Below are 144,179 nucleotides of genomic sequence, written 5' to 3'. Positions count from 1 at the left end.
CGACACCATCAACTAGAATGGCAAAACATGATGGCTTGCATGTTGTATACTAGCGACTAAACAAATCAATCTACATAATTGCGCTGGACAATAAGAAAAACAATAATGAGATGAGCAGTAATCTTAAATATTTTCTAATGCATTCCATAATCCCACTACCTCCATAGACTTTACTACAGTGAAACCCCACTATTGCGACCATTGGCGGGACATATTAAAATTGGTCTTAATAGTGGGGTGGTCCTAATACCAAATTACCAACATTCAAAATGATTGTTTGGTAAATATTGATTGTGAAATGATTGCAGCTAATTGTTGCATTTGTTGTCAGTTTCGGTGAAAAATAAAGAACTTGGACGGTAGTAGTTTGGCATTTGCTTTCATCAAAAACATGTTACTCTGTGCAACTGTTACTTTTCAACATTGTTGTGTGCAAGTTATACAATAAAATGACTGTGCACTGTACCTTCCAGAAATTAACTGACTTCCTAGTCTTGTAACCAAAAGGGAATCATTAAGGACTGGTGCCAATAAAAAAAATTAATTCAAAGACTAAAGAAATAAACTTTGTTTTTGTTTAACGACACAACCAGAGAACATTGATTTATTAATCATCGGCTATGGGATGTTAAACATATGGTCATTTTGACAGTCATAGAGAGGAAACCCACTACATTTTTCCATTAACAGCAAGTGCGAGTGCGAATAATTTTTACGTGCTCATATACCACTAGGCTTTCGAGCATGTCCGTCCCGGGGCCTGTCTCTGGATAGCCAGTGACTTGCTCCAGGACAGAAAAAATTAAGGGGACAATTTTGAAATTTACATCAAAAAATTAAATAGTGGGCCTTTAAAATTTTGATGCGCATTTCTTATTAATATAATTAATTTAAAAAAATCTACTCAATAAATTTCATTAGATCGGGCGGTCAAAAAGAAATTAGATAGATAGATAACTAGCTTAACGTGTTCATATACCACTAGGGTTTCAAACACGCCCATCTTGAGTCCGACCTCCGATAAGATCAGTGGCCCGATTTGGGATGGTGTGTGTGTGTGTGTGTGTGTGTGTGTATGTGTGTGTGTTGAAAATGGACAGAATTTTGAAAATAGCAATTAGTAAAAGAAATTAGTAAGATTGAAAACAAAACAAAAAAACAACAATTACAAGCCAAAAATAAAATGAATTGACTGCTCAGCCGAATATTTATATAATTTGGAGCATTTTAGAAGGACTTAACAGCAAGGGATCTGTTATATGTATGATCTCACAGCAAGGGATCTTTTATATGCACGATCTCACAGCAAGGGATCTTTTATATGCACATACCACGAATGTGGATATACCAGTCGTGGTGCACTGGCTGTGACGAGAAATAGCCCAATGAGCCCACTGACGGGGGAATAAAGAAAAGGAATATTCTGAAAGACTGTTCAGGGATCAACTATATGGTACTTATTCACTTAATCCAGGGTGGACCCAAATAATTAGCAATTTGGTCCTAATATCATTAGCCAGATTCAAGTTTAATTTAGCAAACATTCGTGGGTATAAATTCTTTTATTGGTATGTGTTTATTCATTCATTTCAACTTATTTCATTGAGTTATTAAACCTGCTCTGGGTGGGAGCCGGTACTGGGCTGCGAACCCTGTATCTGCCAGCCTAATGTCGGATGGCCTAACCATGACGCGACTGAGACTGGTATATGTTCAATGTTATAAGTGTGAATCTGCACTTAAGGGCCAACTTTCTTGGCACTAGTATAAAGGAAAAACAAAAATAAATTGGTCAATTCTACAACAAAATATCTTTAAAAATACATTAAATAATGTAAATAATATACAGCATATGCATCATATTAGCAGTATTTTTTTAAAAAGTGATTCATGAAAAACTCAACTCATTGGGGTTGTGAATGGCAAAATGACTAGAAGCATGATTCAAAATGCCTCATACCATACATATCAACAGATTCTAAAAACAAGAAATATCACCAAAAGAGAATGACATGTTTTTTAAATGAAAACTTAAAACTTTGCGAGGGTGTGTTCATTAATCCAATGTGGATACTTCAAAGCACATGGATAACTAGAACAAGGTCCAAAGAACAAAAATAATGGGTAGTTGTGATAATTTTCAGGATGAAACAAAAACACAAGAAATGAAAATCCACCAAATTCATATTTTGGTCAAGCGTGGGGGAATCACTTAAAACTGTTACTATTCAATATCAAAATAGAGTAACATTTCAATATTTAATGATGAGATTCCAGTTAATGCCATTGGTTAAGTTAAAAAGAAAATCAATTTGCATACACATCATATTTAATTTACATCTTTTTATAAAGACAACACAAAACAGAGGAGGAAAAAGTTAAATTTATGTAATGGACACAGGCATAAACATATATAAATGTGTAAATAATTTTATAATTTTAAAATATGATATAAAGAACAAAACTTACAAGAAAATCTTCTTTTTTTTACAATGTACACCGTTTAATGAAATAACATGCTTAATATCAGCATAGATTTTAATTTGAAGCTAAGGCCCCTTTTAAATAAATGCCTACAAAATTTGCTTTCATATTTATTGTCATTTACCTGTACACATCAAGCAGCGATTTTTTATTTAAATATCAGTGACTACTTAATGTTTCCAGACAAAAGAAGTAAATCAAGGACCACAATTCTAAACAGTCCCTCCGAGTATATAGAGCATTATCTCCATACTGGTTTTAGATGCATATAAAAACTAAAATAACGCACCACACCACCATTTTGTTTCAAGAATTATGTGCTTGGTCCCAGCATAACAAAAAATATGCAACAATAATAACAATAATACAACAAAAGAGAATTATACAATAATGTTTTTAACATCACAGTGAAACTGCATCGATCTCTAGGAAATGGAGAATACTATATGAGTGGTTTAAAAACACGTATATCATGAGCAACACAGGTAAAGAAACCTGTAGAAAAGCCTTATTATTTATAACCATTTTTTAATACCCAGTTATAAACAAAAGTCAAAGAAATGTTCAGGGTATAGGAATGTTTGTTTAACAACACACATGAAAATACTCTTTAATCAGGTGTCAGTGTATGGAATTAAAAATGTTAATGAAGTTTAAAGATACTGTCCCAAATTTGCTTTCATTGTTAAAAGTTTGCCAACCAACAGATTTTTGTTTCAGGGAATAAAATTACACATTAAATGTACATTCCTTGTGCTTATATATACTCTTTAATCAGGTGTCAGTGTATAAAAGTAATTTTTTTTTAATGAAGTTTAAAGATAGTGCCCCAAATCTGCTTCCATTGTTAAACTTTGCCAACCAACAGATTGTTTTAGGAAATAAAATTAATGTGTAAATATACATTCCTAGTGCATATATATATATTTTTTTTCATATGTATAGGATTATTGGGAGACAAGATCAGTGTTTTCGCTGCTCCATTTAAGCGGGGCGGCCCGTCCCGCTATTGCATTTTGCCGCCCTCCTTTCACGTTCTCCGCCCCTCTTTATTTTCCAGCAACCGTCTCCGCTATTTCAAAAGGTACACTTTTTTCCACACATAAAAAACCCCACAATGATCAGTCTGCACACTGGACATCAAAGGAAACAAGCCGTGTTGTGTAAAAAACAAACAATTGACGAAACATTAAATTTTACGACAGTTACCGTAACATAATTTAACAGTATTTTTAACAGCCTCTATTTTGTCCCATACCTGTATCCATTTGTATGTTTAATACACACAATAAAAGTTATATTTTATTTGAACAATGAAGATCTAATTTGGATTACTACAAATATTGGACGACAATAAACACATTGAATATACAGACATTGATATCTTACACAAGAAAATACATTTAATATGTAATTTTGGCTCTGCTAGTCAGAAACATGTTACAATGACAACAAACACAGAACAGTCTCTTTAAGTTATAGTAATTAGTGTATGAACTCAAAGACAATTTATGGACAGAACAAAGGTATACTTGTGGGACCAAAATTAATATTTTAATTTGATTATTTTTCTTAGTTGACAAGTCCCAAGATAACCAATGAGATCCAGGGAAAATGGAATCGCTTCAAAGTTATCTAATAAGTAGTTACGAAATAATCTCCTTATAAAAAAACTAGGAAACATATGTACCCAAAGTCCTACTCAAAATTATACCCACAATGTTTTTGTTTATTGCATATGATTCATGAAAATCCCTAAAACGGAAACTTAAAAGCTGTGTCGGCATTATGATGACCTGTTACTATATACTAAAGCAATGCATTTTTCCTACTGGGCCCCAACAAACTTTCATATTTCCTAAGTTCAAGGGTTATAACTCATAGAAAAAAAATGGGAACGTCAAACTTGATCTGTCACAGTACATGATAAAGCTAAACACAAACATTTCAGCTCAATATCTTGAGGCACTGTGAAAAAGTCCAAAAAACAAATGTTCTTATCTCCACAGTTCAAAGGTCATAACTCTGTCCAAATGGGTAAATCCCCATAAAAGTTCAATCTGATCGGTAACAGTACATGATAAAGCTATATAAAAATTTTTTTAGCTCAATATCTTGAGGCATTGCGGAAATGTGGAAAACTATATGTGGTACAGATGGACAGACAGGATAGAGATGAAATCTATAGTCATTAAAACATTGCCTTTTATAATCGACGGCTACTGACGGGAAGTTATGATCACATCTGTCGGGTGCAAAAACGCATATGTATATTAATTGCGTATGGACATTACATTTTCAATACGATAATTTTCAGTTTTTCATTCCCACAGATTTTTATATATCACATGTAATAAGCTAAAACAAGGTGGGGTATAATTCTGATTAGTTCTGCAATTCATCTATATAAACATTAAATGACATAACTCAGGGTTAGCTCTACATAACAGTGTGCAGACAGTTTATCAAAATTATTTATTAATCTTATAAAATTGCACAAACCCACCATTACTTTGCAACAAAATTTTAATCATTACATGAAATTATTTTGCCAAATTAAAATGAAATTCCTCAGTTGTGTTTAAAATTCGCAACTGGTGAATTTGACGAATGGCAGAGCTAGCTAGTTAACTGCAGTATTTGTATAAAAGTAGAAACATGCCAAGTATATACTACATTATATATTATGTAATATATTATATATTATATGCTGTCAAGAGTTAAAGGGACTCCCTCGAGTTTGCAACCATTTAACATTTCCAAATAATTAATCCTTTTAACAATTAATCAGACATCTTGAATACAGTTAGTAGTTCATAATATACGTTTTTGTATATCAAATTCATTTTTGGTCATCCCAATGCTTATAAAGTAGGTCAAATTTTATTTTACTTCTTAAAATAATGTTTGTCGTACATTTAGAACAAGCATTAGAACACGAAAAAGGTATTTATATATACAGATACTGACATCTTATATAAGGAAATGTATTTAATATGTAATTTTAGTTTTTAAAAATTCTATGGTTAGTTGAAAATATTTTACAATGGCAGCAAACTCAGGATAGTCTCTTTAACTAACACGAACGTTTCTGGTATACTAACATTCAGTTGGTGATACAAAATAAGAAATGGAAGAAAACGGTCAGTGGTAAACATTGGAGAATCAATAAATAATATCACACCACTATGTTCCATATAAATAGCAGACTGAGTAGTATGAATTACACAGTTTGTTTACTACATTATGCTGGTGCTTCAATTGCTCTTCAACTTAGGGTAGAATCTTTCAACTAAAGCTCCCAGAATATTGCCTGGAATTTGCTGGTGACATTCAATTAATGATTCCACAGACTTTTTCACCTGCAAAACACCATTATCGTATTAAAAAACACAGCTAAACCATCCCAAATGATTAATAATTTAAATATAAAACAAACTTTAGTTTAAGTTACAATCTCATCTCACCATTATGTTACAACATTTATTGATACAAAATTTTCTCTTGAAATAATTTTGTACAGACGAATTTCTTTTTTTTATAGGAAATAAAATGTAATTTAACCTAGTACAAATATTAGAACGATCAGAAACACGTTTAATATACAGCCACTAATATTTTATGCAGAAAAATATATTTGATATGTAATAACAATTGTTAGTTAATAACATCTTAAAAATTGCAGCAAACTCAGGAATATACTTTTAAATAGATTTTATATGTGATGTAGAAATCAGACATGTATATGACAGTGGATCTTGGGTACATAATACATTTTTTATATGATGTAGATCAGTGACTATGGCCATTAAATATTTAAGAATGATAATCTATTCTAAAGTAAAAAAAAAAAAAAAAAAAATATACTGAACATTGCATCTTTATCATGAATGTAATGCTACATTTTATCACAAGATGAAACATTTAGGCCAATTTATTTTAGTGATAATTCCATTAAGATGTCAGATCGATTGAAAGCGAACAAGTTCGTTAGCTATATGGAAACAATTTCAGATCTCACTATGTCACAGTGGGTTACTTGTTAGTGGTTAGTGAGAGAGAAGAGGGTGTGGTGGTGGCCTTACACCTACCCACTGAGCCCTTAAGAACTCGCTCTGGGTTGGAGCGGTACCGGGCTGCGAACCCTGTACCTACCAGCCTGTAGTCCAATGGCTTAACCACTGTGCCACCAAGGCCGGTCTTGCTCCTGACTGCTCCCCTTAGACAAGTTCAAGCATAGTAATTTTTAGCTCCCTTTAGCATATGAATTTATATAGTATCAATATGGTGATATCTTACATAGATCCCCATAAACTGTTTGTGTAGCAATTAATCAATCCTCTCAATGTTTTTCATGCTAAGGTCTGCAACACTGGTTTACACTCGGCTTACCTTTATTGAAAATTGTTCTGCAGTCATACCAGATTCAGGATATATTGGTTCACCCAAGAAACTCCTGAATTAGATTTAAAAAAAAAAATAAAAAAAAAAAATATATATATATATTTATTTATATATATGATGGTGATTAATATTAAATACAATCATTCTCATTTTCACTTATGCTTTAGTGTGAGACACAATACCTTTCGCTATCTATAGATGTATACTTTCTAAGAAACAGCATCACATGTCCAATGGCAAATATGAACTTGGTAGGAAGAGGTGTGTGTGTGTTTGTGTGAGGATCTCGCAGTACATATTAAGTGGAAATGAAGGGCATACTTGTTAACATACATTTTAAAATACATTACTTCTACCAAAAAGCATACACTTTACAATAGACAGAACCACATACATATATCATGGCCCTTAATGTACTAGTCATGAGCCAGTGGGGGACGATGACAGTCCATTTGAGAGTGATTGATCCTAGCAGCAATGCTCTTCAGGTGAGTGCTCTAACCATGAGCTACATTCACCCCTATATTTACACATGATCTAAGAATAAGCCTAATACAGTTATTATAAAGACACCAATGAGACACTACTCTTGAGGAAAACTATTTAAAAATCTGTCCACTTGTAATTAAGAAAAGTAGACACTGCTAAGAAACTGCCTAGTAAGTAGTTTAATTACTACATTTATAAGAGAGTACCTGAGTTTCACTGGAAAAAATCCATATATGGGAACTATAGGCAACCGTGTCTTTTCATAGAATTTCCTCAATAATGCTGAAAAAACAGTTGAGTTTATTAGTGGCATAATAACTGTTCTTGTATTGTGATCTTGTGGCCCAATAACTCTGACTTCAACATCCAAGGTTTCTGTTAGAGTTACCTCACCCTATGTTCTTCATTTCAACTTATTTTCGTGCTTATATCCAATTAAGATTCAAGCATGCTGTCCTGGGCACACACCTCAGCTATCTGAGCTGTCTACCAGGACAGTGGGTCAGTTGTTAGTGGTTTGTGAAAGAGTAGAGGGTGTAGTGGTCTTACACCTACCCACTGAGCCCTCTGGGTTGGAGCCGGTACAGGGCTACAAACCCTGTACCTACCAGCCTGTAGTCCAATGGCGTAACCACTGCGCCACCGAGGCCAGGTACCCTATGTCCATATCAGTCCAGACTCTACACATCAACCAATCCAGTTTGAGTGTCCTAACTGAAGTCAAAGCTACTATTAGCAATTAGCAATTATGCTAAAGTTTAGATATTTATATATTACATGAATTAAAACTAGCACAGAAAAAAAGAGAGAGAGCCAAACAAGCACTCCATATATATATTTTTTAATATAAATTTATATGCATTTTCTTTACAGAACAGACTTGCAGACTAATATTTATTATGGCAACATATATTATAATATTTCTAGTCTGGCTCTTTCAGAAATAAGTGCCGCTCGATTGTTTTCATGTTAATATCAAACGGTAATTCCAATTTTCATCATAAAGAAACCAAGTTTTAAAACAGGCACTACAAATATACCATCCATTCTCAGATTCAAAGTATTTCTGAGTTGCTGATTTTGTCATACAAGGATCCATTTGCACCCCCCCCCCCCCCACCCTGAAGTTAAACTTTTTAAAAAACCAAACTGAACACATCACGACCATGGGCATGTTCAAGCATGTTGTCCTGGGCACCCCCCCCCCAAGCTATCTGGGTTGCATGTTCTGAACAAAAGTGAAAGTTGTTTTGTTTAACGAAAAACCACTAGAGCACATTGATTTATTAATCATTTGATAATTCTGACATAGTCTTAGAGAAGAAATCCAAAAACAATTTCCATTAGTAGCAAGGGATCTTTTGTATGCATCATCCCACAGACAGGATAGCACATACCACAGCCTTTGGTACATGAGTCATGATGCTCTGGCTGGAATCGATCCCAGACCAACTGTGCATAAAGGTTTTGTTTTGTTTTGGGGTTTTTAACGATACCACTACAGCATATTGATTTATTAATCTTCAGCTATTTTGAAACAGTTATAGAGAGAAAACCCGCAACATTTTTTTCATTAGTAGCAACGGATCTTTTATATGCACCATCCCACAGACAGGATAGCATATACCACGGCCTTTGATATACCAGTCGTGATGCACTGGCTTGAACGGCAAATAGCCAAATGGGCCCACAGATGGGGATCAATCCTAAACTGACTGCGCATCGAGCGAGTGCTTTACCACTGGACAACATCTCTTCCCCCGCCCAACCCCTGTTTTAAACAAAGATTAATGATTAATTGAGAGAGAGAAATTGGTGTCATGGTTTTACCCCTCCACTGTGAGCTGTTAAAACTCACTCAGGATGGAAGCCAGACAGGTTGTGACCAAATACCAGTAGATGATATTACATGTTTTCATTTCCAATAAAGGCCATTTTAATTTTAATATAGAAACTTATTAAAAATTCTGCATTAAAATTGCTTTTTAGCTAAAAGGAAAAAACCCAACCATGAATTAACTTCCTTGTATAGAGATGCAATTTTGTGTGGTTTTCACCATCTGTACATTCTATGAACATCCAAAGCATCTGACAAAAAAATACTGAAGCACCTAATGGTGCAATATAGCCAATAGGTATTAATCAGAGTTTGACGCTGAACAAATATAAAAAGAACTCACATCTACCCCATCCTGGAGTTCGGAAGACTTCTCTACAATTCTGAGTAAACATTGGAATTACTGGCTGAAAGACAAATATAAAAAAAAGTTTTGGTAATATAATTTTTTGAAAAGGAAAGTTACATTATAAAAAAAAGAAGGAAAATACAATGACATGAATATGCTTGCTACATTATTTAACAAGTAATTACTGATTATGATGTGAAAAGAGTATCTTTTTAATGTACCATTAAAGCTTACCACATTGGCTTGCAATGCCACCTTAGCAAAACCGGTTCTCTTTCCCCACATCAGTTTGTAACTTTCATCACTAAACAGGGCTTCACGAACTCCACCTGAAATCAATCAGTATTAGGTTGAGAAAAAAAGCAATATCAATCATGGAGGAAAAAAATGTGAGTTGAGGGAATTTAGACGAATTGTTCAAGTTACAGGAATGTATAATAATTAAAGGCATTTTCTTAAGTATAAATGGTCATATGACTTTTTGTGGGCATCTTTTTTCCCCAATTAGATTCAATCAAATTTCAAATGAAAGAAGGTAGGAAATATTTTATTTAACGACACACTCAACACATTTATTTACGGTTATACGGTGTTGGACATATATTGAGAGAGGATACCCGCTGTCGCCATTTCATGGGCCACTCTTTTCTATCAGCAGCAAGAGATCTTTTATTACATCCCACAGACAGGATAGAACATATCACGGCCTTTGTTAAATCAGTTGTGGAGCACTGGTTGGAACGAGAAATAGCCCAATGGAATCGACCCTAGATCAATTGCGCATCAGACGAGTGCTGTTCAATTTCTGTCCCAGGTCAGGTCACTGGCCCTGCGAGATATCAGATCTGGGAGAGACGTACCTGAAACCTCTGTGGTACGGGGACACGAAAATAGAGTTCTTTGTCTGTGTCCGTAAAATGGACATTATCTAGTGACATCACTTCCTTGGTTTTGGAAAGAGATGCTCTCATCAGATAACATATTACTTTTATTTATTTAGGCTGATTATATATATACAACTGAACAGTATAGAATACTGTGTATAACATATAAATATTTATAAAATCACAAACCAGGTGAAATGCACAAAATATTGCCCTCATTAAGCACATCAATGCAGCTTTGAACTGTTCCTGGTGTCACTTGGAAAACTTCCATTAGCAAACGCCAACCTGCAAACAAAAATTTGTCATTTCATTTTGCCTATATACATGTACATAAAAATATAATGGATTTAACAAATCATGAACTAAGTGTGTAAGTGGCACATACTACTGACAGAGAATTAGTTCTCATTTCGGGCCATTCCACGACAAGTGAGGTGTTACTCAGACAGACAAAAAGAAAGTGGGTAGTGTTGTTCATCATTTTGCTGATACATGTTGTTATGATGCTTTTTTTCAATGTGCGGAGCTATTGTCCTTATTTGAAATTTCTCACCTGCAATTATCATCATGAGAGCAATGGCTTGTTCTCCTGTTATTTCTAATATCTTTCTGCCTGATTTATTCTTTGATGCATTTTTGTCTCTCACCATTTCTTAACTTCACAACTTCCATATCTCTGTCTGTCTGTCTCTCAAACAGACAGACAGTCCCTCTCTCTCTCTCTCTGTCTCTCACTCACTCACTCTCTCTGTCTCACTCACTCACTCACTCTCTGTCTCTCTCTCTCTCTCTCTCACACACACTCTCTCTCTCACACACACACACTCTCTCACACACACACACCCCCACACCCACACACCCTCACCCTCACACACATGAAAACACTCTCCATTTAGGATGCTAGAACTAGATACCTACCTGGTATGTTAAACAAGAACCTATCACCAACACATTTTATGTGACGTCCACGTTCAACAAGAGTTCTTGCCACTATATAATAAACATCAATTGGGATTACTGCATGATAGTATATTATCATTGCTGGTCCAACCATAGGCAACCGTTCCATGTGCACAACTTCATATCCTGAAAATACACAACCAGTAAGTGTAGGTGGATATATTATACATGTATAAAGAGCCAGCTAAACAGATGTATGTGAGCTTTAGCATTGATGATATTATTGATATCTGACATGAAAAGGCAATTCAAGCTTCACTTTTATTACAACCCCTGCAATTAAGAAAATGTCTACGGCAAATTATTCCACGGCAAATTTTTTTGAAATTCTGGATTGTAAGTAAATTTTAATGATTAGTTTGTTGTTTGTGTTGTTTGCCAATATGCTGTAAGATTTATTCATATCAGTGGCAGTATTCGTTGATTAAAACAGACATAACAGTTAATGCGCAAATGTCACGTGTACGTTCAAGAACAATGGGTTGCAAGGGGATGACAATTTATCATATACCGTGTAGTCTGTCCGCAATGACGTGCCAGTTCAATATTTATCTTTTAATTGTATTACATCAAAGTGTCAAGACTATATTTAATGCGATATAAAATTAAACTAATTTTCTTTAGTAACAGCATAATTTCTGTTAGCAAATCTGTCACGAAGACTAAATGCCCCCATTTCAAGGCCAAGTAAATTGGTAAAGTTTGCCCAATAACCAAGATTCAGATACTTAGTAATAACGGTGCAGTTACTGTTTTAATATATTTATTTTTAATCTGTTTTCAGTTCACAAAGTATATTTTATTTTTAACAATAAGGAAAAAAAAACATCTTGAAAAAAAAATCCAAGACAGTCCACGGCAAAAGAAATGCCGCAGAGAACAAAAAACTTGGTGGCAATCTCCATGGCTTTGCCAATTACCGCAAGCAATTGCAGGGGCTGTTATTAATTATTAAAAAGTTATATTTTTAATGAGAGTATGGTAATATAACTTAATTTCTTATTTCAAATGACAAATTTTAATTTAATCTGGTAAAATAATTTCATGAAAATTTATTGTGGGTTTCTGCAATTTTGAAGTTTAATAACACAATTTAGTAAAATTTTGTACTTATCCAGAGCTAGTTTTGAACTTACATGTTGTGCATGAGAAAAAATGTATTTTGAGCTGGATAACAACGAACCACACTTTACAAATATCAATTCTGTAAAATAGCTTTGTTTCAATGACATTTATGATTTACAAAAGTCAAACATTACTAGGCATTGTAAGGTATAATTTATAAAGTATCATAAAACGAAATCAAAGGGTGTGAAATTTAAAAAAAGAAAAAAGAAAATCGAATATTAATAAAATACAAACCATGCCAAATTCTTCCTTGACAATCCCAAAACACGGAAATCGTCTTACGGGCTCCGTCCCAGAAATCTCGGGCATATGCATCTCTGAGTCGGTGTCGTTGCCGATAAACAAACAAGAACAAGGTGGACGCATACACAAATATGATTATGATGAATGGAAGGAGGAATGAAATAATAACTGGGTACACCACCCAGAGAACCCACTTCCAGTAGGAAATGTCAAACTGTTCTATCTGCGTCCACAGACAGTCAATATACATGCTGGTATTGCTCAGCATATGCCACCGATCCAAGCTGAGGTGGTTAGAAGACACATAAGTTGGCCTTTTCCATATTCTTAATGCAGTTATTTCATTGAAAACAAGTTTCACAACAAATAACAGTATGCTGAGTGCAGATTGTTGCAATAACCTGGACAAAAAAAAAGAAGAGAAAACTTTTAGTCTTTGTATGTGACATAATCTGACAATGTCATATAAAATGATATATACATCAGGCCCTAATCTTGCCGGCAAAATGAGCATTTTTTTTCACCGAAAGTAGGCTCAAGTCGCAGAGTTATTAGCACTTAAGTGAGAAGTCAAAGTCGCCGTACTATTCTTACTATTCTAGACCTAATCCTATTTCAAAAACGAAAGCACACAACAGACTTCAAAACCCAGACTTCTTTATTGTCATAGCTCACTTGGCACCTCGTCGCTGTATGTCGGACAGTGTTTTTATTTTGGTGCCAGACTGCGCATGTGCACTGCGATGTAAGGTTGATTTGATGAAATAATGTTATCTTGTTAAATTTATTGTCAAAATCAATCAACAAATGTTAATACTCATCCCAGTTTCTGCTGTGAAGAGATTAAATACATGCTGTAGTCTAATGCTGATATTCTACAGATAAAAAGTCTGTAAACCAAGCTATTGTTTTTCAAAGTGATGCGTGTCGGACCGTGTGCTATAACCAGTCAAGCATTGTTTATCCTCAGCCACATTCATTTCAGTAATGCCAGAAAATAATAATTAATACTTTAATTTTAAAGTAACGTCCCATAAACAACTACTTAATAATATCACGGTTTTAATTAAAAAAATATTATAGTTTTTAAATTTTATTACTGGAAGTAGTATTTTATATCGAAATATTATGATTAGAACCGAGTTTAAAATTCAGAATTTTTCCGATTGAATGCGGAAACTGATGAAACGTTCCGAAATGTACCAATAAATGTTAGTTTTGCCCATTTTTATTAAACTTAATTCTTCCCTTTCTCCTGGGAAGGGAGAAGTCACTTCTCCTACTTTTTTGTTTCTAGATTAGAGCCTGATACATACATGTGCTATACATTACATCAGTGTTATATATGTAAACATTAATTTCTACATCCATCCAGCCTTTCTGAAGGAAAAAAAAAGGCAGATGACAAAAGGTTGCATGCTTTTTATCCTAGGGATCTCGGTGAAGTCGATATTGGTGACATGGTTACAATCTAATATGTGGAATCTGTGTCACTGTAATGTTTTTATTTTTTATTTGTATCTGGACGAAATCTGTAATTAAACACAGGCAAATAAGTTAATTGGTTCAGATTTAAGTTTGAACCACGTTGTTATTATGTTAACAACTACAATAAATTACTTTAATTACCTTTAGATTTCTTGAACATATTGTCCAGACAGAAATCGTGAAAAAACAGATTTCACATATAGTCCGTGGGCTGAAGGGGCCCACCTTGCACCACCCCCCCCCCCCCCCCCCCCCCCAACAAAATGACTAAACTATGTTTTTCTAACAGTTTCCGACCTATATTTTAGGATTATGAATGTTAACATTGGATAAACAGGGACAAACTATGGTTTTGGAGGGGTTAAAGTGAACCATGACGCAAGATTTTTAGAATTAGAATTATGTGGTAGGGATAACAAAATGGACATAACAAGTTTAAATTAGCAGAGAATACTCTGTGACCACTCAAAATATTGGTATTGGTGGCCTCTGTTCATTGGTGTGTATATTATAATTATTGTGTCATTATGTAAGTCACCAAAGGTCAAAAGGTCACAGATTTCAGGCAATGCTTAAAATATGACATATAAGCATTTATTTGATTAGTACTCTTTTTTGGTGAATATGACATGAAAATTGTTCTATGGATGACATTAAATTGTATACAGTGTTCTCGCTGGGTGAAAATTAAAGGAGGGTGGTCGCGTGGCCCTCCACCCCACCAGTTATAAAAAAAGAGAAAAAAAACCCCAACAAACACAACCACTGAAACATTACCGTATATCGCTAAACCGATCGAAGTTTTAATACTATTACCGGTATTTTATAAAAGATTTTAAGATATCTGAAAAAATATTAATTAAATTTTTTCAACCGATCCCCTACTGTGGGATAACATTTTTCTGTTCTTTTTATTTCCATCTTCATCGAGGGAATCGATCGCATTGATATTGCCAGTTGATAAAAAGTAGTTTCGTTTTCGTAAAGGCGGTGTATATATTATTTGGCACCCAAGATAAATGGTTTTAATAATAAACACTACCACTTCCGTTGTTTTTATAAGCGGTGATATCAAACAAAAAGTTTTTGTTAAATTAAACGTTTCTAATATTTTATAAAGAATTGCCGAATAAACAAATGACACTAAGTAAAAATTATAAGTTACGACCAATTAAATCTGCAATTGAGGATAAAATATTGGACACAAGTTAGTGGACACAAAAGACAGAATGACTGTTCTGATCACGTGACAAATTTGGTGCCAAATAAGTGGGTTTTTTTTTTTCAGTCGGAGATTGCCAAAATGATAAAAATAAAATCTTTTCATTTCTAAAATAAAATATAACTTTTATTGTGTGTATCAAACATACAAATGGATACTGGTATGGGACAGAAGCTTTCAAAAAATAGTGTAAATTATGTTATGGTCGTTAATTGTGCTTGCGTGCACAATGCAGCTTGTTGCCTTTGATCTCCACTAATCAATGTTTTTAGTGTGGAAAAAAGTGTGCATTTTGAAATAGCGGAGCTGGTTGCTGTAAATTATAACAAGATGCCGAAAACTAAAGGGGGGCCCAGCTGCAGAAAAGCAAATGGGGCTGCCAAACATAAAAAGGGGCGGCATAACACGAAAGCATGCAAGGAGGCAAAATGCAGTGAGCATGTATATTATACAACACAGGGTAAGTGCATGACTAGTTCCATCGAGTGGTACACCCATTAACTCCAACCAGGACCCAAATACTGGCAGATAATGTTCATACACGTTTATACATTTTGCCATCGGTGAGGAGCCAGATAAAAATTACTTCCATCGGTACAAAAGTGCCATCAGTGACGCCCTCAACCGACAGCAGTTTATATGTCACCAACGGCAATTGCCGTCGTTGCCACTGTTAAGTTCGAGCCCTGAATTTACATGGTTTTTAAATGTCATAGGAAATCTCAGCAAAATTGAAATAGGTGACATGGTTACATTTTAGTATGTGTAATCTATGACAATGTTGTTTGGTTTTTTTCACAAGTTTTGTCTGGACAAAATGTGGGACAAATCAAACTTTAGGTAATTAAAGGGAGGAGAGTAATTTATTGTAGTTGTTAACAATGTGGTTCTAACTTTAGGTAGCTTTAGGCCAAACAAAAAAATAGGTATGTTTCCGATTGCATCCCCCCAAAAATTAGAGTAGGTAGGTAGGTAGGTTATTATTATTATTATTATTTTTTTTTTTTTTAAATTGAATACTATCATAATAATAATAATAATTATTATTATTTATCATCATTATCGTTGTAGTAGTAGTAGTAGTAGTAGTAGTAGTAGTAGTAGTAGTAGTAGTAGTAGTAGTAGTATTGGTATGAACTGTTTGTGTATTTCCTTAAATTAATGGGACATTTGTATTAATTTCGTTGTTCTTAATTTAAATACTTTATGCAAACATTTGAGATGCATTAATAATAAGACCTGTTGATTTAAGTGAAGATGAGAATTAAGCTGAATTGATACGATTATATTTAATCGAAATAACCTGTACCAAGGCTATGTTCGTACATTCAGTTACTTCCATGACCGACCAAGCTGTTCGGTGGTAGCTAATCAGGGGAAGGAACTCTATTACAAAAGCTTTTCCATAATTTCTCGATGTTTTTCGGAAGGGAATTACATGTGCAAAATGTATCGTATAATAGTACGTAAACAATGTGCAAGGAAGGAAATACTCTTGTTTGGTGATGTTGTCCTCTTATTTTTACTTCTTTTTTTTATTTCTTTTTTTTTTCAGTTCAAGAGAAAAAAAAATTAGGGTCGGGGGGGGGGGGGGGAGGGTAAAACTAGGGACGGTCGGTTGACCGGAAACACACCTATTTTTTTGTTTGGCCTTAGCAACAAATACACATTTGAAAAAAAAAAGATCCTTTCAGCCTACTGGACAGCAATAATTTTTACCTAGTAGCAAAAAATTGCCATCGGTGCCATTGGCAAGTTCAAGATTAGTAGCAAAAAATTGCCACCGGTGCCATTAGCAAGTTCGAGATTAGTAGCAAAAAATTACCATCGGTGCCATTGGCAAGGTCGAGATTAGTAGCAAAAAATTGCGATCAGTGCCATTGGCAAGTTTGAGATTAGTAGCAAAAAATTGTCATTGGTGCCATTGGCAAGTTGGAGATCTGCCTTGCTTTTTTTTAATTTACAATTACCAGGCTGCATATTTATCACAATTCTGTAAACTGCTTCCGCGAATCATAGATTTTGAGTTGATGAAATACCAAAATATCTATATTACATCATTTCACATTTCCTGCAGAATCTTAAACAAAAAATAATAAGTATTTTTTTAAATCACCAAATTCAATGCCTGGTTACACTATTTATAAATAATGATGGTTCTTGTCTGGGCAATGGAGGAATTAAAAATAAAGAAAATTACCTACACTCAACTAGCTAAAGAACTATATTAGCTATGTTACCTGATCTGAGCATCATGCCATGGTCTTTAAATGTGAGGTATTTGTTAATTATCTAAGATCTGATATCACAAGACGTCTCATCGCTATGACCCTACTAACAACGGCGTTGTCAACGCACGTAAAGCACGCACTACGACCAAGCAAAATGTTGACCAAAATGCATTCTCTTGTTACGCCACGTAATGCGAATAGTAATCACCAGTCTATATGTCAATTTAGTGCGATACATTCTGCTGTCAAAGTCCGACGGTAAATGTATCAAATTCATTTCAGTAGTGTTTGTTAAATGTGGAATTACAGGGGCGTAGCGTGTTCTGGACCTGGGATTTAGGGGTGGGTCGAATGTGAACCTAGTGAACCCTTTTGTCTACATTTTCCCCGGGAAAGTTGGCCAATATTGTACTAAAACTGTTTTAGCCTTGGGGTGGGTGGATGGGTGGGTGGATGGGGTGAGTAGAATAGTATCATGTACGTTGGTATTAGGTAGTACAAAGGAAGGATTGTTTTATTCAACAAAGCACTCAAGATTTTAATTTTGGTAATATATGGTTAAAGTCTTTTTTTTTTAACGACACCACTCGAGTATATTAATGTATTAAATTCTTTTTTAGTCTTAAGAGAGGAAACTTGCTACATTTTTTTTTATTAGTAGCAAGGGATCTTTAAATGCATCATCCCACAGACAGGATAGCACACACCACAGTCTTTGATATATCAGTTGTGATGCACTGGCTGGAACCAGAGATAGCCCAATGGGTCCACAGATGGGGATTGATCCCAGACCGACTGCACATCAAGAAAGCAGTTTTTTTCTATTTATGGTGTCTGACACAAAATGAATGAGGCTACCCTGCGATTAGCAGTAAGGAATATTTTATATGCAGCATTCCACAGATACATACCATGGCCTTTGTTACGATAGTTGTGGAACACTGGCTGGAATGAGAAATGGCCGAATGACTGACTGCATATCTAGTGAGTGCTTTACCACTGGGCTACATCCTGCTTATTTAAGGAAGGAAAAAATCTTTTATTTAATGACTCACTCAACAAATGATTATAGGCAATGAAAATAATGGTAACTGGTCAAAACCCTTCCATGTGAGAATTACGCATTAACCATAGTTTGACACCCAATAGCAGATGTATTTTTCATGCTGGGGTGTCCTTAAACATTCATTCATTCAACACATTTTAAATTATTGTATATGTCAAAATTACAAAATGTTTGACATCAGTTGTAAAAAAAGGTGATGTTAGATTGGAGAAATAACTGACAAAATAAAAGCAAGTACCATTTTTTACATTTTGTATATGCAGGGATGTGAGAGCTATGCAGAAATGTACTTTTTCATTTCATCTAAAAAAAAAAAAAACCCACGATGTTAAATACTGTTGACCACACAAGGTTACTTTGCATGTTTTCACGGTTTCAACTTCTTGATGTGTGCCTTATTTTATAAGTTATAACTAGTTTAGATTTGTTAGCACTGAATGCAATTTTTGGCAGTTCCAGGGGTTGCAAACAACAATTTTCCTTCAGGTGCCCTTGAGTCGCCCCTGTTCCCTTGCTGCAGTAAGCTTTTTTTGTTCCAGCCCCTCACACATCCCTGTATATGGGTTCAGTACATATCAAAGATAATTTACTGGCAAGTGTTTTTTGCCCAGTTTTCTAGACTGGTAAAGCGCTCACTTGTATGGTTGGTCTAAGATCGAACCCCATCAGTGGGCCCTTTGGGCTATTTCTCATTCCAGTCAGTGCACCACGACTAAAGTAGTGTTAGAAATTGAATAAAACTGATTTTCGTCGATTATTTCTTTCATACTAAACTGACAAGTAAATATTTAGTAAATACCTATTTAATGATATTTTACCTAATTTAGCATTCACTTGTTTGGGCTCTCATTGATGTACAAGGTGGTGTTTACTTTATTGGAACAGACTATAACACATTTTGATTCGTGTCAATTTCATTTACCCTTAAACAAAGTTTTAATTTAAAACTGCAAGTTAACCGAGTATTTTGAATTTATTAATTATTATCAGCATATTTAGTGAATATAACTTCAATATAAGTACATTAGAAATTTACACAATCTTGCAACCACATAAAGGTGCTATAGCATCTGTTTGTGATAAAGATTTTCCAATAAAAATGTATTGTCTACTAGTAGATAAAATTATTTTGTTAGAATCATTTATGGGCATATAGTTGAAGGTGTTATCTTTAAATTTTAAAGCAAAATTTAATTTAAAATAATTATTTGCAATAGCTGTCATTATGCAACTTGGAGATAACTCCTTTAATACATAGCACCTTTAATACCGGTATAATAGAGCACACACTCTAATGGTTCTTGACAGTTTTGCTCAAAAAGTTACTTAGAAATGTCTAGAAATATTTTGTTTTAGAAAGGGATATGGGTAAACTGTCATCAGAGATGGTCCCTCACATATTGCAACAGCAATGAAATTGACACGTCGATCAAAATTTGTTATAGTCTGTTGCAATAAAGTGCACAAATTACTGGTTTACTGACATCTTTCTTTTAATTTCTAGAGTAAACACCACCTTGTATATCAATCAGAGCCGAAACAAGTACATGCTAAATTAGGTAGAGTATCATAAAATAGATATTTACAAAATATTTACCTGTTAGTTTAATATGAGACATAATCGACGAAAATCAGTTTTTTCTATATCCGACACTACTATAGTATATCAAAGGCCGTGGTATGTGCTATCCTGTCTGGGATGGTGCATATAAAAGATCCCTCGCTACTAATGGAAAAATGTAGCAGGTTTCCTTTCTAAAGACTATGTCAAAATTACCAAATATTTGACATCCAATAGCCGATGATTAATAAATCAATGTGCTCTAGTGGTGTTGTTAAACAAAACAAACTTTAAGTTCTCTAGACCAACATTCATTTTACAATTATGGTATGTTATTTCCATTCAACACTTAATAACATGGCTGTAAATTAAAGTACTGTAGGAAATAGAATAAAAATTATTTTGGTCGATTATGTCTTTCATATTAAACTGACAAGTAAATATCTATTTAATGATACTCTAACTAATTTATCATTTACTTGTTTGGGCTCTCATCTATGTACAAGGTGGTGTTTACTCTTGAAATTAAAAGAAGGATGTCCGTAAACAGGTGATTTGTGCACTTTATTGGAACAGACTGTAACAAATTATGATGACATGTGTCAATTTCATTGCTGTTGCAATATGTGAGGGCACTGAGGGACCATCTCTCATGACAGTTTACCCCTATCCCTCTCCAAAACAAAATATTTGTAGACATTTGTAAGTACCCGTAACTTTTGAGCAAAACTGGCAAAAACCATTCTGAGTGTGTGATCTATTATACTGATATTAAAGGTGCTATGTATTAAAGGTGCTATCTCCAAGTTGCATGACACCTATTGCAAATATATATATTTTTAAATTACATTTTGCTTTAAAATTTAAGTACTACACCTTCAACTATATGCCCATAAATGATTCTAACAAAATAATTTTATCTACTAGCAGAAAATACATTTTTAATAGAGAATCTTTATCACAAACAGATGCTCACATATAACTATGATATAGCACCTTTAATTGGTTGCAAGATTGTGTAAATTTCTAATGTACTTATATTGAATTTATATTCACTAAATATGATGATCATAATTAATAATTTATGCTGCAATTCAAAATACTAAGTTAACTTGCAGTTTTAAATTAATAGTTTGTTTAAGGGTAAATGAAATTGACACATGTCGATCAAAATGTATTATAGTCTGTTTCAGTAAAGTATACAATTCACCTGTTTACCGACATCTTTCTTGTAATGTCAAGAGTAAACACCACCTTGTACATCAATGAGAGCCCAAACAAGTAAATGCTAAATTAGGTAGAACATCATTAAATATTTACAAAATATTTACTTGTCAGTTTAATATGAAAGAAATAATCGATGAAAATTTCCGACACTACTTTAGTAATATTACTAATAAATAACTGACAAAATAAAAGGAAGCAATATTTTTTGTGTAAGCCCTACTAGAGAAGACCTTTCAACTGATGTACCTTAACCCCCCCCCCCCCACACACACACACACTTAGACCTCTAGTTATTATAGATTAGGTTATTTAAAAAAACAAAATAAAAACCCAAAAAAAACCCCAAGAAAAACACACTCCCAATAACATCAACAAATAACTAGACCAAAAGATATTTGGTCTTATTCAATTTAACATATAAAAAACAACAGACTCTGACATGATACCTACAAATTTATCTGTATTTCTGAAGAATTTTACTATAGTATGTGACTGACAAACAATATTATATACCGTAATGAAACAACAAACGGAGATCATGCATACATTTATTTTTTTTGGCACAGAAGCATTATGTAAGTAGTTATATTTGCCTTACTGGACCACACAAATCTCCTCAGTTTCAGGGCCTCATTTCACAAAGCGATCTTAAGAGTTAAGATCACCTTATGTGTATAGGGTAGTTATGCACTTAAGGTCATCTTAGTGCTAACGTAGGTTCATGGCCATAATTCTGTCAAATATAGATAAATGGTTGGACTGGTAAATGATTAATAACAACAAACTTGGGCCCTTTTTTCGGCTGTAATTGTTTTTAGTGCAAAATTTATACCTAAATGGCCTTTCTAATAACACATAATCTACTTATTTGCAAATGGAATACTGTGCATATCACAAAAAACAACATCATACTAGTAATTACTGGAGATATGGTCAACATTTTCATACACTCGTAAAACTCTGAAAAATGCACCTGGTTATGGGTATAAAATAAAAAAAGTGAAGACAGGTTATTACACATACATACAACTAGACCGGTATATATGGAACAATACAAAATGATAATAAATCATTAAGAAAAGAAATTGAGATGTATAATATTACATTATAGTAAAATATGATCTTGCAATTAGACCTCTGTAATAAATATGAATATCTGTTTAAAAATTGCCGAACACAATACAAATCACAACCTATTACATGACATGTTTTCTTTAAAAAACCCAATATAACTTCAAAAATAATATTAAACAAAAATAATGCCACATGTGATACTTGGGTCGTGCAAAAAAGATGTATCTACCAGAATGAATGACTGAATGAATGAATATTGTTTAACAACATCCCCAGCACAAAGAACACAGATGCTATTGGGTGTCGAACAAAAGTAAACTGTACTACCAGTTTGGTTTACTCAGTTCAGTTTCTATAGTTACCAGATGGTCATTATTTAAGAGTGGACTTAGATAATCGATTAGGCAAGTTAAGCATTTGGACATAACGCTGGTAGGTGCTGGATTTTGCAGCCCAGTACCGGCTCCCACCCAGAGCAAGTTTTAATAACTCAATAAGTAAGACGACTATACAGACTTCTCTCAAACTAATTAATCCACTGTCCTGGACAGACAGCCCAGATAGCTGAGGTGTGCCCAGGACAGGATGCTTGAACCTCAATTGGATACAAGCATGGAAAATAAGTGAAAATGAATGAACCAGTGTAAACCCCACAAATATAAGTGTCGTATATAGTAAAGTTAACCCTGTTTGAGATAAGTCGCACAATGTCAGATTGTTAAAGTTTAATGTTTGGTTTAACGACACCACTAGAGCACATTGATTTATTAATCATTGGCTATTGGATGTCAAACATTTGGTCATTTTTCACCAGTAGCTACAAATCTTTTATATGCACCATCCCAAAGACATATCACGGTCTTTGATATATAATAAGTTGTGGTGCACTGGCTGGAATAAGAAATAGCTCCATGCAGGGGACAATATTTCTAAATCTTAGGTAACCGGAAGTCCGTTCATGTGAGTTTTACTTAGGTAACCTATTTGTTTGTTACGTGAATATACATGTAGTTCTTGTTACTGATGAGTTAGGCCTACCTAATCCTAAAACATTTGAGCTATGATTCTATGCTACATTTTTTGGGTACAAATATATTTAAAAACAAACTGATTTTCAAGTTCATTACTGATGTACATGGTACTTTTAATGTTAGAATGTAAATGTTCACCACGTAACCGATTGGCGGTTCTCGTAATTTTAAAGTTGCGTAACCGACACACGAACAGAACAGCAGTTCTCATGAAATATTGTGCCCTGTCAATGGGCCTACCGATGGGAATCGATACTAGGCCGAATAAGTATCAAGTGAATGTTTACAACTAGGCTACATCCCCCTCCCATCTCCCCTGTCAGATTCTAATGACAGTGTTAAAACAATGAGTGAAGGAGAGTATGAGGCAACAGTATATTTACTACCAATACAAGAGCAAGACAAAGAGGAGTTAAAAAAAGACAGGACATGTTCTTCCAGTTCTGATGAGGAAGTACTCTTCTGGGGTCAGAATGTAATCTAAGAAGTAAAAGCAAGGTTCATGTGAAACTGCTTCAAGCTTAAATCTGTATATAGAGGAAGAAGCTAAGTTAAAGTTTGTTTTGTTTAACAACACCACTAGAGCACATTCATTTATTAATCGTCGGCTATTGGATGTCAAACATTTGGTAATTCTGACATATAGTCTTAGAGAGGAAACCTGCTACATTTTTTCATTAGTAGCACAGGATATTATATATGCATCATCCCAGACAGGATAGCACATACTACGGCCTTTGAATTACTGGCTGAATTGAGAAATTGACCAATGAGCCCATTGAAGGGGACTGATCCTAAACCAACTGAATCAGGTGAACGATTTAAGACTATGCTACATGTATGTCCCACCCCCCAGGAAGAAGTACTACCAGGATGAAAAGATATAAAATTATTTTTTAGATAACAGTGTGGGGTCAACACATCCTGGAAGATTGTGCAAGTCTGTGCTACAAAGTTGTACAGATTTGGTTGTTTCTACAGGCATGTGTAATAATAATATATTTAGGAAAGTGGCATACAGCAAATATGATTATATATATATATATATATATATTATATATATATATTTTATATATATATATATATATATATATATATATATAAATATATATAAAACACCTAAAGGCTATCAAGTTCATACATAGGGACAAAACTACATATCTTTTCAATTAGGGTGTTGTAATTGTCGAAACTTTTCTTTTGCTTCTACAAAACTTGAAACAAAAATCAGTTGTATGTAAATCTTTTTGAACTGAAGTGTAATAAAATCTAAATATAAAATATAATGTTTTATTATACTTTTAATTTTTCTAATAATAATAGGCCCTACAACAGATTATTAAATGATATGACAACACTTAATTTTTATGTAAAATTAATGTAAATATTATAGCACGATGAACTTGATACAAACAATATGAATAAAAAAAACACTAACGGAAGTTTAATCAAAATGCTTCCCAACAATATTTGAGCTACAACAATACATCAATAGACATGTCATAATACTACTAATAAAAACTAACAAAGTACAACAGTGGAAATACAAATAACAATGAATATAAATGTAAAATGGGAACAAATGCTTGAAAAGAAACAAGATCCTATGTTACATATTAGTGGATCAATGTTAAAAACATGACCTAAAACATTTAACAGTGAAACCACTCTAAACAGACTCCCTCAAAACTGGATGTTTTTCACAGTCCCTTTTTAAATATCGGTACAGAACAAAACCGCTCTAAACGGGATATCCTTTAAAACCAGCCATTTTACTTGGTTCCATGGGTGTCCGGTTTAGTGTGTGTGTGTGTGTGTGTGTGTGTGTGTGTTTGTTGTAAAACATGAAATTTGTGTAAGTATAAAAGAATGTGGGAGCAGAACCCAAATCCAATTGGATACCTGTGTATTAATGCTAGGCCTGTTAACCAACATACCATTTTAAGGTAGTTTAACACGTACAATGTAGTTACCAGTGCTATTATAACAACAGTTAAACACTGGACATTTTATCAATAAGAACACAATGAAAAAAGAAAGTTAATATCCATCTTTAAGGTGTATATAGCTTATAGGTGGCAACATCTACACAACTATTTCACTTGTAAGCTTGGTTTGAACTGGGTACATAGGACTAGGAGAGCTTCAACAAATGAATCAGCCAGTGATGGTGTTATCAAAAACAAAAGGTGAAACAATAATAGTTACGTCAACAGACTTAAAGCTGGTAGGTACTGGGTTCACATCCAGGGAACCGGCTCCCACCCATGAGTTTAATGACTCATTGGGTAGGTGTAAAGCCACTACACTGACTTCTCTTTCACTAACCCACTGTTCTGGGCAGACAGCCAAGATAGCTGAGGTGTGTGCCCAGGACAGCATGCTTGACCATTAATAGGATATATGCACAAAAAATAAGTTTCCTAAAATCTGTTCATGCATAATCAGTGATAGAAATAAGCAAAACATTTTACTAGTCCACTGGAAAAATAGATCTAGAAATCTATTTGTCTGCCAATATTTTCATTTGTCCAAATAAATTGTGTTTTATTCATGTACCACGATGTTGTTGTGATTGCACAAAATGAAATTGCACTGAAATATTTTACTTGTCCACTTGACAACCACCGAGGCACAGTTTGCTTGTCCGAATAGATTTTCACTTGTCGGGACAACAGACAAGTGCTCATTTCAAACACTGATAATAGTGGATAGTCTTTTGAAGAAACAGTAAAACTCATTCTTTGCAAAGCTAACCTTAAAATATTGATATGATTGTTAACCAACTGGCTGTTAAGTGAATTAATGAGTAACAATTTTTGCATAATTTCTCTTGCACATTACATTTCATGTTTTACAGTATGTAATAGATTCACTGGTAAATACTGGTAATAATAGTAAACACAGTAACAAAATAAAATCATTAAAAAGTTTATATTATGCTGTGAACATTATTTGTCACTGGGTTGATACTCATATTTTTTTTTACAAAACACATGCAGAAGCGGATTTCTGGGGGGGGGGGGGGGGGGCGCGTCATCCCCCCCCCCCAATTTTGCCACAGTAATTATTTTATTATATAAATTTTTTCTTTTTTTAAAGATCCCCTCCAAACCTCCCCCAAAGTTCCATTGGCATTGCCCCCCTCCCCCCCAATGGATTTTCTGGATCCACCACTGACATGTAAACATATACACAGAAAGAAAACATTCAGTTATATATTCTGCTGAATGTATGTTTGTAAACAATGTTTAAATTTTTTTAAATGACTATATAATATTTCTGTAAATCTTGTATACTATTAATGCTATAACAATTTCACATGCATCACTGTAACATCAAAACTCTTTAGGACCTTTTTTGGTCTACGGCCATACCATGCTGAATGCACCGGTTCTTATCCAATCACCGAAGTTAAGCTATAGGAACTATGATATTGGGAAAATGACAATCGTAGTGTATGAAAATTGTTTGGAGGTCTTCATAGTAATGGATAACATTTTACTGAGACAATAATAGGTTTTACCATGAATACTTGGGAAAACCAATATTTATACCCAGTGGCAAACTATTATAAATGGAAATTTTAGGGTCAACTATTTGTGGAATTCATCAATTTAAAGTTATTTATGATATCATAAACTCACAAATATAGACATGTCAAAATATGGCATACCAGTATAGTTATGATAATGGACCTTTAATGATCTAACAGTACAAACTATGGCTGCAGGATAATTGTTTTTATGCAGCTGCATTCTGATAAAATATACAGTATAATACACTAATATGTATAATGACTGAAACAGTTTATACATTTTAAGCGTCAGCACTTTATTTCTATTTCATCATGTAAGATCATTTCAAAGTACACAGAGATGATGTTATGAAAAAAGAAAAAGGAAAGAAAAAACCCTGATGAAAAGAAAACAAGATAAAATAATGAAAAATTATCTCAGCATATTACAAACCCAACTCAAACTACTGCTAATTATTATGCTGTTTTATAAACAATATTTTAAAACAGAACTAACTGGACACATGCAAGCAGGCATACACACATAGCAAATATTGGGAATTAAATAAAGACATTGGGAAAATCTACAGGGTCATGAAAAGTAAAGGATTACCATGAACAAAGTTAAAATTTGTTTTGTTTAATGACACCACTAGAGCAAATTGATTTATTAATCAGCTATTGGAGGTAAAATTTTTGGTTATTCTGATATATACTGTCTTAGAGAGGAAACACGCTACTTTTTCCCAATAGACTGGATAACACATACCAAGGCCTTTGATATACGAGTCGTGGTGCACTGGCTGGAATGAGAAATAGCCCTTAATTAACCACTCATCAGGCGAGTGCTTAATCATTGGACTATGTCCCGCCCCTACCACGAACAATAACAAAAACCCCACTAAAATCTGCACAATTGTTTTTATCTGTGATATATATACCCCCTGCGCGTGCTGTAACCTCACCGTGGTGCAGGGGTGTAACATTCTCTTTGAGAATGGTCAATACAGCACAAACTGAAGTTTAGAGTAAAAGTCAGTATCTATCTGTGATATTTGTATTTGTATTTTTGCACAGTTCTTTACACTGTTTTTATTTATATCTTGAATTTTTCTGTTGATGTTGATCATCACCTTATTTGTTTCCATTACTATAGTTTGACACCCAATAGCCGATGTATTTTTCGTGCTGGGGTGTCGTTAAACATTCATTCATTCAGTGATATATATATATTAGATTACCCTTACTTGACTCCTAGCTCTTACTGGAGAGAGAATGTGGAATGAAAATAATTAAAGGTATTTAATGACACACTCAACACATTTCTATTTATGGTTATATGGTGTCAGACCTAATTATGGTTAATGACCACATAGATAACGAGATAGGTAACCTGCTGCCGTCAAACCATGGGCTACTATTTTTTATTAGCAGCAAGGGGTCTTTTGTATGCACCATGCCAGTTGTGGAGCACTGGAGTGAACTAACTGATATAGAGTGGCACTAGCCAGTATCAGTGAGGAATGACTGTGCATCACAATAATGATAATGTGTCTTTTGTCAGCCAAGTGTCAAACAAACAGTGCTACACATGGTGGACAAACAGAATACTAATACTGAACGATATTGATTCAAATTTTCTATTTGAAACCAGCAAAACATGTCCCACAAATCTTCTAAGTTCAAGGGCCATAAATGTCAAACATGAATAAATTTAATTTTTGTCAGAGTTATGGCCCTTGAATAAATCCTTAAGACCAGCCTCGGTGGTGCAGTGGTTAAGCCACCCGACTACAGGCTGGTAGGTACAGGTTACGTAGCTAGGTACCGGCTCCAATCCAGAGCAACTTTTTACGGGCTCAGTGGATAGAATGTAAGGCCACTACACCCTCTTCTCTCTCACTAACCACTAACCAACTATCAAGTAACGCACTGACCTGGACAGACAACCCAAGAACAGCGTGTTTGAACCTTAATTGGATATAAGCATGAAAATAAGTTGAAATGAAATGAAATGATCATTAATGATATAACTTTCACAAAATGTCCGCTCAATATCTTGAATGGTTCCTAAGTGATCAGATTTTGTTCCGAAGAGTCGGCAGGGTCGAGCATTTCACTACTCGGGCAACTGGATACTGTCTGTATCTTCAACTCTGAAAGAAAATTCATTAGTGTTGCTTTCACATAATGGTCATATTAAAGAACTTTAGAGAAATTTTACCATAAATGCCATTCATTACACTAATCAACATAAGTCATTTCATTTGACCTGGCAGTGGCAAGAGAAGATGTAATTATACACTTTAAACACAATGAGAAATAAACAGCGTAATTAAAAATAAATGGACTACATTGCAATAATAACACAGCTTGCAATTGCACAAAAGGTGAATGTTTTACAAATTGCACTGTATGGAATTATAACACACAAAATATTAAAGTTCTCATAAAAATTTAATTTAGGGAATGTATTGCTTAAGACATCTAGTAGACAGCCATTTAACAAGCTTTAATTTTGTGTTATTTGTTGCTAAAACAAATGTCTTCACACTTGAAAATAACAGCTGACCAACTGCAAATATATTTTATATTTAGCTTAAAACCTGCGATGCTATCACAAACTGAAGAATAACCAAGTTCAAAAGACATAAATATATATTTACATTAAAAAATATCAACAACTTATTTCTCAGCTAAGAGTAGAAGAAATCAAATTTTAAGAACCGAATTCATAAAACCTGTTTTTGTCTTACTGTACATACATAAACAACTGTTTAAGAAAAACAGGCATTGTAATTCCAGCCTTAAATGTTCAAAGATTAACAGTAAAGTAAAGCAAACATAACACTTTATATCCGTCCACACCCTATCCATCCTTCCAAAAGCACTGTAAGGATGGTTATAACAAACCAATAAAGTAAATTTAACAAATAACAAAATATAATCACAGGTATTTGTAATAATAACAACAACATATTGAACAGTATACAAAATTAAAACATAATTAAACAAAGAAATACAGGGCCAAATTTACGATGCCTGTTTTTCTTAAATGCAGGTATTTAAGCATTGCAAATGTGTGTAGTTATATGTGTGTAACACATAAACAGGCTTCGTAAATTCGGCCCATAATGTACTCTAGCTAAATGAGAAAAATCAAAAACACATTCAACCAGCTCTTGTTACCAAAAAGCCAAAATTAAAGGTTACATCTACTTGCAAAAACAGGAAACAAACTATAGTCTTAAAGGTACACGACATACTATGTGCAAAGATTACACTGATGTCTTGCCTACTTTGAATTGACACCCTAGGTCACTGCTATGGAGCTCTGTAAACTGATGGCAAGTGTGTTCTGTACTGTGATTGGTTAATTACATTCTTTTTCTGGGATCAAATGAAAATAACACCCGGAAAGCAAATGACGTCATTAGAAAGTGACGTCATTAGCAATTGGAACAGGCGAAGTTGATGATTCAAGGGTCTACATTTAGATTGTAGCCAGGTATTTTTTTCCACAAAATACCAAATATACAGTTAGTTCTGTAGAAAAATTATTCAGTTTACAATAGATATAACCATATTGAGTTTTTAGATTTGCAGGTGTTATTGTTTATTTGATGCTCGCAAATGTTTCATTTTTAACCTCAGGCTAATGCTTTCAGTCAAAAATGACATTTGCGGGATCAAATAGACAAGAACACCTGCAAATCTAAAACCTCCATATGGTTATCTCCTAAGTCTGTAAATCAATTTCTGATATAAATGAGCAAAATACCAATCTTGCAGTGTTTAGTTCAACAGGTGTGTAAGGAATACAAATCACTTAGAGTAATAATGATGTCATGGATTAGTTGTTTAGTAGTTACATGCAAATCTTTATTTACTATTAAAAACAACAAAAATACAATAACTACATAAAATGCAAGCCAGGCATACTTATTGTAGCTTTCTTGAATCACTAAAGAAATGAAATGGGAACACATGCAGTTTATTTAATGATAATAACACTATATAATACTAATCTTTATGGGACATAACAAAAATAAAAGACCTTAAAATAAAATTATTTTGTGAAGATATCAAACATGAAACAATTCCTCAAAGGATTAAATGGAACACTATTTTTTTTATTGAGGCCCCAAGTTTAAACTGCAATCATGATTTGGGAAGGAAAGGAAAGGAAAGTTTTATTTAACGACACACTCAACATATTTTAATTATGGTTATAATTATGGCATCAGATATATGGTTAAGGACCACACAGTTAATGAGAAGAAACCCACTTTCACCATGTCATAAAAAGTAAAGTAAAGTTTGTTTTATTTAACGACGCCACTAGAGCACATTGATTTTTTAACGTATCATCGGCTATTGGACGTCAAACATATGGTCATTCTGACACTGTTTTTAGAGGAAACCCGCAGTCGCCACATAGGCTACTCTTTTACGACAGGCAGCAAGGGATCTTTTATTTGCGCTTCCCACAGGCAGGATAGCACAAACCATGGCCTTTGTTGAACCAGTTATAGATCACTGGTCGGTGCAAGTGGCTTACACCTACCCATTGAGCCTTGTGGAGCACTCAGGGTTTGGAGTCGGTATCTGGATTAAAATCCCATGCCTCGACTGGGATCCGAACCCAGTACCTACCAGACTGTAGACCGATGGCCTAACCACGACACCACCGAGGCCGGTTTCACCATGTCATGGGCTACTCTTTTCAATTAGCAGCAAGGGATCTTATATATACAAAATCCCACACAGGATAGTACCTGGCAGGGATATTTCCTAGACTGACCAAGCAACAGGTGCATGCTTTTACTACTGACTTAAAAAGTTTGTTTTTCAAAATCGACCAATAATAATAATCTGGGGATATTTTGTACTTCTGTATAATGCATAATGTCGAATATTAATCTAATGTTTTTTCCAATGTACCTACCCTTAATAAAACCGGTCTGGTCTTTATGTATTATTTTTTCAAGAACCTGCTTTATTCTGTTATCTATACAACCAGAGGCCAATTTGCCAACGCAGTTTAATAAAGTCAATGGTCTCCAGTTTTTAAGATATTGTTTTGGTTTATTTGGTTTTTGAGATGCATGTTATTACCCCTAATTTCTGTGCATTGGACATCTCTTTAATAAAGTAACTGTTTACTGAATGAACTATGAAATGCCCTATGTCAATCCAGAATAAAAAAATTTAATTCTGCAGAGAACCTATCTTATTACTAGTATATGTCTGCTGAAGAGCCTCGAAACTATTTTGACAAGGAAGTTTGATTTTTACACTCTACAAAGAATACCAAAGTCTGTGTAATGTTTTAAAAACATAATCTTACATAATCCCTTGTAAAATGAACTTTCTTGTGGCGCCTCTTCGATACCAGTATGTCCCTTACCATGTGACTGTGACCTTTATGAGAAAAAAAAGGAAAAAAAAAAAAAGGAAAAAAAAGAAAAGAGTATTCCATAAAAAAGCAAAATGGCATACGACAAAAACAGCATGCTTTTTGTCCTAGAAGATCTGAGCAAAGTCAATATAGGTGATATGGTTACAATATACAGGGGTGGTAATTGGTGAACTGTAAAAAAAGAGGAAATCTAGAGGGTTCCTGGAAATACTTGAAATCCTAGGTTGAAATCTGTGCCATCGGACACATTTTGGAGGAAAGGACAATTAAAATGCGATGAAACGCAATGTTCCATTAGAGGAAATTAAATTTATGAGTCTTGAATTTGTGTTTGGACACCAAGGAAATCCGGTATTAAAGGTAGGAGTTTCTATACTTGCATATCATCTTTTTCTAGAACCTACATCAGCATACATATTGAATAGTAACAATAAATTAATACACAACCCATATTTCTAAGCACTGCCTACATCACTACATGCATAGTAACAATAAATTAATACACAGCACACACACACAAAATTTCCAATGATAGCAATATCAAAGTGAAGGCAACTAAGAAGATAAATGTTAAATAGAAAATGAGTGTGGTGGTTAAATCTGAAACCCGTGCACAATAATAAATGTTAATACAAATAATAAGATGCATATGCACATGAAATAACATGCATATAAAGCCATACTAATGTCAATCTAATTAAAATTAGCTCCACTATTACATGTGGATCTAACAGCAGCCCTTTGGATCTCATGTCCAGTTGACCTTTCATTCGACCAATCAAAACCTTACTTACAAAATCATGCCAGTTATTTGAAAAGAATTTGATAACATTCAGGATTATGCCAAGGGTATACGAAATGATTTTATATAAAATTAGTTTCAAGACGAAACAAAAAACTGTAATAGTATAACCATAAAATCCAGAGTTTATTACTGCACTTCTCCCCCTGTTTTTTCAATGTTGAAACAGACCAACAAGTTCGCCTTTTGTATAAATATTGTTAGAATTCGTATGCTCCCAAATAATGCGATAAAAGGCGAAGTGTAATTGGTCGATTATTATTTATAGATGAAATGTCACCTGGACATGGGAGTCCACGCAATGCTGTTAGATCCACTGGTAAACCCAGTAGAGCTATTTTAATCAGATTGTACTAATGTGTACATTATCAAACTCCACATGGAGGAAACTAACAGGTTAAATAAAGCCATACTAAAGTGTACATCATGTAAAAACTTAATATGGAGTAAACTGACTGGTTAAAGCAGGGAACATTTTGTTCAGTATCGCATTGCAATTCGCTACACAAATTTAAGAGGTTGCTACACAACAGACTTCTGTCACATTCCACTGCGCATGTGCAAGTTGTGGGGTAAATCGAGGACCCTAACCGTGAACTCACGCGAGATCTCGCCAAAATAGCCTCACTTACAAATTGGGGAGCATGAACAATAGGAATGTGAATTAGCATTATTATTAATTATTCTCTCAGTAGGAACCCGAACATTCTGTCAACATCCAAGAAATACTTATTGTTTATCAAGAAATAAAAATATTTTGTTGTTAACGCCCGAGAAACCATCGGATTGGATTCATACACAGTAAATATCGGATATGGGCTGAAATAATATTAATATGTGCGTGTATGCACATGTATGTATGTATACAGATATTTATCGTATTTAACATGATTTAAATATTTATAAAGCATTATACGGATAAATACATTCTGGATTTTTGTCACAAGTCATATTTTAAATCGGATTTATATAGAGTACCGTAGTTAAAACTGGAGGTACAGTCTCCCGGTCCGGCCTCTTGGTTGCTATCGACCAGAGAATGGCCAGAAATGTAATTGTATTGCATATACAGATATTTATATTCGAAGCAAGAGTATGTAGCCTCAGAAACATGTAAATTTTATCGCTAATCAACATTTTAAAAACAAAATGTTCCCTGTAAAGCCATACTATGTGCACATCTCCACATGGAGAAAACCAAGAGGTTAACACTGAAAGCTGAAATATTAGTTTAAGATATCCACTGTAAACTGTTCAAATGCAGAGCTACTAGGCGGAGAGTCCTCTATACCTTTCGTTTGTGACTTTCTTGGTGGCAGCAGAAAAACAATCGACAGTGTTATCGTCATGTGCCAAAAGCTGTGAGTGTACATATAGTTCTCTTCAGTTTCGACCGCTGAGAAAACAACCACCCCTGTTATGGACAAGAGGAATCCTGGGAGCAAAAATTTTAGCCATCGCTTTTTTGATGGAAACAATGTCCGAAACCTGATGATCCGGAAAATCTGAAACAGAAACGCTCAATGAAGCATAATTTATTTATTTATATATTTTTTTCCTTTAGCATTTTCTATATTATGAATATCAAGTGTAGTGTAGAAAATACTCAGGATGAATAAATTTTTTGATGTAAATGTTACCTTTCTTTAACCATGCAAGCTGCTGAAAATGTTGTCTGTACAGTACTTGATCAAGTCATCATTTTTTGTATGAGCAGTAAATTTAGGACATTATACATGGATGTAATGGGCTTATCAAATGGGTTATTTGTCGGGGTGGTTTTTTTTATCACCCATAGACAGATTCCAAAAACTTTCAATTCTCAAAAGTCTTTTTTTTCTTCTTTTTTTATCAAGCAGGGCAGATACAGGGCACAATCGAACTGTTGTTCTCTTCATGTCAGTTACACAAATTTAATTTTACACAAACAGTCAACTGATTACAGAAGTTTAAATTATCATGTGAACACCCTGATACTACTATTGCTATCTGGGGTAATAAATATTTACCAAAAAAATAAAAAAATAAAAAACCCAAATCACATGGTGAGACAATATATTATAAAATTAACAACTGCAAACTAAATGTATTTAAAAAATGTTTCTAGACTGATTTTTTACATCTAAAAAGGGTAACAATCATGTGCACCAATATCCGGTTAGCAAAAATTTTAAATATTGTCCCTTGCAGGGCTTGAATTTGTGTCCCACGGCAATTTTTAAAAGAATTGTCATGGGTGAAACGTCCTACCGACGGCTATTGTGAATCTGCCTATGGCAATTTTTTAATAAGTGACAAATAAATATGAGTGAAAGGCTATTTTGCTCTATGTAGACACATTTCAAATGTGTAAATGTTAAATATTGGCAGACAATGCACACTAGGTATATATATTTTGCCATTGTTGAGCAGCTTTACCGATGGTAGAAAAGTGCCATCGGTGATGCTCTCTACCTACGGCAATTTATATCTCAATGATGGCAATTGCTGTCGGTGCCGTCGTTAAGTTCGAGCCCTGCCTTGGAGACGTGTGTTTGTGTCTGAGTGAGTTAGTGTGTGTGTTTGTGTGTGTTTATATGTTAGTGTCAGTGTCTATGTGTGTGTGTGCGTGTGCATGAATTTGAGTGAGAAAGTGTGTGCATGTGCATCCATGCACGATTGTGTGTGTAGATGTTTTTTTCCAACTCCTGCATCTGAATGCCAACCCCCAAAAAATCATTTCGTTCACATGTCACTTAAAAACCAGTCTAGTTTTGTGTTACCCATTGTTCGTTTGTGCATTAAATTTAAGACATTATTTACATGGTCATGACAGTTTATGCATGTGGGTAGGTGTTTTTGCTAATCTTGCTTCTGAATGTCACAGAAATAATTTTCTCTCATCCGCAGGTATATAGCATAGAAAGAAAGAAAGCTATGTGAGAAATTTCTATCCTACATGGGATATCATGCACATGCGTTTAACATGATGTCGTTGGTAATATATGACATCATATTAATGTAAGATGGTAATGTGAGGTCATTAGACACAGTTTTAAATTAATATTTTGTCATTAAAACCTTCATTATAAAAACAACAACCTCAGTGTTTCCCTAGGGCCATCCTGACCCTGCACCAACCCGTTACTTTTTTAACCTGGACCGTAAAAATTGTAACCATTGTGATCAATTCACTGACAGAATTTTTTTAAATGCATAAATTACTTGTCTTCAATATAGTTACCAAATAAGTACATTGTTGGAGCCCGATGGCCAGTTGGGGAAAACAAAATTTCAACCACCATGATGATGATCGTATGAAAAAAACCCCAGCGAACCACCACAATCATATGAATAAAGATCTACAAGTCAATTATTTTGATTTCCTTTCACATGTAACCAGAACTTGTCTTTTAAGGTGTGTGAGTGCCATCGTGCTCATACAGCGCACGTAATTTCAATCTGGCGAGAGTGAAAAATAACGCAGATTACACTTAACAGCCAGCGCATGTAAAATAACTTTGTATATTGATTGCCACTATTTACCTTATGTAGCGGATAGAAAAACCTGTTTAATAATACCAGAAAAATTATAAATGTGACGAGAATGGTAGCGTCCCTGCAAGATTTTAATATATGACTGGTACTTATCTTTGCTATATACACTTATTTAATAGACATCTTCTAAGACGTACCAATCCAATCAAAACTTAAATAATGGCTTCTTTAACCTACACAAACAAACTCATTATGGAAATCGACGAAGTTAGTAACATTGTCTCAATTAGTTCATAAAGTTCCGTTAGCCTACAAAGCTTACGTGAAGTCTCAAAAAGCGTTTAACTTTCTACTTTCTTTAAACAAGAAATGAAATTTAGACAAAAGACAATTCAAAAGTAGACGGAAAAGAAATGATAATAGGTATGTAGGAATAGGCCTAGATCTCATTTACCAAAAAAAAAGGAGTCTTTTTTACGTCTATTATGTTTCTTTTTTCATCTTTAAAAAATAATTAAATAACACTGCATTTAAATATTTGTATTTCAGTCAGAGGTTAATGAATGTACATATGTTATTTATATATGTATATATTCACACAATATAGTAACATCCCCCTCCAAAAATGTTTTTTGTAAATAATTTTAGTTTGGTTTGACTTAAGAAAAAAAGTAAAAGTGTTTTGAAAATAGCAAAAAACAACAACTATTTTTGTTTTTGCAATTTAGAAAATAATTGGCTCAGAAATAAATAAACACGTTCACTGTGGGACAGACTATAACTGGAACATCAACCAAATACAATCTGTCCTATAAATTAAAATCGATCATGGGTAATAAATAGAATATTACACTTAAACTTAAGCTCATGACAAATGAAAATTATTTCACTTTGAACACAAAATGGAAGATCATTTAATATCCTAAAAATAATTGCTACATACCCAAGAACCAGCTGTAATGATACCACCTACACAGAGAGGCACTATCGTTTCCCAGGAACCATGACGATCGTAATTCATGAAAACTGCTATCATAAGGACTCCAAACATGTGCAAACCCTGCCGGACTTTGTGAGGTATTTTAGCCATGGCAAGAAGAACCATCCAGAAAGACAGGAAAGATCCAAGGAAGTCTGAGAAACCAAGCGTGTCGTACTTCATTATGCAGAACTGGTATATTTCACTGCTGTCACAGGCATGATAAAACTGAAACAAAAAGAGAGTAACAAATAAATAAAATAAAAGAGAAAATATTCAATTATTCTAAGTGTTTATCAAAGACCATCTTATCCGTATCGCTGGTATAAACACAACTGGCGTGTTTTGTGTATAAAATTGTTTATCTCAACAAAAAACAACAAAGGCTGAAATCAAACAGAAAGTTGAAAAATCACATCCCAGTATAAAAAGTTGTGTTTAGTAACATGAGTCATGCTACTGTTTGCTGACTATGCAGTCCCTAGTTTTAACATGAAGCATTAGGGCAGTTTGTAAAAAGCTAGTGGAATATTATTATATACTAATTAGTTTGCTCATTCTGTGGGATGACCAACATCAGAATAAAATTTATCAAACAAATTTCAGTAGATGAAACAAAAATTACTTTGAGCAAGTGGAGATTTTTTTTTTTTTTTTTTTTTTTTTTTTAATATATATTTTTTATTTCAATTTTTTTAAAAAGCAACTAGCCCACGAGACTATTGGATTTGCATTTGTCACTAGCCCGATGTTAACAAGCACAGTCCTTGGGTGTCGGGCTAATAAAACTGTCAAACTCTGTGTATTAGCAACAATTGTGACATAGGTTGTCTTTAGCTAGCTGATTAATTGTGTTAAGCTATGATTCCATTAATGCGTTTGCAATATGTGTTGGCATTTGTGTTAAAATTAGAACAGGTTGAAATATGTATGATTGTTTCCATTAATGTGTTTGCGGTAGCATTGCGTTTGCATTATGTGATTGCGTTACTTTTCAATTGGTCCATGTAGCGATTGAGAACGCAAACGCATTTTAATGGACGGAAGAAGTGACGTCAGGAAGAGGGTATTTCTTGGGTATTCCCTTGTTTCCTACATGTGTTTTGGTTTTAGCAAAATGCCCCGAGGAACAAAACAAAATTTCTGTCACCGAAACAGAAAAACTAATTGAACTTGTGAGGCAACATGACTATCTTTATGATGCTACATTGTCCTCATACAGGGATGCAAATAATCCTGTTCATGTAATATCTTTTTATCTTTGATGCACTGTGGGCCATATTTCCTGTCCTATTCCAGCGGCGGTAAAGACAGAATACCCTACTGCCATTGGATATTATTGAAACAGGATTATCAGGGTTTTTGTATCTCAAACACATACTGCAAACGCAAGGCAAACACATTAATGGAATCGTAGTTTGAAAAAAACGCAATGCAAACGCTTTAATGGAATCCAAGCTTTATACACATATTGCTGTCAACCAATGTTCTACCATGAAATACTTACTGTAGAGAAGAACATATTGAATAGGAAGGCCACCGCCTCCACATAAAAGTGCCGCCGAACAGCCAGATAAATTCCTGGGATGAAAAACAGATTACTGAACGTCAGCAACAGAGTAGACAGCAATTCGATTGTCAATGAATTGGCTTGTGAACCATCTGTGCAGCCATAACCTCGCCAACCTGTCAGAAAAAAACAACAGTCACATTGGTTATTAATCACTGGGATAACCCTCTAAAATATTTGTTCTACTGCATCCATTCATCACATTAAAATGTTGTTTAAAGATATATTTTACATTTTTTTCTGCATTAAAAAAAGGAAGATAAAAAAAGCATGACAGGAATAATTGTTACCAGAACTGAATTTTTAAAAAATTTGTTAAGCTAAATCAAACTTTCTTTTCAAGAAATGTTTTTAATATTAAATATTCTAGCATATATTTTTATATAATACATAGCAAATATGATGATTATATATGTGATAATGCACCTTTATAGGAAAATAAAAATCAGTAGTGCTGGGGGGGGGGGGGGGGGGGGGGGGGGGGGGGGGGGGGGGCTGTATTCCTCACTTGAGGACCAAAACATTTATTTATTTATGTTTTATTAAAAAACAAATGCCTCCCTCTCCCCATCTCACATAATGTTCTTACTGACCTGCTGTAAAATGATAGTAATAAAAGTAATAAATCTCACCAGCATAACATTCACAGGTGGTAAATACGTAAATACCACTGATGAACTGGGAACACTTTCCATACGATCCACATTTACGGAAACATGGAGCCAACGTCACAGAAAAACGTACAGCAGGGGTCTTGTTACAGTTTTCAACATTCCTAAATTTAAAAAAATTATGATTACTAACTTTTCTTAATAGTTAATAACATATTTAATAGTGATTCTAAATACATGTCATAAAAACTAAAATTTAAAAAATCTTATTAGGTTAAATATATTTTAAGAAGTATTATATGGATATGGTTCTTTGCAGTGAATGGCCATGTTTTGTGTAAACAGTGCGACTAACTCCCAACTCTGATCTGAAGACTAAAATATTAAAATATGCAATCTATATATCATCTGGCTATTAGGCCAAATAAAATAAATCTTTGGTCTCTAATCAGCACGCACGTCGATTTTGACCCTTACGCGTCAACATTAAAAAAAATTAATTCCCATGATATGACGTCAATTTTTGCCGGACATTTCTTGCTGTGACGTAAAACCGCATTTTAAGTCAAAATGCCATCACGCATGAACTAGGGTGTGCATTCTGAATTCAATTTAAATATGCGCCTTATTCTGGTATCAAATATATCCACCTTTTTTGGGCAAACCATGCTTTAAAAAAAGAAAGAAAAAACCCCCACATCACTGCATCAATTCTGGAACTTACCCGGTAGGTCTTACCAGAAACCAACAATTTTTTTTGGGCCTTACTTACAGTAGTCAAAATTGCACATGGTATGGAAAAAGGAAGGGACATGGTAATGAGTCTCCCCCCACCACACCAAAAAAAAAACCCTAAACAAAAAAATATGTCCTTGTAGTTAACTATGATCAATTCTTTAAGAATTATAATAAATCACAAATATTTTACTTCAACTCTCTAAAAATGCACAAAAACTTTATAAATCTGAAAGTTTCCGAGTTTCACATGATGTTTATGGAAAGATCATTTCCAAACACCCCCCCCCCCCCCCAAAAAAACCCAAAATCATTTCTGAACAGATGTTTATTTTGAGACGTGTGTACTTACTCAATGTGTTTAGGATTGAAGCACACACTCTTGAACGCTATGTACCACACTCCAGCCTCGGGATACGGGATGTAGGCAACATCGGTCTGATTGTCGCTACTGTTAACTTTTAGCAGGACGCCATTAGTGCAGGTCTTAAGAAACGCTTTGTAGGGAATACGATCCTTCATCAGACACATCCAAACAGCTGTTCCCTGAAACTATAAACAAGGGCTCCGTTTTACAAAGTGATCTTAGCGCTACGATCACCTTAAGTGCACAGCGATATCATGCATTTTAGGTGATCTTAGTGCTAAGATCGCTTCGTAAAACAGGGCCCTGGTTTCAAATAAACGACCACCAAACTTCAGCAGAAAGAATCTACAGTTGTTCTGTTAGACTAGGTAACTGTTGTATTTAACAGGCTAAGTTCCTCAATTTTAAAGTTTGTTTTGTTTAACAACACCACTAGAGCACATTGATTTATTAATAATCTGCTATTGGATTTCAAACATTCTTAGAGAGGAAAACCTGCCATATTTTTTCCATATGTAGCAAGGAATCTTTTATATACACCATCCCACAGACAGGATAGGACATACCATAGCCTTTAATATACCAGCTATGGTGTACTGGCCGAGAAATATTCCAAAGTGCCACTGATGGGGATTGATCCTACACTGATTGCACATCAGATGAGCACTTTACCACTGGGAGACATCCCACCTTTCCTGTAACTGATGTGTTTAGGCTAACTTCTTCAATACTGACCATAACTTTTTAAATGAGTAAAGTGCTGAGGTATCATTGAACACTATTTACTTTTTCTTTTGAAATGCACTGATATTTAGTGACATCCATAGATGCTTATCTTGATACATGTTAAAACAAAGAAGAAAAGAGTTACCATGCCAACATCAAGAAATGTCAGACCAAGCTCTAAAGTTCCGCCAGTATCTTCCGCATTCATGATTCTGAAGCTGGTCGTCATGGTGAATTCATCCGGCACAAACAGCTCGTTCTCCGGGCTCGGACGAAGGTCAAAGTTGTGAAAGAGGAATGCAGATGTGAACAAGATGCTTTCAAAGGTGAACTTGCCAAGAGCAGAAGCAATGATACACGCTGCCGTGTTGTGCGTATTTGAAGTGTACGCCGTCAAGTTCAGATGTGTCGAGTTGTTGAACTCAATGTGTGTCAGTAGTTCAGGCTTATCACATTCTGCAAGAGGAGGTACTTATTATTACTTAGGGTGAGCATGCTTTTTTTTTAAAGCAATTGAAAAAGGTGCAATTATCCAATTCCAAAGAATATTACTAGGGTAATATTCAATATATATCAGGGGTGGGGGAAAATAAAATTGTCAATCGGTCCCATGTGACGTCATCACTAAGGGGGGAGAAAAGAAAGAAAGAAAAAAAGGAATAAAATTTACAAAAATAAATAATATACATGTATGCATAAACTAACATTTAAAAGTTGATATTTGCCAAAGAATGTAAAACAAATGATTGTCATGGTGGCGTTTCGCCATTTGTATGTTTTTATCTTGAAACATAAATGAAAAAATAAACATCAAAGCATGAAGAAAAGAAAAAACATTTGATCACATCGGCAAAAAGAAAGAAAGAAGTGTTTTATTTAACGACGCACTAAACACATTTTATTTACGGTTATATGGCGTCAGACATATGGTTAAGGACCACAGATTTTGAGAGGAAACCCGCTGTCGCCATTACATGGGCTACTCTTCCGATTAGCAGCAAGGGATCTTTTATTTGCGCTTCCCACAGGCAGGATAGCACAAACCATGGCCTTTGTTGAACCAGTTATGGATCACTGGTCGGTGCAAGTGGTTTACACCTACCCATTGAGCCTTGCGGAGCACTCACTCAGGGTTTGGAGTCGGTATCTGGATTAAAAAACCCATGCCTCGACTGGGATCCGAACCCAGTACCTACCAGCCTGTAGACCGATGGCCTGCCACGACGCCACCAAGGCCGGTCGGGCAAAAAGAAAATCCAATTGTGTACATTTAGCCTAATGGAATGATAAAAAAAACCGAACATACGTTATACCTTTTAACTCCTATATGTATCAGGGGTGAGGAAAAATTAAATTGTCAATCGGTCCCATGTTATGTCATCACAAGGTTACCGGGGGGTGGGGGGGTGGGGGTGGTGTCAGAAGAAAAGGAAAAAAAAGAAAGAACAATAATTATAAAATTTTACAAAATGAATAATGTACACATATACAAAAAGTGTAACATTTAAAAGGTGATATTTGTCAAAGAGTGTAAACAAATGATCATATCATGGTAGCGTTTCATGGTTTATTACTGTAAATAGTTCTGTAAAACTATTGATTAAGTAGACTTTCTCATCTAAAATCACAGAAATGACCAATTACGTAGTCCTAAAGAAAAGAAAATTATCACTCCAACGTAATGTAGCATGCCAATAGGCCTAATAGTGTACATTTGGATTATTTAACAGAGAAAAATACTATAACCCCATTTAGTTCCATTAATGCAACTTGAAATATATTTAGGTAAATAGTTTATTATATTATCACGTCATTTATGTTGTTTTACAAGTCTGGTTGATCAAAGAGAAGCGCCTTTTCGCAAATTACTGCTTTTGTTTACACTGTGCATACAGGAGTTGGTTGGAGCCGACGTCACTTTGCCCCAAGTTATAGAGTACTGGACACCTCAAAAAGTAAAGAAAATGGCTGCCCCCATTTAGCAGGAATAATCATGGTTTTTTATTAACTCTAAAATTATGCATTTTTCATTTGTTAAAGTGTCAGTATGTGTTGGTGGTCCGGGTATGCAGCTTTCCAACACCATAAGGCTCATGTTAGAGTTTACTCTCCCTTTAAGAGGATTTATTCACACAGGATTATGTTGTTCTCAATATCCTATATATATTGTATATTGAGTATATGTGGTTTGTATACCGTATTACACATGTATGTATCTAAAGTATATGTTTGTGTTTTTGTGGGGTCTGTTTTATGTATATTAGTATCTATTTTGTTTCCATAGCTAGAAAATATTTTACTCTACAGGTTTAGCAACAATCATCATTTCATTTCTCACACAAACTAGCAGTACAGAATTTAAATTTATCCAGTATGTAATATCATCTTATGGTGAGGCATTTATATACATTTACCAATGTTTGCCAATCCACTTCATTTATATGAATAAATATTGTTTACAAAAAGTACAGAATAAGAACACTTTAATTCAAACAACATAAATCATACTCTACCGTAAGAAGTAAACTTGATTCTGAAAGAAAATTCCTGCAGATTTTCAACGTGCAGATCTCTGACAAGTTTGAGAAAGGACCACTTTCCAATCGGCGGAGACCCGACCTCGAGATGACAGGTTGTAATATTGTGTTCCGAGCAGTTGAGATGGTACGAGCCCTCAGACTGCAGAGATCCCTCGGACAGTGTCAGGTACAGAGGACACGGGGAGAGAACCGTCGTCTTGTTTACAGTGTGTACCACACACTTGTCCACAGTGAAGTCATAGGTAACAACATCGTCTGGCACTTGAAATCTGTTGGGAGAACAATGATTGTCAAGCATCTGAAAATTGCGAGGTAATTGGTTTTATTACACATCAGTGCAAGATATTGCTCATGTCATAACAATCACTCAATATCTAACTAGTGTAATATTGGCGGCTGACCCAATTAGTAGAACAATAATATGTGGTAGGTCTCGACATCTGTTTACTTTTGTGTTGCGGCTTGTTTGCAGTTGGTTTGTAATAAATAAAATACTAAACGAGCTTGCCTGTCATACCATTTTTATGAAACTCATAAAAACTGTTCACTCATGTCAAATTTTAACACATGTTCTCTGCTATGCACCAACTCAACATTAATTGTACGGAAAGGTACCTAAACAGACGTTCAGTGTTAGTCCCGAGATAGACGGTCTGGCTGTCCTCAATGGCGAGATCCCACACTTCATCCACCACCTGGTTCACCGCCACCACAGTCAGAGCGTATGCACACTGCTTGGAAAAACCCTGTAGTAAATAACACAGAAAAAAAGGGTATTATATAGAGATTATTATACGAGCTTGTGTCGTACTGATGTTATGAAACGATTGTTAGGATTATTGTATCACTTCACAAAATTATGTCATTCATTGTGCAAGTGAAATCATTATGACACACTTGGGTCAACCAACACACAACAATATGGTAACCAAGCTACTTCCCCTTTTTTTTGGCTTTTCCGTTTTTTTTTTTTTTTAAGGGAGTGGTGCCGCGTGGCCACCCTCCTTTAATTTTCACCCAGCGAGAACACTGATCTGTGTTGTATAATTTACCTTTTGTGATAGGTGTGTATTCCCAAATTTGCGCATGAACCCTGCAGCATACCACGTCCCTGGCTGTGGACCGGCAATCACCCCTCGTATTGTGACATTATCTGACGGGACATCAAACTGTTTAAGAGATGATCTTTTGAGGTGGAAGTCATCTGGAAAGCTTTCATTGTATGGGTTTATAACAGGAAAACCGCCATGTTGAACATAACTGCATAATAATAATAGATAGAAACAAAAAATTAATTTAGCAAAGTGACTGAGCACAATTATCAACACTGTCACAAGTATACAAATTGTACATTGGGGGAGGGGGGATTAAATGTTTCACCTACCATAAACTATTCAGTGTAGTCGACAGTTGCATCCACACATATTCATCTAAATTGATATAAAAACACCATACAATAAACTTAAAAAGACAAATTAATAAAGTTTTAATCTAATAAGTAAAACAAAAAATTAAATGTGCATTTACATGTAGATGAACATTCATAGATGTAACTATAAACAGTTTCATTGATGTAGGACGTACATGAATAGTTTGTGAGAAATGGCAGGTGCGGATCCAGGATTTTAAAATAGAGGGGACCCAAAACCTGTTGTTCTTTTTGAAAATAGAATTTGTTGGGGTTTTTTAAAATAGAATTTAAAGGTCCTTGACAGGTAGACGGGATAAGTTTGAATTTGTTTTGTGTATTCTGTAATATAGTTTTACCAAAAATAGGGAGGCACGGATCCCTTGGGCCCCTGCCTGAATTGGAATGAGAAACTTTAATGGTGAGCTAAATGCCAAATTTAACACGATGGAAAAGAAGTGTATATATTGCCCCTTTTCACTCTGTAAAGACCAGACAAAACTATCAATAAATATTTCCCATACAAAAACACATTTTTAATTGACACTTTTAGTAGAGGAAAATAGCAAAAATTAGTAATCTTCATGTACACTAGGTCTTGTATATAACCGTAAATAAAATGTGTTGAGTGCATCGTTAAATAAAACATTCCTTCCTTATTAATAATTTCTGACAAGCAGTCTGTGAGGAAACTCACTACATTTTTCCATCAGAAGCAAGTGATTTTTATATGCACTTTCCCACAGACAGGACAGCACATATGACAGCCTTTGATGAATCAGTGAACAAGTCCAGTGGTTTGACTCTGGAGGGACATTCCCGAAACCATAGGGGTATAGGGGAACGTAAAAAGAATAAAAGAAAGAAAGAAAGAACAAGTTTATGGAGGGGACTTATTTCTACGACCGTAGCACCTCAAACAAGCATTCAACTGACTGAGCAAGATCCTGTCGCAAATGTACATAATTACATATAAATGTTTACACTATAACTAATACATTTGCTGATACACAGATAAATACTGTTAAGAAATGACGAGGGGAAGACACCTTAATTATGTTATGCCTTATCTGTGTTAAGTGCATACCAGTAACTTACACTGTAATATTCTTCAGCCCACAGCTTGTTGGGTCTGAGGCCCCTCGGAACAGCAGCAGAAGCCGCTCAGTATTGGGTGGAACGTACACGGACAACAAGGAAACATCTTTGTATTCACTGTATGGATGGACATTTTCTGCCACGGACCACTGAACTTCTCCTGTGTATAAAGTGTCTGCATCTAAAAACATAATGAGTCAAACATGAAACAATCGAGTAAAACAACTGAAAATTGTTTTAACAAACAAAATTGCGAGGAATCGTTAAAGAAGAGTGCAGAGCTTTAGATATCACTAATTCAGCCACAGTGAAGATGTTTGTCTTTTCTGAGTGCAGGAAGGGTATTTTTAGGTCAATACTGTCACTAACAGCTGCTGTAGGTAGTACTAAACCAAATAACAAAGTTCGAGATGCACCCAACTTTTGATAGAGAAGTCAACACCACAAGTCCTGTGATTGATGATAAATGTGAGTGTGTTGGTTGTAAAAAAAAATATATTCAATTTTATTTCATCTAGTACCACTGTGTCAAGTAGCCTTATGCTTGAAACATGTATGGGGTAACTAAAAAAAAAGTACTCGAATTTTGTGTGGAACTAGGGTAGTCATAGACGCTACCCGTTCTCAAAAATGAGCAGTTTGACCCCTAAATTTAAAGTTGAGGGGTGGTAGTTTTTAAATCTGTGGCGTTAAATGTCGATTGATATGCTGCAGGTAGGAGTTTTAGCCACATACGTTACTATTGTCGTCTATGGGAATTTATTTGGTTATATACACCCTGTAGAGAGGTCAATATTCAGCAATGTATTTCAAGTTCTTTTAATGTAATTAAACTTAACATTTCAGTGGTTTTGAGTTAAAACATTTTCAGATCAGCATGTTTGTACTTCATTTGGGCGTGATTATTTTGAACATATGTATTTTGGACACAACGTTTATCGCCTTGACTTTAATACAATCTAAAACCCTGAGAGTGTGGAATGCACATATTTTTTCTCTCTCCATAGCATTAGCATTCATCATTGGTTGGAATTTCATCATTCATCATTGGTTACAATCGGTTTTTACCCACCGGTCAACTTTCAATTACACGATTGGTTAGAATTATACAAACCGAAGAAAGATTTTAAATTATTAGGACCATGCACCAAGGAACTACCGTGGAGTTTTTAATTATTAGGACCATGCACCAAGGAACTACCGTGGAGTTTTTAATTATTAGGACCATGCACCAAGGAACTACCGTGGAGTTTTTAATTATTAGGACCATGCACCAAGGAACTACCGTGGAGTTTTTAATTATTAGGACCATGCACCAAGGAACTACCGTGGAGTTTTTAATTATTAGGACCATGCACCAAGGAACTACCGTGGAGTTTTTAATTATTAGGACCATGCACCAAGGAACTACCGTGGAGTTTTAAATTATTAGGACCATGCACCAAGGAACTACCGTGGAGTTTTTAATTCTCCATGGCACGTTTTTGCCTTGGACTATATTCATATTTTTTTTTAATGACATGTTTGTTTTGCCGTGGACATTTTCTTAATTGCATGGGTTGACATTAGGCCTACGTCATAGAAAATTACATATTTAAACATGTATTACTATGGGCCATATGGCTTGGGAATTTTAACATGGATTGACATGCACATGGATTTCCCTCCATTGTGGTTAAATTAAATAATTTTGGGGTATACAATATTGTGGTTTGGTTTTCAGACCTCTCAAGTCTCACGGTTTTCCACAAAATCTCACGGTCTCACGGTAAGCAGCGAAAATCTCACGGGTTTTTTTCTCTTGCGATAAAGATCCATTGTAGTTAAAACAATTTCTGTTCTTGCTCAACCGAGTTCTCAGCCAATCCGGCCAGAAATAACAAACAAAGTGAGAGTACTGGACACAACAATTCATATTTAGAAGATCAATGCCAAATAAGGTTATCGCTACCAGTCTCTTGCATTCTCGTTGAGAGTTTACATGCATGACGTAGAAGTGAAAATTCCCTGACGCCACCTGTCAAATACTAGAAATAGTACAAATATTGTTTTCTACACAACAGAACAACCACTTTATTTTGCTTAGCACTTGATTATGTATGAATAGGTAAATTTCCAGGTTTTTACTGAAATCTCCAGGTTTTCAGGCCTCATTGTCCAGGTTTCCAGTGCCTCAAGCCAAGGTTGTGAGGTCTGGGTTTTCCAAATGAATGTAATTGTCATTTATAATAATTTTTAGGGAAATAAAATCCGTGACAATGTGCTTCATGTACATGTAGGCCTATCTGGTTGATATGTTTTTGCTCTCTATTTTGGTTGTGTAGAAAAATTAATTTTGAACATGGCATGTATTATTATTATTTTTTTTTTTTAAAGAGGGAAGGGTGGGGATCCCAAATGGCGCGAAAAAAAAGATACCGCGATTCAACAGATTACAGGGTGCGAATAACGTAGCCTATAGTATATACTCTAATTATACTGGACATCTGGTTACATACATTATACATATACTTACGAACAGTGTTTCTGATTATGTTCTGCAACAAGACGCACAGAATAGTAATACTAATTAAGAAAGTCATGCCGGAGAAAGCAGACACATTCTTGTTAAATCAAAACAAATCGGAAAGTTGGTTTTTCCACCCATGAATAATGACCTTAATTTTAGACCTACCCCATACAAGGTTCTATTAAGGGCAGATAACTCGAAACAAGAGTTACACTACACCATTAAATTATCTGCTCGTATTATATCTGTACCGGCCATCAGACTAGTCTGGTAGGGACAGGGTTCGCAGCCCGGTACCGGCTCCAACCCAGAGCTAGTTCTTAAGGGCTCTTACTCTTCTCTCTCACTAACCAACTAAGAACTAACCCACTGTCCTCAGATTTCTGAGGTGTGTGCCCAAGAGAGCGTGCTTGAATCTTTAACTGGATATAAGCACGAAAATAAGTTGAAATGAAATGAAATAACATCTGTGCTTTTCGAATATATATAGCAAAATAACATGTCAGTCCTGTTGATTTGCTGCAAATGAGTGAACAAAAACCCCCAAAACAAACAGTATGCATGCCATAAGCAGGCTCAAAATTGCCGTTGGTAGCCCAAATTCTTAAGTCCGAGTCCAGAATTTCATTAATCATCTGCCTGAGACTGTCTCCTTGTGATCGTTTTTATTGTTAAAATGTTTAAAATTGTTTTCAGCCCCCCCCCCCCCCCTACCACCATTTCATGCAAATTATATTTTAAAAAAAAAGTTTGTTTTATTTAACGACACCACTAGAGCACATTGATTTTTTATCTTATCATCGGCTATTGGACGTCAAACATATGGTCATTATGACTGTTTTTTAGAGGAAACCTGCTGTCGCCATACAGGCTACTCTTTTATGACAGGCAGCAAGGGATCTTTTATTTGCTCTTCCCACAGGCAGGATAGCACAAACCATGGCTTTTGTTGAACCAGTTATGGATCACTGGTCGGTGCAAGTGGTTTACACCTACCAATTGAGCCCTGCAGAGCACTCACTCAGGGTTTAGAGTTGGTATCTGGATTAAAAATCCCATGTCACGACTGGGATCCGAACCCAGTACCTACCAGCCTGTAGACCGATGGCCTAACCACGACGGCAAATTATAAAGTATGTCTGAAAGAATTGTGAAATAAGTAATCTTTAGTTTGAGCATCCTGTCCTCTCTGTGTTAAAGTGCATATAAAAGATCCATTGCTGCTAGTGGAAAAATCCTGTCCTGGACGAACGAGCCGGCATGGGCTGACATACGTACACCCATGACAGGCGTGCACTACAACAGCTTGTTCTGAATGACCTATGACCTGACCTTAATGGAAAAATGTAGTGAGTTTCATCAAGACACAATAACTAAATGTTTGACATCCAGTAGCCGATGATTAATGAACGAGTGTGCTCTAGTGGTTTCATTAAACAAAACTAACTTAACCATTATGGTGTGCTCGGTTTCTGTCGGAGAGGTTTAATCTGGAACTCCCCAAATTCGTTATCAGCAGTGTAGCCCAGTGGTAGTGTAACAAGTTGCAGTACCAATTGCCCTTTTATGGATTCCGGATTTTATTGTCCCAACTAGTGCCCCATGACTGGTATATCTAAGGTCTTAGCATATGCTGTCCTGCCTATAGGATACACATATAAAAGATATCGGACCGGTACCTTGCTGCTTTATCAAAATACTGGAATGCCTTTACAAATCTTTGATGATTACAAGCAAGTAGACTATAGTATTTGAAGTGATTTGTAATGTTTAGAATGGTACTAAATGATAATTGTTTAAGTGGAAAAGTTAAAGTTGGTTTTGTTTAACAACATCACTAGAGCACATTGATTTATTTATGACATCGGCTATTGGATGTCAAACATTTCGTAATTTGGACCTATAGTCTTAGAGAAAACCCACTACATTTTCCCATTAGTAGAAAGTGATCTTTTATATGCACCATCCCAGACAGAATAGCATATACCATGGTCTTTGATATACCAGTTGTGGTGCACTGGCTGGATTAACAAAATAGCCCAATGGGCCCACCGACGGGGATCGATCTTAAACCGACTGTGCATCAAGAGAGCGATCCGTTAATGTGGAATGCAGCCAATTAAATACCAGAAAAATAAGGCTGTGCTCTGACAAAGGTGAATAACTCAAGATTTCTGTGGTTAGGCTGTGTTAATTTGTTTTCATTGAAGTTACAAAGTCACTTTCCAAAAATAGCAGCCCTTTCGACATTATTCATTTTTTTTATAGAATATATTCTGACAGACATTGTGTCAAAATGCAAGCTAAAGTGAATGGTGGTGTGCAAAGTTAACATAAGACATAAATCATTGACATCAACCATCAAGTTTTTATTATATTTATAATATTATTTACACGAATATTTATTTCCATACAATTATTATATGCAACCTAACATGGTGTACATATCATATCACACACATTTGTAATTTACGATGAAACATAATGGCGCACATGTACATGCAAGTAACCATGATGAAATGCAATTTTAAAAAGACAAAATACACTGAAGACAATGTTTTAAAACACTATGGTTTCCAGTGTTGTAGCAGTGTATGTATAATCAACATATGATTTTTATTACATGTATTTTATTACATGCATTTAAAACACATGTAGTCAGTGATAGAAATAGAAATCAGTGATAGAAATAGAAATCAACTAGTCTGACAATATTTTCACTTGTCCAAATAGTTTGTTTTATTAAAGTACAAGGACAATGTTTTTCATTGCTTAAAATGAAACTGCACTGAACATTTTCACTTGTCCACAGGACAACCACCAATATACATTTTTTTGTCCGAACAGATTTTAACTTGTCAGGACAAACAGACATGTGTTTATTTTGAACACTGATAGTTTAAACAAACACAAAACCCCCACCAAAAATAACATTATCCAGAGATGAATTTAAATTTAAATCTGTTTTTCCCTGTACCTATGAGATTTTAGAATTTGATGTGCTTTTAACATGAATACATTTTATTAATATTATTTACACAGTGCAAATCTTCATTATTGTAATACAACTGAAAAATGTCATTACACTCTTCTGATAATGCTACATGTATGACAACATGTGTACTGCAAATCACGATTATACAGATCTACATAATTATACATCAATACTGTATAAAAAATGCTTTAAATTCTAGCATAAATGTCAAGTTTAGCAATCGAATACAAATACAGGGGTTGAATTTTAACTTTATGTGAGCATGGCAAGTGTTGCTTTTGGTTTAATAACAGATATTTGGTCACCAAGGCAAAAGTTTCCTTCAAAAGAGAGGCACGAAAGCAACTTACTTTTTATTAAAAATGATTTTTAACCAGGTGCCTTGGGCTCTAGCCTATGCAATTTGTTGGAAACCGATGCCTTGTATCATATTACCAATGATAATTTTACTATTTTACAAATACAACATGGAATGTATGGGAAGAGCATGATGGAAAACCAGGAAGGGCACCAATGCATTTTTCTTGCAGTTGACATCTTACTGTTTTCAGGGCACAACCACAGCATTTTTAGCCATTGCCATAGTAAAATTTGAAACCCTGAGAAGTCCTAATTAAAATGTTTTTATTTATTATACACAATTTAAGAAACTTGTCACAATTTAAACCTGAAAACTGTATTAGCATCATGATGACACATTACTGTGCATAAACAACAGGCATAATAAACATAACAAAGTTGCATTTTAAAACTTTTATAAAGTTAACATTTTATTTATTTTTTATTTTCTTAATAAAACTACCATTTTATTTATTTTTTATTTTCGTAATAAAACTACCATAAAACTACTTTAAAAAAACTGTAAACAGACTATATGGCCCGATTGTATCATTACACCTGGTTTTTGTAATCACACCTGTCTGTCAGGTGTAATGATGTCATACAGGAGCATACTCATATTTTAATGGTTCTACGTTTGTATGGCATAATTTTGTTTTGAAAATTAAAAACAATTTCTCTATAAAAGGCAACTTTTTGATGTCTTATTTCCAGGGATTTTCATCAATTGTGTGTACAGTGCAAAACATGATTCTAAGTATAATTTTGATTAGGACTGTAGTATGTAGAATATGGTTGTGTAAAAAATGTATTTGGACTTTACTATGCTAGTCTGTGATCCGTGTTACCAGTGTTTCTGCTAGAGAGAAATCTTTGGGTATGGCGCTATGAAATTGAATATTTACAATGTGTATGCTGAATGCAACCGCAGTCAATAGGGTGTGTGGGGGGCATCCCCCATAAAGAAAATGGGTTAGGTTTTGGGTTCGGGTTAAGAAAATCATAGTTATGATAAAGTGTCATTAATTTTGTCAAAAGGTCGACTTAAAAAACATTAAAATCTGCAAAATATTTTGGGTATGGCGCCATATCAATTTTACCTTCTGGCAGAAACCCTGGTTACTATATATATATATATGTACTGGTGAAAACAAATAAGGGAACACATAACTAGTCATGGCAAATATTGACTAACTAAAACACTGGTGAAAACTTGGAGTGTTTTCTCTTTTATAGATACATTACCTGTCCTCAAGGATTTGCACTTGCCGAGGACAGGTAATGTTGAAAAGAAATTGAGAAAACTTGGAGTGTTTTCTCTTTTATAGATACATTACCTGTCCTCAACAAGTGCAAATCCTTGAGGACAGGTAATGTTGAAAAGAAATTAGCAATAGTATCTAGAAGCTAACCATAACTGTGCTATTGACAGCCAATCCCACATTACTAACATTCAAACCCACAATACATCTCTGTATTTTACACAGACAATAACTACGATAGTAGTGAAGTAAATTTGGTCTAAATACCACGTGTTTCCTTATTTCTTTTAATCAGTATTAGAAGTAGCAGGGTTCACACATAAGAGATTTTCATCCACACAGGACAGTACATGTTGCAGCCTTTGACACAACAATCAAATGTCACTGGTTGGGTCTAGAAATCATAGATCACCCACTGCATCTCAGATGAGTTGAGAATAAGTGTTTATTTTGTTGCCTGTTTGTTGAAATTAGCCACTCACACCCACACAAAACATTTGTCCAGCTTGAACGTGATAAGGGCAATTCTTGAAGTAATACAATGTCGGATATCCTAGCAAACAACATCCATTTCATCAGGAAAAATCTCATCCTCCGATCCTAGATCACCACCATGTTCATCCATCATTGAAGTCAACTCAAATTCTTTATCGTCTGAATTCATCATGTCATCTTCGTCGTCTGAATTCAATGCTGCATCTCTATCATCTTTGGCCACTTTCGTCGTAGCTTTGTCATCAGATGCAAATCTAGAATGTCGATCCACTGATTCTGAAAGCGTGCTACTTACTGAACCAGACGCTGTGGCGTCGTCAGCAACCAACAACTGTCTGGCTTTTCTGTACTGGGGTGCAAAACGTGCCACAAAGCATCCTGGATCAATGTACTTGTTATTTCTTACATGTTTCTTTTTAAACTGATACCTGCTGAGCATACTCTGTATTTTGTGTTCAGTATAAGCATGTCGAAGCTTTAAATGCTCTTTCAAACTCCAGAGGTTTGGATGGAAGTCGTCACAATTTGGACAGATCCAAAGTGCTTTCAGTTTCTCATGATACTTTAACCAGTGAATACGGTAATTTCTGAAAAAGGCTCTTTGACATCCATCAATAGGACACACAGTTCCTGTTTTGTCAAACCAAATGATTCTGTTTTCTCTGGAAGAACTGGTACCATCTGAAAAAACAACAACAGATAAATAAAACTGACAGAAATGTGTAAAAGCTCTAAGATTTACAAAGATCATGCTGTTCAATTTTGTGTTATAGTAATTCATAAACTTATATGTATTTAGTCCAAAAAATTTCTGTGAGATCACCCTGTGACTGCCAATTGATAATCCTGTGACTGCCAATTGCCAAATTCACCCATTGTTAATTTTTATACTAAGTGAATACATCATTTAGCATATAGCTAATAAAATGTTGTTTAAACTAGCCAATTTTAGCTAAAACTAAATTCTTTCCTACGTGTCCCCTGTGTCTACATGCATATTACATGTATTTTCAATTAGTGGCACAACGCCATTTTAAAACAAGAATTTTGTGTAATTAAATATCTCACCTATCATAAAAAAAATAGCTTGCTGCTTATGATGTTACATTCATGAATAATTTAATTTCCATTACATTCATTACAATTTAACAATCCCACTGGTTCAGCTGTACCAACACAAGTTATGGAACATCATATATGATCACGCCATTTTATATTCATTTGGTACTTTTGTCTCATTATGAGCAAAAAAAAAAAAAAAAAAATATTAATTTTAGTGTTATTTAGTAACTATGTTTCAAATTTAATTATAAGGATGTCTGTTATTAATAATAATAATAAAAAAAAATCATCTGCAAACTTGTGTGTGAACAGTTTCGCTGATTCACACAATTTGTGGATGATTTGTTTTGTTCATACCGTGATGAATATAAAAGACTTAACAGAAAATCCTTAATTAATCTGGAGAAAACCCCCCAAAGAATTAACATAATTAAATGTTTCGCCTACCATAAACTGCCGCTGTTAAAAAAAAAAAAAATGGATTGCAATGACCATTCACAGGTGTACATGTACCTGTAAATGATTGGCCTAGGACTTATAGTTTGTAAGAAATGGGTTTTTTTTGTATTTCACACTAAATCACTTAAATAGTTAATAAAAGTTGGCTTGCCACATGATGGGCCTATCTACTGACACGAATCAATTTTATGACATATCAGATAACACACGAGTGCTCTACCACCAAACCAAGCAAGTTTCCACCACAATCTAAAAGAATAAAAACCTTTAAAATTGTTTATACCTGTCCTATGAGAACCGTGTGTGGATCTTGCTGATGATGCACGTAATCCTTCCCTGTTATGAGATGGTGAGGAGTCCGAGATCACGTTGTGTGGTTGTATGGCACCACAGAGACATTCGATCCGGCACAGACGATAGTGAGGCCCTGGGTGAATGAAATCTGGATTCTGCGTGTACTCGGTGGTGTACAAGACTTCGGTTTTGTTGACAACATCATGCTCCATCCTCCAGTGGTCATGTAGTGACTGCATGTTTCGGCCCTCAAAGGAACAGATGCCACAGAAGAAGTTCTTGAGTGTTTCCACGTGCACATCGCACCAATGTCCAAACATTGTGCATTCTGTCAGAAACTGTTTAGAACAGCCGACTGCTGGACATCTTTGACCGTTGCCGCTCCACGCGCTCAACACGTGCTTGCGTGCCATCACTCTAACATCCAAGTCACTTTTATGTGAGTTCTCTTTCGACAGTTCAACTCTGTTTCTCTCAACCACTGAATCAGACTGTTTGTCACCACTATAACTATTAGACATCTCTGGCTCCGAATCAGAAAGGCTTTCATATGGGTCATCTTTTGGTGTTTCAAGTCTATGTTTGTCATTCATTGTAACACACTGTTGTTCAACACTTGGACTGCTAGGTAACTCTGGCTCCGAGTCAGAATCACCGAGTTTAAAGAGCAGGTCAAATGGTATGTCATCACAAACACCCGTCTCACTTAGGCTCACAAGAGTGTCTGTACAGTCAATCAGAGCAGACACATTTTCCTCATTCGGTTCAGCAGACTTGCGCTTCAGTTCAACTATGTCTTGTTTTGGCAACACATCACTATCAACACTTTTAATTTTGGGGTCTGAACTGCCCTTTTCTGTAGCAGATGTACACTTTGATACTTTCTGATCAGCTTCTTTAGTTGCAGTTTCTTTTGGTGTGTTTGAAGATGTCTCTGGAATAAAGATTTTATCTGTTTGATCTGAAATTGTCTTTTCTAAAATAGATGCATGTACCCGACTCTTCAATTCCGTAGTATTTGTCTTCTTTATTTTAGATTCGCCTATGTTTGTTTTAATAGTCTTTTGCACTGAAACTGAAGGATTTGACGAAAGTGAGGACTTAGTATCCTTTTTATTATGGTCAATATGCTTTTTTACATCTGAAACTGTTTCCGATTTAGTTTTTGACTTTTTATTTTCCTCTGGTTGAATATGTTTACTATCTGCCTCGGAATAAACTTGTTTTGATGTTACATCACTGACTACATTAACATGCTTAACTTTTGAAACTGAAATGCTTTTGTCAACAGATACCATTGATTCTGACCCTTTGACGTTCACTGCTTTGGTTGCAGTGTGTTGAAGTGCCTTTGAAGCAGAATCTGCTGTAGAACTTTTATCCTTTGTCTGAACCAGTGACTTCTTTACTGAAGATATAGATTGCTTTGATGGTTCATTTTTCCTATCTGAGGAAGTCGTTTCTGAAGTCAACACAGATTTTGTTTCAGTGATCTTTGGCATGTCTAAAACTTCTTTTGAGTTTGTGTTCAGATTCATATTTTCTTTCAATAAAACAGACTTTACACTTTCTTCAGAAACAACCGGTATAAAAGCTACATTTTTATCCTTTGGATTTGAACTGACATTGTCTACCATAGATCCAGATGATGATATTTTGGTTCCAGTTTGCTCTGACTTACTGGAAACAGTTTGTGATTCTGTTTTTAACTTTTGACCCTTTTCTTGTGAAAATGATTTTTTAACTTCAGATTCAGTTGATATTGGAACCACAGGTTTAGCTTTTTTATCTAAAATAATATTTTCTGAAGATGATCCTACTGTGGACTTTGTCTGACTCACTGGTTTTGGGCTAGTTTGTTCTGAAGTATTTGTCCGTGATTCTGGTTTAGACTCTTCACTTTTCTTCACTGATACTGACTTAGTATTTGCTTGTAATTCCACATATTTTTGGGTCTCGCATAAATCTTCATTTTTGATTTTCTGATGCAAACTTGATAATACCTGACTTGCTGATTTAGTGCCAGTTTGCTGAGACAAACTTGTCTGAAATTTAATTTGAGATTTTTCACCTTTTCCCAAAGAAACTAACTTGGCAGTTGCTTCAGATTTGATAGAGTGAGTATCATGTGTATCTTTCTGACCTGCTGGTTTAATATCACTTTGTTCTGACTTAAATATATTTATTTGGGATTCTTGTTTAGACTTTTCATTTGTCTTCACTGAAACTGACTTTGCAGTTGCTTCAGATTTCACAGTTTTTTCTGCCTCACAAATATTTTTATGTTTAAGTTTGTCACCAAGAGATCCTTTTTGAATTGTTGATTTAATGCTAGTTTGATCTGGTAAATTTTTCTCAGGTTTTGTATTAGAAATGTCAGCTTCCTTTATGGCCTCCAACTTGGCAATGGCTTCAGATTTCACAGGTGTTGCCTCTGAAGCAGAATCTGCTGTAGAACTTTTACCCTTTGTCTGAACCGGTGACTTCTTTACTGGAGATATAGATTGCTTTGATGGTTCATTTTTCCTATCTGAGGAAGTCGTTTCTGAAGTCGACACAGATTTTGTTTCAGTGATCTTTGGCATGTCTAAAACTGCTTTTGATTTTGTGTTCAGATTCTTATTTTCTTTCAATAAAACAGATTTGACACTTTCTTCAGAAACAACCGGTTTAAAAGTTACATTTTTACCCTTTGGATTTGAACTGACATTGTCTACCGTAGATCCAGATGAAGATATTTTGGTTCCAGTTTGCTCTGACTTTCTGGAAACAGTTTGTGATTCTGTATTAACTTGTTCATCACATTTGACTATGTTTGTACTCACCGATTTGATACAAGTTTGCTCTGAAATATTTATTTGTGCTTTCATTTTAGATGTTTCACTTTCCTTCATTGAAACTGTCTTGGCATTTGTTTTGTTTTTTTCACGAATGTCCACACATTTTGCTTTTAGTTGTGAAGTGGACCCCGGAACACTTTGTCTTGTTAATGGTGTGCCAGCTTCCTCGGAACTACTTCCCTGCAATTTTGTTTTAGACTGATCACACTCCTTCAGTGCCATGCCATTTTCTGTAGATTTTTCAGTTTGTTTCTTTGAAATGGATCGGCTGGCTGGTTCAGATTCCAAAGATACTGGTGTTTTACTGCTTTTCAGATGTTTAACCTTTTGATCTGAACTGGATGTTTTTTTACTCACCGATTTTGAGTCAATTTCTTTGAACATGTTTATCTCTGATTCAGGTTTAAACGTTTGTCCTTTTTTCACCGATACTAACTGGATATTTTGTTTAGATTTCTTGGGATTTGGTATTTGAAAATCATCAACTTTTTGTTCTGAAATGGGTAGTTTTTGAATCACCATTTTGGTGCCAGTTTGCTTCACCATTGGCGTCTGTGACACTATATTCAACTCTTTACTTTCCTTCTTGGAAACTAAGTTGACATTTGTTTCCGAATCTTCAAATTTTGACTTTTCACTAAAGTCCACAAAATCAGCATTTTGTTCAGAAGTGGGTGGTTTTTTATTCATTGCTTCAGTGCCAAAATCCTGAGACTTATGTTCCTGAGAATCATGAAGTGATCCACATATTTTGGTACTACTCTCATCCTGTTTGGTTTTGTTACTGGAATCTGTACTCGACTGCTGCACAATTTGGGTTTGATTACTTTTAACATCTGCATTCATTTTCATTTCTCCACACTGCTCTGGGGTAGAAACTGCATTTTCTTGTTTGACATAAGGGTCTATCCAAATATAGTGACCTGGATTCTGGTGTTTATTATTCGGCAAGGCTCTGCGCAGGATTTTGTCTATCAGAGACTTATCATTATGCAGCTTTTTAATGTGTTTTATAACTTCTGGAAGTTGTTTTGATGTCATGCTGCATGATGGACATGCAAAAGCTGGATATTTACTTCTGTGTAAATCATTCCAATGTCTATTATATCCTCTAACTGTATTATATGTCTTTCCATCACAGAATGCAATGGGGCAAACAACTTCTCCAGCTGGGCTTGTAGTAATGACGATCTTTTTTTCTTCTTTTTCATATGGAGATGTATTTCTTGTTTCAGCATCTAAATATGATACTGCAGAGGAAGCAATGTTCAGTGTCCTATTTGAAACAGAGGCCAGTTCAGCACCAGTGTCAACTAGTGGTTTAGTTTCCAACTCTACTGATGGATCAGACATAACAATCTTTGCATCAATAGATTCAACAACTGATCTCGTCTCGAGTTCTGCAACAGCAGATGTCACAGAACCTTGAGTTATGGATTCTGATGACGATTCTGCTACTATACTCTTTGTAATATTTTTTGTTAACGATTCTGTGGATGTTGTTACAGAACATTTAGTTGATGATTCTGAAGACTCTTCTGCTATTGTAGACTTTGTAACACTATCTGTTACCGATTCTGTCAAGGTCGTGACAGAACATTTAGTTGTGGATTCTGATGACGATTCTGCTGTTGTAGACTTTGTAATATTTTCTGTTACTGATTTTCTGGATGTCGTCACAGAACCTTTAGCTTTAGATTCTGAAGACTGTTTTGAAACAGCAGGCTTTGTAATATTCATTGATTCTGCTGATCTTTTGAGAGAGAAAGTTTTGGTTCTATTTTTCTTTGGCATATTGTTTTCTTCAGATATAGCAGATGTGGGCAATTCAGCTGGAATAGATTCTTCAGCACATAAAACTTCAGCTACATCAGTAAAGGGTATATTTGGTTCTTCGGTATCCAAATAGGCTGCCATTCCTGTTATTATTTTAGGTAGAGTAGACACATTTGTAGACAATTTGACCACAGCAGATTCTGTGGCAGATGCTGGGGTCTGTTTAGCAGCAGTCGAATGTGTTGTAGGTTTGGCAGTTAATGTAGAGAGTGTTAATTTCATAGCACATTCAGTTGTCGAACCAGAGGAAACTTTTGCTGTTGCTGACCGAGTTGTAGACACTGTGGTTGCAACATCACCTCCAGTGGTGGAATCTGAAGAAGAAACAACTGATGGAGATTTGGTTACAGGGACAATGGTAAGTTTACTTGCAGCAGGTAGAGATGCTGATTTTGTGAGCAAAGGAGTTCCTGTTGATACCACAACATCTTCAGGTTTCGTTGTGAGCTGTCCCACAATGGTAGTAGACTGAGCAGATGCAGATGTAACTACTGCAGACTTTGTACCAGATTTAACTGCTGAATTATCGACAAAGCCTTGATCTTTATTTATTTGAGCAGCAGGCACCAACTGTGATGGAGCTTTCTTAATTACAGGTTGTTCTCTCTCTTTAATCTTACCCACATCATCTTCCCACACAAAACAAGCGGGTGCCAAATAGGCTGGATTTTTGTGATTGCTTTCTGTTTTTCTAATCTGATCCAGCAGCGATGGATCGTCCAAAGTGTGATCACTCCTCACGTGATCCTGGACATCGCTGATATTCAGCGACTGGTATTCACAGACCGGACACTGGTACGTGTCTAGGTATTCATGATGTTTTCCCTTCCAGTGCTTCTCGAAGTCGTCTCGGCTGGTGAAGAATAATGTTGAACAGTTGAGGACCGGACAGGAGCGGCCAGCTGGTTTCCACTTGACAACCAGTTTGCTGTACGACAGTGACGTCTTCGTCTTCACGACTAGGTGGGTGGATACCGATGGGCTGTCGTTACATGTCACAGGAACACCTGACACAGAAAAAACCAAAACCAAGATCATAATCACTCTCGATATACATTACCATCAGGGACGGAAAGGAATGTTTGAATAACAATGCCTCGGTACATACGTGTAGAAAATTGTGCAGCTTGGTTTCTGCCAGAGGGTAAAACAGGTATGGTGCCATACCCAAAGATTTTATTTTTTAAGTTAACCTTTTGACAAAATTAATGACTCTTATCATTGCTGTATGATTTTCTTAACCCTAACCCTAAACTTAACCCATTTTCTTCCTGGGGGAGGCCCCCCATACCCCCTGTTGACTGTGGTTGCATTCAATTCCATAGCACCATACCCAAAAATATCTTTCTGGCAGAAACACTGGCAGGGTCTATAGTCATTCCCAACCTCCATTAACAATGTTTTTGTAAACAATTTCAGTTTGACTTGACATAAAAAAGAAAAGTAAAAGTGTTTGAAAATAACAAGAAAAGCAACAAAAAACCCTAATTTTTGGTGTGCAATTTAGAAAACAATCAGCTCAAAAATAAATAACTTGTAGCAAATACCACAGTATGAAAACGGCATTCCCTGTGGGAAGGATTATAGAAAATGGTCAGCAAAGTTGTGGGATTTTTGGTTCTTGTTTGGTTTTTTAAATTTTAATTTAAAATTTAAATTTTTGTTTGGGGGGGGGGGGGGGGGGGGGGGAGAGATTCTCCTCTAGAAAACATTTAAAAAACGAATATTTTTTGGAGTGGGGGTAGTGATTGTTTCAAGCTCCCAAATATTTCTCGACTGATGTTTTCTAACATTCTTACTCATGGTAACTGTTGTTAAACAGGCCACATCTAATCAAAAGTAGCAAGGGATCTTTTATATGACGTTTCCCATAGACATGTCTTTTGGTCAGTTAACTTGTAGCACATAAAGTTAGTAAATTTATAATTAATTCTGTTGCAGTAGATTTTTTTTTTTTTAATTAATTTTAATATAGTCACACAAATGTGGATCAATCATTATGATTATTGTATGAAATCAAAATAAGATTACTTTCTGAGATATGGATGACTGAAAAAAAGGAAAAAGAATAAGGCCTCCAAAACTAAAGTCCCTCCCTCCCTCCCTCCCTCCCTCCCTCTCTCTCTCTCTCTCTCTCTCTCTCTCTCTCTCTCTCTCACACACACACACACACACACACAGACACAGACACACACACACACACACACACACAGACACAGACACACACACACACACACACACACACACACACACACACACACACACACACACACACACACACACACACACACACACACACACACTAGCTAACTTATTATGCACTTTGTAGACAGTTTCTTCATATACAGACATCCAAGAAGAGAGATCAGCTGAAGTTTGAATAGGGGTGCACCTCATCTAAATTATATATCGTCAATCTCAAGGCATAATTGCCTAACTCATTTGAAGAGGAGCTTCTGAGACCAGTGGAAAAAACTGATTTTTAAACAAACAAAGAAGAATTCTTTAAAGTTTTTTTGTTTTTGTTTTGTTTAACGACACCACTAGAGCACATTGATTTGTTAATCATCGGCTATTGGATGCCAAACATTTGGTAATTCAGGGCAAGCTCTGGGTCAACAGAAAATTTTGCCAAATTATCTATTAAACTTACAGAAACCCAGTTACTTTTTAACAAAATAGCAATTAATACTTGAAATTATTTCTCCAAATAAAAATACAATTCGCCAATTGTTTTTCAAATTTGCAATTGGCAAATTTAGCGAATGCCAGAGCTAGCCCTGTAATTCTGACTCGTAGTCATCAGAGGAAACCTGCTACATTTTTCCTAATGCAGCAAGGGATCTTTTACATGCACTTTCCCAGACAGGAAAGCACAAACCACGGCCTTTGTCCAGTTGTGGTGCACTGGTTGGAAATCCCCCCCCCCCCCCAATAAGCAAGAATAACAATAATTAAACATCAACAATAATATACATCTTAAAACACATTTCATACGACAGATCATTATTCATACCTGGCTGACTGGTTCCATCAGCACACAGAGATGGCTGAGCTGCCTGGACTTTCACTTTGGCCTTCGGTTTAACTTTTATAGGTGGCTGTAATGGGACTTTAAATGCGGTGATTTCCTGATTGTCATTTTGTGTCTCATTTGCAGCTGATGTAGAGAACAGACAAGGTGAAAAACATACTCCAGGTGCATTAATTGAAGTTTTATGAGTTTCTGTCTTCATCGTTTCTGTAATACAAAAACAAATTTATATACAACTGTGTCCGGTGATTCGGCACACTTGGTATTTTACTCAAGTATGCTTAGTATGTTGTCATGTTGTTGGTGTTTTTAACAAATTAAAGTTCAATTCCTTTTTCAATGATTAATCAAGTATCAACATATTTATTGTTAAGGGTGCAATTTTTTTTTTTATCCATAATTGTATCATAGTTTCGAAATAAATCATTCACCTGTTTTCGTGTATATAAACGCGAAGTAAGTCAGCCTTATTGATATTAAGAATGTTAAAACTAGTCTAAAAACACCTTTCCCGCATTTTTTAAATTATAGTAAATGGTATATATATTATTGGGGGTTAATTTTATTTAAAACTGAAAAGAAAAACAGACAAATCAGGCCCGTAGCATGGTGGATATTATTGGGGGGGGGGGGGGGGGGGGGGGGCGGCGGCAATTGAATGAGCACCGAAGGCACGAGGAATTTGGGGGGTCCGGGGATATGATTCAAAGGTTATTTGCCTGTTACAATAACTCTCACCGTTAATCTCGCTACAACTTTTACATTCAGTCGAGATGTAAAGGTTATCAAAAAAAAAAAAGAAGAGCCAAAATTATTGGGGGGGGGGGGGGGAGCAGCCCCCCCACCACCCACCCCCCGGACACCCACCCTGCTACGGGCCTACAAATGCAAACAAAACAAAGGTTTTACACCTTAATTGACAGTCATTCCAGTTCACAACTGTCACATTGTTACAAAATATAAAAGCGAAATAAGATCCACGTGTGTGCACAATCCACCCGAAAAAACAAATCTATGTAGGCATCTTAGCCATGCATGACAATGAACATGTATGCATCTGCAGTACTGTGCCATTCAAGAAAACGATTCCGAAACTGATCATGAGATGGGTCATGTGTGATCATTCATTTTCATAGTAATATTTTTTTTTTTAACAAGACAAAACAAAAAAAGTACTAAAATAATCTTGGGACAATAGTGTAGTGTTTATGGGCTACAAAGTGAGGTCATGGGCGATCTACATGTATAAATAGCAGGGTCAATGATTCACATCTACTGCGCCGAATCACCGGACATGCAAATCGTTTTGGATACAAGGGTGTGCCTATATTTATGCACCATTTTAAAATGTTTATTTACTACAGACATAAAACAATTTGTAGTGTATTTCAGATTATGCACTGCTTCATTGGTGAGAGACACATTTTATTTAGTATTTTACAGTGTTCACCTAAAAAATGGTCCTTGAATGCTTAGGTGTGCCGATACAACAGACAGCACTGTAATATGTAGAAAAGTAGAATTTCAATTTTTATTTACTGTACAATGAACTAAACCAGCTAAACTGGCACAATCTTTAAGTGATGATGTTTTGTTAGACCAATCAATCATCTACAAATTCATGATCGAGTTAAAGTACAATACAGAGTTATGTCCCTTCTAGATGTATGGTCTACAGTGCACTTACTGGGGGTTTTCTTTATTGCGAGCCTGTTAATGACATAACAAGTCGAGCCTGTTAATGACATAACAAGTTTATGCACAACTGATATTTGTTATATCATAATATCAAGGTTAATAAGAGAACATGTGTCACCATCATTTTTGGCATTATATACAACAAATACAACACAGGGCTTGAAACTTGCCAAAACATATGGTGGCCCAAAACATAATAAACAAATTATGGTGAGCGATTATGGTAAGCGAACCATGAACCACAAAGATTGTAATGTTGAATAAATATATGCAATACAAATATTAATAATGGCTCATATATTATAACTCTAAAGAAGATCCCCCAATGGGACATTGGTCACATTTGGCGACCTGGCCACAGGCCGTTTCTAGCCCTGCAACATAGCTTATTGTAATTAATTTCAGATCCATTAGCCACAAACAGTGCCATTTTTAAAATCAGACATCTTTCTGAAACATGGTCAGATGCATTCATAATCATAAAAAAAAAAAAAATTCCTCTGGAAACTTTAGAATAAAACATTTCCAGTGATTTCATTAGGAATAAGTTTATTATTATTATAGGGATAGGCAAAATGATGTAATTTGGATAATTCAGACTGATTTGAACAAGTGTACAAGGTGTACCATCGACGTCCCAAACTGCATTCACCTAACGACAAAAACACGAATAAGATATTTACGGAAATACTATTCTACAGTTTTGAGCTACGATACGTGAAACAAAATAGATTGCAATCAATTAACGTGAAAAATCAACAATGTGGACGTAAAGCAAATATATTCTAGTAAAGAAAAGTGAAACACCCTCCGGTAAACAGGAAAGAGTGCAACATTTCTAACTGCGTTCAGACGCATGCGTTTGGAAAAAGTGTCGTAGCGCACATGTGCGATTCGTCATTTTCCATTTTTAATGCCACTATATGAACAAAAATATGTTTCTTAACTATGCACAGTTGTCGAATACTTAGTTTAATATGTTTTTAAAAGGAAACATTCAATTTGTCAAGCGTTGTGGTCCGGTCCGCGTTTTATCAACACACATCGCTAACACTTAATGTCATTACTGATAGGCATTACGTTTATACCAGTAAATAGTTAAAAAATATAAAATTTTTAACAAATTGATTCTTAATTAACACAATTTATACACTCAAAATTATTTACAATTTTTATGAATGGATTATAAAAATTATTCACTACAACAGAGGCACAAAAATGTAGCATACCTTTTGCAGATCGAATATAATAATTGAAAACAAATTCTAACAACAGGGGTCTTAAAAATCGTAAAATTTTAATGCTTTGGCCTTGTTGATGTGGCACATGTGAGATCATGTGATATGCACTGAATGTTAATTCATCTTTCTCCAGTCTAATTCAATTTCTACGAGTCATGTGGACCCGATATTGGTAATTTTAAGGAATAAACAAAAACGACTTAGTAAAATTAATGGTGTTAGGGGTTTGTAAAGTTTTGTATTTAGATACTTACTTTTCTGAACTTTATTGTTAATGAAAATGTTCCTGAACTGTGAAGAAAAACCTCTGAAATGAACGACATGCTGATGACAACAAATCGGATGTTGATTGCGCGAACCGTGCGCGAGAAAACAAAGTGAACGGAGTTGGAAGCATAACGCAGTTGGGGATGTTGACGATATCCAGTGCTCAGTTAATGATTCATGCATTTCTTTATATATTATATATATATATTTTTTTTAAATGTTTTGTTTAACAACACTACTAGAGCACATTGATTTATTAATCATTGGCTATTGGACGTCAAACATTTAGTAATTTTGACATATAGTCTCAGAAAGGAAACCCGTTACATTTTTCGATTAGATGGGATATTTTACATGCATCACACCATAGACAAGATAGCACATACCACAGCCTTTGATATACCAGTCGTGGTGCACTGGCTGGAACGAGAAATAGCCCAATGGGCCCACCGACGGGGATCGATTCCAGACCAACCGTGCATCAGACTGATGCTTTACCACTGGGCCACGTCCCGCCCTTCTTCTATCTTGTGCTCACCTCGTGCTTACCTACTGAATGTAGTGCTCACCTTGTGATACATTTCCTATCTAGAGACATTTCCTATCTAGAGCATCCAGTTCTTATCTAGTGCACAACGTAGTGCTCACCTAGTGATACATTTCCTATCTAGAGCATCCAGTTCTTATCTAGTGCACAACGTAGTGCTCACCTAGTGATACATTTCCTATCGAGAGCATCCAGTTCTTATCCAGTGCACGACCTAGTGTTACATTTCCTATCTAGAGCATCCAGTTCTTATCCAGTGCACGACGTAGTGCTCACCTAGTGATACATTTCCTATCTAGAGTGTCCAGTTCTTATCCAGTGCACGACGTAGTGCTCACCTAGTGATACATTTCCTATTGAGAGCATCCAGTTCTTATCCAGTGCACGACGTAGTGCTCACCTAGTGATACATTTCCTATCTAGAGTGTTCAGTTCTTATCCAGTGCACAACGTAGTGCTCACCTAGTGATACATTTCCTATCGAGAGCATCCAGTTCTTATCCAGTGCACGACATAGTGCTCACCTAGTGATATATTTCCTATCTAGAGTGTCCAGTTCTTATCCAGTGCACAACGTAGTGCTCATCTAGTGATACATTTCCTATCTAGAGTGTACAGTTCTTATCCAGTGCACAACGTAGTGCTCACCTAGTGATACATTTCCTATCGAGAGCATCCAGTTCTTATCCAGTGCATGACATAGTGCTCACCTAACAACCCTGGTCTTTCATGTACTTACCATTTGTGACACCCAATAGCCAAGTGTATTTTTGTGCTATGGTGTTCATTCTAAGAACCCTGGCAATTAACCATGGTAATTGGCAATGCTGTGGAGATTGGCAGTGTTTTCAGTCTTCCACAAAATTTACTTTGCCATGGAACTTTAAATGTTCTATGTCACGTTTTTTTAAATGATTATTTATTTTTGCAATACTCACAAATCAAATTCCTCTTTTAAACACTAACCGAAAAACTGCCATAGAGACTTATTTCTGCCTTGACCATTTTCTTAATAGCTCACTTAATACATTATGTGTTTACCTAGTGCACAGAGCTCTTGTATGAATTTCATTTCTCGTTCTTCATTTTTCACAGTCAGATTAACATCCCATGGCTGACCCTTGTGTTTGTGGATCTGTGAATAACGATCTTTTAAGTTGATGCCTAGGCCGGAGAACTTGTCCGCCTGGCCTCGTACAGCTGCCGATTCCACAGGGTCCATACGACCTTGTTCTTCCACTCCCAGCCCCTTGCCGCTCCATCCTGTAAAACAGTACCATGTTAAACACTGCACATAAATTAATTTTAATATAGTAGTAGAAAAACAAAAAAAGAGAAGATTTCCTCACTTTTGTTGAGTTACATACAGGATTAAAACAATAACAAGTCTGATATAAAGTAGATTATCAGCTTTATCATGTTGAGGGTTAATGGGAATTGGTCTTGTCAAGCCTCACAGAGTTCTCCATTCTGACCCAGTGTGTTCATTTGTAGGTGGCTGGTGAAGATTTTTGGCAGCTATTGCTGCATGTACTGCCCCCTGTTTTAGAAGAAGAAGTTTGTTTTGTTTAACGACACTACTAGAGCATATTGATTTATTAATCATCGGCTACTGGATGTCAAACATATGGTAATTTTGACAGTCATAAAGATGAAACACCGCTACATATTTCCATTAGTAGCAAGGGATCTTTTATATATACCATACCACAGACAGGATAGTACATACCACGGCCTTTGATATACCAGTCGTGGTGCACTGGCTAGAGTGCGAAATAGTCCAATAGGCCCACCGACAGGGATTGATCCTAGACCGACCGCGCATGAAGCGAGCGTTTTACTACTGGGCTATGTCCCGCCCTCTCCTGTTTGGATGCTAACAACTAAAAACCTTTCTGCATTCATGAAATATAGCTGCCTACTTTTCTCAAACAGGTTCCTCCTATTTTCAAAGGTAATGGACAACCCTGCTTACCATCACAGGATAAAACTGATAACCTGTTGTTAACCTGTTCTACTTTACAAACATACGTTGAACAGCTAGAGGTTTTAGTACAGTGCCCAAGCATGTGGATCATGTGACTGATGTGATACTACACTTTCTTACCCATCTTTTTAAGTAGCTGATGACCTTTGTTGTCTTCTCCGAGACGAGTCTCCACCACAGGACTAGGAGGTACAGCACTAAAACATGGACAAACATCATCAGCATGGACAGCATTTATGTTAATAAAAAAAAGAGTAAAGTTTGTTTTATTTAATGACGCCACTAGAGCACATTGATTTTTTATCTTATCATTGGCTATTGGACATCAAACATATGGTCATTCTGACAGTTTTTTTTACAGGAAACCCGCTGTCACCACATAGGCTACTCTTTTACAACAGGCAGCAAGGGATCTTTTATTTGCGCTTCCCACAGGCAGGATAGCACAAACCATGGCCTTTGTTGAACCAGTTATGGATCACTGGTCGGTGCAAGTGGTTTACACCTACCCATTGAGCCTTGCAGAGCACTCACTCAGGGTTTGGAGTCGGTATCTGGATTAAAAATCCCATGCCTCGACTGGGATCTGAACCCAGTACCTACCAGCCTGTAGACCGATGGCCTAACCACGCCGCCACTGAGGCTGGTTTATGTCAATAAGGATATAGAGAATAATACACAAGCTTTGGCAACCACTCATTGTAAGATAAATCATCTATAACAGGCACGTGTGTATTATTCTATTTCTTACACACCCTTAAAAATCACTTTTAATGTAGTTTAACGGGAAAACTCTAAACAAAGTGTATAAGTTAATGATGTCATAAACATAAATGATGCACTAAAACGACGACACCTGTTTATGTCAATTTCTTGCTATTCAGAAATGTTTTCTTGCTAATAGATAGCAATGATGACTTTCCAGACAAAAAATTATGAAAAGGTAATATTTTTACCTTGTTAACAGACATTAAAAATCACTACTTTTCAACCATTGTACTGATGACATTTAGTAATATTTTAGTAACATATCAGATATAAAAAAAAAATTATTATATGAATATCAAATGTCATTATGAGTAACTGGCACAGGGCTAACTCTGTGTGATCAGAAAATTATGCCAAATTATCTTAAAATGCAAATTTGCCAATTGTTCCTAAAATTCGCAAATGGTGAATTTGGCAACAGGCAACTCCAGAAGTTAGCTAACGGTATTTATCATTGATGACTCGAGTGCCCACTGGAAAAATATTTATATTCTATTCTGCAAGCAGTGTGGGAAACGAAAAATCCTGTTAATCCCCAAATCCAATTTGATAAATTCTAAAATGGCCATTACAAACTTTCAACAATTTATTTAACTTCAGCAAAGTCACAGTAGAAGCAAACTCACCAAGGTGGTGTTGGTGGTAATAAAGGAGCAGACGTTATTTTCACATCATCATCATCATCATCCCACTTAGATTCTTTAGCCAAGAGCTTGGCCTTCTTGGGAGAATACTGTGATGACCATCTTGATACTCTGCGCTTCTGGAGGAAATCTTTCGCAGGACTAGACCTGCGGATTCTTCGGTATGAACTAACAGGTGGACTCGACCGTCGTGTTTGCTGATACGGAACGGCGGGTGGACTGGGACTGCGGCTTCTCCGCGACCGTTTCCTTCTGTAGCCGTAACTTCGACTTCTCACTGAATGCAGATGGGCAGCAACAATGTCATGGTCTGGTTCTGAAGGCGACAAGAACCTTCGGTTCACGGCACGAGATCTGTAGTATCTTATCCTCTTCCTTGATCTGGACAGATGCTTACATGAATCCGATCTAAACACAGGTGAGGGCTTTCCGGCAATCAAGGCCGATGGACTCAGTGACCTGGCCCGATGCTTCGTGTCAAAACGAGCAAGGTCACTGCCTTTTGGTGAAAGAGACCGTGATTTTCTTCTCTGTGACATCTGCATCTGTACAAACGCTCTTAACCTTTTCTCTCTTATTTGTTGCTTGGTTTCCAGATATTCATCCAGCGCCCCTTCTCCCCAGCCCATACTGAAATGATATCAACACTGATAATGATAGGATGTGTCTGAAATAGGATAAACGGGAAAAAAAGAAAATTTGTTTAATGACACCTTAGCACATTTTAAACATTTTGATGTCTAACAGTTAATTTAACATTTGGTTTTAAGTATAAGAAATGAATGAATGAATGAATGAATGAATGAATGATGAGACCTCAGCACAAAAATACACATTGGCTATTCAAAGGTAAATGTATGAAAATTATTATTTACATAATAAAACTAAAATTATGTAATACTGCTAGGTAAAAATGCAGTGTAAAATGCTATAGGGAAAACCGAATCCTCTGTAAACCGGAATTCCCTCCAAACCAAACATATTTCAGTCCCTTTTTAATAATCATTACAGAACTTAACCTCTCTAAACCGGATAACTCTTAAAATTGGACATTTTACTTGGTCCAGTGGGTGTCCGGTTGAGAGGGTTTCAATGAATATGTTGATTCCGACACATTTCTGTTATGAAATATATTTTTCCTCTGGCTTTAGATGATTACACTTCACCAAAATGTGGTAGTCAGAAAGTGAAACCCACTGTCACCACAAAGGTTACTCCTACTGAATAATAGCAAAGGATATTTTTTATGCATTCCTTTCCAATGGACGGGATGTAGCCCAGTGGTAAAGTGCTCGCTTGATGCACGGTTGATCTAGAATTAATCCCTGTCGGTGGGCCCATTGGGCTATTTTTAGTTCCAGCCAGTGCACCACAAATGGTATATTAAAGGTTGTGGTATGTACTATCCTCTTTGTCCATAAAAAAGATCCCTTGCTACTAATGGACAAATGTGGCAGGTTTCCTCTCTAAGTTACTGAGTCTAAGACTACATGTTAAAATTACCAAATGTCTGACATCCAATAGCTGATGATTAATAAATCAATGTGCTCTAGTGGTGTCGTTAAACAAAACAAAAGTTGAACTCTTCTCCAAAAAGGACTGCACAGACCACAGGGCACTGAATTGGAAGAGGAAAGGAAAGGTGCAATGGATCTGCCAAAGGAAGTTGATCATATCACACACCTTAGATTAAAGTACCATAAATACCCATTTTAGGATGCAAAAGCACTAATTCTGAAAAAAAACTAGTGTACCTATCTTCAAGTTTGTAATATCACAGTATTTGAAACCGTTAAAGGGAGAGTAAACTCAAACATGAGTCTTATGTGTTAGAAAGATGCATACCTGGACCACCAACACATGCTGACACTTTAAGAAATGAAAAATGCGTAATTTTAGAGTTAATAAAAAAACGTGATTATTCCTGCTGGGGGCAGCCATTTTGTTTCATTTTTATGGCATCCAGTACTATAGCTTGGGGGGGAAGTGACATCACCTCCGACCAACTCGTGTATGCATAGTGTAAACAAACACTCTAATTTCCGACAAGGCGCTTAAAACAACATTAATGACTTGATAGTACAATAAACTATTTAACTAAATACATTTCAATTTGTATTAATAGAACGAAATGGAGTGATAGTATTTTTCTCTCTTAAAAAATCCAAAGAAAAATGTATATTATTAAGCCTATTGGTAGAGTACTTTGGAGCAAAAATGACCACTCACGATACCCAAGTGATAATTTTCTTTTCTTTGGGACTAAAAAAAAAAAGTTTGTTTTATTTAACGACGCCACTAGAGCACATTGATTTTTAATCTTATCATCGGCTATTGGACGTCAAACATATGGTCATTCTGACACTGTTTTTAGAGGAAACCCGCTGTCGCCACATAGGCTACTCTTCTTTACGACAGGCAGCAAGGGATCTTTTATTTGCGCTTCCCACAGGCAGGATAGCACAAACCATGGCCTTTGTTGAACCAATTATGGATCACTGGTCGGTGCAAGTGGTTTACACCTACCCATTGAGCCTTGCGGAGCACTCACTCAGGGTTTGGAGTCGGTATCTGGATTAAAAATCCCATGCCTCGACTGGGATCTCAAAAGAGAGAGAGAGAGGGGGGGGGAGGGAGGGAGACATACAGACAGACAGGAAAAGAGACGGAGAGAGAGAAAGGCGGAGAGAGACAAACAGAGACAGAGAGGCAGGTAGTGGCGACAGTAAACCAGGACAACTACTTCAGCTATTCCGCCCTCTCGACGTCTGCGCTAATACATTGTGTAGTGTACAGTACTACACTAGAATAGTTATTCTAGTACCTACCAGCCTGTAGACCGATGGCCTGCCACGACTCCACCGAGGCCGGTTTTTTCTTTGGGACTAAGTAATTGGTCAGTTGTGTGATTTTGTATTGAAAGATAATATATACTTATTGCTAGCTTACTGGGATGGATATTATTACAGAACATGGTGATGCATCCACAAAAATAAGCTATGCTTGTTTCTTCAGTTCTAAGACTAATTACTTACGTGACACGTTAAGCATTACATAACCACCGGCACGCCATAGGGCAAATTCACGGGGATGGCTGTTACATTTAACCGTTTCATAATTATAATATTATACTTGTTGATATTCAGCAATAATGTGCATTATATATCGTTGAATATGCATACCAGTTTAAAAGCCTTGCTTAAGCATTCCTTTAAGAAGTTTCTATAAAAGTACAAATACCTGTCTTGTGGTGTATTGCGATAGAAATCATCACATGCTTTTATCAAACATTCATCAACAGGGTAGGAAGATGGAAGCTTAACATCATTTGGATCAATAGGTTGATATTCAGTATCTTCCATCTTAAAAAACAACATAAACAATTATTAATCACATCTGGACATTCTGAACAAAAGAAAAAGGTTCTGGGCCCATATTTTCAAAGCTAATTTAGAGCTACGATACATCGTAAAACTGTTGGGGTTATGATGTGTGTCATAACGACATCATAGCCTACAACAATTTTACAATAGTGTAGAGCTAAGACAACTTCAAAAATATGTAGTCTGATCCTTAACTGACAGGGATAATATTTGTACATTAGAAACAAAAAGGAAAGGTTCTAGTTACCGATTCTCGAAGCTATCTTTGCGCTACAATATTGTACAACCGTTGAAAGGCTATGATGTCACTATGTCACGTCATAATAGCCCCCAAAGGTTTTAGGATATCACAGCCCTAACTTAGCTTCTTTTTTGTTTAGAATGTATGATGAGTAAATTCAAATCATGGCATAGTGACATCATAACATACAACATTTTTTTACGATATCATAGTGTTAAGATAGCTTCGAAAATATGGGCTCTGATCTTTAACTGACAACATGAGCACCTGGAAGCTCCTTGTTAATATCCATTAATGTTTTATGAATAACTATACTGGAATTTCAGTACTGCGAAGAAGTTTTTGTTAAATTAATAAAGGAAATACTTAAAGTAAATTAGAAAATTGGTTTTACAAACTCGAACATTTGTCAGAATTATCAAATGTCTGACATCCAGTAGCCGATGATTAATTAATCAATGTGCTCTAGTGGTGTCAAACAAAAATAAATATTAAGATGCTGTATTAGGATTGATCTACGATAGTAAACATACTGGGGTTTTCTCATCCCAACCATTGCCCGTTGACTGGTATGTGCTGTACTGTCATTGACTGGTATGTGCTGTACTGTTTGTGAGGTGTCATAATTTAAAATGTGAAGAGGTGTTAAATACAAATAATTTTGTTTTATTTTCAAGGTTATTTTCTGAGCACACCAACATTAACTAACACTTGGGGGTATAGGAAGCCTACTAGTCCACCATCTGTTAAATGTTTGGAGATATTCACAAACATAGACTCAACATGAGCTACGTTAGAAAGTACAGACCTTCATCAACAACTGTCTAAGAAGAACCCTCCAGACACCATCAGCAACATAGACTTGTGGGAGAGAACACACTAACTGGCTAAGGAGATGAGATTAGGAGGAGATGATGGGGATCGATTGGCCATACGCTCCAGAAACCAGCAGGCTCTGACATGGAACCAACAAGGCAGAAGAAAAAGAGGCCGCCCAAAGAACACATGGCGAAGGGACCTCCAGGGGGACACCAAGAAGACAGGATACACCTGGAGACAGCTTGAAACCAGAGCCCAGGACAGACAACTATGAAAAACTGTAGTCAATGGCCTATGCCCCAGAAGGGACGATGGGCATAAGTAAGTAATGAGCTACGTTAAGTTTAATTTTTCAATGTTTTTGCAGTTAACTGGTTTTAATTTAGTTGCTGACATACACTTCATGTGGGTGCATGCTTATTTTGAGGAACAGCAGCAGAATGTTGATAACATATTAATTTCTGGAAGAGTTCAAATTCTTATTTAGATGTATCCCTTGAAATCTACTGCAGTACTCACCTGTACAAGTGGAACAATTAAACCAGCTGGCAAATCATAGTATTTCACGTCAACAGCACAGAGGTATTCAAGATTTGTTGAGAAATATTCTGAAGCATTTCTGACACTGTTCATTTTCAGAAGCATTTTGCTTATCTTCATTTCTGGCTGCATCTTCAACATTTTCGTTTATAACAGTACTGCTGACACTGCTTTCAGCACTTTGGGCTAGAGAAGCCTTTTCAACACCTTCATTTAAAGAATCATTTCCAACACCTTCATTTAAAAAATCAATTCCAACACCTTCATTTAAAGAATCATTTCCAACACCTTTATTTAAAGAATCAATTCCAACACCTTTATTTAAAGAATCAATTCCAACACCTTCATTTAAAGAATCAATTCCAGCACTTTCCACTGTGTGCATATTTGTATGACAACTGTTTTCAGAATCATTTTTGTCAGTGGGAGAGATAAAATCTTGTTTTTCGTTCTTAGAAATATCTAGATCAGTGCAAGGTGTATCTGCTGATTTTTCAACCGATGACATTTCTGAAAATTAAATACTCAATTGATTCATTACATGAACTGGAACACAAATAGACAAAATATTGGAACTTCTGAAAATCAAATTCAAATGTAGTTAAATAATAATGTGATTTAATTATATGGATCATGATATAAAAAGACAAAATATTGGGATTTCGGAAAATAAAATTCAAATGCGCACTTAAATATTCATACTATTTAATAAGCATTCTGAAGCAATAAAAGTCCCCTATCAGGCTCAAAACATTTTCATGTCTCCTAGTTCAAGGGACATAAAAATGAGTAAACTGTCATAAAAGTTAAACTTGATCTATATTTTAAACCTGGTTTTTGAGGATATGTAAGAAATAAAATACTACATTCATGTCATTGTTTTAAAATGTATCTAACTTGCTTTCGCTCGTGAAATAAGTTTTTAAAACAACCCGTTTTAAGAGAAATGGTATTCAACAGCCATTCATGTAGTATTCTCCATTTAACTGCTGACCTAAAGTTTTTGTGCAGAAACAGTAACAGTTAGGCCTAAAGACTACAACCATTAAAATTCAGATCATTTTGCGACCACAATTTACTAAAAATAATTTCCATGTAAATACTAAACAATGATAAATGTTGTTGCTGCAGATAAATTTTGTGACTGGTTTTGTTTTCCCGTGGCCCGGCCGACTGCTGCCATGATTTTCAAAGGTTGAGCAGATGTTTGTTTTTGAAAGGCCGAGGAGCAAGAAAAATGGAATGCTGATGAGGGGGAAATTGCACTTTTGAAAATACATTTAAAGTACTCTTATAACAAATGGGAAGGGACCATAATAATTAGTTTGTTATACCAGTAGTTCATTGTACACATTTGCATAAGTTAGTTATTAATGTACAGGGAGATAAAACAGGACTTTATGATTAGTTCATTCTATGCAGTAGTTCATTGTAAGTGTACTTTACTGTAATCAGTGTTAAAGTGGAAGTGTTGTTTGTTTAAACAAGGTATGATCAAATGAAGAATTACTTCAAGTCTTAGTCTCTTTGAGATTGAAGATAATGACATTGAAAATAAGTCGCAATACTTCATTAATAACGTACCTGTAACTTGTTTAGAAACGTTCCGTTTCTCTATTTCTTGCACCACTGCCACGTGTCGACTAGAGATTAAGTGTTGACTTTTCTGATTATAAGATATGTAGGCACTGCAAACCTTACATCTGACCTTCTTTCGGTTACGAAGTGTAAGAAACATTTCATTTTCCTGTTGGATGAGAAAAATTGACATCTCAATAACTTTTGAAAATAATGATGAAACTTTCCAACGTTACTCTTTAGTAACAGACTATTTGGGAATGCAAAAATTTGAGATATATATAGCATTGAAATAGTCATAATATTCCAGTATAAGTTATAACAACATAATCAAAATGTTCTATAACTATTGAATCCTGTAACCATGAATAAATATTTACTAATAAAAGTTTGTTTTGTTTAATGACACCACTAGAGCACACTGATTTATTAATCATTGGCTATTGGATGTCAAAAGTTTGGTAATTTTGAGATATAGTCTTAGAGAAGAAACCCGCTACATTTTTCCATTAGTAACAAGGTATCTTTTATATGCACCATCCCAGACAGGATAGTACATACCACGGCCTGTGATATACCAGTCGTGATGCACTGGCTGGAACGAATACTAATAAAAGTCCTCAGAGCAGGTTGAAATTCAGAATATGAATTTTAAAAACATTTAGTCTTTCGTTACCTCAGTGTCTGGCAATAAGATCTTCTCTTGTTCGATCTGTTCATCAGCTTGTGATTCTTTCTCAGACTTGTCTCCATCGTCAGCTTCCAAACCTAAAACAAACAATGTTTAGTAATTACTGAGCAAACTGCAATATATATTAACTGGTAAACACAAAGAGATGTAAAATGATATTAATAATAACTAGAATTTCAGGGAAGTAAATATCTCACCTACCGTACCACAAACCTTTTTGGTACACTGTGAACATCCATAGGTGCAACTATAGACCAAGTTTCACTGACCTCTAGGATTTATAGTTTGTGAAGAACTGACCTAAATGCAAAACTTTAATGTTAAACTTCAGTGCAAAAGTTGACATGAACAGTAGCATCCATGCCAGGGGCGGATTATGCTTTAGGTAAGGGGAGGTTTCCGAAACAATATGTAAATGTTTATAATTTGAAATTATAAATTTTACGTGGAAATCAATTTAGATCTATGTGGTGGGGTGGGTTTTTTTTTTTATCCCGGGGGGGGGGGGGGGGGGGGGGGGGGGGGGGGGGGGGGGGGGGGGGGGGGGGGGGGGGGGGGGGGGGGGGGGGGGGGGGGGGGGGGGGGGGGGGGGGGGGGGGGGGGGGGGGGGGGGGGGGGGGGGGGGGGGGGGGGGGGGGGGGGGGGGGGTGGGGGGGGGGGGGGGGGGGGGGGTGGGGGGGGGGGGGGGGGGGGGGGGGGGGGGGGGGGGGGGGGGGGGTGGGGGGGGGGGGGGGGGGGGTGGGGGGGGGGGGGGGGGGGGGGGGGGGTGGGGGGGGGGGGGGGGTGGGGGGTGGGGGGGGGGGGGTGGGAGGGGGGGGTGGGGGTTGTGGTGGGGGGGGGGGGTGGGGGGGGGGGGGGGGGGGGGGGGGGGGGGGGGGGGGGGGGGGGGGGGGGGGGGGGGGGGGGGGGGGGGGGGGGGGGGGGGTGGGGGGGGGGGGGGGGGGGGGGGGGGGGGGGGGGGGGGGGGGGGGGGGGGGGGGGGGGGGGGGTCCGTGCAACTAGGAAACCCCCCATAATCCATCCCTGCATGCAAACTTTTAATATATGACTGGTACTTGTCTTTGCTATACAAGTCAGCAAAACACTCATTTAATAGACATCTTTGAAGACGTACCAATCCGATCAAAACTCCTTTGCCTGTTTAATTTATTATTAATTAGAAACAATCCACTTTTGTAAGGTAATAGATCACAGCATCTGATAAGGATAACTTTCTTTACCATTTATACTGTTCATATACATGTAGTTATGGAAAAAAAAGGGAATTGCATTAAATAGTGGCTTCTGTAGCCTAAACAAATGAACTCGTTACGAAAACCAGCGAAGTCGGTAAAATTGTCTCGATTAGTGCATAGCCTACAAAGCTTACGTGAGGTCCCGAAAATGGCAAGCGTGTAACGTTCTTTCTTTCAAAAACAAATGACAATTCAAAAGTAGACAGTATAATAAAAAGAAGGAAAAGAAATGATAACAGGTATGTAGGAATAGGCATGGGTCTCGTTTACAAGTCTTTACATGACCACAAGTATTTTTTTTTTTACATCTATTATTTTTATTTTTTATTTTTGAAAAAACAAAAACAAAAAAACTTCATTTAATTATTTGTATTTTAACCAGAGGTTAATGAATGTACATCTGTTATTTGTATATGTACAAAATAAAATAACAGTCATTAATGATAAGTGCCGACTATTTAATTTTTGTTTGTTTCAATACGTTTGTTACAACGTCACAGACAATGTGACTGGAAAATGATTTGATGCACTGTATTCTGTGGCATATTGACCACTCAGAGCTATCGAGGTCAGATTATTTTTACTCTTGGAACTCTGGCTGCATGTACACGCTGGTCTACATGACAACTTGTTTTGTATTTATGATGGGGTCTCAAATTATGTTTGTTTTTATATTATCTTTATTATGGCATCCCACGTTTAGAATAAAATCCTTTGCAATGACAGATTTTGTCGTTGTTTATATATATTTTTTATCGATAACACAATTCTAGATAATAATGTAACGCTGACTTGACATATATGTCAGAGCCGATCATAACTGGTAGTGGTAGGTCAAATAAACAAAACAAAATGTTGAGGGAACGAGACTGGTTGCGTAATCGTTGAATTAAAAATGCCACTTGAATGTCAATGCCCCAACCAACACTATCAACTGAACTAATTGTAGGCCTACATATAACAAGTTATTAAAAAAAAAAAAATAATAATAATATGAGAGATCTAATTCAGTTGGTAGTGCACACCTGAGATGCTTGGGTTGTAGTTCTAATTGAACCATTTCCTCAGTATCAGTGGGTTTTTTCCCATCCCAACTATCCTAATCATGTCCGTTGTACATAATGAAATTCAAGATAAGTTGATTCCTACACATGTTTAGCTGCATGTTCATCAAACCATCTGACACTGAAAAGGCATCTGTAATTGAGTGCGTTCCTGATTTTCTGCTGATCTATCCTCTCATATTTCCTTGGTTATTATTTTATTTTTTTCAGTTTTCCTTCTGATTATTCTTCTTACTAAATATACTAAACATTATTTATATAGGAATGGCAGGAACATTGTGTTAAGTTTAGTTGCATTATATTGCTGTACTTTGTTCTAATTATCGAAAATTAAGTGTAAAATGAGACCATATTTACTTTGGAACTGAGTGAAAACTTACTCTGGTGTTTTCGGGAAACTACGGGCTTCATAAAGGAAATTTTTAATTATCCAGCCAATAAAAATAATAACCAAGGAAATATGAAAGAACAGATCGGCAGAAAACCAGAAGCCTTACAGTATGTGCTATACTGCCAGTGGGATGGTACATATAAAAGATCACTTGCTACTATTGGAAAAAATGTAGCAGGATTCCTCTCTAAGACTATATAACAGAATTACTAAATGTTTGAAATCCAATAGCCAATGATAAATAAATAAATGTGCTCTAGTGCATCAAAATAAACTTCAACTTAATGAAACAAAGAAAAGTTTGTTTTATATAATGACATCGCTAGAGCACATACATTGATTTATTAATCATCGGCTATTGAATGTCAAACATTTGGTAATTTTGACATTTAGTCTTAGAGAGGAAACCTGCTACATTTATCCATTAGTAGCAAGAATCTTTTAATTGCACCATCCCACAGACAGGACAACACATACCACAGCCGTTGATATACCAGTCGTGGTGCACTGGCTGGAACGAGAAATACTTAATGAAACAGTGCCGACCTTGATGCCATTGTTAAGCTGTTTCAAATGGAGTGTTTTTAACAACTAAAATTACATATTAAATACATTTTCTTGTTTAGAAACTCATCAATTTGTTTGTAGTTGCTTCTTATTCCGTACACTAGTATTTCAAAAACCAAAATATGTGCAGTGCTGTTTTAGTAAGTGCAAAGTTAATGATTGCTTTGTTTAACCACCACTAGAGCGCACCGATATATCAATCATCGGCTACTGGATGTCAAACATTTAGTAATTCTAAAACCTGGTACATTTTTCCATTAGCAGTTAGGAATATTTTATATGCACTTTCTCACAGGACAGAACACACCACAGCCTTTGTAGCACTGGTTGAGATGGGAGGGACTATTAGAGAATGGGTTCACCATGGAGATTTGATCCCATGACCCAATCACCTCAAGCAAGTGCTCTACAGACTGAGCTAAATCCAGCCCTCTCATCTCTGTTATGACCATATCATTCTAATTATATGTTTGACATACATCTCATTTCCTCAACTGATTAAACAATGTGCTATGATGTTGGTAAACAAACATTCATCTTACCTTCTTTCTCACCGGTATCAAGGCCCTCATCTTTCTGTTTCTTTTTCACTGCTGTGATATGTCGTTTGCCAAGCAGATGTTTTTCTGTGTGTACAGGAAGCACGAGGATATCACAAACAGAACATTTCAGTTTTTCTCCTTCACCAGAAACTTTGATAAACATTTCAGGCTCCTAATAAATAATAAAAAAAAAAAAATAATAAAAAAAAATAAACAAACATTCGGAATACTACTAAAGCAATACATGTCCCCTACCATATTTCCTAAGTTCAAGGGACATAAATCTGTGAAACAATTGGTCAATCACCAAGTAAAAATTTATCTGTAACAGTATATTGTAAAGCTATGCACAAAATTTCAACTCAATATTTTGAAGCATTATTAAAAAAAAGTCTGGAAAACAAATTGTCGTATCTCCTAAGTTCAAGGGCCATAATTCTGTCAAAAATTGGTAAATTGCCTTGAAAGTCAACCTTAATCCTTAACAGTCTATGGTAAAGCTATAAACAAAACTGACTAACAGACAGAATGATGGAGACTAAAACTATAGTCCCCTCCTGTTGATAGGGGACTAATAAATATATATATTTTATATTTTTTAAAAGCACTGACCTTATTAGGCAGTGTAAAAAGTTTCTGGCTATTGTAAGTTTTTGCTGTTAAATTACACATTACTTTACATTACATTACTTAAATTCTAGTTTGAAAAATCTCTATTGCTTCTGGTCATCCTAGTGTTTGTAGTAGCTCCAAATGAATGTTATGTGAATCAGAAAAGGTAAACAAGTACCTAGGATCATTAGCTTCAATTCAGCTGCTTAAAAGATCAATTCACATTTTGTCAGAACTTATAAATATATAACACTAACAATTGTAATTCTGTGAAAAATGTTTATCCTTATAACCCAAATTAATATTAGGACCATTCCCTTTCTGCATATTTAGTGAAAACAAGGGCCATAACTTTGTACAAAAATATATGGGTAAATCGCCATGAAAGGTAAATTTAATTTGTAACAGTATATGATAAAGCAAGATACAAAATTTCATCTCAATATCTTCAAGCATAGGAGAAAAAAGTCTGGAAAACAAATTTTCATATCTCCTAAGTTCAAGAGCCATAACTGTGAAAAATAGGTAAATTGCCACAAAAGTCCAACTTTATGTCTTAGTACATTGTAAAGCCATACACAATTTTTGCTCAATATCTCGAGGTATTGTATCTCCTAAATTCAAGGGCCAAAAAATTGGTAAATCGTCAAACTTGATCTGTAATAGTATATGATATAGCTATACACAGAACTTCAGCTCAATATTTCAAGGCATTGTGAAAAAAACATCCTGAAAACTATAAGTGGGACACACGGACGGCCGGACAAGATGGATGGAGAGATGGACAGATAGATAGATAAACAGAAGGATGGAGATGAAACCTATAATCCCTTATGGATGGACTGGTAGGGGACTAATTAACATCTTACCTGATGTAATGTGGGTTCCTGTACTGTTGGTGGTTCAGGAGCAGAACACTCAACTGGATAGACTGGTAGAGGACTAAATAACATCTTACCTGATGTAATGTGGGTTCCTGTACTGGTGGTTGTTCAGGAGCAGAACACTCAACTGGATGGACTGGTAGGGGACTAAATAACATCTTACCTGATGTAATGTGGGTTCCTGTACTGGTGGTTGTTCAGGAGCAGAACACTCATCTGGATGGACTGGTAGGGGACTAAATAACATCTTACCTGATGTAATGTGGGTTCCTGTACTGGTGGTTGTTCAGGAGCAGAACACTCAACTGGATGGACTGGTAGGGAACTAAATAACATCCTACCTGATGTAATGTGGGTTCCTGTACTGGTGGTTGTTCAGGAGCAGAACACTCAACTGCCGATGACGACGTCTGTATTGGGATCAACGCCGAACTTGTATCACAGGTTTTCACTCTTTCAGTAATTGGTTTACTTTTCACCCCGAAAAGGCGATCACAGTTTTTAATCAATGCTTTCTGTTAAAATAAGGGAATAGTATAAAATTCAGTAAGAGAGACTTTTATAATCAAGTATTCCACATAATAAATATCTCACCTGTAGGAAACTGGTTTTACTTGATTAATCTAGTTCTATTTTAAAAAACAAAACAAAAACATTTACAAAAGAAAATAATAATAATAAAAATTTACAAACTAAAAAAGAACATAAATACACGCAAACCAATAATATCTATTTAGTATCTTAGACATTCAAAATGTAATTTATTTGTCATGTAACATAAGCCACAAGTAACTAAAGCTTACATACCTGACACTCTTCCCAAGATGTTCTTGGCTGTTTTATTTTCTGCAATAATTGCAAATAAAAATGTTCATGGTTTCATTTTTATAAATAATAAATTTTAATACATTTTGTAAACATAAAAATCTAATTAATAATTATATTATATTATATTATATTATATTATACTGAAAATTACAACATACATGTATAAAAAGAATATACCAACAAAAAAAGAAAAACATGCATTCCGAGAGTACTACTAAAGCAACAGATGTTCCCTACCTGGTCCATCAAATTTTCATATATCCCAAATCAAGGGCCATAACTTTAGTCAAACTTTAGTAGTACATGATAAAGCTATACACAATTTCAGCATGATATTGCATGCAATAGCTTTTATTGAAAATAAAAATATACATAATGATATCTCCTGATATTTGACTACAACTAAGCAAAAAAAGGTTTGGTCTGGTTTTAACTTCACTTTATTTGAAAGTTAATCTTTAATGTGAAGTAAACCGTGAAAAGTAGGTCACAGTGACCTAATAATGTTAAGTGACACACTGCCATCCAAAGTTGTACTTGAATGCAAGGTCTGTTGATCCTTTATGAATTGGTGAGGAAGATACGCCCGGACAAGGATTCACTTTAATGTACACTAAACCGTGAAAAGTAGATCACAGCGACCTAGTAATGGCACACAACATACTGCCATCCAAAGTTGTTCCTGCTTGTGAGGTTTGATGGTCCTGTTTGCATCAGTATCCAAGATGTGGTCCAGACAGGAAAAGTTAATGGACAGATGGATGTACCGGTGGTCAATGCCAAACCATATAACCCAAAAATTAGTTTATAAAAAAGATTAGTGATATAGCATCATATATCATTTCTATTTGCAAACTAGAAGATAATACAATACCTTAATGCTCTGTTCAGATAACATTTTATTGACTTCCCATTCTCGAATGAGCTGAAAAACAATAACATTACTTTTTAAAAAGAAACCCTGAATTTGAAACATTTTAAGTTGCATTTTGGGAAAAACAAAATGTTTCAATACCAAATCCTAAATCTACACGTTTATTTTACACTAGTGATACAGTTACTTATTTTTTCTTCTTTGTTTCTTTCAATAATTATTTAAAATTAAACTATTAAGAGTACTAAGGATACATCATATTTGATTTGCATTTAGAAAAATCCTCCTAGAACTATTTATGACAGCTTGCAAATTACATGTAGTCAATCTAATTAAAATTAGCTCCACAATTACATGTGGATCTAACACCAGCCAGTTGGAGCTCATGTCCACCAATCAAAACCTTACTTGCAGAATCCTGCCAGTGATTTAAAAATAATTTGAAAACATTCCAAATTATCCTGAGGGTATACGACATGTTTCGTGTGAATTACGAATGCCTTAAAACATGTTTTATTTTATAAAATAAATAATTTGTAATGTAAAACTGAAGACTGATTTAGTTGGGTTTTTTTATAAATAAATAAATAATTTTTAATGTAAAATTGAAGACTGATAACCCACCCCGTACGTATTGGTATGGTTCGCTGTACTGCGGCCACTAAAATAGACTCGCCCAATATTTTTAGAATTTGTATGCTCCCAAATAACGTTATAAAAGGTGATGTGTGATTGGTCAATATTTAAATTATTATTTACAGACGAAATGTTACCTGGACATTGGGGACTACGCAGTGTTGTTAGTTTTAAATCACTGGCAGGATTCTGCAAGTAAGGTTTTGATTGGTGGACATGAGCTCCAACTGGCTGGTGTTAGATCCACATGTAATTGTGGAGCTAATTTTAATTAGATTGACATGTAGTTTACATACATGTAAGTAAATTGCTGGAGTTTTTAAGAAAGTGGATACACATATTTTGTCAAAACACCTACCTCACTCCCCGTAAGTTTTGTTTTTGTTTAACGACACCACTAGAGCACATTGATTTATTAATCATCGGCTATTGGATGTCAAACACCGGCCTCGGTGGCGTCGTGGCAGGCCATCGGTCTACAGGCTGGTAGGTACTGGGTTCGGATCCCAGTCGAGGCATGGGATTTTTAATCCAGATACCGACTCCAAACCCTGAGTGAGTGCTCCGCAAGGCTCAATGGGTAGGTGTAAACCACTTGCACCGACCAGTGATCCATAACTGGTTCAACAAAGGCCATGGTTTGTGCTATCCTGCCTGTGGGGAGCGCAAATAAAAGATCCCTTGCTGCCTGTCGTAAAAAAGAGTAGCCTATGTGGCGACAGCGGGTTTCCTCTAAAAAAAATGTGTGTGGTCCTTAACCATATGTCTGACGCCATATAACCGTAAATAAAATGTGTTGAGTGCGTCGTTAAATAAAACACTTCTTTCTTGGATGTCAAACATATTGTAATTTTTAGTCATAGAGGAAACCCACTACATTTTTCCATTAGTAGCAAGGGATATTTTATAGGCACCATCCCACAAACAGGATAGCACATACCACAACCTTTGATATACCAGTCGTGGTGCACTGGCTGGAATGAGAAATAGCCCAATGGGGATCGATCCCAGACCGACTGTGCATCAGGTGAGCACTTTACCACTGGGCTACGTCCCACCCCATCACTCCCCAGAATCCCACTCACTCGACAGAATGTTATATAGTTTCTGAACCACAGTTTCAAACTGTTTCTAAACAGTACAGTTCCTGTCTACGTCACATTTATGTGCTATTTAAACACTATAGGAACCACCTATACCAAATATGAAAATCATCAATGCTAATATTAATCAAGTTTAAAGAGATAAAAATTAAAAAACCCCCACCTCAAAACACTTCCAAAAAAGAACAATATTAACTTTAAAATAATTTAACATTGACGTGTACATGTATGAAATTGTATTCTTACTTCGACAATTCTTTGTAATTCTTGCTTGTCTTCAATTTCTGTGACCATATAACACACTGCAGGAACAAGCACTTTGTTCAAAGACTTTTTAAGAGCGCCGCAGTTTTCTGTTTTACCAGTTGTACTAAAAATAGAAAGAAATTGGAGCATAAAATAATACATATCAAAATAGTTATGCAAAAGGCACAGCTTTCAAATACATGTATGTAAATATCACATTTTGATAAGTAAATTAAATGTTGGGTTTTTAAAAAAAATGTTTACCCGTTTTCGGTGTTTAACATTCTATTACACTAAGATGGAATTCTACATTATAGGCCAACTAGATGCCCATGTTTAATGGACAAGCAGTGTACCCGTAGTTCATTAAAATATATGTCTATTTTTAGATAACATTATACTTTGCTAAAGAGGACAAGTTATTTTTAAAAATCATAAGATAAAACAGGACTTCTAGAATTTTATAAATATCCACTAGCCATGGGATCAGTGATTTTAAACATTTACTAGCCATGATTAAAAATTCACTAGCCCACTTTTAATAAATACAATTTTACTAATAGTAATAATCAGATATGTCACCTAAAGATGGAGATAGAGCTTAAAACCTCTTAGATTGGGGGTGGGAAGACGGGGCAGGATATTCATATTTACAAAATAAGACTTTAATGCAGCATTTGACAAGGTTTTTTTCCACTAGCCGTCGGGCTAGTTATAGTAGTAATTTACTAGCCCAACACTGAATATCACTAGCCATGGGAGTGGGGCTACCATAATCTAGAAGCCCTGTAAAATTATAAAAATAAAATAAAATGAAGTATATTTGACCGATAACAGATACAGATTGTACTGATTCTAAAATAAAAATAGCACTATACTTGTAGATGACAGACTGATTGAGGAACTAAAAGACTAAGAGATTAACACAGATGTGTATTCTAATGGAAAAAGGTAAGAACTGTTTTATTTATGTTCATTCTTATAGAATAATATGGTTACTAATAGTAATACTGGTACTGCTATATAAGATTAAATCTCATAGTGTTAATGTTAATACTGATTGACCAAGACTACAACTAACATTCTGATAAACTACGAATGATGGTGTATGGAACATTCTGTTTTCTTGATTAGCAATTTTTCTAAGTCACTTGAAAATTGATTAGCAACTGCTGTTTAATGTTTTAAAATTGTGTAGCGATCTCTGAAACTTGCATACAGAATTTAGACGCGATATTGAACAAAATGTTCCCAGTAGTGATAAGCTAATACTAATGCCGATAAACTGATACTGTTCCTACATCACAGCAAGATAAAGTGGCAATTTTAACTTAATAACTAAAATAAATCCAGTTGCTATTATTAAATTAAAGCAAAAACTGTCTCCAATGAATAAGTAATACAAACCAATATTCCAATATATCATTGAGGATATATAACAGGCAGAGTCTATGCATGACTGGGATGTTTTCCTTCGTTATTCTGAAAACAAAAAAAATACATATTAAACCAAAAATTTCTTTAAAGAAACAACAAAACCAAAAACCTCACAGTGATAACAAAAAAAAAAAAACTCAGCGACTACGATTTATTTACTGACCAAAACAGTTACTATTAATCAAGATACTGGTACTATAAAGAACAAAAATGCTACAAAAATTTCAACTGTCTAGATAATCAGTTTACTATTATATACTAGTAGAACTTGCTAAATATTGACTCTTGATGTCTGCCTTACACATTTTATTTCAAGATAACACATTTTTAAGTTAACTTTTTCTTGAGAGTTTATGTGAATAATATTAAAAACTAAGTGGATGCTAGAAAATTGTAACAAAAACTTGTTAAAAAGACAACTCACTTCATGAGCAAGTACAGCATTATTAAATCACAATATCTCTCATCTGTCACTTTCAAGATGATCCATTTCTTAGCTTTCTGAAATGCAGGAAAGAAATCCAAGTTATGTATAGGTAGTACTAAACCAAATGACTTCCGACTGGGTAAAAGTTCGAGCCGCACCCAACTTTTGATAGAGAAGTGAACACCACAAGTCCTGTGATTGATGATAAATGTGTGTGTGTTGGTTGTAAAAAAAAAAAAAAAAAAGTTTCATCTGGGCACAAAATGTATGCAATTTTATTTCATCTAGTACCACTGTGTCAAGTAGCCCTGTGCTTGAAACATGTATGGGGTACCTGTAGAAAAAAGTACTCGAATTTTGTGCGGAACTAGGGTAGTCATAGATGCTACCCGTTATTTCAGAAATAGTAGCAAGAGATCATTTATATACTCTTTCCCACAAACAGGAAAGCAAATACCATGGCATCTGACCAGTTGTGGTGCACTGGTTGGGACGGAGAAAAAACCCATTCAGTTGAATGGATTCACTGAGGTGGTGTGATACTGCAATACAAGCACCTTAGGTGAGCACTCAACCAACCGAGGTAAATCCCGCCCCTTGTGTTCTTTAGATTCCATTTATCTTACCACTCATCGTTTAAAAATTTATTCAACTACCTTTCGCTTGTTAGATAATTTTTTAAAACAACTCATTATAAGATAAATGGTATCCCCAACAGCCACTGATGTAATATTCTCTATGTAAAGTATATTAACTAGCATACATACCAAGTAGCAGTTCAACAACAGTGACCAGCTTAAACACGTAACACAACCTATTATGATCCTTTTAAAAGCACACGACTACTTACCAATCTTCTAGGCAAACTGCCATTGTCACAGACTGGATTGGCCATGGCGTCAAGGTCACTCATTTCAATGCCGGTTGTCTGACACAGCTTCAGAACTCGAGACTCAAGAATCTTGACCAGTTCCTCCTGTTCGGTCTGAAGTCACAATTAATAACCGTTGAGTAAATTAATGAAACTTTGAAAATATAAAGACCGAGTTAGTTAAATTACATTAACTTTCATATGCATCAGGACTGTACCTACAATGTGTAGCTTAACATTAGGAGGCAATGTGGCAGTAAAAAAAAAAAAAAGAGAGAAAGAATTGGGGCACAATAATATAGTCTTCTCCAGAGACAAAAAAAAAGAGAGCACTTTTAAATAAAAAGGGTGGGGGTGAAACTGCCACCTCCCTCACCTTGCTAGCTACGGCCCTGGGCCCATATTTTCGAAGCTATCTTAGCCTACGAAATCGTAAAATCATCGTAAGCTATGACGTCACTATGGCGTGTGCTGTAGTGACGTCACAACCTACGACGGTTTTACGATTTCGTAGCGCTAAGATGGCTTCGAAAATATGGGCCCTGTATATTAGACCAGCCGTGTATTCAAAACTGCATTCGCTGACCCGTTCTCATCATATCCACTATGTGAGGTAGTGTTGGATTTGAGAAAGGGAACATGTTCTCATCATATCCACTACATGAGGTAGTGTTGGATTTGAGAAAGGGATCCTGTTCTCATCATATCCACTACATGAGGTAGTGTTGGATTTGAGAAAGGGATCCTGTTCTCATCATATCCACTACATGAGGTAGTGTTGGATTTGAGAAAGGGATCCTGTTCTCATCATATCCACTACATGAGGTAGTGTTGGATTTGAGAAAGGGAACATGTTCACAAGCACGTTCTCGCCTCTTTCAAACATTTGGGAACATCAGAATACATCTAATAGATTCATCCAATTTCAAATTTGAAGTGAAAAGCTGCTTGCAATGTTGACCTGGCATTAGCATCTTGATTTACACATCTTCCATTACATTACGGTATTCTTCTGTGTAGCGTCAGTTGTTTCACCATCAGACAGGACTTCATCCGTCAGTCTGTGTACAAGAATCCAGTCTAGATGTGCTGCAACCACAAAAAGCATTCTGCTTTGTCAGCTTGAGCCAGACTTGGAACCAATTTGTGAAGTCTTTGTAAGAGTGAAATTATTCGTATGATGTTCTTATGTATAGGGGGAATAACAATTTCTCAAAATCTTCACACATAAGATTCTCTGCAAGTTTAGCTAACTTGAAATTCTTCATTAAAATATTTTAAATAATTCTTATTAAGATCCCCCCCCACCTCCCCCCAAACAAACGAAAAAACAAAAACAAAAACTTTCAAGATAACAACCAGCAAGACATGTACCAAGTTAAGTAACAGTCCAATTACAATATTATGATAATGACTGTTAGGTCAAGGGTTACAGCTCTATGGTCCGAAGGTTCTACCCTAACCCTAGGTTCAGTAGTCCTAAGGTTTATAGACCTAACCCCAGACTTTTGAACCTTCATACTATAGAGCGGTCCCCAGGTCAAGTAACAGTGCTATTACAAAATAATGACAATACAGTGCTTGTGGTTTAAAAATTGAATGTGAGAAATAAGACTGCTCTCCTGATATTATGCAAGAGACAATTGCTCTGTCTAAATCAGGGCTCACCCTGTCCATTACCAAATTGGTCAACTGCTAACATTTACATGACATACTAAATGACTACATTTAGTCTTTGGCTAATAAATGTTTTGTTAAATTGACCATTTTTAATAATTTTTAAGGAAATGCTCTACACATATGAAATGATTAAACCAAAATGTGTTCCAGGGTGAGCCCTGCTAAATGGAGGAAAAACAATCTGCAACGTGTTGTTCCGAATGATCTTTTAAAAAGTAAGTTCAAGTTTCTGAAGGCATGTGAAATAACTGTACTTTCAAAAACCACAATATGTTACAGTAACTATGAATAAGTAAATTAGCAATATGGGCATGTGGTGAAGAGATTTTGTTTTCTCATGTGGAAATAATTTGAGCAAGTGATAGGAATTGCCTGCTTCAAATAATGAAAGGAAATGTTTTATTTAACGACACGCTCAACACATTTTATTTACGGTTATATGGTGTCAGACATATGGCCGAGGACCACACAGATATTGAGGGAGGAGACCAGCTGTCACCACTTCATTGGCTACTCTTTTCGATTAGCGGCAAGGGATCTTTTATATGCACCATCCCTTAGATAGTATAGCAAATACCACAGCCTTTGATGTACCAGTCACGGTGCACTGGCTGGAGTGAAAAATAGCCCAATGGGCCCACCGACGGGGATCAATCGTAAACCGACCATGCATCAAGGCGAGCGCTTTACCACTGGGCCACGTCCTGCCCCTTCAAACAATGAAGACAAGTCAGTGTCTGTAAGTTGCTCAATGGTAATTTCCACCTGTTATTTGCTTTTATTATTTCATACATTGCTCCATCACTGGTATGTTAAAGCTTATGGTATACGTACCGGTTATGTGTGGTTTGTGTGGTGGAAAAAAAAGAAAGAGACCTCTTGCTGTTAACTGAAAAAGAGTAGCCTATGGGTCTGTGGTATATTTCTTCTCACATATTCTAGAACTTTTGTTACAATTATAGACATCAAACAATATGCAATCTTATCGTTAAACATTTTCCTTTCAAAATCACACTAAAGATGCAAACAAAAAGATGCAAACAAAAAGATGCAATACCATTTATATGCAAAAAAAATTTAAGATGATTAATTTTTTTCAGTTGATGCTGAAATTTCTTCATCAGTCCTGTAGAATTCTTCCACAGGTTTCTTTGCAGTCTATAGGGTTTAAGCTGGACGCCAATAATTAATACATGTAGCAATTTGGCCAAATTTAAGTATCATTTAGCTAAACAGAATTATTTTTCAAAATAGCTATACACCTACAAACAACAGTTTTCTAATTAGCTTCTTGGCGATCACATTTGGCGACTGACAGCTTAAACACCAAGTCTCTCATGTAACAGTCCAATACATGTGTTTTTGTGTTCGTCATAAATTTCATAACATTTTCAATGGATCATATTTCTTTTTTTCCTTTTTTTCTGACAATTATTCAATCTTTCATTCTAAAAATTGATACGGTTTATATTACAATTACCGGTAATGAAATGAAAATAATTTGAAATTTGGCATACTTTGTGGCAGTGGTGTTCTGGACAGTCCTCTAAATATAGTGAGAATGATAGTTTCGTTCATGTGATGCTCACACAAATCATTTTCTGTAACCTATTTTTCATTTGTGCATTAAATTTAGGACATCACTTTTGGATTATGCAAAATGGAAACAAGTTTTATTTTTGTGTTATCCATAAATAGGTAATGCAAATTTTTTATTCTAAAAGACCTGCTGAAAATGGCTTATCCCTGATAATTCAGTTTGGGTTCTAGTGATGTAATGATAGATTATGAAATTCATAATGAACGACCAAAGTAACTGGAAATGAGTTACCAAAATTTATTTTTGTGTTATCCATGAATAGGTAACGCAAATTTTTAATTCTGAAAGACCTGCTGAAAACGGCTTATACCTGATAATTCACTGGTTGGGTTCTAGTGATGTAATGATTATGAAATTCATAATGAACTGCCAATGAAACATTTAACTATAGTCTAGATATTAAAATAATAATTATAATTATAAGTGAAATCTGATGGAGTTTGGATTTGTTTTTAGGCATATTTAATGAAAAGCGAAACACAATAATTAAAGATAAAATTTAAAAAAAATTTAAAGTGAATTTTGTGAAGTAAATTTTGGTGTAGAATCATTCCAGAGTTATAAAGATGACTGGCTGATGCAAAACGATTAAAGCTGACCACTGATGATGAAATTCAAACTAATTTTCAAGACTATTTTATTGGTTATTTGGCTATACAATTTAATATAAATATAATGTTTACTCAATAAAATGAAAACTGCAATTTTCTGGTTTCACTTTTGTCAAGAATCCTTAGATAATTTAAGCGTCATGAATCCACAAAGGGACTGTACTGAAGTTGCTGCCATCGTATGTTTGTGATTGTAAAATTTTTTACCGACTAAACTTACACACTGAACATAAATTCTCATTTAGAATATCACTGTATACATTCAATGTGTTTCTGATCATCCCAATGTTTGTAAGTAGCCCAAACTGGATTTTCACTTATAATAATTTTGTACGTATGAAAAAGTGCAGATTAGGAAATAAAGAACTAAAATGAAGTTTCAGCTAGTACAAACACTAGGATAATCAGAAACACACTTTGTTAATCGACATCATCTTACCAATGGCAACAAACCCAGGATAGTCCCTTTAAAATAACAACACAAACATTTATATTAATAGACATCGGAAGACCTCTTCTCACTGAGGTGACTAGAACGCACGTATGCCTTGCCCCTCCTCAACTGAAAGTTGAATTAATAATTGCCACCTCCTCCAATATTGAAATATATTTTGCTTGTGACCAAGGTTGTCAAGGAACGATAATTATGATGTACTCTAAGTTGGACCTTTTGTCTTTATTATAGTACAATTGTTTGTCAACTTCTTAATTTAAGCTCTGGACCTAATTTCAGATAAAATTTTATCTTCTCTAAGGTGGTATTTTCTGTACTTAATCGCAGTATGATAATTGTTTGTACCCAAACAGTAAAACTGTAAGGTGTTGCAGGGCCAATCGCTTCAATGGATCTAGTATTTTACCCAAAAGCGCTCAAGATTGATACATCAAAGGCTGTGGTATGCAGGACTCAAATTGTATGATGGCACCAAAATAAAATGCCGTAGTTGCAATATGTATTGCTGATGGCAGATTTTTGCTGCTGGATACAATTATTGCTGTCCATTGAAGGGATAATCTTTGGTTTTTATATTTATTACAAACGTTAATGGTTTAGGATTGTTGTAGGCACTAGGTAGGCTCAAAATGTTCAAAGGTGAGCATTTTGACTATGGCAAAAAGATTTCAAAATCACTATAGGTAACAAATTCTTAAGTTTGAGCACTCGGTATGTACCATCTGTCAGAAAGTGCACATAAAAGAGCATATGCTTACGTGGCAGAATGTTTCACCTTTTTTGATAAACTCAAAAAAAATAAAAATAAGAATAAAAATAAATAAAAAACCAAAACAACAACTTTAGACACCAATTCAAATAGCTGCAGTTGTACACGAGCTCAGGTATCATTAAAAAATATTCTTTTATAGCTACATCCAGGTACAAGTGAAGTGCTAGTTTTGCCAATTAGAAGAGAGAAAAAACAAATGTTTTCTTTGTAGAAGTAACAATTATTTTAACCTCAAACTATTATGCATTTCCCCTCTATATAATAAACACTACTATAATTCCAACAGCAAAGTACACAGTACATGTAGTTATTTTCAATGGTTCAAGCTTCTGACTACGTGACCCCAGTACTGTACTTTTTAAATATAAGTAATATGTATTTTAATCTCAGACTCTAGTGTAGAAACAGACAGCAACCTGGAGATGAGTCACATGCAGCTTGATCCACATAGTCCTTGGAAAATTGGAATCCACTGATGCTCAAGTCACAGTTTGCAAACTTCAGATAACATGGAACTAAAAAAAAAACTCATGGTTCACAGCATTCTTGTCAAAGCTTCTAGATGTCTTTCAGATTTCAGCATAGTGGGTAGATTCTATTAGACTGGTCTTTGTGTTTAAAACATCTGATGAATTCAAATGAATGGTTACAATCACCAAAGATAATTAGAGAAATTATCAAACTTTATTGAACATATAAAAAAAGTATTATCAAACTTTATTGAACATATGAAAACAGTGTCGACTGCATGCTTCAAACCTACTACACCGATTGGCATGGCATTTAACAGATAGTAGGCTTTAACTCACGACTCTGGGTCTTCTATAACTATGAAGGCCCAGATACACATGGAATCTTGATTTCATTGATGGATAATGGACACTTAAAAAATTCTTCTGTGAACTGCACTCATTCTGTTTCCATGTCTCAAAGATAATGTCCATTGAGTTAAACTGATCATCAAGTTGATTCGGATCTTGCAGAGCAAGGTGGTCTGAAAATCAAATCGCTGTCAGCAACCTTGGATACAGGAACAGAAAGAATGGACAATCAAGTACCTTCAGAATCAAAATCGACTTTAAAGTGTTCATATAAACCTTCTCATCCAGACATCGGGGTCGTAGGTGGTTTGATCCAGATACAGACATGGGAAAGACTCCAAAAAATACAATGAATTGTTGAGTTCCATCTGAATTGCTGTTTATTAAATATTCAGTGTATATGCAAACACCATGGTTGATTGATGAATTGTGAATGCTAAAACTGATAACGGCCCTCAGAGAAGACTTATAAGAACAAGAAGAAAAAGGATTACAACTAATCTTGCCACATGCCTTATAGACTATATCCTTCTGGTCCAGAATGAGATCTTCAAGCGAAATGTCTAAATAAGAGTACATACATACAAAGGATATATATCAACAGGAGCAGCCAGCTTATCAAAGACAAGAACTATAACACAAGACTTACCTGAATGTTTATCCAAGTCTGGATTTAACATAAGTGATATATCTGTGTACAAACAAATTCCAAGATGGAAGTAAATAATCCAAATTGGCTGATTGTACAGGTTTCATTCAAATCTAAGACTACCACAGATATAACCTCCTCCCTGGTGGAAACATCAAAAGATGGTTTGAAAAATCTGAAGAAACTAATGGACTGAAACATATTTTATTGCATATAATATACAAAAGAATTGGGCACAAGTTAACTAACGACGCCCTCTCCTAAAACTCTGATGATCAAACTGATCATGATGACAATGGAAATGGCAAACAGCAATGGTTGTAACAATTCATCAAGGAAAAAAGCACATTCTCCAAGCAAATTTCTCTTTTGATAATGTAAATCAATAGTTAGAAACATCGGATACTGATGAACCTTGACTGGAGATAAAGGATTAAACAGGTAGCATTAGCGTGGTGATTTCATGACATAACGACGGGGTGAAACATGTGGTAACCTTGCATAAACCACTTTTTTATAGATGGATTCTAGTGTTGGACTGGATGGGGCCATCAAATCTTGCCGAGTTGTGTGTATAAGCCACTCTTTCTATAGATGGATTTAGTGATGGGTTGGAATGGAGCCATGAAATCTTGCAGTGTTGTGTACATAAGCCACTCTTTCTATAAATGGATTTAGTGATGGATTGGAATGGAGCCATCAAATCTTGCAGAGTTGTGTGCATAAGCCACTCTTTCTATAGATGGATTTGGTATTGGATTGGATGGAGCCATCAAATCTTGCAGTGTTGTGTGCATAAGCCACTCTTTCTATAGATGGATTTGGTGTTGGATTGGACGGAGCCATCAATTCTTGCAGTGTTGTGTGCATAAGCCACTCTTTCTATAGATGGATTTGGTGTTGGATTGGACAGAGCCATCAAATCTTGCAGTGTTGTGTGCATAAGCCACTCTTTCTATAGATGGATTTGGTGATGGATTGGAATGGCGCCATCAAAGGTTGCAGAGTTGTGTGACAATCTTGGAGAATGGTGCTAGACGACAGATGGTTTTGGAGATTAAGCCTGAAATTTAAGTCTTCAAAACGTTTGAAGGTAGTGTGACTGGAATGCTTCTTCAGTAATAAAAGCAAATGACTGTACCATGACTGAAGCTGTTAAACCACACTGACAGAAACAATAGTGAAATCAGAGCAAGCCATACTGGAAACTTTAAAATCCATGTGTTAGCATTTTCCACTCGTCTTGAAAAGCTTTGGAAGTTGTTACCATCTAAAAAACACAATTGTGTCCAGAATATCAATAATCCCTGCAAATGACGACAATGAATCTTTCACAAAAAACATCAAACTCGATGGTTAAATGATCAATTTGGTAAGATAAAACCAACAATGACTGAAGTTAACCCAAATGCCATTGATGAAAAAAAAACATTGGGGAAGACACACAAGAAATTTTTACAAAAGATTCAGAAGAAGCCTCCTGGTAGATACTTCAGAAAAGCATGGATCAAAACTTCTAAACAAAACATTCATATTGAACATCTTCACCAGGCCTGGTGCTTATAAAACTTTTAGACTCTAAGACTCGAGACTCTAATAGAGTCTGAGACAGTATCGTCATGGCAATGCCATACAAAATTGCATGTGTGTGTGACGTCATTTGAGGTTAAGTCTGGACCTAGAAATTGTAAACATAACATGGATAATAAAAGTCATAAAGGAATAAAACAAAGAGAAAACATCAAACATTAATTTAGTCTGGTAGTAGGATGAAACTGCTCAGGGTTGTTCAGTACATTAATGAATTCACAACATAATGGTGGTATGAAGTGTGTGAAAACGTTCATAAGTCACTCTGCCCTAGATGTTGCTGGAGTTTTGCAACCATCTTGGGAGATTAATGACTCAACTGGATCTTCATTCCAAAACAGCACAAAGTATGACAACAGGAGCCATATGAACTACTAATACAATTGTATCCAAAATAGAAGGAACAGTTTAACATTTTATTGAAAACTGCAAAAAATCCAAACATCAGAATTTATCAACCTGTGTTTTGGTCAACAACTCAAGGCTTGTAGAGTTTTCCATCTGAAGTATTTTTTCTTTTGAGATCCACCATACAGGAAATCATCCTTGCAAATGATGACAATGGATTCTTCTTTACCAGAAACAGCAAACTTGCTGGCAAAGTGATCAGTCTGGAATGGTGAAACTGACAATGACCAAAGGTTAATAACCATAAGGTTTTTAAACTCATTGTCATGTCAAAAGTCCACACTGAATAAACTGCAACACAAGTCTAGTTAAGATCTTCTGAGTAAGGACGATAACATCAACAGCAAAAATCATGATGTTCAGCCTATGCCAGGAAATTTGCATTCTTCATAATAGTTCTAGTCCACTTCTAACAAGATGACCAGAATCCATGTACAAACAGCTGTCAGCATTCATCTCATAACAAATAAAACTTCATGCATTTCGCCAAAGATGAAATATTAAGTTAACAAAAAACCAGATGGCACTGAAATGTACAGAACAAAAAGTATATCTACTAATTTACTAATAATCAAGCAGAATAGATGAAAGATGACAGTGAAAAGGATTCAGAGAATCAAAACGTTCAACAAATGAACACTTATGAATGACAAATTTTGTTAGATCTATAAAAGGAACAAAGTGTTGATTTGAAAGAAAGAAAAAAGGAAATATGTTTGTCACTGAACCATGAAAGAAAAATGACTACTGTATTTACTGTGTATTACCAGTATGCACATCCAACCCTACCACAATCATATATTAACGAGCATGCACATTATAAGTGAGAACTGATATCGGGTCTATTCATACTTTACTAATTTTAAAAAAAAAAATGGTATCATTAATCATTGTGATAAAAGGTCATGAAGGTTCTTATTCTATTATATCACAAATATTAGCTTTATTACTCAATGAAATATATAAACACATAATTTTGTTATGTTTTGTTAACCTTCCAACACAGACACCCCCACCCCCAAAAACAAAAATCTCAAACAAACCTTTCCACTTTACTGTTCAGTGTTTGTTGTAAACCTTAAACAAGTATGGTATATAAAAATTATCTGAATCAGAAAATCAGTCAGATTAAAAACAAGGGACATCTTTATACTATGAGCATATCAAAAATGAACATAATTATTATCCAGCTATTCCTGTACAAAAATAAATTCATGTTTACTGCAAACAAAGACTTCTTATCGATTTGTCTTTCCTTTTGGTGAAGTTGAGGGTACATCTTTAGATTTATTGTGAGCTTTATTTACTGGCAATAAAATAAAAAAATCTATAGGCACTAAAGTATGGATTTTTTTTTTCTTTCATAGAAACAAAAAAACAAATTGTGGGAGTGAGACAGCATACACTGGTAGGCATAATACACAGAAACAGGAAAATAAAGTGTATAGAACTGGTTGTTGGAACGTTTGTCAAGTCCATTATATCAAAGTGAAACTACATAACTATTTGAGTTTAGATAATAAAGTATATTATCTTAAAATGTCAACCAATCATTTTAAGTAATTGACTGTCATTAAAGATTCATGCTGTTAGAAAAATCATATGTAAATAAACTGGGAAAAACTATACAAATCTAAATAATTGGATAGAAACACACCACATATTGTATAAATAAAGACTAACACAGCAAAGACAAAAAGATAATTTTAATTAACAATCAATTTTAAATCAGTTTATGAAATACATAAATAAGTGTAATTGTTAAAAACTATATGCTCTTCTGACAATGTGTGGTATTTGTCATGTAAAAATCTCAGGTTTTTTGCATTTTTGTACATGTAGCATGTTTTTGCTTAACACAGTGCTCTGACGTGACCACTTCGTATGGCCCATAATTTTGTTGTTAATCGGTTTTAAATTTATAACTAACTTTTAGAAATACACTCTATTCAGCTGTCAATGTGATTGATTATTCAGAACCATTCAAATGATCAAAAACATATAAGCATTTACTAATTTTAAGATAATATTTTATTTTGAGGAATGCCGGATATTTTACAATGCTTGAAATTGACAAGGAGCAAAAGGCAATTTTCACTCAAAATACTCTTTATGCTTTTCAATAATTAGTTTCACCAGCAGCTTTTGCTTTCCATAACAAAGAATTGTACAACTATTCTGATTAAGAAATTAAATGAATGAATGCATAACACACCAGCACAAAGATTAACAAATTAGTGCCAACTATGTTGACAATATCAAATTAAGATATTTTAACAGGAAAGAAGATGACTGGTTTTAAATTTACATAAAATTAGGGTAAATATTTATATCAGTACAAGCAGTCTAGAATTGCTTCTCAATTGTCAGATTCTGCTTCCAAACTAATTGTCAAAAGCAGATATCGCTTTCCATTGCACAACATGAGTTTCAAGCCTTGTTTTTTAAGTGAATATATTTCACATAACCAAAATGTCAAGAAATCATGTTTTAGCCAGAATACCACAGCATTGTAAGAGGACCAAGTAACTTTAAACTGGAAAAAATTACATTCTGTAACAATAATCTGTAACATAATTGCATTCTGTAACATAATCACTCCTGGAAAGTTTTACCATGTAAAATATTATTATTAAAAAAAAGACTTGACAATATTAGAAAACCCAGCTACATTTCATCTTTTAATCAAGTACATGTAATACTGAATATATTTTTGTCATCTTATTAATCAGGAAAAGGTACATTGTATATAATGAGTTGTTGATGTTTACTGCAATAAATGTCCTTCATTTTTAATACAAGTTAACTATACGTACCTGTACAATGCTAATGTTTTAATTTGATATGGATTTCTTATAGCACCTACCGGTACATTGTATGAATGAAAATCATTTCAAATATTAAAGTTATACACTACAATCTTCATTAAAAGCTGTTGCTTGGATCCCTATTATCCAGTGTCATACATCAACCTGTTAATTCATCAAAATTGACTAACAACAATGTAACAAACAGATTTAACTAAAACTAGTATGTTAATGTAGGTTTCCATTATTAATAATGTAACTGTAACTCTATGTACATTACAGATGAAAAACAAACAGCAAAATAACATCAGAACTGTTCCAAAAGTAATTACATTAAAGTGGGGTTAAGTTTTTTTTTTTTTTTTAAATGCCCATCGTTCACAAAATAAATTTAAACACTTATATTTGTATTCGGAAAATTTTCAGTCAGAAAAAAATAATAATAATAACAAGCAGAGTACTGCTAAAGCAATACACGCTGACCCAACAATTTTCTATCTCCTAAATTCAAAGGCCAAACATCTGGTAAAAGTGGGTAAATCACCATGAAAGTTGTAACAGTACATGATAAAGCTATATACAAAATTTCACCTCAATATTTTCAGATATTGCAAAACAAAAGTCCAGAATTTTTGTTTTATATCTCATAAGTTGAAAGGCCATAACTCTGTCAAAAATAGGTAAATTGCCATGAAAGTTTAAACTTCATCTGTAACAGTACATGATAAAGCTATACACAAAATGTCAGGTTAATATTTCAAAGCCTTCTGTAAAAAATATCCGGAAAACATGTGGGACAGATGGACAGACAGACAGACAGACAGAAGGATGGAGGTGAAACCTATAGTCCCCTCCGGTTGGACCGGTAGGGGACTAATAAATCTTGATACACAGAAGAGTCCCACTCAACCAATTACTTGCAGAACAGCCGAAACCCAAACCCACATTAGATAGCATACAATTTACATCTTTTATGCGGCTATTTAAGGTAAACTCGTATATTTCAGAATGCTTCAAATGCACCACAAAACAAATCACACACCAAATAACCTCCAAAATCCAGATGTTTTTAAAACAATACACAATTAACAGCTTATATATATTATTATGCAACATTATACAACTAAAAACATTTCAGTATATTCACATAAGTTGTACTAATAATAATAACAATAATCTTAACAGGTTGATATTACATTAAAATCATTAAATGGTTCTTTCTTTGAACCTCCTCACAATCATAAAAAAACAAGAAGAAGAAACAAAACAAAAAAACCCCACCTGTCTCAAAACAATCATTATCAAAACTAAACAAAAGCAATATGGATCATTCAATTGTTAACTTACATACCAGAAAGAACACACCAACAAGAAAGGAAGGAAATGTTTTATTTAACAATACACTCAACACATTTTATTTAAGGTTACATGGTGTCGGACATATGCTTAAAGACCATGCAGAGATAGAGAGGAAACCCGCTGTCGCCACTTCATGGGGTATTCTTTTCAATTAGCAGCAAGGGATCTTTTATATGCATCATCCCACAGATGGGATAGTACATACAACGGCCTTTGTTACACCAGTTGTGGAACGAGAAATAGCACCGATGGGAATCGATCTTAGATCAATCGCACACAAGGCGAATACACCAACAAATGCATGCACACACTCACACCCACATGGGAACATTTCGTTCAGTATCGCGTCGCAATTCTCCACACAAGTTTCGGAGATCTCTACACAATTTTTAAAGAGTAGTTGCTAATCAATTTTCAATTGACTAGAAATATTGCTAATGAAACTTTTGAAAACAAAATGTTCCCTGCACACACACGCACACCAGTGTTCTCACTGGGTGAAAATTAAAGGAAGGTGGCTGCGTGGCACCACATCCTTTAAAAAAAAAAAAAAAAAAAAGAAGAAAAACAGGGAAAGCTTGGTTACCATATATCAGTGTGTGTTGGTTGGTCGACTTTGTAGAAAGACATACTCCTTATTTTTCCTCTCATTATTTGGTTCAAAAAAAGTTGATATGAATTGCAAGCTGACTCGTGTTGTCGGTTTGACATTCATGGGCAATTCCGGTTTTGCTGTACCGATCAAAGTTTTAATATTATTATTTTAATAAAGATTTCAAAATATATATGTAAAACCATAAATATGTTTGTAAAGTGATCCCCTAATATGGGATAAAAAAAAAAGTTTGTTCATTTTATTTCCAGCTTCATCGAATGAATCTATCGCTTTGATATCACCAACTGATAAAAAGTAGTTTTGCTTTTGGAAAGGCAATGTATTTGGCACCCAAGATAAATGATTTTAATTATAAACACTACGACTTTTGTTGTTTTTATAAGCGGTGATATCACCCCAAAAATAAAAAGTTTATAATATTTTATAAAGAATGGCTGGATAAACAGATTGATAGAAATGACAGAAAGTAAAATTCATTAGTTACAACTAATTAAATCTGCAACTGAGGACAAAATATCAGATGATAGTTAGTGGAAACAAAAGACAGAATGACCGGTCTGATCACGCAACAAATTTGGCACCAAATAAGTGGTTTTTTCAGTTGGAGATTGCCGAATTGATAACAAATAAAATGCTTTCATTGCTCAAATAAAATATAATTTTTATTGTGTGTATCAAACATACAAATGGATACAGGTATGGAACAAAATAGAGGTTGTTAAAAATACTGTTAAATTATGTTATGGTTACTGTTGTAAGCTACTGAAGTTTTTCGTCTGTTGCTTTTTCGTATATACAATGCGGCTTGTTTCCTTTATGCAGACAGATGATTATTTTTGTGTGGTAAAAAGTGTGCATTTGGAAATAGCGGAAATATGTGCTGTAAAATATAGTAGGGTGCGGGAACATAAAGAGGGTTGCAGAAAAATAAAGGAGGGCAGCAGAATGTGAAAGGAGGGCAGCAAAATGCAAATGCGGGGCGGGCAGTCTCGCTTAAATGGAGCAGCGAGAACACTGTGCCCACACACACACACACACTACTGCATTGTAATTTGTATAATTTTTACATCCCTTCAGATTATGCCAAAAGATTCAAAATTAATGAAACATCACAAAAAACACAATTATCAAAACCATACTCCAAATACAACAGATTTTGAAAATAGTTAAAAGGCTTCAGAATAATTTTTATTAGAAATTATAAAATATGGTTATACACACATGCACCGTAGAAACATTTCAGGTTGGTAATGAGATATGTTGGCCCAATGTATTATTCTGTTTCTACATACCAGTTTTATCTAAGATAATTGAAGATAATACATTCTATCAAAACCAACAGCAACAAAAAAACCCACCCAAAACCATCTTTTAAGATATAACAAGTTTCAACTTTTTTCATATCTTATTGAAGGGACTTCACCCTCAAATGAAAGTCTTCCTTCCCCCACCAATAAGACTGTCGATAGTATGTGTTAATCTATTCACCAGTGCTACTCATAGACAATATAAAATTTAAAATTTGTGTAGTAGTCATAAATCATTGTCAGATGCTTTGTCTATAGAAAAGCTGGGCTTGACCAGGATAGACGGTTCCCACTTTGTCTATAGGAGGACTGCCACTTTTATAGGACATGCTCCAAACACCTTGCTATAGCTTTCATAAACAGAATAACATTTCAAACAAGGAACTGTAAGTATTTGATGGGAATATTGTACATAGTATTTAAAGGGAGAAGTCCCTTTAATATATAAGAATAAAACATCTGACCAGTTTAAACACTAATTATACTAGAGGTCTAAGCTAATAAAAGTTAAGTGACATCTCTGAAGTTAAGTGTTTTGTTTAACAACACCACTAGAGCACATTGCCGTATTAATCATCTGCTATTGAATGTCAAAACATTTGGTACTTTTCACATACATGTATAGAGGAGACATGCTAAATGTTTCCATTAGTAGCATGGGATCTTTTATATAGACCATTCCACACACAAGACAACACACACCATGGCCTTTGATATACCATTTGCAGTGCACAGGCTGGTATGAGAAATAGCCCAATGAGCCCACCGACAGGGTTCAATCCTGCATCAAGAGAGCTTTATCACCGGACAACGTCCCGCTCCGTGATATCTCTAAGTCATAAATGAAAATTTAATACGCACAAATTATGCTTATCAAATTTAACAGTTGAGTAAAGGGGAAAAAACACACTAATATACCACAAAGCACAAATAAACATAAAAAATATAGTTAGTCTTTTGTCAAATAATAACACTCAAATGCCCAATCACAATATCTCAATTTTTGTAAAACAATGAGAATTGAAATACATTTAATGATTCAGCATAATCTGAATAAACTACTGAATATGCATGTACGATATTAATAAATGAAGGACTTATCAAAGCCTGTCGCTTACTAACATATCAATATGATTTAAAGTAAAACATTTCATCACAAATAATCAATAAAAACCCACAAAAAAAAAAAACCCAAAATAATAATTAAAAAATATGACATCACAAATAATAAGGTGTTTTAATTATTAGTATATTACAAAATGTAGCATTAATGTTATTTTTCAGTCAATTTCTGACTCAAAATCTTGGATAAATATAATGGTTAAATCATGCCCAGAGGTTATAAGATAAGCCTATACAACAAAGTTAAAGTTTGTTTTGTTTAACAACACCACTAGAACCACATTGATTTATTAATCATTTAGTAATTGCGACATAGTCTTAGAGAGGAAACCTGCTACATCTTTCTGTTAGTAGCAAGGGATCTTTTATATGCACCATCCTACAGACAGGATAACACATACCACGGCCTTTGACATACCAGTTGTGATGCACTGGCCGGAATGAGAAATAGCCCAATGGGCCCACCGACGGGGATCGATCCCAGACACTGACTACATACAAAATAACATTCTCTAAAATAACAAAGCATCCATAACAGCAAGCATAATTTGAAGTGTTTCTATGTTTAACAAAGTTATGCTTCTATGCATAAACGTAAAGCACAAGTTATTTCTTGAGTGCTGGTTCATCACAAGGATGATTCGGCTATTAGCATGTCCAAAGTCCAGGAATGCCACACCCTTTCATCAATGGAAGTTTTCATCACACAGTCCTGTCAGGTATCCTCTGTAATATTTGATGTCCTGAAAACCTGGTAGTTAAAACTCCAGTCACTCACAATACAGATGACTTGCACTGAAGTGCATTCATTTCACAACTAATATTCATTTTATATGACAATGGTTTAAATATAAAATATTTTTAAGACCAGAGTAAAACAAAAACAAAAATTTTAAATGGCAAACTGAACACAATAACATGAATCACAATTTAGAAATAAATAATAATTTAAAAAATGTGAGAGTGTGGATCTATGCAACACTTGGAGAAATAGACTCCAACTCCAATTACTTTAAACTTTGACTTTCTTAGAATTTGCAAGGAAAATACAATAAGCCATTGAGACTGTGTCAAACTTTTGGATGGATAAATATATTAACCAATCTTGACCAACAGTCATTTAAAGAATTCTGGATTTAGGATTCTGCTTTTAATTTTTAAATTGTTGCTATGTATTAGTGCTGCCACTCTGCATTTAAAAAAAAAAGGTATGGAATCTTGCCCCAAAAAAGTATCAAAATGGTCTAAAAAGGTTTTTAATAAGCATAATTTTTCATCAGCAATAATATGAATCACAATTTGACATTCGCTACCTTTGTCAGACTAATGTTTGCTGCTTATGACCAACCTCAAGGAATGGTGTGTACCATGTTGTGAGGATTTGTGATTGTTGAATACTCTGTTCTGCATATTACAGTTCCCTGTCACTTGGTCACTGAGAGCAGCAGGAGCAGAGAGCTCTATAAACATTCCACTCAACAAAGAACAAACCATTCCTGAAAAAAGACTAGCAAAGCACAAATTTTACGATGGTCAAATTTGAAATTGGATTTCTTAAGTTACTTTTTGCAGAACAAAGTATAAAAAAGTTTTTTCATGTGAAAAAAGTATTTAAAAAGTACAAAAAGTAGTATTTCCAAAAAAAAAAGGCTAATACTTTTTAAAAAGTATAAAGTGGCAGTGCTGGTATCATCGTAACAGTCAACTCTGATCATTAAATTTAAAATAAACAATCTTTATGAGTAAACAATAAATCCTTAAATGTTGAATGTATTTGCAAGTCTATATTTAACAGCTGACATTAAGATAGCACAGACACACACCTAATTAAAGTGACAGACCCTAGTTTTTAATCAATAGCATATCGTTTTACTATTAGAGCAGTTTTTGATAAATAGTCAGATATTACTTAGATTTTATTGTTTATATTATACATTTCCATACATTCAAAGTGTTTCTGGTCATCCTTTTGTTTCAAATATCACGAAATGTATTTTTCATCTAAATGCAAAATTTGACGGAAAAGTAATACCTGTATCTTGCCTTACTTTGTAAAGGCTAGACAAAAAACAAATTCCTATTTGACCAACTGTCCAAACCAGTATTAGAATAAACTACACAATGCAGGAAAGTGATATCCACAACTTTCAGTACATATACAAATATAGCTGTATTCAAATTTATCTGGAAAAAACATTCCCATCTCACACCATTTATGTTTTCAAAATATCATTTTAAGTGTTCATGTCAATAAATTGATAATGTTTAGAGAAAAGAACATCTATGCAAGATCCTCAACCTGGATATTCCACAAGAAGCTGCTTGTGATGACAGTTCTTGACCATGTAGATAACCCTGCCATGTGCAGGGTATGTAGTTGCTGCACTGACCCAGAGACAAATACACCAGCTGCATCCATCAACCATTTCACTACCAATAGTCACGACACACCAGGCTGTTAAATGCACCATGGTAACATTTTTCATTTTACTCTTCCAATGTCAACCTTCTTAAAAATATTAAAAATGATTATTTATACTGTCAGACTGTTCATTCAGGTAAAGTCACTCTGTTCATTTAGACTGGATCAAATCATTGTCATGGCCACCGTAATCCATTTGAAGCACCAAATGTTCCTTGAATTCTTCGCTGAACTGCTCCCAGAACCACTACAGGTGTCGGTAAATGGTCTCATAATCTTCAAGAAGGTATTAAAATCTGTACATCCAGAGACTTTAATGTTGAAATCTGCACACTCCAAAGCTTTTGTTGCTAACTCAAATAAAGGCAGCTGGATGCTACTTTCAAGGTCAACAAAATACATGGACTGTTACCATTTTACTGTTATGAATAAAAAAGCACACATTTAAATGTATAACACATCTTGTTACTAGTAAAAATTTCCTTAATGACAAGTATACATGTTATCAATTAATAAATATCAGAGACATACAAATGTACTTGACAGTCATGCAAGCTAATTTACCTATTTACATGTTTCCAGTTATGCCAAAAGGCACCACTAAAGTCCCACTAAACTAAAATATAAAAACAGTCTACCAACAGCTGTAAATTTACCATAAATCAAAATAAAAAACAGTTTAATATATACCAACAGCTGTACAACTGTAAGATGCAAAATCATGTATCTTACTTCTACAGCTGTAGTTACCAACTATGTTTAACTTACATAATTTAAAACCTTGTCAGCTTTAAGATGCCAAATCAGCTGTAGTTACCAACTATGTTAATGTTAATTTTATCCCTACAGCTGTAATTATGGTTAATTTTACTTTTACAGCTGCAGTTACCAACTATGTTTAACTTACATAATTTACAACCTTAACAGCTGTAAGCTGCCACATCATCCTTTTTACCCCTACAGCTGTAGTTACCAACTACATGTATGTTAACGTTAATTTTACCACAACAGCTGTAATTACAATGTTAAAGTTAAATTTACACCTTCAGCTGTAGTTACCAATTATGTTATTTGTTAATTTTACCACTTCAGCTGTAGCTACCAACAATGTTTTCACAAATTTTATCCCTACAGCTGTAGTTATCAACGGTTATCATTATAACCCCAACAGCAGGAAGCTGTCAAACCATTTATCATCTTCCTACAGCTCTAGTTACCAACTATGCTGTTTTTATTACCCGTTGCAATCTGCATTATCATTATAGTTATTTTATACCTGATCCATCAAATAATTTACCTTTCATAGTTATAAATTGCCAAATATGTCATCTTGTCTTTCAGATGCCTATTTACTTTACAACATGCTGAGTTAAAATTTACTTTAAGTCTAGTAAGTGGTCACATTTTTCATTTTATTTAACTTTCGGTTTCTACTGACATAATTTTCAGGAAGAAAGGGGTGGGGGAGCATGATGTGTTCAATGTACTGACTTACTTACCTTTTTTTTCTTAATACGTGCTGCTTGTGTGTTTTTATTAACCGTTTTGATCTTGATGATGTTTGAAGAATGCCGGAATTGATTTTGTTTTGACCCAGCAGAGTTCGATGACTTATCTGTACTCCCCGACATTCCTGATGATGGTATCTGCCCTTCAGATTTTGATGAATTATTTCCACCATATTGATTTCCAAATGATTGTTGTGGTTGCATTTGTGGCACTGTTGATGGAGGTGGCCCCATCCAAGGTCCTGTAAAAAAAAAAAAAAAATGGATAAAGAATTCCACAATATTAAATGTCTCACCTATCATACACTTATTCAGTGTGACTGACAGTTGCATCCACAGACATTCATCTCAAGGTATGTTTAAAAAAAAACCAAAAACCAAACCAATTCTATAAACCATGTTTTACTGATTTAGGACTTAGTTTGTGCAAAATGGACAGAAATACATAAACCTAATATTAAGCTAAATGTTAAAATATTATAACAATATTAAAGTATTATAATAATAATTAATGGGTTTTTTTTTTCAAATGCACTCTTGAATATCTATAGGTGCAACTATAAACCATGTTTCACTGACGTAGGACTTATAGTTTGTGAGACATTGAGCTGAACCCGAAACTTTTAACATTGAGCTAAATGCTAAATTAAAAATATTTCAATTTAATTTATTTTATTAATTAATTTTATTTTATTTTCAAATGACTGTGATAAACATCCATCGGGGCAACCATAAACCAAATTTTAATGATGTAGGACTTGGACCCAATTTCATATTGACAGTTGAACCTTGATCCGTGATCAGTGATTCAGTGAAATGAAGAAATCTAATCTTATCTCCTTTTCATGAATAATTATTCTGGCTTCTGGGTAACTTAAGTGGATTCTGATGGAATCACTTTTCATCCGTGATCAGAAGTTTACTTCGACATAATGGAAGATCTTAGTCATGTACGACTAGAATAATCAAAGTGATGTTGTAATAAACCATGAACAAATTAAGGTGTGTTAATTGTTATTATGGAAACATCAATCACAATGATAGACGAAACAATACATAAACCATGATAGGTTAAGTAATGTTAAGTCTATTAAGTGACAAGATTGCTAATGTTAACCTGACAAAGTGCACAAGAACACAAAAAGTGTGCACCTTTAAATTGTGTATCTCTCTTGGCATAGTAGTTAAAGAGTGGAGAGATGAGTCACCCAAGGATCGCCAAAGATCTCCCAGTTCTTCCAGTAGAGATCAAGTCTTCCTCCAACACTGGTCGAAACATTGGAAGCGTTAGGTCCTAAGTCACTATGAAGCTCGTAGTCAGAGACTGGTGAAGATGGAGGTAACCAGCACTGGTCGAAACACTGGAAGCGTTAGGTCCTAAGTCACTATGAAGCTCGTAATCAGGGACTGATGAAGCTAGAGGTAACCAACACTGGTCGAAACATTGGAAGCGTTAGGTCCTAAGTCACTATGAAGCTCGTAGTCAGGGACTGGTGAAGATAGAGGTAACCAGCACTGGTCGAAACATTGGAAGGGTTAGGTCCTAAGTCACTGTGAAGCTCGTAGTCAGGGACTGGTGAAGACAGAGGTAACCAGACAAGTTGTGAATTTCAAGGCTGCCATCATGCTCACCTTCCTGGTTTGCCAAGCCTGCGTGAAGAAGTGGAAGGCTTCGAGTCTGTCGACTCCTTAGTAACTGACTTGCTAGGCTGAGATGGCTTTCAGTGCTTGGTAGCCGACACAAATTTTGATAAAAAATCACTTCCTCTTAAATCTCCACTGGAAAGAGTTGGTGAACTCCAGGGCCCTGTGGTTGCCAACAATTGTAGAGATTTGTTGCTTTGTTCAACAACAAACTGAACCTTGCCATTAAATAACTTGTTCACACTCCAAAGTTGTCACATGAGTACCTATTCGATGCAAAGACAATTTGACTAATAAATCAAAGTATGAATCCAGTATGGTTGCTGTCTCTGTAATCCAAGTTAAATATCGGGTAGCTTGATGATGACCATCTGGGCATCTGAACTCCAGAGGCGATCAATGAGATAACAGAACCCACTGCAAGCAATTCAATGGAAACGTTCTCTTTTTTTGGATCCACAAAAGATAGAACAGGATCCTTCTTGGCAGGTGGTTGAGGCTGACGCAAATTTGGTAATAATTCATACATGGTTGTTATGCAGTCACATATTGCATCCACCATTGGCAGCTCAGATTCCGATTAAGTTCACACGCCAGACGATCTTCTCTGGAGTCCATAATAGAACTTCAGTCCTGTGTGGTGGCCAATGATGGACAATCTGGAGATCCTGATGTTGAGTCATAGACTTATATGATCCATATAATCCCTGCTGTCTTAGACTAGCGGCGCTATCTGGAATGAGATCTCCTGGAACACTTCCTGGAGTTCATGTGGCATCCATGAGATGAAGCTTGACTGGAAACCGACAACTCCTCATGGGTAGCTGATGGATCACGATGATGGGCAGATGGCTCTGTATGGGCTCCAGTAGACAACTCCATGTGGGTCCAACAGGACCGGTCTCTTGCTGCTTCCATGTTGCCCCTGGAGATCCCATGGATCCCGTCACCACAACAGGAAGAGAAGTCCAACTGCCCATGACATATGCAGATGAGCTGTGACCTGATCAGACAACGGCACTCCACAAATTCTATAAGCACGGACCTCCCAGATTCAGTGATGGTGGTCGTATCCACAGTGGACTACTTTGCAGCAGTCTTGGGTGTCGCGGTATCCAGGAACTTCAAATAGGAAGCCAAATCATCATGAGTCAGACACATGCACACACCAAACTTGGGAGTTGACGGAACAAGCTGGTCGGCTCTTGAAGCACTCCTTGTGTGGCAATGTGAATTCAAAACGGCGGCAGAAGTCAAACACGGACTCAAGTTTAACAGTGATAAAAAATATACTTTAAATCACAAAATACCACAAAATAAAAGAAGTAGAATGAAGATGAAGATGTGAAAAACTAAATCCACAAGTTAAATCATGGATAAAGTAAAACCCAAACCACAGATGTTTTGGATTATCAAAGAGCTAAATCAACTATGTCCGGACCACAAAAGCGAAGGAGAAAGAAGTGAGAGAATGTCATGTGATTGTAAGAGATGACCTCCGACACAATTGAACATTTTGACCAATCAACTGTTGGGAAGTTTGGACCAGTCCAAAGCATAGAGCGAAAATGCACCTATGTTATCCAGAGGTTAGAATAAGAATGAAAAGATAGAAAATTAAGCGCCTAGTTTTTCTAGTTGATGCAAGATAAATTGAAAAACATTGAGCACATGGATATTTTAGTCATAAGAAAGAGTAACATTATTTTGGTTCATACTTGCATGAACTAAAAAAATCAGTGGTAAATTTTTACTTGAATTGGGAATCATGGTTGAACCGGTAACAAGAAAATGGGACTTACCGCTTGTGAGAAACATAGTTGAATGTGCAAATTTAACCTTGAGTTCAATGCAAAAGTATTTTAATTACAAAAATATGGGGTTTTTGTTTGTTGCATATACATTGCAATGAACATCTATAGGTGCAAATATAAACAAAGTTTCATCAAAGGAATGCTCGCACAAGGCTTTTGGACTGGTATGCATATAATGCACATAATTATTGTTTAATATCAACAAGTATATTATTAGATTTCATTAATAAAACAGTTAAATGTGATGGCTATTATATATGACGGGTGCAGCCATTTTGTACCATTCCAGTGACTATGCCCTCTGGCGAGCGGGTGGTTATGTAATATTTAACGTGTCATGTCAGGAATTAGTCTTAGAACTGAAGAAACAAACGTACCTGATTTTTGTGCAATGTTCTGTATTAATATCCATCCCAGTCAGCCAGCAATAAGTATATATTATTTTACAATACCAAATAAACCACCATTGTTAAAGTGTCGAAATAACTATTATGTTTTGTCTATACAATAACCTATGTACTGAAATGATAAACAGTGTGTTTTCTTAGTTAACTGGTCTATACTAGTACTTTCAGTGGGCTCCACCTGTGATTCCTGATTGGCACGTGTATATTTGTTAGGTAGACAAAGCCATTAATTACAGCCGTCTAGACACAAAAATTACGTACAGGCAGTATTTTTTTTTAACATCACAGGGTATTGGGAGATACCTGCCATCCCTAAAATAGTAATAGAAATTATCAGCCATCATGCTTTATTACTGTAAATAATTCTGTAAAACTCTTGATTAAGTAGACTTTCTCATCTAAAATCACAGAACTGACAAATTACGTAGTCCCAAAGAAAAGAACATTATCACTTGGGTATCATGAGTGATTGTTTTTGTTCCAACGTAGCCTACCAATAGGCCAAAAATATGCATTCTTTCTTTGGATATTTTAAGAAAGAAAAATACTAAAACCCCATTTTGTTCTATTAATGCATATTTAAATATATTTAATTAAAATAGTTTATTATATTATCAAATCATTTATGTTGTTTTACAAGTCAGGTTAATAAAAGTGAAGCACCTGGTCGTAAATGACTGCGTTTGTTTGTACTGTGCATACAGGAGTTGGTCAGAGCTGACGCCACTTCACCCCAAGGTAGAATTCCGGATGCAACAAAAACAAAAGAAAATGGCTGCCCCCAGTTAGCAGGAATAATCACTGTTTTTTATTCACTCTAAAATTAAGCGTTTTTCATTTGTCAAAGTGTCAGTATGTGTTGGGGGTCCGGGCATACATCGTTCCAACACATAAGGCTCATGTTTGAGTTTACCATCCCTTTAATGTAGCACTTATATTTTGTGACAAATGAAGCCACAGTAAATATTTACTGTTCTATTAAGGGCTACTTTAAACAGCAGCAACAAGGTGCAACAAATAAGCAATCTTCACACCTTCATGGACACTGAAGTGCCACCAGCAGGGGATTTGGAAACAGGGAACTTGGGTGACCGTAACGCAAGAGTTCAGGTTAAGTATTCATGAAAAGAGAAAATGATCCAAGTTTTCTTAATTTCTTTTCATACCTATCCTGACCTTTGACCTATGGCAGCATTCAACAGCAGGTGGTAACTACATACTCCAAGATGTCAATGCCAAAACAGGAATCATGACTAGAATGGACTCTGACAAATTGGTAAATTATAGAAATTATAGACCTGAATCACTCACCTGGTATTAAACTAATTATACATCTCAAAAGTGAGCCATAGCAAAAATGATGGATCAAAGACGGTCCTTTGGCGACTGCTAATTTGACATTATCATAACAAATGAACAAATGATGTGCATATGTATGTATTGTAACCGAAACCAATAAATGATCCACATTATTCCAGCATATGCCTTGAAATTTATTTTATTTTAATTTCATAATTAGGGAATAAAGGACGATGTATATAATGGCGATGGTCAGGGTCACAAGATTATCATTTGCACAAGATTTGGTTAAAATCTAAAAGGTGGAACTTGAGACGAAGTCGAAAATGTTAAAAGTTGACAGCCGAATGCTGCACCATGGCATAAACTCCCATGGCCTTTCGGGTCAGTGGAGCTAAATACTGTTAAAAAACATAAAAACAACCATGCATTAATAATGATCATTAGTAAACTAAAAGATATTAATGGTTTGCACCACCTCCAAACCCTTGGGAGAGGATGGTGTTAGTCAAAAGGTGGTAACAGTTAGAGTCAATGTGTATAACATGACAACTAATGTTAACATGACAAAAAGTACCATCATCACAAACAAGTGCACAACGTAATTTGTGTGTGGAAAACAGTTGTCAGTCAACCTCACCTGTCGGACAGTAAGACATCTTCACCATTTCCATCAAAGTCATCAATGTCATTTAGGATAGCCGTAATTGACCCGAGTCTGAACAGCAACTACAGGTCCCAGGTGTTGAAACCTATCCATATGTTCTGTTGAAACATCTCTGAGGTAAAGGTTAGCAAAGATGGAATCGGTAGCCCAGAAACACCTGATTAGTCCGTAATCTGTGTTACAATGCAACAAATTGTAGCTGCCAATGGTCTCGGTTCAAGCAGATTAGAGGTACACACTGAGACCGAGTTCTTCGTAATATTTTTCATTTGACTTATGCTGCATGAAAAAAACGCTCTCTTGCATCTCCTTCTGAAGTTTCAAGTTGTATCAGCAGAGAGGTCAAGAGCATGCATCGAATCATCTGACCCCAGGGTGGATACGGTTTGAACCATAAAACTCTGGTAAGATTGGAGTTTATTCTTGACAACAAAACTCACATAAAGTCCCAAAGTGAACTGCTGAATCACAGTACCGATAATGAACCATGTCAACATCCATGGCATAAAGTTCATGAACCCAAGCAGGAAGTAGCAAAATCCAACAGGAAAACTGTCTTCCTTGTTAGCTAGTAGTGAGTGGCTTCTTCAGAGCTTCTAAGACTGTATTCAATGGCCAGAAAAGTGTCTGATTTTCAAATTTAAAGCCCATATTTATCATAGAATGAAGTCAGAGATACGAGCCCATCTTAGCATTGGTTACTTCATTGGTGAGTGGCTTCTTCAGAGCTTCTAAGACTGTATTCAGGTTCCGCTTCAATGGCCAGAAACGTATCTGATTTTCAAATTTAAAGCCCATATTTATCATAGCATGAAGTCAGAGATACGAACCCATCTTAGCATTGGTTACTTTATTCTATACAATTGTAAACATGGAAATATAACTAACGATGATAGATGTCTTTGAGCTTCAATGAGTCCCTCGGACAGGTGCTTAATTTTCTTTTCATTTGTATCCTAACATAAGTGCATCTGGATAACCTTTTTCAATCTCCCTCTTCTTTCTCCTTTGCTCTTGTAGTTTGGATGTATTTCTTTTAGATCTTGATAATCCAAGATTGTTCTTAACTAACCATCTTTGAAAGCAGAGCCATTCACATGTTGTAAGTGGCAGCCACAGATGAACATTGCACCTTCAAAGTAGCTTCTGTTGACTGCGAAGAGAACCCTTCTTCTTTAAGTTTGTGGTGATAACATTCATGGTGTAGATGGAACAGGTATGGAGTTCGATGGAAGAAGTATGGATTCGAATGGTGTAGCCTGAATAGAGGATGTTGAAGTAACCTCTCCCACTGGTACAATAGAGGATTAAGATCAACAAGACACAAAAGATCAGGAAACCACAGACAGTATGGCCACATCCAGCATTTGAATTTCTTGACGGCACTACAGCTACTGCCATCATGCCTACTACCTTTGCCCCTACTGACAGCAATATATTGCAATGCCCTTCATTCCCTAATGCCATTGATGACCTCCAGTGAATCACATCAGTTGACAGTTCATTTTAGCTAAATCATTACGATTATTATTTTTGTAAATAAAATGTTACTCTTGTACACATGCACATGTGCTCTGCTTTGGGGTATACCAGCAAATCCCACAGATGATAACAGTAACACATATGACTAAAACAAAGGACCCATCCCCCTTAAAGTAAACAGGAAAATATTGGCGGCTAAGTTGCTAGTTTCAGACATGATAGGTAGCATCTTTGACACCTATGTCCATACAAAAAAAGTATCAGCCTATATTTAGTAGGACCCTGGACACTGAAATTAAATTAAAGGAATTTACTGTCCAGATGAAACAACATTTTATGACAACAAACACCATCACATTTATCACCCATGGCAGTATTGGTACTGTCAACTGTGACACTAAACGTTGGGTGTACCTTGAAGTTTGACCCTGTGTTAGTTTTCACATGATCACATAATACACAACAGTGACCAGAGAACACCATTTTCGTTCTCAGTGCATTTGTGTGGCATTAATTTAGTTAATTTATTATTAATAAATTTACTAATTTTTATGCCGATCAGGGAACATTTTGTTTTCATAATCTTGATTCGTGATATTTCTAGTCAATTAAAAATTGCTTAGCAACTGTTTAATCTTTAAAAATTGTGTAGCGATCTCTGAAACTTACATAGCAAATTCCTTTAATGCCCTCTTGATGCCAATCCCCTCCCTCTCCAAAGATAATAATTGCAGTATCCTTCAAGCAACAAATAACAACCCCTGCATAATGGTGTGACCAGCACAGTTAATGGAAGGAAGGAAATGTTTTATTTAACGACGCACTCAACACATTTTATTTACGGTTATATGGCTTCAGGACCACACAGATATTGAGAGAGGAAACCCAATGTCGCCACTTCATGGACTACTCTTTTCAATTAGCAGCAAGGGAACTTTTATATGCACCATCCAACAGACAGGATAGTACATACCACAGCCTTTGTTACACCAGTTGTGGAGCACTGGCTGCAACGAGAAATAGCTCAATGGGTCGACCGACGGAGATCGATCCTAGACCGACCGTGCATCAAGCAAACGCTTTACCACTGGGCTACGTCTCGCCGCTGCATAGTTAATTGGTTACTGAATACATCTGAGATCAGTAAAAATAATAGTCTTGAAGTTAAAAAAAAAAAAGTATGCAATAGTAAACTACTCCCACTACAGACCACTCTCACTAAATCACATAGATATAGTATATATGTATGTATGTGTATGTGTATACGTATATATGTGTATGAGTGTTTGCGTATATTTTTGTGCAGTATGATGATTGTCCCACATCATACATAGCTGTGTTAATCCCATTGCATATTACATTGTGAATTTATTACATATATGCATTGTACTGTATACATATATATTATCTCCTGTAAAACCCATTTGTCACTGTCAAATATTGTTATTTCATATTCCCCATATGCCTGGGAGAAATAAAGTTCTGTTCTGTTCTGTTCTGTATCAAGTCAATAGAACATGAAGCCAGATCAGCTCACAAAACTGTACGGTCCTACAAACGATCACTTATCTCGCAGGATTAGTTAAAAACACAACATCTGTAACTATTTAACTAAGTAACCAAACATAAATCCCGGTGGAGAAAAACAAACATGACTGACAAAAAGGAAGCCATGACAATGAAAGTTTACAGCCATTTGATTGGCTATGGAATATTTGGACCAGTTCATAAAGTGGGTTGAAATGTACTAAGCGTAGAGGCACTAAGGTTAAGGATCATATTAGTGTATGAAAAGAAATAAAACATTTAACAGCTTTAAAACAAAATTGCAATTATTCACAAAAGCAAAAAAAACCTAATAAATATCTTAACAGCAGCAAAAATAATCATCATACGATTCCAACACAACAATATTTCTCATGACATACTCTCAAATACTTATCTATTAGTTACTAACATAATTAATGATGGGTTTTTTTTGTGGAAACAAATGCTTCCCCAGCACTCTTACACAAAATACAATAAAGGAGGACCAATTCTTAACAACACCGTTTTCATACCAGGTGGATATGTAGATCCATAAACAGCTTGGGGACCAGGTGGGCCAAGCATACCAGGTGGTGCCATAGGTGGTCCCATATAGCCAGGAGGAGCCATAGTTTGTCCCATATAGCCAGGTCCCATAGGTGGTCCAGGTGGGATTACAGATGGTCCCATAGAAGGTCCTTGAAGTTGGAATGGTGGTCCATTCACTGGCATTCCGTATGGAGAACCTGGACAAGAATTTACATAACCAGATGGAGGGACACCATAATTAGGTGGAGGAACAGCATATCCCGAAGTGGCAACTGGAAATCCAGAGGATGGAACTGAATATTCAGATGTAGGAACTGGAAAAGGTGAAGTTCCATAGGTTGATACAGCTCCAAAATTTGTGGGAGGGACGACGGAACCTGCCGGAAGATTGCAGTCTGGTGGCATCTGAAACAAACAATGAATTGAGGATGAATAGCGGGACATGGCACACTAGAACATGAGGCAGACCTGAACATTTTAAATTTTAGTATCAAACTGGTCAACAGACTTGTTTTAGTATTGTAAGTGGTCAAAATCACTAAATGGACATTCAGAATCAGTACTGAAATTCCTTTAGGTGGTCATATGTTTGTCCCCAAAAAATAATTTTCAAAAATCAGAAATCTGCCTGAATGGATCTGAAATGAGCCAATGTCGTTGCATGTATATGTGAAATTTGAAGTTACTGACAGGGATCGATCCTAGACCGACTGCAAATCAAGCGAGCACTTTACTACTGAATATGTCCTGCCCTGATCAGTTAAAATGTATACCTGGTATGACATCGGTGTCTGTATTGGAAGTGATTGTCCTGAAGTTAAAGCTAAATCAGCAGCTGTGTTGCTGGAGCCTTCAAGCATGCTGCCATAGTGTTTAATCAACTTGTCCTGTTAATGTGAAAAATAAACAAATGCTGAAGAAAATTTTAATAATAAAATTAATATTAAAATTAAAAATAAAACAGACTAATAAGAGATTATTATTATTAAAAACAGAAAATTGTAAAAACTTGAGAATGGTTCTGTGAAAACTTGTTTCATAAAAATGTGAATTAGGACTACATTATGAATACATGACATTAAAGTTGCGATCTTACCTACCAATTCTATATTTTACTATGTGAAATACAAACACAACTTCTGTTTTAATAAAATTGTTTGTTTTTGAATGGATCTCTTCAACTGCCAACATAACTCCTAAGACATATAACTTTTCAAGAATGCAGCTACATGCACAACTTAGTTAAATGCAAACAAAAAGAAGAAGATCAAATTACATTACATGAATTAATCTACATACCTGATACTCTTTCCATGATGATTCAGGTTCTTTCATTTTCTGCAATAATTAAGAAAAATACTTTCATTAACTTTTTACCCACTAATTAAACAACAATTTTAACAGAGTGAATTCAACTGCATTGTTTGGCTAAAACAACAGCATCATAGTGCCTATAAAACAAAAAGGACAAAAAATAGTTTTACTTTTAAATTAATCATGTTAAGTCATAACAAAAATAAACAGCAGCTAAAATTGTATGGTGTGACCCACATTTATTTCGAATGATAAATTTTTTTATTAACGGTACCTGGTCAACATATTGAAAAAGGAGGGAAATAATGAAAACAGTAGTTAAGAGAGAAATCCACTCGTAATATTTCGACTAAGTACAAGTACTGATTAAATTGTAGATGACAGTTGTGTTCCAAATGTGTCAATATCAGAAGCCGTCAACTGATTTCACCACTTATAAGAACGGCCTACATCATGATAATTAAGATCACAAGTAACCTGGATTAATTATAAGAAACAATTTACTGGGAAAATCTTAATTATGATACAGACAAAACATTCTCGGATCACAGTGAAAGTTGTTAAAAATCGCTGGAATACATCGGCCGAAGTAAGAGTACATTTCAAATGTCACGTCACTTATGAAAACTACACTGTCAGTTCAATGTTCCTGATACTTTTATGAAAATAGTAAAACATTTGTTGAATGGGTGTTCCAAAGAAATAATAAATAAAAATGGACAACTTATAAGAAATTGTCTACAGAAAATCTGCTATATTTTCCCCAGTAATTTAATGGAGTCAAAAAGGTGCACTATTAAATATTAAGTTTCATAATTTTATTGTATTTTGGATCTTCCATGTGTTTTGTTGAAATATACTCTTCAAAAGAAGAAACGCAAAACCACATTGTCGTAACATTTGGAGAATTGATTTAATTATTGAATGGTGAGTCCGATAATTACCAAATGTTGCAGGATTGTTCACAATTCACTCTAGTCCATTGTGAGTAAGTGATAGGACACACCACCAAGGTCAAGGTCATCTGGAGTCAATACCGGGTGTGGCCTCCGCGTGTGTTGACAACTGCCTGACACCGCCTGCCCATTGAAGCAACCAGAGTACGGATGACGTCCTGGGGGATGGTGGCCCACTCGGCCTGCAAGGCTGCTGCCAGCTCGGGCAGGGTCTGGGGCTGTGGTTGTCGCTGTCAGAGGCGTCGGTCCAACTCGTCCCATAGATGCTCAATTGGGTTCAAATCCGGTGATATCGATGGCCAAGGAAGGACATTAATGTTGTTGTTCTGTAGGAAAGCCGTTGTGAGACGTGCTGTGTGAGGCCTGGCGTTGTCATGTTGGAACACTGCGTTGGCGTTGGCCATAACTGGAACGATGTGTGGCCGGAGGATCTGGTCAATGTAGCCCTGTGCATTCAGGTTGCCCTGCACGTGGACCAGGTCAGTTCTGCCAGTGTGTGAGATGGCTGCCCACACCATGACACTACCCCCGCCGAATCTGTCCACTTCCTGCACACAGTTTGCCGCATAACGTTCACCACGACGCCTATACACGCGACATCTTCCATCATGACGTCGGAGCAGAAATCAGGACTCGTCACTGAACCACACCTGTCTCCATCGCAGTTGAGGCCATTGTCGATGAATCTGGCACCACTGCAGTCGGAGTCGACGGTGTTGTGGTGTTAAGATGACACCTCGAACTGGACGTCTGGCACGAATTCCTACCTCACGTAGGCGGTTCCGTACGGTCTGGTCGGATATCCTGCGCAAACCTGGTATTGCTGCGGCTGTGGAGGTGGCAGTAGTCAATCGTTCCCGAAGGTGGCGTACCCGGATGTAGCGGTCCTGCCCGGGGGTAGTGACCCGTGGTCGACCGGATCTAGGGAGGTCACGTGTTGATCCATGTTGCTGGTAACGGTCCCACAGTCTGGAGATGGTGCTTGGGGACACATGGAATGCCCTGGCAACGGCCGTTCTGGATTCGCCTGCGTCTAGTCGGCCGATGGCATTGTTTCTATGCGGTTCAATGAGACGTGGCATGTCCTGGATTGTCAACTGTCGGCCAGATACAGAGGCCAGGCAAGCGAACACCCTGCACTTTTATACTGTCGGTGTTCATGTTGCACGTGCAGACAACGCACGTGCAGTGGTGACATGGTTTGCACGTGGCTGCGTTTTTGCGAATATTCACATTTTGGAACTTTATTGTACAGTAGCTGCGTTTTATCGAATGTAACCGTGGGAATGTGTTTGGGACATGCAATGACCTTATATTCACAAAGCATGAACTGGTAGGAAACATAAAATCGGAGTTATAACCCATTTGTACCCTTTTGCGTTTCTTTTTTTGAAGAGTATATAGATTTCTAACTGCCTGTGTGTTCCAGCTAGTTGCAGAAAAATGCAAGTTGGAGGTGGGGGAGGTGTGTGTGTGTGTGTGTGTGTCTTAATGGGTTTTTTTTGTCCGAGATATGAATGCAAAAAAGTAAACAATGTTCAACCAATTAGGTTGCTATAAAGTACATCTAGGCAGAAATAAAATTTTATTATTTGTATTTAGATTTAAAATTTTAAAATATATACCTCAATGGTGTGATCAGGAAATGACTTTGAGGCCTCCCATTTACCAATGAGCTGAAAACAGAAGCATTTCATATATTAGGCACACAGTGAATTGAACATTAAATCATTTTCAAAATTTAATAAATTATTTATTTAGACACTATATTTCATTTAAAAATTAAGTTAAAAATTAAATTAAACAATAGTTAGCTTATTCATAAAATATTAAAAAGTTGGAATTGAAAAATAAAATAACATAAGATTAAATACATATAGTCACACCACATATTTGAACAGTTCATTGTACTCAAGAATTAAAATATATAATTAATTCAACATATACTTACTGCAATAATTATTTTTTTCTCTCCATGATTTTCAATTTTTGTCAAAGCATAAGAAATTGCAGGAACAATAACTCTATCCAATGAATTTCGCAGTGCCTGGCCTTTTGCTGTTGAAGCTGAGAGGAGGTGGCGACTAAATAGAACATTTTATTTCATAAAAATTTATTCAAGTCAATCCTGCCAAATATTAAATGATTGTTGTCACATGCTGGAACAATTGTTTTTGCACAAAATACATGCATAAATTTAAACTGATTCTAACTCTTGATTAGATGATAATTCATCATAATGTACATTACCAAACAGTCAAATATAAAAAAGAAGAAGATTTTTTCACAGGTAACAGGGGTGTAGAAAGTACTCGCCCACTCGCCAAATGCAAGTATAAATTCTGATGGACTAGTTAAATAACTACCAGTCCCATGGGCGATCTGTCTTTTTCAGACTGTAATTTTTTTTTTAATTCTTGCATCAAATCCATGACTCCGCATTAGCTAATGACAGTGCCAAACGGTTCAAAATGATGACGAAATACACAACAATACATGTACTACATTGATAACAGATGACTTTGGAGTTCCGACCTGCAACAATCTGGAAACAGAGCCAGTCAAAGGTCATTGTTTACATTCAAATTATGTTGCAGGTGTGTTTTGAAAAGATTGTTTTGTTAAATACTTGCGGGATGTCACCTAAATTTTTAAAATCTATATGAAATAAATATGAATAACTTTGTCTTTACCAGAATATTTCAAAATTTATACATTTGTCAATCAAGGTCTGGTGCACTAGTAAATATTCTGGCAGGCTAGTAAATTTTAGTTGGTTCAGGTCCAGCTGACTCGTGAATATTTTCCATTTCTACACCCCTGGGTAATCAGATGAAGTAGCGCTATTTCTGACTTTGAAAAATATTCTAATACACTCACGGCTAGTACCGTGTCAAGTTGGGCTAGTGAATAACTTTATACCTGCTAACCCTAAAACAAATCTTCCTAATTTTTAATAACAACAAATTCCAAGGAATTAAAAGTTTCGTTGAGCTAAATGTAAAAGTTGGCACCATAGTTGCCATCATAAAAGTAATACCTATATCTTGCCTTTCATCTTATAAAGAACAATGTAAAAGCTTGGGGTTTTTTTAATGACACCACTAGAGTACATTGATTTATTAATCATTGGCTATTGGATGTCAAACATATGGTCATTTTGACAGTCTTAGAGAGGAAACCTGCTACATTTTTTCATTAGTAGCAAGGATCTTTTATATGCATCATACCAGACAGGATAGCACATACCATGGCCTTTGATATACCAGTCATGGTGCAGTCTGGAACAAGAAATAGCCCAATGGGCCCACCAACGGGGATCGATCCTAGACTGACCGCACATCAGGTTGGAAACATCATACATGTATGTTGAAAATAACAGATTTTGAAGATAAAATAACTGGCGAAATCAATCAAAATAATAAACTTAGTACCAGTTATTATCCAGGTTTTGTCTGTCATAAAATAATTTTCATTTGTTAACCACTAGCTCAAGACAAGTACAAAATGTTGCTCTCAGAAAATAAACATGACAACAGGAAACTTGGATTAACAGATTAGAAATGTAGCAAAATAAGTGATTAAATTCTACTTTTAATTTCCAGCATTTCAATTTCACATTATCTTCACTAATTATGCACATTTTAGACATTTTAAACAAGATTCTATAAACTTTGTTCTACTAAATTAAACAAATATTCGTCTAAAAAACCATTTAACTATACCAACCAATGTACAAGAACCTCATGAAGTAGATGTACCAGGCGTACTCTCTTCTCAAATGGCACGCTCTTATCAAATATTCTAAAAGGAAGAAGGAAATGTTTTATTTAATGACGTACTCAACACATTTTATTTACGGTTATATAGCATCAGACATATGGTTAAGGACCACACAGATACTGAGAGGAAACCCGCTGTTACCACTTCATGGGCTACTCTTTTCAATTAGCAGCAGGGGATCTTTTACAAGCACCATCCCACCGACAGGATAGTACATGCCACAGCCTTTGTTACACCAGTTGTGGAGCACTGGCTGGAACGAGAAATAGCCCAATGGGTCCACCAACAGAAATCGATCCTAGACCGAGTGCACATCAAGCGAACGCTTTACCACTGGGCTACATCTCGCCCAAATATTCTGAAAGGAAACGAAAGGAATATGGACCAAATTTACGAAGCCTGTTTTTCTTAAACACGGGTGTTAAGCATTGTTAATGTCTGTATTTACACGCGTGTAAGTATAAAACAGGCTTTGTAAATTTGGCCCAAAGTGTTTAAACAAAACCTCAGAATATTTTACACCTATAGTCATTTTTTTTCCAACGTCTGTTCTGGAGAGGAAAGCTACTAATTGTATGGTTTGTGTGTGTGTGTGTGTGTGTGTGTGTGTGTGTGTGTGTGTGTGTGTGTGTGTGTGTGTGTGTGTGTGTGTGTGTGTGTGTGTGTGTGTGTGTGTGTGTGTGTGTGTGTAAGAAAAAAATTAAAGTGTTTTGTTTAACGACACCACTAAAGCACATTGATTTATTAATCATCGGCTAATGGATGTCAAACATTTGATAATTCTGACATAGTGTTAGCGAGAGAGAAAACCCACATTTTTCCATTTATGGCAAGGGATCTTTTATATGCACCATCCTACAGATTGGATAACACATACCACGGCCTTTGATACACAAATTGTGGTGCACTGGCTGGAACAAGAAATAAGACCAATGGGCCCACCAACAGGGATCAACACTAGACCAAAACTGCATCAGGTGAGAACTTTATCACTAGGTTACATCCCGCCCCTTGTGTTAAGAATGCTTGTTTGTATTCATGTGCAAATGCATTGTGTGTGTATATACATGTATATGTTTCTGCGTAATTGTATGTGTCTGTATGTAAGCTTATACATTATATATTTTTATGTGTATCTTACTTTAATATACATGACCCTTAAATAATAGTCTGTCTAATTAATATTACAAGTGAAAACTGTAGAATTACCAACATGATAGCAACTGAAAATTGAGAAAGAACAAAATTTTCCAGCAACTCACTTCATAAGCACATACAACATTATGAGGTCACAGTGGCTCTGATCTACACCCTTCAATGCAATCCAGTTCTTCGCTTGCTGAAAAATGGGAAAGACAAAGATTATAATTTAATTTGAGTTACCAATAAAGCCATCTTTGTCTAAATTAGACTCTAATCATACCTCAGCACATTTTAAACTACAATTATTATTTTCTCAACCAAGAATTAGCAAGGTCTATCTGCAATATATCTGATACAAGATGTATCTCGTGCAAACACAGGAAAATTTAGATACTCTTTCCTAAAATAAATATGAACACATTTAAGATGATGTGTATACAGAAACAGACTAGACCCCAGCGCAAATAGATCCTTGTAAAATGTGGCATCAGGTAAATACCCCCCCAAAATGGAGAAGAATGATTGGCAACTGTTAAAAAGGTATTGTGTATATTATAGACTTGTGTATTATATTATATCTGTAACAAATTAATCTAGATAATAGTCAATAATGTTGTGTTTCACATATGGTAATATTAAATTTGATTAATAATTAAAAAACCACAAAATAAACTAATTTCTGGTCAGTGACAATATAGTTCACTGTAAAGGCACAGACCCTGGTTTTTAAACAGTAGAGCATATTTTCCACTATTAGAGACATTTATGATCACTGAAATCAAACATTACTTATATTTTATTGCTTAGATTATCCATATCCGTAAAACCAAAGTGTTTCTGGTCATGATGTTGTCTGTCACTTTTCGCTCCCTTTTTTTGGCTTCGTACACAATAAATATAGCATATCCAATGGTAATTTTTTAATACGATATATTTGACAAAAGGTACTTTTTATTTCTTTTATTACATCTTTTAAAACTGAAAATTAATATTTTGTCCAGAATTATGAGAAAAATATATATAAATATCAACCTGTAAACAGCGTTGTCTGCTTGTTATAGAAATTTGACAGGGGTCAAGGTTAGTAGACCAGTTTTTATTTTAATGTGGCAAAGCATTGTAATAATATAGCTAATTTTGCATCTCCTTACAATAACCAAAACTGCGTAAATGACGTTTCAGTTTTTAAAATGCTGGCAAAATTCTAGTGCAAAATTGCTATTGAAATTTTTTTGTTTGAAGATTACTAATGCACCTGAATGTGTTTGAAGAAAATCTTGTGATAAAAAATTGGACCTTTTACGAAATATGGATTTTAAGTGAAATTAGGTAAGATATGCTACATTTATTGTGTACGAAGCCAAAACAAGGGTGCGAAAAGTGACTTCGTCGAATAAAATGAATTTTTTCATATTTTTAAAAAACGCATGTGCGTCCGAGAAGTAGCGGTTATTGATTCGATTTCTGATATACATTTTTTAAGGATATTTTCCGGTTTTAATGTCGTCTACACAGACTCTTGTTTCACTCTGTTGTAACTTTATCAAAGTGTGTTACAGGTTTATAGGTCAACTAAACTTAGTGTTCATTTTTATGAGTTGAAACTAGGGTCTGCGCCTTTAAAAACAACTGTTTCAATAACAGTCAGATTTGAAATTCTCTTCTGCTAATGGAAGTAATTACAAAAATAAAATTTAAATAAATGAAATCTTTGGTCCTTATGTAGTGCTCTTATAAAAGTTATAAGTATCACACATAATAAACATAATAAATTAATTTTAGCTGTGATCTCAAGCAAGAATAATGACTGCTTACCAGTCTCACAAAGGCGGTGTTAACCTTGAAGACCGGTTCGCACATGTTGTCAAGGTCACTCATCTTCATCCCGGTCATCTGACACATCATCTGAACACGATGCTCTTGAATCTTGAAGACTTTAGCATGATCATCCTGCAGACGTAATTAAAAGCTGTTACAGTGAAACCCTTCTAAACTGAACTCTCTGTAAACAGCCATTCCCTCAAAACTGGACATTTTTCAGTCCCGTTTTAAATATTTGTGCAGAAAAAAACCTCTCTAAACCAGATACCCCTTAAAACCAGCATTTTTACTTGGTCTCTTCGGTGTCCAGTTTAGAGGGGTTTTTTTTAATTGTCTAATGTATGTGAAATCATAAAGCTGAAACACAAATTTGTTTTTGGTAGTTTTGGGTTGGAGTATGGCATACTACATGTACATTACTATTACCCAGGGATGACAATGATTAGATAAAAAAACAAAACAAAAAACAACACCAAAAAAAACTCTGTTGTAACTTAAAAACTAGGTGCTTTCTGGCAGTTTTTTCTTCAAAGAACAAAAAAAGAAGTGTTTTATTTAACGACGCACTCAACACATTTTATTTACGGTTATATGGCATCAGACATATGGTTAAGGACCACACAGATTTTTGAGAGGAAACCCGCTGTCGCCACTACATGGGCTACTCTTCCGATTGGCAGCAAGGGATCTTTTATTTGCGCTTCCCACAGGCAGGATAGCACAAACCATGGCCTTTGTTGAACCAGTTATGGATCACTGGTCGGTGCAAGTGGTTTACACCTACCCACTGAGCCTTGCGGAGCACTCACTCAGGGTTTGGAGTCGGTATCTGGATTAAAAATCCCATGCCTCGACTGGGATCCGAACCCAGTACCTACCAGCCTGTAGACCGATGGCCTGCCACGACGCCACCGAGGCCGGTCTTCTTCAAAGAACAAGGACCAGGGGTCGAAATATATGCTATTCTGAAAATATTGTTTTAAAACAGAATATTAAATCAAATCTTCCAGTATCCCATCATGAAAGTTGTAATAAATCTTGGAATAGCGAAATTCACATGGCTAGTCCATCTTTTCTTGATGGGCTCCTACATTATTCTCAAAACAAATAATATTTTTACAAACGAAACAATTTTATTGACCAAAACTAATGTGTGATGTGCTTTTGGATCTTAGTACTGTGTACACTGACACTAGTGGTGTAACAATACATCAAAATATCGATATGTTGCAATAGTCAGTGCCTCGATACAATGCATCAATAGTTAATTCAACTATTGGTAACTATCACAATTGTTTGCTCAACTGTTGATAGTTTTGACAGTATGCATAGTTAAAGGCATACTGTCATGGATTTAAGGACCTTACTTCTCTAAAAATGAATAATAACTAAAAATTACATTAATTGTTGGAAACCAAATCTAGCTATTGCATCACCTTAACTGAACCGTGATGGAGTGAAATCCATGCCATCCCTCTCGACAAGTTTAGTTTTTGAATTATGGACTATTGCCATAATATAATTATTTTTATAAAATGTCATTAATAAATGAAGTATGGTGGTTACGAAGATGGTTGAATAAAGTACATTTAGGAACAAATCAAATTAGTTTTGTTCAGAAAATACTTTGTTAGACCATTAAATAGGTCAGTGGTCTGTGACAATATGCCTTTAAATATAGTCTATGACCAATGCATGATTTCACTATCTAGTGATATTATTAAGTACAAACACAGACATATATATATATATATATATAGTCAAACCTGTATATAACGGCCACCCATGGGACCTGCCAAAAGTGGCCATTATAGACAGGTGACCCGTATATACAAGTTTAAAATTATAACCCATATATTGAAAACTATCACAACTGTCATAAAAAAAATGTGTTATAAATAAGATTTTTTATTACATGAGACTGTCCATGTCAGAAAATATTTTGTTTAATTGAAGGTTATTACCCATGTGGCATGTTTAACTCATTTGTTTGTTTCATGTCATCGCTAATCCTTCAGTGGAGTATGACCATTGAATACAGCTGAATAAGATTATGAGTCATTAAATAATCCTAACATGGGGTACCTTTAATTACCGCCGCCTTCAGCAATTCATGTTTGTTTACATGTACCAATCACGTCTGGCTAGAAACAATCAGACACCTAACATAACACCTCATTCGTTTTGTTTCTCGAGAATCAATAGAGTGACCAGACATACAGATTACATTATGTACAGCCAATTGGAAGTCGTCTACCAATCGAATTACACCACCAGTAACTGCGTGTCATGGAAGTTATTGAGTGTTCGTTTGTGTTTCAGTTACGATCAGAGAATTACAATGGAACTTTACTTTGACGGAAAATAAACCCAAAGCTACAGACATGGCCATATAAACACATTTAATTTATAATTTTTAAGATGAATGAAAAAGTAAAGACATAACCAGGGTCAAAAAAATAAACCAAAAAACGTCTTCAAGACGATCATCTTGTGACCGTTATAGAAGGTTCAACCTGTGATTTTGGGTGAAAAATAGTGACCGCTGGCCGTTATGGACAGATGACCGTTATGTACAGGTGAAATAAGGAAGGAAATGCATTGGGGGAGATTTATAGTGGCCGTTATATATATATATATATATATATATAATATCTTACATTTTCAGTACAATCAAAGAATGTGATATTTTTCAGATCACATACTTTAAGAATTTGATAACTTTGCAAATTAGATGTAAATTAGTCAAGGTCTTGGCACTAGGTTTATTGACATTTAAGCAAACGTACTTGGGTGACACTTCATGATTGACGTATGCATTTTAAGTCATCAAATAAAAACATTTCAATGACAATTTGACACTGAAAGCTGTCCAGCGTTCAGAAAACAAAAAACGTTAGGCATAACTTTATTTTGATGTAAAGACATCCAAAATGATGCCATTCGAGTTTTACATCATTTCCATTCAAAAATACACCGCGCCACATATTCTTACGTCATTTGAATATCTAGTAATGGCGGACTGGAATTAAACTTGCGTGTACAGTTTACAAAAACACATTATATTAAACTTGAGATTATATGATAAAGAAATTATTACCCTCCTGTATTTCGTATATTGACGATACCGAAAAACACTCTGGTAATAACCTACCTACCCCCCCCCTCCCCTCTCTCTCTCTCTCTCTCTCTCTCTCTCTGTGTGTTTCTATATATATATATATATAGAAACACAAACACACGTACATATACACGCACACGCACACTCACACAGACAAACACACACACACTAGCCATGCTACATGGCAAGCCACTCAGCAAGAATGTCCAGATCTGAGATGGACACACTCCCACTTATCTCAAGGCACTCGCCCTTCAAAGAAAGTTACTAACATACCAGATGTAAAGAGATACCCGAAGGATGTAAACATTGTGAATGATGGTTTACTTGTAGTTTTTGCAGAACCCTTCCAGTCAACCCGGGAGCGTATCGTGGTTCCACGATCTGTGTTGGATGGATTGTTAACTTTAATGCATATTCAATTTGACCATCCCTTACTGTATCAAATGAAGCAAGTCTTCACACAGTATTTCTTTGCCTTAGAGTTAGACAAAGCTCTTCATTCAGTCACCTCATCGTGTCACCATTATGCTTCACTGAAATCTATACCATCCCAGCTTTACCCAGTCAACAACAGCTCATCCAGCAACTATAGGTGTCTGAAGTGCTGCAGGCAGTTAATTGATGTGCTTCGAGAGACTGTGTCATTATTCACCCTCACATGCTTCATTGAGAGTGAGAACCATCCTCATATTATGTGCAGACTTTCGCCACTTAGGTGATGGTGGTACATCTGTCAAGAGTTGACCCAGCTCCAGGCTTCGTCTCCCTTGCCAAGGACCCAGTTTTAAGCCAGTATGGTATAACCTTGGAATTCGGATCACCAAAGAATCCAAACAAGAACCCTGTAGCAAAACGAGTCCTAGAAGAACTTGGCTTAGAATGTTTACATTTATCCCCCTTGAAGGCAGACAGCTATCCAAAGTTACACTGGCTCTAGCAACAGCCAACATGTACACTAGGATTCGGAAATGTGGACTTTCAGCATGGGAGGTATTTACCCAGTGTGATCAATTAACAGGTGAACAATTACCAATTTCAGACAGACAGGTCATTCTGCAACAATTTAACACCTGTTAAGGCTATCAATCATCCACACAGTAGCAAATCGAAAGCACATGAAAAACCTAAAATAACCCACAGTCAGCTCCAGATAGCCGACTTAGTCTTTCTTAAAGGAGACCGGGACAAGACTCAAGCTAGAGACAAATATATGATCACAGCTCTCTCAGATGGCCACTGCCAGATGAGAAAGTTCACGAAGTCACAATTCCGTTCTAATATTTATGATGTACACCGGTCCAACTGCTACCCAGTTGCATCAACTACCCTAGCTACCTCACCCATGGGACCTTTCAGGGATCTTAGTAGTGAGACAACGTCACTGACTCAAGTGGTCATCTTGGCTGCATGGAGTGTCCTGATCTACTTGGTGAATTTGCAGATGAACCATGCCTTGACAACAATCATTTAGATAACAGTACTGAGTTTCGTGAAGTAAACACACAAAATACTTGTGAAACCGTGGCGGATTCCATCCCAATTCGAAAATTTACTCACATAAAAGTTGTACCAGCATGGCGAAAATCTGGAGAATGGAAGATGACTCAAGTTTCTATTGTTTCTTACAAGATTATTCATTTTGTGCAATTGTGTTCTGGTTTGTAGTTACCGTTATTATACTTTCAAAGGGAAAAAGGAAGGGCAATTAAGCCAACATCTTTATTTGTGTTTGCTATGTTAAATTGTGCTATACCATATCCTGACAAAGAAAGTCATGACACATGCATGTAATCTGTGTGTTTATAGTATACAACTTTTCAAAGGACATTTTGCATGATATACATTTATCTTTTTAGGAGAAAGAAGAAAGGACAATCACACCAGTATATTAATTGAACTTGTTCATTAATATTATTTCATTTTAAATTCAAGTGCAGTTTTTGCATGTTTTCGTTTTCCATTACAATCCTGATATGTAGCTTTATGTGATGAAGACACACAAAATTTCAGGTAAATATCATAAAGCATTGCCAAGAATCCTGAAAACTCTGTTGTGATGGTTGTGTCAAAAAGGGTTTTAAAAAAAAACATTTGAAAGTGAAACTTCTGTAACTTTATATAAAGGTTTATGCACAATGAATGAATCAGCTCACTATCTTAAGGCATTGTAGAAGGAAAAAAAGGGAGTCTGGAAAACCATATGCAGGACAGAAAACCACAGAGACAAAACGTATAGTTCATTCCAGCTGGACCAGTTAGACCAATAAGAGCTTCCGTTTCATTTCAGGCATCTTCAGCTTCAACTCTTGTCTGCAACCATTAAGAAGTTGGAAGGAACCTTCAACCACAGCTGAAATATTTCTCACCAAACTTACCTGAAGATTGGTGACTGTGTATGACTGGTGTTTAAACAGCAAACTTATAGTTCATGTCAAAGATTTTTCACATTCTTATTTATGCATTTTTTTTTTTTTAAATTTAAAGAACACAAAAAGACACTGATTAACAGAATCTTGATATATCTGGTTTTATTAAAAAAGATTAACATTTATAGCATTTCATCACTTTTGCCAGTTGTTATTAGAATTATTGGAAGGAAGACAATGTTGCTCAATTAATGTTTAAAAAGACATCTATCACTGCTAAATTATAGTTATTTGAATAAAAGTCAAGTTTAACTATTCCAATACTCTAATCCAAAAGTTTGGACCTAGCAACAAAATGTCTTTAAAGGTTCACTAACAATGGGCAAATTCCAACATATCTGATCTTTAAGGAAATACACACTGCTCTCTCTAAGTAATATTACAGAACATTCTGTTTTCAAAATTAAATATTAATATAACAATATTTTGAAAATGATTAGTACCGTATTTGACCGGAAATAAGCCCAGGGGGCCAAGACAACTCATTGTGAGTTTAGCATGGGGTGGGCTTATTTCCAGACAAGGGGCCAGTTTTATTGAGAGAAAAAATAAAATAATAAAATAAAATAAATAATAATAATTAAATGAACTAAGAAGAAAACAAAAAACGTTCAGTAGCACGTATTAATTAGTGTTCCATTTGTTATTAATAAATAATAATTGTTTATTAATTAATTTTTTTTTTTTTTTACTAGTATCTAATTATCAGAAACACACCTTCCATGTTACAATTACTTACCAGTTCTTTTTATTTACATCCAAAATTTAATGCTGAGAAGACTTAAAACAACAGCAATTAACAAACTCAATAGTGTATACACACGTTTCTGACACAGGCAGCCAGCTTACACTACAATGAATTGTCAATCTAGGTCATTGTTCTTAGCCAATCAGAATAAGGTATTTGCCTAATTAGCATTAACTGCGGACCCAGTGTGGTGGTAAAAATAGACATTGGTTTTGGTTCAGACTTGGGCTTGTGTACTTCAAAGAAATACTGCAGGCATGAAATTGGAAACAATGTTAAACAATGTTATACACTGTTACTGTTAGACTGCTAAATCTCACTGGTGGTAAAATATTGTGTTACATTTGTGTTTAATTATCTGCAGGAGGTATGACATTTTAAATGAACTTTAAGCAAACTTGCAGTTTCGTGTTATTTATAAGGTGACGAAGTTGGGGGTGGGCTTATTTACGAATCAGGGCCTAATTTCTTAAATGCTATCAAAACGGAGGGGGGCTTATTCAAAGACATGGGCTAATTTCCGGTCAAATACGGTAACTACTATGTTTTAAAACCTGCACAGTGAATCACAAAATGATCACCGAACATACCAATGCAGTGTTTGTCATATAGAAGCTCACAGGTATGATCAGTTTAATAATGTACAAAGATGAACATTACTGGTATTGATGCTGCATTAAAGCATTATAATTTCAGTGGTTTTCATAAATATTGTAACAACATAGTAATAAATATGCATCCTGAATAAGTTGCATTTATAACAAATATGAAACAAATGATTTGATACCTCTAGCTTGGCATCTTCGTGTTCCTTTTTTTCTAAATTGTCTAGTGCAGATTCACCATCATCAGGGGCAGCTTCATCAAACAGTTCATTAGTGAAAACCTTTCTCTTCTGTTGGTTAAATGCAGTGGGGAGATTACTGCGTAGCAGTCGACATCGGAGCAGAGAGAGTTTGTACATTGTGTGCCCCAAGAGCATCAGTGAGTCAGTAATGAGTGCCGACACTGTTTGAATGTCAACAAATTTCGAATGCATTAATAATGTACATTCTATCAAAGGTGCCATTCCTAAAGCCAGACATTTAATAACACCCTGAAGCTTGGCATCACACTGTTCTTTGTGCTCTGTGATAAACCTTTTCTTTAAAACATTTATTTTTGGAAAAAGAACATTTTTGCAGTTAGAATTTGTCATGTATTTAGACTGGATGCTTTCTATCTCACCCCATTTGCTGCAAGCAAGATTGACCATGTTGGCAATGTATATATCAACTGGCTTCCCAGAAACCTTTCCTTTTGGGAAGGCTTTATCAAACCTACTCTTAATGCCACCTGACCCACAAGATTCATACATGTTATCTGAACTCACGGCACTGGTCAGTAAAGCCTCTCTGCAACTCATGAATTCATGGAATGTTTGGCCAAGAAGTACCAGAGAGTCCACAGCATAGACTGTTGCCTTATCTACACTGAACAGATTTGTGATGAACAGGCTAGCCAGATTGATTACAGGTACCATACCAATCGCCAGAAATAGCTGTGCATCTCGCAATAGGTTATCCTCATTCCTAGCAAGTTCTGGCACTTGTATTAGGGCATCAGTTTGTATCTTGGGAGGCTGCAACTGAAAACAGTTTACTGGTAACCTGTATGCTTTGCCAATGCTCGACAAATTGACACTACCACTACATGCTTTGTTAACAATGTCTTCAACTGACTTTTGGTTGAATTCTGATGGCCATGGAAGATGTTCCCTATGTTTGACATCTGTTTTCTCACCATAACCTCTGTCAACACCATGCATACTGGAAGCAGAAGGAGAATGTCTCCTTGTAGATGTATGCTTTTCTTCCCTTTCAAATGATCGCTCTCTGGTCCTTTCAACTTCACGATTTCTTCTATCAACATCCAATGGTGATCTTTCATGCAAATTTCTCTCTCTTCTCTGGTCAAATCTAGATGATCTAATGGATACTGGAGACCTTGACCTTTCAGATCTACTGTTTCTCCTTGATTTATCTTTTTCGTTTCTGTTCACCATTGTGTCTATGAGTAACCTTCCTCTGTGCAGTTCTTTTCTGCTCAAACTTCTACTATTATCTACATCAGTATGTCTGTGTTGAGATGTATCTTGAGGTGAATTGGTTTCTCTGGCTCTTCTCCTGCTATCAGGATCATCTCTATCCTCTCTCTGTCTTGAATTTCTCTCATGGCTTCTTGTTGATACATGTATGTCATCAACAAATGCACGCCTGCGATGCCTTTCTTCTACATCTTCTCTTTCAACAGAAGCACGTCTAAGTTTCCCCAATAACCTATCAGGACTGTGACAAGTTGGGGAGCGGCTCCGTTCCCTTGTAACTAGTGAATGTTTCTTCAATTCTTTCTCAAATTTCTGTATTCTAGCTTCAAGACTCTCTACTGGCTGCAAAAATGATGCCGACGTGACAATTTTCTCTATATCTACTACAGAAGAATCCTCATTGAACTGTTTACTCCTATCATCTATTGAAACGACTGATCGCTCATCTCTTGATATAAAAGCAGGAGATGAAGGTTTCGTTCGGTCTGCAAATCTATCTTGTTGAGCAGAAAAATGTCTTTCCTCTAACCTTTGTATTCTCTCCCTCTCAATAAGATCAGCCTGATCACTATAAACATCTTTATACATATCATCAATTAAATATTTTCCTCTTTCATCTCTTGATACAGACCCTGGAGATGAACTTTTTAGTCTCTCTTCAAACTGACCTGGTCTACCAGAAAACTGCTCTTCTTCAAATTTTTGTAATCTGCTTCTCTCTGTAATATCAAACCGGTCACCTTTGTATCTATCACCAATTAAATACTTTTCTCTTTCATCACTTGATGCTAAACTTGCAGTCAGACATTTCATTCTGCCTTCATAGTCATCTTGTTTAATACGAATGTTTCTTTCCCCTGTTGTAGGTAATCTGTCCGTCCCTGTAAGACCTAACATGTCTATATTGCCTTGCATACCACCAACAGATTTATACCTATCATTGGTTATATGATATTCTCTTTCATCTCTTTGTGCTACATTAGAGCTTTCCATTCTGCCTTCAAACTCATCCTGTCTTGTGTAAAAACCTCTTTCCTCAATCCTTCGCAGTCTGTCACCCTCGGTAAGACCTACACTAGCAGATACATTTCCTGTATCAAGTGATAAAGCTCTGGACTGAGGCTGTCTATGTTCCATGGAATCCAACTGTGTTCTTCTAAGATTCTCCCTATCATAAACAGATGAATGGATTTCTTCTTCTCTGTACCTGTCTCTTGAATACCGACTAGAATTACTCTGCGTGTCAGACTCAACTGGATTTCCTGGTTTAGTATGCTTTTGACTTGTATTAAGGGAACCGGTGACGTGCTGTCCATCTGCAAAACTAGATTCATGAAACCTTGAATCTGACATTCCTTTGCTGAAACGTTGTATATCATCTGATTCTCTGTAAGAAAATGGTCGACTATTGTGGGGATCTCGATCCCCAAGACTACCCATCTGTTCTTGACCAAGAGCATATGGCAAACTTTGACCAGTCTTTCTTTGTTGGTCAAATCCTTGGCAACCTACTGAGTCATGCAAATGCACCCCAGAATCTAGAGTCCTTAAATATGGATCTTCATGAATCTCCAACCTCCGTCTTTTGTCATGCAGGTCTTCTCTGAAACTTCTGCCAAAATCACCAGACTGATTCCTCTCTAGTGGATTAGGATTCGTGAAATTGGCATTTCCCCTAAATGATGCATTTTCATTACTGGCTGATCCATACCTTCCTGAGGACACTTCTGGACTATTTGCCATTTTGTTACGCAAAATGCTCTTTGGCATTTTTTCTGGTAATGAAGGTCTATTTGGGATTCTTTCTGCAAATGAAGATCTACTTTCAAGGTACAATTGAGACCGATTTTCAAGAAATTGCTCTTGGGCTTCATCCTTATATTCTCCCCACCCATCATCTTGGTATCTAGATGACCTATCCTCCTGATATTTTGGCACGGTCTCAGAATATCCTGCCAATCTGCCATCAGAATCTCTAGGTGGTCTATTGTAGTTTGGCATCTCATGAAAATATTCAGTCGACCGTGATCCATGTTGTTGTGGAATTTGGTTCCAAGACAATTTATTAAGATGATCTCCAGATAGTGCATCGACATCTTCAGGGGGACCGCCATACCTGAACATTTTAATTTGGATTTTCAGGACACTGTCTTTATGATGAATATGAAAATAGGATGGATCTGCCAACCTTTTTCTCGCACTTGTTAATTATGTACAAGACCTTCAGGATCAGTACCTACACTGAATATCTGTAGGACCACTATCTAGACGTGGAACTGAACAGTGCCAGTTCATTTGATGGCAAACACGTTATCCATGGTGAATAAGTGAGTCAAAATACTTCACAGCTTCAATTCACTGATCAATTCTAGAGGCATCTGAAATTAAGAAATAAGGTTGTTGTTTAATGCAATGGTTAAACAGGATTGAAATTAAGACTTACTTTGACCACCAAGTTTTGTTAGCCTGATGGCTAATACTGTATCTCATCTCTTGAAGCTAAATGTTAAACACACAATGCAATAAAATGAATTACATGTGTGTAACACAGTAAATTGTTATGGATAAAACAAATTAACATACACAATTAATGTTCTATCTCATCTTTCACAATATTGTAATGAAGATACATTCCAATTAGAAAATAAAGACTAGAAACAATTTTAAAAGTATGAGTTGAAAAAAACCACCACTAATTGACAATGTTTTATTCTGACATGCTGAAATGACATACAAACAAAACAGTATGTTCATACAAATGCAAGTTTTAACTATACATTTAAACTTAAAATTAAGTAATTAATAACTCTACAAACTAGGAATATACTAGCACACTTGATGATTAACATCTGTATTACCAAATGACAATCATATATTCCACTGAACTATGATTTTTAAATCAGTTGGTACAAGAAAGACGAACAAGACATCCAAATCTTCCATTTGGCAAGCACAATTTTATGTCCCAAGTTGTCCATTAAAGAGCAATATTCTTGGTGAACATTTCCTCCAGACGTCAACAGAAGATACCTCCAAGTATACCTGAATTATCACACAAATTGTCCATGTCACACACGAAGCAGCATATTGTGTAAATGTTAAACTGGTTCACTTGTACAATATACCACTTTCCATTCTGATACTTCTTGATGTACTGTTTGATTCTCCAGTGGCTGGTCTGCTGAAGTCGTTAGATCCCATATTATCCAATGAAGATGATTTTAATGTACCAAGTGCCGTGACACAAATAAGTAGGTATCACCATCTCTGTTTGTCCTCATACTTGTAACTAGGAAATAATTTGTGCCTAGATACACTTATACATAGTCATACTAGTATAATAGATATACTAGTCATGATACACCGGTTGGAACAGAGAAAAAAACAACACTCATAAAATGGGTCCACTGAGGTGATTCGATCCTACAATGCAAGCACCTCAGGCAAGTGGTCTACTGAGCTACATGTATATCAGTGACTGTCTCAATGTAATGAAATATAATTGGCTGGTTGTACTGTAATGCTAAATAGTAAACAAACATAGAGTGGTAACCGGAAAGATAACATTTTTTGCAGTTCCAGCATTTGTAGTTCTGCGTTAGCACCAACAGTGAGGTTAACTCTCATTTCTGCTTCGAAGCACATAGCTCAAGTATCCTCTAACATTATTCTATATATGTGAGAATAATGCTACAGATGACTGGCAGGCCTTCGGATATCATGGAAACGACTGTTTCCAGTACTGTGTCGTTAAAATCATGGAAACGAAAAATAAATTCCCACGATTATTATGACTATGACCATTCAACAAAAATAATATATGGTCCATGTTCACAAAAAGCGGTAAATAACAGTAAAGACCTATTGCAGCTGCAATATTTTCCACAAAACAGCATACAATGTAAATAAATAGGGATGCACATAAAAAGCATTGATCATCACTTGATGCTCTGGATATAATATTTGGCCATGTAGATGCATTAGAAAACTTGTGCTTAAAATTATATACCCAAAATGTTCACTCATGTTCTCGTTATGGAATGGCAAAACTCCCTTTAAAATACGAAGTGTTTGCCTTTAAACTACAAAATGTAAGTAAACCATTCACAAATACATTAGTTTCTTAAATTTCAATTTAAAATATTAAAATAAAACTACACTGCATACAACTTTAAGTTGCACCTTTTATTGTCTTTACTGTTATATTATCTACAAAAAGGATAAAAAAAAATATTAGTTTAATTAAAAGTTATCCATAAGATGTCAATGTCACACCTAGGTCAAGCTTAAATCAGCATGTTAAGTACATGAATAACTAGCTGGTTATCTTTATAGGCAATTTATTTTTACTTCTTAAAAAACTTTTTTCAATGTATGTCTTTACCGTTAGTTTAATCAAGTATCCTGGAAGCATGAGAAACCCATCATTTATAATTTTTCATTCAGTAAATATGTTTTTAAAAGCCATTTGCATTACTGAAGTACATTGCAGATGGCACAAATATCATGTCATGTGTCTTTACTGTTATCTATGTTGAATAATGGAAAAGACAGATTTGACACTTTTTCACAATTATCCAGTCTAGCATTACATCTTACATATAATGCCTGTAATAGTAACAATTATAGATATCTATATACATTTATAAAAGTATTTACCATTATTAAATTTCTTTGTTATTAATAAATTAACGGTGAAGACATAATGGTAAAGACAATTGTTTACTATTATGCCTTACGATTAAGGGCAAAAACAGAAGTACCAAATTATTTTTATGTACATTTAAAAAAATTATACATCTCTAGTTTTGCTACTTGAAATTATGCACCACTCAACATATCTGTTTTAGATTTTACTATTAAAGACATAAAAACTACATTTTATATTTTTTTAAATTCTTTACCATCATTTGCCCCTTTTTGTAAAAATAGCCCATATATATATATATATCATTATTTTTAAAAAACAGTTTCTGATGGGTTGCCATGATAACAACACACAGAATTGAAAAAGTGTTTCCCATGAAATTTTAAATCATATGGCCTGCTTCAGCAATCATCAACGACCAAATGGTAGCCAGCTCTACTTGTCTGAAATATGAATTTTTCCATACATCTGATGCCACAAACCTTTAGTTTGATTATTGCTATATCAAATCATGACACTAAACTTACATGTTAGTGACCGGTATCGAAACTAGACGAAAAAACCTGAAAGCCCCATGTGAAACTTCATTAAAAATTGTGCTGACGTAGGATAAAGTGTGTGAAGACGTGACTTGACTGTCACACTAATGTTTAGTGGTCGTAGCATGTGGTTGTTGACGATTGCCTAGTCATTTCTAGTGTTATTCTTACATATAACAAAATAACGCCAGAGGACACTTGAGCTACGAAGCAGTGACAAAATATTTAACAAAACACTTGCCACAATCTAAGTATAAACAGCTTAAAACACTACACATACACTCTTTGCCTAACACTAGGTCGACGACAGTCACTTTTCGCACCCATCTTTTGCTTTCGTATACAATAAATATATTATAGCATGTTTCACCGTAATTTCACCTGATATCCAAATTTCGTAAATGATAAAAAAATTTAATTACAAAATTTTGTTCAAACACACCCAGGTGCATTAGTAATGTTCAAACAAAACATTTTCAATAGCAAGTTTGCATTGGAATTTATCCAGCGTTCTAAAAATGGAAACGTAACGTAGGCTACCCAGTTCAGTGTTATTTTAAGGAGATGTAAAGTGATGTCCTTAAAATTCAAAACTAGCTGTATTATTCCAATGCTTAGCCTAGCCACATTAAAATAATAACTTGTCCAATAACCGTGACTCATCAAAATTATACAACGAGCAGACAACACTGTTTACAGGTTGGTAGGGCAACGACCCCAGTATTCGACCACTTAAGAAAGAAAGGATTATAACATGTTTATTTTATTGGCATTTGCTAATATTTATTTTTCTTCGTAAATACTTACTGGCAATGCTATTCATTGAATAGACCCAAGTTTTGTTCATGCGGTATATGCCAACTAGAGTAGGTTTGAGTTCCACAATGAACAGTGTGCAGTATTCAACCAGCTGACCCAGTATTCGACTACTTTCTAATTAACTAATAAAACAAAACTTTGAAGTTTATTTTATAGTAAATGCAGCATATATATAAACCAACTAAATCCAAAAAGTATTGATTTTAACAACTGTAATACATATGCATGCATTTACGCACACATGCACATGCTTATATACACATTCACACACACGCACATACTTTCTGATAAACAGTTTTAATGGTCCTATCTCAATTTACAGATCATTAGACTGAAAATACAAGAAAACATAATTCTGTAAGTCCTGACAAACAGCACCAAAAGACATAAAGGTAGTAAATTTGTGGTTCTTGGGAGTTTATTTTGGGAATGTATCAAGCTTTTCTATTGGTTAAATACCGGGGCAACCCTCTCTATCATATGTCATTATTTGATCACATGGTCTCGTGATCGAAATTATAATGACTGAGCTCTATTTGATTATAAATAAAAAACGTAAAAACAATTTCAAAGATTTCAAATGGATTAAAAGTATTGTAAATGTTCACGCAATGTTGGATGGTGTAATAGCATGCTATTATCACTATAGCCAATGAATATATACTTACGTTCATTCACATGGTTATCGTCTGCTATTGCATTTCCGGAAGAAAGAATGTTCACCCTGTCGCGTATGTTTAAAATATGTTGGGAAAATCTATATACTATTCAGTTTAAACGAGTATGGTAATTAATTACATACACTGGTCGAATACTGGGGTCACTGCCCTATGTTTTTATTTTTCATAATTCTGAACAAAATATCTTTAAATTTTAAAAGATGAAATAAATAAAAAGTACCTTTTGTCAAATACATCATATAAAAAAAATTGTCGTTGGACATGTTATAATTAATGTGTACGAAGGCGAATGAAGGGTGCGAAAAGTGACTGCCGTTAACCGTAATCATTGTTTTTGATTTGCAGTTCTTAATGGTGAATAAATGAACCTTTTCAACCAGCAGATTGCAATACGAAACGCATGCGATTTGCGCTTTTAAGTTTCATCGTGTTTTCATTCAGTGTTTGGAAAATAAAATAAAATAAACACAAGCAGTGTTATGACATACCGAACAATTTTCTTATCTTTAAACGGTTCATGTTTAGGCGCATACAATTTTTCACAACAGACAACAGCCACCATTTTCCCTTTTTGGTTGCGTCGTACTAATTTACAGACTTCCGTTCGAGGCGCGCCGTCGGTTTTTGTTTTTCACGTAACAGGCTCAGCACACATAACACGTCATAAATTATCGTGGGGCTTACAAAATGTTTAGGTATAGCTCTCCACCAACCACCAAATTGGAGTAAGATACGTATTCATGAAGTTTAGATTTTTCCAGGTCACATTATCAGCAAAACGTTGTAAATTAATTAACC

General features: G+C 35.5%; 4 protein-coding genes across 9 annotated transcripts; all 4 read right to left on the bottom strand.

Annotated features, from left to right (window-relative positions):
- Nucleotides 1-2,371: 2,371 nt before the first annotated feature.
- Nucleotides 2,372-17,871, bottom strand: LOC121375860 (transmembrane protein 68-like). The gene is made up of 9 exons (XM_041503533.1): nt 17,732-17,871; nt 12,773-13,182; nt 11,369-11,536; nt 10,637-10,735; nt 9,798-9,892; nt 9,558-9,621; nt 7,584-7,659; nt 6,877-6,940; nt 2,372-5,846 (listed from the first exon to the last, which is right to left on the bottom strand). Exons 2-9 carry the CDS (start codon nt 13,047-13,049, stop codon nt 5,742-5,744), a joined length of 948 nt encoding a protein of 315 aa, XP_041359467.1. The 5' UTR covers nt 13,050-13,182; nt 17,732-17,871; the 3' UTR covers nt 2,372-5,741.
- A 10,454-nt stretch (nt 17,872-28,325) lies between these two features.
- Nucleotides 28,326-49,595, bottom strand: LOC121376504 (post-GPI attachment to proteins factor 6-like). Of its 4 annotated transcripts, XM_041504392.1 has the most exons (14): nt 49,449-49,595; nt 46,934-47,114; nt 45,480-45,687; nt 45,043-45,173; nt 44,401-44,696; nt 42,033-42,343; nt 41,147-41,346; nt 40,081-40,223; nt 39,386-39,564; nt 37,843-38,106; nt 34,714-34,927; nt 32,549-32,622; nt 31,141-31,162; nt 28,326-29,354 (listed from the first exon to the last, which is right to left on the bottom strand). In XM_041504392.1, the coding sequence occupies exons 1-13, from the start codon at nt 49,513-49,515 to the stop codon at nt 31,160-31,162; spliced, it is 2,271 nt and encodes a 756-aa protein (XP_041360326.1). In that variant the 5' UTR covers nt 49,516-49,595; the 3' UTR covers nt 28,326-29,354; nt 31,141-31,159. The 4 variants fall into 4 exon arrangements, with proteins under 4 accessions (XP_041360326.1, XP_041360325.1, XP_041360324.1 ...); XM_041504391.1 differs by lacking the exon at nt 31,141-31,162; XM_041504390.1 differs by lacking the exons at nt 31,141-31,162; nt 32,549-32,622.
- A 2,685-nt stretch (nt 49,596-52,280) lies between these two features.
- On the bottom strand, nt 52,281-76,465 carry LOC121375912 (serine-rich adhesin for platelets-like). The gene is made up of 8 exons (XM_041503614.1): nt 76,173-76,465; nt 74,451-74,572; nt 71,193-71,840; nt 69,919-69,995; nt 68,853-69,074; nt 64,041-64,265; nt 56,338-62,031; nt 52,281-55,214 (listed from the first exon to the last, which is right to left on the bottom strand). The coding sequence occupies exons 1-8, from the start codon at nt 76,332-76,334 to the stop codon at nt 54,592-54,594; spliced, it is 7,773 nt and encodes a 2,590-aa protein (XP_041359548.1). The 5' UTR covers nt 76,335-76,465; the 3' UTR covers nt 52,281-54,591.
- Nucleotides 76,466-82,142: 5,677 nt separating this feature from the next.
- On the bottom strand, nt 82,143-143,955 carry LOC121375913. Of its 3 annotated transcripts, XM_041503615.1 has the most exons (19): nt 143,870-143,955; nt 135,397-139,073; nt 128,306-128,440; nt 126,610-126,686; nt 125,294-125,368; nt 123,516-123,648; nt 123,190-123,240; nt 120,594-120,632; nt 120,068-120,181; nt 119,279-119,699; nt 109,897-110,147; nt 90,159-90,293; nt 89,306-89,382; nt 88,852-88,926; nt 87,445-87,568; nt 85,460-85,510; nt 84,565-84,603; nt 84,099-84,272; nt 82,143-82,433 (listed from the first exon to the last, which is right to left on the bottom strand). In XM_041503615.1, exons 2-19 carry the CDS (start codon nt 138,817-138,819, stop codon nt 82,230-82,232), a joined length of 5,598 nt encoding a protein of 1,865 aa, XP_041359549.1. In that variant the 5' UTR covers nt 138,820-139,073; nt 143,870-143,955; the 3' UTR covers nt 82,143-82,229. The 3 variants fall into 3 exon arrangements, with proteins under 3 accessions (XP_041359549.1, XP_041359550.1, XP_041359551.1); XM_041503616.1 differs by lacking the exons at nt 82,143-82,433; nt 84,099-84,272; nt 84,565-84,603; ... (3 more) ...; nt 89,306-89,382; nt 90,159-90,293 and adding an exon at nt 95,999-96,290; XM_041503617.1 differs by lacking the exons at nt 82,143-82,433; nt 84,099-84,272; nt 84,565-84,603; ... (3 more) ...; nt 89,306-89,382; nt 90,159-90,293 and adding an exon at nt 106,375-108,816.
- Nucleotides 143,956-144,179: the final 224 nt, after the last annotated feature.

This window comes from Gigantopelta aegis, chromosome 6 (assembly GCF_016097555.1).
Source record: "Gigantopelta aegis isolate Gae_Host chromosome 6, Gae_host_genome, whole genome shotgun sequence".
In the NCBI taxonomy this organism is placed as follows: domain Eukaryota; kingdom Metazoa; phylum Mollusca; class Gastropoda; order Neomphalida; family Peltospiridae; genus Gigantopelta; species Gigantopelta aegis.
The sequence above is the reverse complement of the archived record's forward strand: the minus strand, read 5'-3'. Positions and strand labels throughout refer to the sequence as shown.

What these genes read in the sequence shown, in the direction of transcription:
- LOC121375860 (XM_041503533.1), bottom strand. Translation starts at nt 13,049, where the DNA reads ATGCTGAGCAATACCAGCATGTATATTGACTGTCTGTGGACGCAGATA. An exon ending in GTTCTTGTTTAACATACCAG is followed by an intron (nt 10,736 to 11,368) that starts GTAGGTATCTAG and finishes TTTTGTTTGCAG; the next exon opens with GTTGGCGTTTGCTAATGGAA. An exon ending in TGGCATTGCAAGCCAATGTG is followed by an intron (nt 9,622 to 9,797) that starts GTAAGCTTTAAT and finishes TTTGTCTTTCAG; the next exon opens with CCAGTAATTCCAATGTTTAC.
- LOC121375913 (XM_041503615.1), bottom strand. Translation starts at nt 138,819, where the DNA reads ATGTTCAGGTATGGCGGTCCCCCTGAAGATGTCGATGCACTATCTGGA. An exon ending in ACACCGCCTTTGTGAGACTG is followed by an intron (nt 126,687 to 128,305) that starts GTAAGCAGTCAT and finishes CCCATTTTTCAG; the next exon opens with CAAGCGAAGAACTGGATTGC. An exon ending in CATCATGGAAAGAGTATCAG is followed by an intron (nt 120,182 to 120,593) that starts GTATGTAGATTA and finishes TCACATTAACAG; the next exon opens with GACAAGTTGATTAAACACTA.
- LOC121376504 (XM_041504389.1), bottom strand. Translation starts at nt 49,515, where the DNA reads ATGACTTTCTTAATTAGTATTACTATTCTGTGCGTCTTGTTGCAGAAC. An exon ending in TCATTACAGCTGGTTCTTGG is followed by an intron (nt 34,928 to 37,842) that starts GTATGTAGCAAT and finishes TTTCTGTTTCAG; the next exon opens with ATTTTCCGGATCATCAGGTT. An exon ending in AAGAAAGTCACAAACGAAAG is followed by an intron (nt 32,623 to 34,713) that starts GTATAGAGGACT and finishes TTTCTCATAAAG; the next exon opens with GTCACAGTCACATGGTAAGG.
- LOC121375912 (XM_041503614.1), bottom strand. Translation starts at nt 76,334, where the DNA reads ATGTTGAAGATGCAGCCAGAAATGAAGATAAGCAAAATGCTTCTGAAA. An exon ending in TTACCACCAACACCACCTTG is followed by an intron (nt 69,996 to 71,192) that starts GTGAGTTTGCTT and finishes TCCATGTTTTAG; the next exon opens with TGCTGTACCTCCTAGTCCTG. An exon ending in ACAAGAGCTCTGTGCACTAG is followed by an intron (nt 64,266 to 68,852) that starts GTAAACACATAA and finishes TTTGTATTACAG; the next exon opens with AAACGATGAAGACAGAAACT.